Below are 144,179 nucleotides of genomic sequence, written 5' to 3' on the forward strand. Positions count from 1 at the left end.
GCTTTCAGATGATGTAAAAATGTAAATTTCGAAAAATTTACCCATAAGACTGGTTTTCTGTTCCAGGGTCACATATATGCCATTTGTGATTTGTGTTGTAATTCACTCTCAGGTCCAAGAATATGTGTTAAGAACATAATTGTGAAGAAATATGCTGTGCCTCATCAATTTCAAATGATTAATGTCCAAGAATCCATTCAAGCAAACTAATGGCATGTTTTCAATATGACCTGCCCACTGACACAGAATGTGTTAGGGTCAACAGACCCGCATCAAGATTCAATTAGCATTCAGCTTTCTGGTTTCATTATAAAAGCGGTGAAAAGCCATAAACCACGTAATCCTGTTCATTTCCCTTGTACAAGCTTGATTAACATGTCTGAGGGAAACTAATTATTAAGCCAATTTAACAAGTTTGTAAGAGAGTGTGACCCGGGGGCAATGTTTTTCGCAGACAAATTCTAAAGAGGTTTGGAATACAAAAACATCCAAACACCTTGCTGCTGATGACACTATGTGATAACAAACACTGTCATTGCTTCCATGTCAATGAGACATAAACATTATTCATATTTACAAAAGCATTAGTTAATCTGAAAATGTCCGTTTTACATTCTGCGACACAGAACTGTTCACCCAAAAATGTATATTTACTCACCCTCAAGTTGTTCTAAATGTATAAATGTCTTTGTTTTGATGAACACAGAGAAAGATATTTGGAAGAACCAAACGGTTCATGGACTACCATAGTAGGAAAAATCACTTTTTTAATTTCTGTCCTTCTGAACACAAAAGAATATATTTCAAAGAATGTAGGAAAGCAAACAGTTCTGGGGAACTTTTCACTCGATTGTAATTTTTTCTAATATGGTAATCAATGGTTGCCAAGAACTGTTTGGCAGTCTCGGTTTATTGGGTCATACGTGGAGTTCATGACTCAAGTTCTCAAGGTATGAAAGGCTGTGTCTGTAAATGCTCTGCTATTTTAGGTGTGTGTTTCAATGTGTTTGTTTTCTGCTGAATGTTCTGTGTGTAAACACTACCAAAGCTATTTCAGTGTCCTTGCAGGAATGTCACTGTTTACTTGATAATGACAGATCTGTGTTTTACTTTTTGTAATTGAAAGTGTTCTCCCAGACAGAGCTGGTAACAGGGTGATAATTGCAAATGCGGTGATGTCTTCGAGTGGATGTGAATTGAGGGGTGTTGAAGCAGATTGCCCAACGACTATCGTTTTCTGCCCAAGCTCTGCCCTAACAGATTAAAAAAACCTACTATAACCAATTATGCCCTCTCTTTGTGGCTACAACACCAATTGTAAAAATAACCTCAAGATCAAATCTATACACTTTAGACAGTAAAAGGGCACCTATGATGCATTGTTCTGCATCTTGGTTTGCATGACACTGTCAAAAAAATAACGTTATTCATGTGAAACTGAAGCTTTAAAGAATGAACCATGGTGTTTGTCAAATTCAATTTAAGTAGAGCTCAACTGGTAAAGGATTGTGCTAGAAACCCCAAAGTCATGAGGTTGACATCCGAGAAATGCTTTAAAAGTACATTACGAAATAAAAACAAGATTCTGCCAAATAAAGAATTGTGGATGAAAATAAAACAGAGAAAACTAAAGACATGGAAGTATAAACCTTAGAACAATAAATCATTTTTCACACACATAGACAACAGGGAATGCTGAATATTGGCAGGGAGTCAGACAACATATGAATGTCGCCCGTTCCCAGGTTTTCTTTTTTTTAAGATGCCACCGTTCACCAATGAGAAGCATGAGCTATAAAATACCTTTTGTTATCTATTCTTGGAAAGAAATCGCAGTGATGTGTCCTGACAGGAACAGAATTGTGAGGCCAAGCTAATGGCCTTGGGCTTAGAAATCATACACTTCCTCTGAGAAAAGAAATGTCAGTTTGAGCTCTCTGACTGAACAGTCCCACTGGCTTTACAATTCTACTATATAGGCCTCTAGATAAACCCACGTGCAATGCTTGATTTAAATGTTCACAGCAGGTGCACTTGGATTAAACCTAAAGCAGAAGATAAATAAGTGCTCAGACAGTGAGATGGATTGCAGTTTACAGTCGACTGGTCTGATTTAGAAGAAAATGGCTTATGTGCTTCGCATACAACGTGCTGCCACACAAGGTTGTGCTCTGCTAAAGTTTTGTGGCTTTAGCTCATTGCATTGCTATAGGCTTTTATAAACAGTTTCTATGGTATTTAAGGTTGTTTTTAGGGTGGTCCCCAGGGTATTGTTATGTGGTTGCCAATACGTCATAAGAGGTCATAAGAGGTTGATAACAAGTTGCTATGGTTTGCCAGCTGGTTGTTTGGGCATTCACGTTTCGTAAGATATTTCTGCTATTTCTGCTATAGTTATGCTCTGTTTGTCTGAATGTTTAAAAAAGTAATTGAACAGCTCCCTGCAAAGTCACACAAATTGAGGCATCATTTACGTCTTTAGCACAAACATGGATGAAGTTTATTGATTACGATAAAATTTGCATTAGTCACTTGACAATGCTTTTATCCAAAGCGACTTGAGGAACATCACAATCAATTCATAAAAAAACTATATATTAGAAAAAACAATTATCAATGTCAAATTTAAGAGTAATGGAGAGCAACACAGTAGAAAGATCTGTTAACCAGGAGTTTTGTGTCTTTGCTCACAGTAGCCTATTGTTATGAATCCTTTTTGGTTTGTTTCTGTTCTGTTCTTTTTTTTGTGGTTTTACAGATCGGAGTTGGGTTTATGTAATTAGTAAGAGTGGTTTCACCTGCGATGTGGCTGATGCCGGTGCTTCTTAAGCTTCTTTAATCGTCACTCTGGGCTTCCAGCGCTCTCGGGCCTTTGTAATGTTTCCGTTGATTCTTTATTCTTATGTTGATAAAATACATTACTTTTTTAGTATTATCTGGCACGGGGCTTCCTTCTTTGTCACAGTGTAGAGCCGGCTGTGACACTATCAACCACAGAGGAATAGATCCTGAGAAAAGTACCCCAAAAGGGGCAAGTAATGCACTAGGATTTGTTTGAGGTACCTTTAATTACCAGGTAAATTGAATAATATCCAAATGTAACAACCTTGTTAGACTAATAATTACAATCAGAATTCATCAGTGATTATTATCTTTTTTTTTCATTTGTGGTTTCTGTCTTATACATTGCTGCTTTTTCCTTTCCATACTTCTTTGAAGACTTTGTTTATATTGATGAGTTAATGTGCATGTGTACTGAATATTTTAACTGACAAATGCTTACGGAAAATGGGTTTATGGACGTAACGTGTTTTAAAATGTTTTATATCCTATCAAAGTACTAGTGCATTTGGTTGAGTTCAGTAATTTGAGTTTAAATAAAGTTTATGTTGAAGGTGAGACCGCGCGAGAACGGAACTCTCATAGAACTATTGGATTCGAGAGAGTCTGGAGAATGAATGGTGTCGCACCACGAGCGAGACGCTGCTGAGGATATTTTACTCAAAGAGTGTTTAACTCGCGTCTGGCCTACTCTTTATGGACAGTGATTTTGCTGTGCACTGACAAGCTTAAAATTTTGAGTAGAATAAAGCAGACTTTAAACCGTTCCGTGACTTTGGCCAGTTTAGCTCATGTTTAGCAGAGTTAGCTTAGCTTGCGCGGAGGCCAAACGCGCGCACACAAGTCATCAACCGAGTCATCGCTTACTACCGAAGTGGTAGGATTGTTCACTCACTCCCTGGAAAGGGAGTATTGAGAATATTGAGCTATAACTAACAAGCATGCCAACAATTTAGCTTGCAAGCAATGTGTGGTTTAAGAGACAGTAAAATTGTAAGAGGTACCCTAATTACCGTTTCAATCCCGGGGTTTGGTTTTTTGGTTGTTCTATTTGTACAACCTTTTCTTATTTTCTAAACAACTGTTATTTCTTGTGTTCTGCTATACCAGTACAGATTGAAGGCATCTATGCCAAAGCTGTCCTCGATACTGGTTCTCAAGTAACCTTGCTGTACAGATCCTTTTATGACAAGCACCTGCCATTGACATCCTTTGATGCTTTGCAGATATGGGGCCTCAATTCTGCTTATTATCCTTTCGATGGCTACCTGTCGCTCAAGCTGGAGTTCTTGGGGTTGACCTTGTAGTCGGTGAGACCATTGACGGCATGGTGTTGGCGTTTCCCGATCCCGTAGTAAGATATGAAACCTCCCTGCTTGTTGGCACAAACACGCCCACCGTGATGAGACCATTTAGTCGCTGTAGAGAGAAGAGTGGAGACAAATTTGTTTGTACCATGCACATTCATCCTGCTTTCAAAAAGGCTTTCGACGAGTTGCCTGAGTACTCACCAGAGGATGATGATCGGAAGTGAGGCACCGCATGGTTTCTCCGACCAAACCCAGTTACCCTAAAAATGACAAGTAGAACAGTTTGTATTCAACCACTGTATTTTAACTGACCCCAATGATTAAGGTATAGAGAAAATAAAATTAGTTTTATCAGTAAAAAAAACAAAAGAATTTAAACAAAATATCTTCTTTACGTCTTACTCTACTTATATTAAGATAAAACTTTAAACAAACTTTAACTTTGAAGTTAAAATGGTACAAAATGTGTTCACTTCAATTTAATGTAAACATGGAACAATCAAGGCAAACTTTGAGGTATATCAACAACAGCATCTGTAATAAGTAATACCAACAAAACTTTATAACAGTAAACAAAAGCGTGACTGCTCCACCATGCTGAACGGCAGCATCTCTTTTGTAATGAAGTACGATATTGCATGGGCTAAGTCGCTTTGAAGATTTATCATATGGCATTGTTACACAGTACCTCTCCATCGTGGACTGCTTGTGAGTTGTATATTCCAAAGGGTGGCAGCGGTTTAGATGGTGGAATAAATTGCTTGTGTTTCCTTGCTTAGCCGGGACATTTTTTTACATAGCTTACACACTACATTCTTCTGATGTTGGTCGGAAGAAAAGAAACCAAAAAAACTGCCACACCAGCGAGCTGACATTTCCCTTTTTTCACAATTTCCTCGCTGACGGCAGGCACGGCACTCAACTTGCATTTGTTCTAATATCAACATGCCGATGACGCAACCAAACTGAGACTAACGCAACCCGGCAAATTAGATTTTATGTGTTGTTTGCTTGTCAATCGTAGCACGCTCATGTAACAGAACATCGAATAGGCTGTTTAAGATCTTCGGAAGTCAAGGGTGCGCACATTTTAAGGAAATTATCTAGCGTTATATCAAACTTTTTTTATATTGATATCTACAATGTTGTACAGTCGATAAATATTGATACTGTTTTATCGCCCAGCCCTAATAGCAATGAAGTTAAGGTAACGCATAGATTCAGAGCAATGTAGGCGAAATACACACCATTTGTCAACTTGCGCATTTGTATTAAAGAACACAAGAAATAACTGTTGTTTAGGAAATAAGTAAAGTTTGCACAAATTGAAAACCAAATCCTGGGGTTGAAACAGTATATAGGTTACCGCTTACAATTTTACTGTCTCTTAAACCACACATTGCTTGCAAGCTAAATAGTTGGCGTGCTTGTTTGTTGGAGCTCAATATTCTCAATACTCCCTTTCCAGGGAGCGAATGAACCATGAAAATGGCGTCCTCTCCTAGAGTCAGTCTTGTGTGTGCGCGCGTTTGAACTCCGCGTGAGCTAGGCTAACTCTGCTAAACATAAGCTAAACTGGTCAAAGTCACGGCACGGTTCAAAGTCTGCTTTATTAGACTCAAAACTTTAAGTTTGTCAGTGCACAGCAAAATCACTGTCCATAAAGAGTAGGCCAGACGCGAGTAAACTCTCTTTGAGTAAAATATCCTTAGCAGCGTCTCGCTCGTGGTGCGGCATATTCTCAGATCTCTCTCTAATCCAACAGTACTACAAGAGGTCCGTTCTCGCGAGGTCTCACCTTCAACATAAACTTTATTTAAACTCCAGTTACTGAACTCAACCAAATGCAATAGTACTGTGAAGGGATATAGACATTTTAAAACATGTTACATCCATATACCCATCCTCAGTAAGCATTTGTCACTTGTGATAAATATACTCTCACAAATCTATGCACATTTTTTCTGGCTTTTAGGGATTCAGACTTCCATTCAACCCATTCATACCTGCCTAAAGGGTTTCATGTCATATACAGTTGTGTTCAAAATTATTCAACCCCCACTGAAATTGATTGTTTTGGTCGTTTTGATATTGATTATGATCATTCAGTCATCCTGCTTACAATTAAATCAAAGAGGCACGTGTAGGTCAGACAAATATAACATAACATTTATAATGAAATAACCACAAATGTCTTTTCTGAGCTCACATCATTATCAGTTTTATTCAACCCCCAAGTGACATTCAATCTTAGTACTTAGTACAACATCCTTTTACAGTTATAACAGCTTTTAAACGTGAAGCATAGCTTGACACAAGTGTCTTGCAGCGATCTACGGGTATCTTCGCCCATTCATCATGGGCAAAAGCCTCCAGTTCAGTCACATTCATAGGCTTGCGCACTGCAACTGCTTTCTTTAAGTCCCACCAGAGGTTCTCAATTGGATTTAAGTCTGGTGACTGCGATGGCCACTTCAAAATGTTCCAGCCTTTAATCTGAAACCATGCTCTAGTGGACTTGGAGGTATGCTTGGGATCATTGTCCTGTTGAAAGGTCCAACGTCTTCCAAGCCTCAGGTTTGTGGCGGACTGCATCACATTGTCATCCAAAATCTCCTGGTACTGAAGAGAATTCATGGTACCTTGCACACGCTGAAGCTTCCCAGTACCTGCAGAAGCAAAACAGCCCATAAGCATGATTGACCCCCCCGCCATGCTTCACAGTAGGCAAGGTGTTCTTTTCTTCATAGGCCTTGTTCTTCCTCCTCCAAACATAGCGTTGATCCATGGGCCCAAACAGTTCTAATTTTGTTTCATCAGTCCACAGAACACTATCCCCAAACTTCTGTGGTTTGTCCACATGACTTTTGGCATACTGCAGTCGACTCTTCTTATTCTTTGGGGACAGCAAGGGGGTGTACTACAGAGGCCTTCATTACGCAGGGTGCGCCGTATTGTCTGAGCAGAAACTTCAGTACCCACATCTGACAAATCTTTTCTCAGTTCCTCAGCAGTCACACGGGGACTTTTCTCCACTCTACGCTTCAGGTAGCGCACAGCAGTCGAAGTCACTATCTTCTTTCTGCCATGACCAGGTGGTGTTTCAACAGTGCCCTTTGCCTTGAATTTGCGAATGATGCTTCCTATGGTGTCTCTTGGTATGTTTAACATCTTTGCAATCTTCTTATAGCCATTGCCCTTCCTGTGAAGAGTAATCACCTGTTCTCTTGTCTTCCTGGACCATTCTATTGACCTCACCATGTTTGTAACCACACCAGTAAATGTCTAGAAGGAGCTGAGTATCACAGTCATTTTAAAGCTGCCTAATTGATGCTTATTAGGCTTTATTGCTGCTCCCTGATATCCACAGGTGTTTTCAATACCTGATTGAAAACACTTCATTGAACCTCTGTTCCCTTTCTGTCGGTCTCTCGACGTTGTGTCGAGAACGACAGATGGGGGTTCGCCCTTGAGAACCAATCAACTCTGACTACTATAGAAAAGGCCAATGAAATTTGGCGAATGAAATTTGCATGCCGGGCTCCGCCCACGGATATCCGGTATAAAAGGAAGCCGGCGTGCAGCATTCACTTACCTTTTGTTCTTCAGAGCCTTCGCTCATGACTACGAACAGAACGAATTCAATGAATTCATCTTCTTCTACATTGCCGGATCTACGACGTGTTGCAGCGGATCGTCCCTACCTGCAGCGACCTTCCCCTGGGCGTCTCGGCGGTTCCGTAGGTGTTTCTTTGACTCGTTGGCTTTGGAAAGGCTTCCGGTTCCTGATTGCATCGCTGCCGGCGGCTAGTTTGTATCCTCTGACACTTGCTTCACCTCACATTTGTTCCTGGTCTTAATATTAGTGTATTTTACTATAATTACCTATCATTGTCGTTGCCGACTTATTTATAACTTTATTTTGTAAATCTATATTAATTGAAGCGTAACGCCGCTAGCATATTAGCGTGTTAGCTTGCCTTCTGTTTACATTGTGGAATATCATCTCCCCCTATTTGTCTTGTGTGCTAACTGTTTCTCTTTTTAAGCGTATATACTAAGACTCATCAAGCAACCTTGGTAAGTTAGGATTGCACTTCATACCCGGTGAGTTATGGCTTCTATTCCTATTGTTGTTACTTGCACCTCATGTCATATGTTTAGCTTAGCCTTCTCTGTCAGCGGTGAGGGTTTTACATGTGATAAATGCAGGGAAGTAGTTAGGCTGACAGAGAAGATCTTAGAATTAGAGTCTCGCATCCAATCTTTATATGAGGATAGTAAGAGTGTTAGGACTGTAGAAAACACTTCGGATGCGAGCAATGTTAGCGCACACAGCTCGGTTCCGGTTGAAAATCCCCTGCAGCTGGGAAACTTTGTGACGGTGAGACGGCATAGTCGCAGGACAAAACATCACTCAACCGTTCCGAATAAAGTCTCGAACAGGTTTGCCCCGCTCAGTGACGCACCGACTGAGAAACCTGCTGAAAGTGCCCTAGTGATCGGTGATTCTATTGTCCGGAACGTTAACATAGAGACACCAGCCACCATAGTCAAATGTTTACCGGGAGCCAGAGCGCCTGACATCAAGTCAAATTTAAATGTGCTGGCTCAGACTAATCGTAAATACAGTAAGATTGTTATTCACGTCGGCACAAATGATGTTAGACTCCGTCAATCGGAGATCACTAAAGATAATATTAAAGAGGTGTGTGAGCTCGCAAAAACGATGTCAGACACTGTAATATTCTCTGGCCCCCTCACTGCTTACCGTGGTGATGAGATTTATAGCAGATTATCATCACTAAATGGCTGGTTGTCTGAGTGGTGCCTGCAGAATAATATAGATTTTATAAATAACTGGAAGAGTTTTGAGGGCAGACATGACCTGTTGAAACGAGATGGTCTCCATCCCTCCTGGGATGGGATTTCCCTCCTCTCTAGAAATTTGGCACACAGTCTTAATAATGCTAAAGTCTGACTACCTAGGGCCCAGGTCAGGAAGGAGACAGAATGGCTTAACCAACTGTCTGCTTGCCGTCTCGCGTCACCGAATACACAAAATATACAACATGTAAAAATCCCTTCTTACAAACAACATAAAATAGAGACTGTGTCTGTCCCCCGGATTAGCAAACATAAAATATTGTGTAAACCTCTTGAAATTAATTTAATAAACGTTAAACAAATCAAACATGAACAAAATACAGATAATCAACTGTTACGACTTGGATTGGTTAATATTAGATCTCTCTCAAATAAAGCACTTTTTGTTAACGATATGATAACAGATCATAAAATAGACATGCTTTGTTTGACAGAAACATGGCTAAAGCCAGATGATTATATTACTCTAAATGAATCCGTTCCCCAAGATTATTACTATAAACATGAGCCTCGTCTAAAAGGTAGAGGGGGAGGTGTTGCTGCACTTTACAATAATTCTCTTATCACCTCTCAGAAGTCTAATTTTAAATACAATTCTTTTGAAGTCATGGTACTTCACGTATCAACACCTAATACTAAGGACAAAACATTTTTAAAATTTATTCTAGCTATTGTATATAGGCCCCCAGGGCACCACATAGATTTTATTAAAGATTTTGGAGGGTTCTTATCAGAACTAGTACTGGACGCAGATAGAGTCCTTGTCGTCGGTGACTTTAATATCCATGTAGACAATGATACAGATGCCTTGGGACTGGCTTTCAAAGACACTCTTAACTCCATGGGCGTTAGTCAACATGTGTCATGACCCACTCACCTTCGTAATCATACTTTAGATTTAATACTTTCTTATGGTATAAATGTGGACGATGTTAAAATCGTTTAGCAGAGTGAAGACATTTTGGATCATAATCTGATATTATGTTCGCTTCAATGGCCTACGGCTGCAAATCAAACTCCTTGTTACAAATATGGTAGATCGATTACTTCAACTACCAAAGATGATCGTTTCTCGATAATCTGCCTGAATTGTCTAAAATATCTAGCATGAGTAAAAACGTTGACGACACAGTTGCTCCTCTGCGTTTAAAGAAAATTAAAAATAGCAGCCCAACACCGTGGTATAATGAACACACTCAGACTCTAAAAAAAGCGTCCCGGAAAATGGAGCGCAACTTTAAGAAAACTAATTTAGAGGTATTTCGTAAAGCATGGAAGGATAGTACTCGAAACTACAGGAATGCCATAAAAACGTCTAGATCCGCCTACTTTTCAACACTAATAGAGGAAAACCAACACAACCCTAGGTTTTTATTTAACACCGTGGCTAAATTAACAAGAAATAAGTCGTCATCAACGTCAGATTCTGATTATCAGCATAACAGTGATGAATTTATGAACTACTTCACGAGTAAAATCCAAGATATAAGAGAAAAAATTATAACAATGCAACCTGTAGTGAAATCCGCTGAACAAACTAACTACAGCACCCCTAAGGAGAAATTGCAATTATTTTCTACAGTAGATCACGATGAACTGTCTAAAATCATTAGATCATCCAAATCAACAACATGCGTGCTAAACCCTATACCTACAAAACTACTGAAAGAAATGCTCCCAGAAATTATAGATCCTCTTCTCAGTATTATTAACTCATCTCTGACATTAGGACATGTGCCTAAAGCATTTAAGGTGGCTGTTATAAGGCCTCTTTTAAAAAAAACCAAACTCGACCCTAAAGAACTAGGGAATTACAGGCCTATATCGAATTTACCTTTTATATCTTAAGTTCTGGGAAAAGTAGTTTCAACTCAATTATGCTCCTTCCCCCAAAGGATTGACATTAATGATGAATTCCAGTCTGGAGTTACAAATGATCTGCTTTTAGCGTCTGACCGTGGCTGTATTTCGTTATTGGTGCTGCTAGACCTCAGTGCTGCATTTGACACCATTGACCACAGCATACTTCTACATAGACTCGAAAATTACGTCGGCATTAACGGAATAGCATTGAAATGGTTTAAGTCTTATTTCTCGACCGTTTTCAATTTGTACCAATAAACAATGAGGCGTCCCGCAAATCACAAGTCCAGTACGGTGTACCACAGTCATGGGGCCTCTGCTCTTCGCATTATACATGCTACCTCTAGGAGATATAATAAAGCGACACGGAATTAGCTTTCACTGTTATGCTGATGATACTCAACTTTATATTTCCTTGAAGCCTCACGAAAACCAGCAGTTTCATTGAATAAAGGATTGCATAGTTGACTTAAAAATGTGGATGAGTAACAATTTTTTACTACTAAACTCGGACAAAACAGAAGTGTTACTTACTGGACCGAAAACTGCTATGCGTAACAACCAAGAATACTGCTTAGCGATTGACGGATGCTCCATAAAATCCTCGTCATCGGCTAAGAATCTTGGCGTTGTATTCGATAGTACTCTGTCATTTGAAAGCCATGTCGCCAACACATGTAAAATTGCATTTTTCCATTTTAAGAATATATCTAAATTACGTCATATGCTGTCACTGTCAGATGCAGAGAAATTAATTCATGCATTCATGACATCAAGACTAGATTACTGTAATGCACTTCTAGGTGGTTGCCCTGCGGGCCTATTACAAAAACTGCAACTGGTTCAAAACGCGGCAGCTCGAGTTCTTACACGTACAAAAAAGTATGAGCATATAACCCCGGTTCTGTCAACCTTGCACTGGTTACCTATAAAGCATCGCATTAACTTTAAGATCTTGCTTATTACCTATAAAGCCCTACATGGTCTAGCGCCGCAGTATTTGAATGAACTTCTATTGTATTACAGACCTCCACGTACATTACGCTCTCAGTCGTCCTGTCAGTTGGTAATACCTAGAATTTCAAAATCAAGTGCAGGTGGATGATCCTTTTCTTATCTAGCGCCTAAACTTTGGAATATTCTTCCCTGCACGGTCCGGGAGGCAGACACACTCTGTCAGTTTAAATCTAGACTAAAGACTCATCTTTTTAATCTATCATACACTACACCTCCATAATATTAATCCTCAGAGGATTTAGGCTGCATTATTTAGATCAACCGGAACCAGGAACACATCCAACAACAAATGATGTACTTGCTGCATCAAAGAGTGCAGAACAGTACTCTACTCTCAGCCAGTCTTGTCTCTTTGTTCCAAGGTTACCGCAGGATGCAGTTCATGCCCAGACCTGATGGCAGAGCTGAGAATGGGAAGTGGTGACCTGACAAGAGCTGAGATGATAGAGCTGGATAAAGGACGGGACATCTTTGTTTTTCCTACAACATTTCAAATGCTATTAGATTGTTAATGATAATCTTAAATCCTTAATTTTTATATTTTTATTAAGCCTTGTTATGCAAGCACTGTTGAGCTTGTGCAGAGGCAGCAGCTTTTGCCAGAGGGTAACTGGAATCCCCTGGTTGGGCCTGGGTTCCCCTGAGGTTTTTTTTCTCGATGGGAGTTTTGGCTTCCTCACCACCGTTTGCATATTATTTTGCACTATCTGCCTGGCCGGGGGGGCTGCTTTAGAATTCATACTTGTATTCAATGTGTCTCATGTACAGCTGCTTTGTAACAATGAAAATTGTAAAAAGCGCTATATAAATAAAGTCGAGTTGAGTTGAGAGTTAGAGATTTTTTCTAAAAAGTCCTTTTCAGGACTGACTGAGCAATCTCCAGCGCGGCATGTACCGCTGTTCTCTTGGGTGCGGCACCCTCTTCGAGGAGGGGGATGGACACGATCGCTGCGTTAGGCGTCTGGGTGTCCAGCACGCTGAAGCAGCGTTCGTTGACACATCTGCCCGCACTGTCATTCAGAAGTTGCGGTCACGGGTGGTTGTCTTCCTACGGGAACCAGCCACCATTTCGTCTGCTACCTGGGCTGTGACATCTATGGCTACGGCCCTGATGACCACCCACGTAGCAGTGTTAGTGATATGGGGAACTCTGCGAACGTAAACCCGCCAGCCAAGTGCTCACGGGCCGATCGCACCCCGATTCGCTCTTCTAAACGTTCCCCAACCGGCGGTGGCATACCGTCCGGATCCTCACGCACACACTCGGAAACGATGTGTGACGTAGATGAGATGTCGCTCGCAGCATCGGAGGGAGACTGGCATCCGACTCTGCCGAATCCGAGCTCCACCGCCAGCAGTCGAGTTCAGGAGGAAGCAGAAGTGATGTCATTCATGCTAACGCGGGGATGCGTGGTTCCCGAGGTCGGAGCGCGGTGCAAACCGCGCCCACCCCGGGTGCCATGTTTTTCCCAGAGGTGCATCTGGAGCTGTGTAAAACTTGCAGCGCTCCACTCACGGACCGTTCCAGTTATACCAGCTCTGGCTCCCTTACTTCCCTCATTGGTGGGGCAGCCAAAGGCTACGTCGAGATCCCCCGGGTGGAATGGGCGCCTGCGGTGCACCTGTGCCGCGGGCGGCTACCTCCTTGGGGGAATCGGCCACGCCTACCGTCCAAAGCGTGTAAGACTTCGGCATCACTGGTGTCGAAGCCTTACACTGCCGCGGGCCAGGCTGCCTCCTCTCTCTACGCCATGGCCATCCTGCAGGTCCGCCAGGCCAGGGCGTGGAGAGAGCTCCACGAGGGTAAGGCCGACCCGGGTATAATGCAGGATCTCCGTGCCGCCACTGACAGCGCTCTACGGGCGACTAAGGTGGCGGCGCGGGCCCTGAGTCGGACGATGTCCACGGTAGTGGTCCAGGAGAGAAACCCCCGGCTGTACCTTGTGCTGAAGAGTGACTCGAAGGAAGTCTGCTTTCTTGATGCACTCATCTCGCAGGGTGTGTTGTTGGTAACACCGTCGAGGACTGCGTTCAGCAGTTTTTGACGGTGAAGCAGACAGTGGCAATTAGTCAAATTTTTTCACGCCGCGACTCGGCCGCCTACAGGCCTCCGAGATCTCACTGCAACCCAGGACCCCTTCGACATCGGCTCCGGTTCCTGTGCCCCCACAGGCGGCACCCCGGAAGCAGAGGTCGAGGGGGAAACCTCCACCCTGTCAACAACCTTCTCCCGAGAACGGGCACTGACGGGAAGACCCAAGGGAGAAAAACATCGGGCCCGAACCTTCACAGCCACGGCTCTGATCGGTCGGTACGGGACGACTCCTGCCTCGTCACCAAAGCCGGGCCCTTTTCAGGGCTTGGCGCCCACTTACTCACTGTGTTTTCTGTTCTCCCCGGGTGTACTTACAGCCTATCGCACACTCCACTGGACTGTGCTCGGCGAACCGACCTCACACCCTGGCGAGGCATGAGGTCGTACACATACGACGGCTGTCACCACTCTCAAACCGACAGTGCGTGCCACCGTCCCGCCAGGCAGGTAAAAAGGTGGAGCCAACCTTATCAGGTTCTATCAGGTGTCAGGATTTGTTCGTGGCAATCGACCTGAAGGACGCTTACTTTCATGTCTCGATCCTCCTCGACAGCGGCCGTTCCCACGGTTCGCGTGCGAGAGGCGGGCATATCAGTACAGAGTCCTCCCTTTCGGTCTGTCCCTGTCTCCACGGTCTTCACGAAGATCCCGGAAACCTCCCTTTCTCCCTGAGGGGAGGAAGGCGAGTGGGTACTAAAATATCTCAGCGACTGGCCTATCTTGGCACACTCGTTAGATCTGTTATGTACACAAAGGGACCTGGTGCTCCGGCACCTAGATCGATTGGGACTCCAGGTCAACCAAGAGAGGGGCAAGCTCTCCCCAGTGCAGAGCATCCTCTTTCTCGGTATGGAACTCAGCTCTGTCACCATGTCGGCGCACCTGTCCGCAGGTTGCGCCCAACCAATGTTTAAGTGTCTGAAATGAACATTTTAGGCAGACAGCGGTCCCCCTGAAATAATTCAGAGGCTCCTGGCACACATGCCGTCCTTGCGGGTTAATACCCCTCGGGTTGATGCACATGAGACCGCTCCAATACTGGTTTCAGAGTCGAGTTCCGAGGAGAGCGTGGCACACCGGCAGCAGGCGCATGGTGATGACGCCCTGCTTCCGACGCACAATAACCCCTAGTCTTCCATGACTTTCGACGGACTCAGGTCCCTCTGGGCAGGTTATGAGACAGGTCGTGGTGACGACTGACGTCTCCCTGCAGGGGTGCGGTGCAGTGTGTAACGGGCACGCAGGCGGGGCGTTGGACGAACCCCCGTCTGCGCTGGCATATCAATTGCCAAGAGTTGTGGGCTGTGCTACTTGCACTGAGTAGGCTACGGCCTCTCGTGCGAGACAAGCACGTGCTGGTCCGAGGACAGCACTACAGCTGTAGCGTACACAGATCGTCAGGGTGGCGTTCGCTCACAGCAGCTAACACAACTTGCTCGACGCCTCCTCCGGTGGAGTCAACAGGTGACCCGCTCCCTGCGGGCCACACACACCCCGGGCAAACTGAACTAGACAGCTGATGTGCTTTCTCGCCAGTTTATGCCTCGTGGAGAGTGGCGACACCACCCCCGCGCAGTCCAGCTCATTTGGAGGCTGTTCGGGTAGGCCCAGGTAAACCTGTTCGCCTCCCGTAACACCACCATTTGCCCGCTTGGTATTCCCTGCCCTCGGCACGGATATCCTGGCGCACAGCTGACCGCGGGATGGGCGGAAGCACACCTTCCCCCCCAGGAGCCTTCTTGCACAGACGCTGTGCAAGGTCAGGGAGCAGGAGCACCAAGTGTTATTGGTTACACCACACCGGTCTAACCGCACTTGGCTTCAGAGCTGATGCTCTGGACAGCGACTCCCCCTGAACCATTCCCCTGGCAGAGGACCTGCTCTATCAGGGGAGGGACACGTTCTGGCATCCCAGATCAGACCTCTGGATCACCCATGTCTGGTCGCTATTGCCACTCATCACGACTCAGTCGGTGGAAAGTTTCTAGGGCAACACGACCTGGTCACCAGGTTCCTAAGGGGCGCGAGAGGGCGGAATCCCCTCATCTCCGCTCCATACCCTCTTGGGACCCTAAGTGGTCCAGGGGAGCCTCAGTGCCCCCCAAGAGCCCCTCTGAGGTTGTGATCTTCCTCACAGAGTAAGACGGCCCTCCTGACGGCGCTCACTCCCTTCAAGAGTGTAGGGGACCACCGAGCATCCTCCGTGTCCCGGGATTGCCTTAAATTCGGCCCTGGAAACTCTCACGTTATCTTGAGACCCAGGCCCGGGTGCGTGCCCAAGAAGTTCCCACTACTCCCTCCGGGGCCAAGTGGTGAACTTGCAGGCGCTCCCCATAGGGGAGGAAGACCCAACCCGATCAGTGTTGTGTCCAGTACGTGCTGGACCGCACGCAGATCTCTGAAGCTCTGACCAGCTCCGTGTCTGTTGGAGGACAGCAGAAGGGGAAGGCTGTCTCCAAACAGAGGCTGGCGCACTGGGTCGTGGACGCTGTTAAGACGGCATTCCGATCTCAGAATCTCCCATGCCCATTGGCAGTGAGGGCTCACTCCACACGGAGTTTTAGCCACCTCCTGGGTACTGGCTGAAGCGCCTCTCTAGCAGACATCTGTAGAGCTGCGGGTTGGGCTACGCCCAAACACCTTCGCAAGGGTTAACAACCTTCGCGTAAACCCGGTGTCAGCCCACGTCTTGCGTGGCGACATGTAGGACTGGCATCCGGGGGGGCGTATGCCTGCGAAAGCACCTTTCCCCCCTCTAACAGGTTGGGTCAGTGTGCTATCTACCTTTTCTTCTTACCCAAACACATGGCTAAGAAACTGGTATCTCACCAACCTCCCTTCTTACCCAGACACTGGTTAAGAACAGGCATTCCATCCATCACTAAGCAAGCACCCCCTGGGGGGCTGGCTGGGCAGAGCAGCCTTCCCCCTTAGGCCGGGATACCATATGAGCTATCACAGATAGCTCTAACCGGACCTAGTGCTACCGGACGTCTGTAACACCCCCTCCGTGGGCTGTTCCGTCTGATGTGTACTCATGAGAATGGTTCCCACTCCTGGTAACCCATGAACTTCCCCAGGTGGACCTCCACTTCGCGGTTAACTACCCAGTCCGCACTTTCCATGCGTTCTCCTCCAAGGACGAGACCATACCTATATCCACCATATTCCTCCCCACGGGTAGGAGGTGGCCTCTGCAGCGCTTCTCAGATTAAGAGTTGCGCTTACCCGGTGTAAACCCAAGCCGGACGGCCTCTCACCAGTAGAGAGCTAAGGCCCCGTCCGTGAAAGGTTACCGGTCAGGGCTGTACCCATCCTTCTCCTAGAAAGCTCTGGAACCCCCCGACCACACACTGGAAGGTTACAGTTTCGCGAAAGCTTCGAGCTGACACACCCAGGCCTGTTACCGTCGCTTCGCTACAGATTCTGAAGCGATACAGCGTTGTGGCATTTTTCATAGGTAACCCCATCTGTCGTTCTCGACACAACGTCGAGAGACCGACAGAAAGGGAACGTCTTGGTTACGTATGTAACCTCAGTTCCCTGATGGAGGGAACGAGACGTTGTGTCCCTTATGCCACAAACACGTATCGTATTCTGCTGCAGTCGTGAGAGGCTCTCAGGCTCTTCAGAACAAAAGGTAAGTGAATGCTGCACGCCGGCTTCCTTTTATACCGGATATCCGGGGGCGGAGCCCGGCATGCAAATTTCATTCGCCAAATATCATTGGCCTTTTCTATAGTAGTCAAAGTTGATTGGTCCTCAAGGGCGAACCCCCATCTGTCGTTCTCGACACAACGTCTCGTTCCCTCCATCAGGGAACTGAGGTTACATACGTAACCAAGACGTTCTTCAGAGTGGTAGTCTTTAAGGGGTTGAATAATTATGTCAATGAAGAATTCACAAAAGAAACATTTACTACTGTATTACAAAACTAATTGATGTCATTTTAGTTGCATATGGTTCTTTAAGAAGTCCTTGTAGGATTTCTTTCTGAATACAATTACAAATGTACACTAAATTCCCTAAAACCATTTACAGCATTGGGGGTTGAATAATTTTGAACACAACTGTAGAAGGGTAGAGTAAAAAAAAAAAGAGGTTAACCTCGGCTGAACTGACTCGCCCACACTGTTTTGCTGAGAAGTCTGAAAAAAAAATCTCCTTCCTGCAACTTGTACATTCATATCAGATCAGTTCTTATCTAAACAAACTCACATATTTTCCTTGTGTAATATCGCTTGAATGGCCCTATTAAACTGTAAACTATCAGATGGCATTACCCTATTTCATTGTTAATGTTTCTTTACATTTGGGGTCATCGTCCGGGATTGATGTTTTTGTAGGCTGAAGATGTTTCTTCCCCTGTTGTAAACTCGAAAATGGATACCGTTGATTTTGAGGCTTGGTGCAAATTAAGCAAATAGCTCGAAGCAAGGCATTAGTGATAAGCAATGTTGATCCAAACACTACAGATGATGATCTAATTCATGCTCAGAATTCAGTAAAAGCTTTTGGAAATGCTAAGATAGTTGATCGCTGTCAGGATGTAGCTTCCAAAACTCAGTTTGTGCTAATTCAGTCATCCACTGACCTTTGTAAGGTCTACTGGGTGGGAAGCTCTTGACCTGCTCATCTGCTTTCTGTCCCTGCAGAAGTTGAAGGATTCGAAGCCAAGTTGATTTCAAAGGTTTGATAAATCCTGCGCCTCTTTACGCAAGTACTGCTCTGGTCAACGCAATTACCCAGATAGCAATGAGTCGGCGGACCACCGGCGGGGCTACGGAGGCAGTAGAAGCGTCAGAAAGGCGTAATCGCAAACACGTTTGCGGGCGCACTGCTGGCGGCCGCAGATTTTTAAAAGCGCCAGCCGCCTTCCTACCGCCTTCGTTCCGCGGCCGGCCCGCAGGCCTGCCGCCGTTATACCGAAGGGCGGCCTTTCCGCGGCCCGTCGGAGGCAAAAGCTATTTTCAGCGAACTGCCGCCGCTTATTGTATATATATTTAGTTTTAAATATTTAGTATTTTTTATATGCAGTTTTAACAAGAATAATGAATGATTAAACCAGAAAAATTTCCATTTTGCGTTTTTATTCCACATTTTAAAGTAAATTACAGTAACTGTCATTGAAACAAAATTTGTCAATCACTGAAATGTAAATAACAGAAAATATAAATACACACAATAAAGGACATGCAGGTTTCCAAATAAATGTTGGTTAAAAAAAAACAGCCTTACAAGTAAATTATAACACTTACAATAATTGTTAATATAAAGAGGTCAGCTCTGGGATGAAAAGAATTCCCAGTAAACATTATAACAAGTAATGAGGATATTTGGTACCAAAGAATGTGCAGGATACCAAATAAACCAAGATATAATGTCAGGATCCCTGAGCTAGTTGAAAACTATCATTGATTGGACACACCTGGACCTCATCACTTCCTGTTCGCTGAGAGAGCGTGGTTTGAGACAGAGCTCCGTCAAACTTTTTCTAAATATATCGTTTATTCCTGTTATTTCTTAATATTTATATTGTAAATTGATAACTCACAGAGGGTTAAACCTATCCTTAAGTGTATCCCATACCAAATATCGTCATATAACGCACAGATAGATTTGTTTTATACGATCATTCGCTATTAGCACTCAGGCTGTTAGCATTCCCAGCCTTTAGTTTCTGAATATTGCCTTTACTGCTTAACTCGCTGTTCTCATTATGACACCACTAATGGCTAATGATTCAGATATGTGTTTAACGTTACCTCTGAGTGCAGATGATGAATCTTTCTTCGCACTTCAGTCAGAACTGGAAGTATTGGAGAAGCAGATCCACGATCTACTCGAGAGGCAAACACGTGTGCGAGAACGTAAAACGGCGATGGAAACATCCCGGGCTGACGCTCGCAAAGCTGCGGTAAGTGTTCGACGTGATTGTAATACTCCTATCACTTCTACTCCGTGTGTTTCTATGCACAGAGCCCAGGCTTCAAGATCACGACGAGCCGAAATGAACTTCACTCCTGCACCTGCACACACACGGCGGAAGGTGAAATCCAGGACCGGAGCGATGACCTCTCCCCCACCGCCGCGACCGGTCTTCGAGATTTCTACGAGAAATCGCTTTGCCGCCCTCTGCGAGACGAAATCCAACGCTGTGGTCATCGGAGACTCAATCGTCCGGAACGTACGCGCCTCCTTCAATGAAGGTAAGGTGCGCACTCACTGTTTTCCTGGCGCCCGTGTTCTCGATGTGTCTGCGCAGGTAACTTCGATTCTGAAGGAGGATGCAAGAGTAGGAGCCGTAGTTCTGCACGCGGGGGTGAATGATGTGAGAATGCGGCAGTCGGAGATCCTGAAGAGGGACTTCAGGAGTCTGGTCGATACTGTTCGCAACGCATCGCCCACGGCAAGGATCATCGTATCAGGGCCGCTTCCAACTTACCGACGAGGGAACGAAAAGTTCAGTAGACTATTTACGCTTAATAATTGGTTAATGTCATGGTGTATTGAACAGAAGCTGCTCTTTGTAAATAATTTTGATCTGTTCTGGGAGCGACCTAGGCTTTTCCGCCCCGACGGGCTGCACCCCAGCAGCATTGGAGCGGAAATTCTGTCTGACAACATCTCAAAGACGCTACGCACCATTTGACTAGTAAGTACAAATTTTAACTACAGTCTGAGTTCTTCTCACCCAACTGTTAAGAATGTTACTGCTTTCAAATGAATAGAGACTGTGTCTGTCCCCCGAATAATACAACCAAATAATAATTTTTTTAAAAGTCAGAGAAAAAATCTTATCATGATTAAACCAAAAGACAATATATTTAATGAGCAAAACCAACGCCTAAAGTTTGGGCTACTTAATATTAGATCACTAAATCCAAAAGCAGTTATTGTAAATGAAATGATCACAGACAACAGTTTTGATATACTTTGCCTCACTGAAACCTGGCTTAAGCCAAATGATCATTTTGGTCTAAATGAGTCTACTCCTCCAAGCTACGGTTATATTCATGAGCCACGTCCGGTTGGTCGAGGTGGTGGTGTCGCAACAATCTTTAGAGACTTTCTTACCGTTACTCGGAGAACAATGCATACATTTAAATCATTTGAAATGCTTGCGTTGAACATAACAGTTCCAAACAAAAGTAAAAAATCATTGGTCTCTCTTACATTGGTTACTGTGTATAGACCCCCTGGGCCTTACACTAATTTTCTGATAGAGTTCGCAGACTTCTTATCGGATCTATTGGTTAACGTCGATAAAGTACTGATTGTTGGAGATCATACCCTAGACTTGATTATATCTCACGGAGCCGATCTAACCAATATCGATATTATACCTCAAAGCGACGATGTTTCCGATCACCATCTTATAATATGTACACTGCGCACTCCAGAAATCAGTTGTATATCTCGTTATCGACAAGGTAGAACAATCACCTCAACTACTAAAGATAGTTTCGTAAAGAACTTGCCAGATCTGACTTCTCTAATAACCTTTCCAACGAATATAAAATTGCTCGATGACATGACCAGCAACATGGGCACTATTTTCTCTAATACATTAGAAGCGGTCGCACCTATGAAGTCAAAAAGGATAAATGAAAAGAACATAGCACCATGGTATGATAACACCACTCGCGCCCTAAAAAGAGAAACGCGTAAACTGGAGCGAAAATGGAAACAAACCCAATTAGAGGTCTTTAAAATTGCATGGAAAGAGAGTGCAAGCTGTTACAAAAAGGCACTAAAAGCAGCAAAAGCCGAGCACTTCCGTAACCTCATAGAAAATAACAAAAACAATCCAAGGTTTTTATTTAGTACAATTGCTAAATTAACAAACAAACAGACTCCACCTGACCTGGGTATTCCGCCGCACCTTGGTAGCAATGAATTCATGAAATTTTTTACCGAGAAAATCGAAATAATACGAGACAACATAGCTAAAACCAAACCTCCAAGTTTGTCGGAAGAATTAGTTTCAACCGTCACCCAAAAAGAAAAGCTAGAGTGTTTTTCTCCTATAAATCAGGAAGATTTAATTAAAATTATTGCAACATCCAAACCGACGACATGCTTATTAGACCCCATTCCGACTACTTTATTAAAAGAGTTACTACCCGCTGTAATTGAGCCCATTTGTAACATAATCAACTCGTCTATTAATCTAGGACATGTCCCAGGACCCTTTAAACTGGCTGTAATTAAGCCTCTTATCAAAAAAACAAATTTAGACCCAAATGAACTTGGAAGCTATAGACCGATTTCAAATCTCCCGTACTTGTCTAAAATACTAGAAAAAGTAGTGTCAACTCAACTGTGTACCTTCCTACAAAATAATGACATGCACGAAAAGTTTCAGTCTGGCTTTAGACCGCATCACAGCACTGAAACTGCGCTCGTTAGAATTACAAATGACCTTCTTATTGCTTCAGATAAAGGAAACATCTCACTCTTAGTCCTGCTTGACCTTAGTGCTGCTTTCGATACTGTAGACCATAAAATACTACTAGATCGTTTACACCATTATATCGGTATTCAGGGACAGGCACTGCAATGGTTCAGATCTTACTTAACAGACCGATATCAATACGTCCATTTAAATGGGAAATCGTCAAATCTTACGCAAGTCAATTATGGATTACCTCAGGGATCGGTTTTAGGACCCTTGCTTTTCTCCATATACATGCTGCCCCTCGGCAACATTATTCGAAAACATGGAATTAGCTTCCACTGTTATGCAGATGATACTCAGCTATATATCTCATCAAGACCAGATGATTCCTTTAAGCTATCCAAACTGGCAGAGTGCATCGAGGACATAAAACATTGGATGACTAGTAATTTCCTCCTTTTAAACTCTAGCAAAACAGAAATATTACTTATAGCACCAAAATTAAGTAAACCGAATATCTCCGATTACAGCCTGCAAATTGAAAGCTGCACTGTTACTCCAACAAATACAGTTAAAGACCTAGGCGTTATATTAGACGGCAACCTGTCATTTAAAAATCACATCTCAAATATCACAAAAACAGCCTTCTTCCACCTTAGAAATGTTGCCAAATTACGAAATAGTTTATGTGTTGCAGACGCAGAAAAGCTTATTCATGCATTTGTGACCTCACAGCTTGACTATTGTAATGCTCTACTTAGTGGTTGTCCTGTATCATCGATAAACAAACTACAGTTAGTTCAGAATGCAGCTGCCAGAGTTCTTACTAGGTCAAGAAAATACGATCACATAACCCCAGTTTTATCATCGCTTCACTGGCTACCCATTAAGTATCGCATTGATTTTAAAATTATTTTAATTACTTACAAAGCCCTGAACGGTTTAGCACCTACTTACTTAACCGAGCTTTTATCACGTTACAACCCATCACGCTCGCTGAGATCTCAAAACTTAGGACTTTTGACAATACCTAGAATAACAAAATCCACCAAAGGTGGACGAGCTTTCTCATACGTAGCACCTAAACTCTGGAATAGCCTTCCTGATACTATTCGAGGGTCAGACACACTCTCCCAATTTAAATCTAGATTAAAGACACATCTTTTCAGCCAAGCTTTCACTTAATGCATAGTTAATGAACAGCAGCTACGCTAATTATTCTCTTTATTCTCTTTCCGCCTCTGCCTCGGGATGCCCATCCCGAGGTAGGAAGAAGTTCCACCATGTCCAGACGACCGACAGATGCCCATCCCGAGGTAGGAAGAAGTTCCACCATGTCCAGACGACCGACAGATGCCCATCCCCAATTTGAGATTACACCAGATACAGCTGCAGACTGACTGACCATCCCAGCTCCATCTAAGGCAATTCCACCAGCTGCCAAGAGAAATATGACCATCGGACCATCCCAGCTCAGACCACTACATCCCCAACCAAGAGCAAAGACGGACTATTTGTCTTATTAATGCTGAAGTTACAATATTTGGTATTAAATGCTAAACTAAAATCACATGTCACCAGTCTGAGTGCAGCTATGACACGTCAGAGGGGATCTGGCCCTCCCGGTTGAGCCTGGTTGCTCCCGAGGTTTTTTTCTCCATTAATCAATCATTGGAGTTTGGGTTCCTCGCCACAGCAGGGCAGTGTTGGCCTGCTCACCGGGAGACTGCATTCATTCATTTATTTATTTAGAAATTAGATGTTATTTATTAGAATGAACTTACTCGTTGTATAAATACCATGCACTGTGCTGTTTTAACTTTTCTGTTTTTCCTGTTTGCCCCTGTAAAGCTGCTTTGAAACAATACACATTGTGAAAAGCGCTATATAAATAAACTTGAATTGAATTGAATTGAATATAACATCACATTTTTAAGCCATTTGTAACAATAGGATAAGTGGTATCCTTATAATTTAGAGTACTAAAGTTGCGGTATATAGAATATTTGGTATATGTAATACATTATGTGCAGAATGTAAAGTATATATTATGTGCAGCTATCAAGTATTAAAGGTATAATCTAGGATTTTCAAGCCATATTTAAAAATAGAAAAATTAAGCACAGTAACAATGAAATAAGCAGGAAATTGTATTTGAAGTAATTGAAGAATTTAAAATAATCCTTGGTATCAAAGAATGTGCAGGATACTAGGTATAATATACATTTTGACATTCAATTTACACATAAAAACAAGTGGGAACAAATACGTGCACCTGTATAAAAGGACAAACAACCTCACAATCCCATATCCATTTAAGGAGCTGCCCAAAAGGCAGGGTCAGGGGGAATATAATAATTTCCAGTGGAGTAATTTCCACTGTAAACAGTGTGGATTGGGTGAGTAGTCTGGCACTTCTGGCTTCTTAATGTTACTGACTGCAGGATAGAGGAAGGGTTCCAGTTGTCAGTGATGCTGGGCTGTCAGTACCCAGCCTAGGTTTAAGGGGCCGGCTGTGGGTCCCTCTCAGCTTTTTCCGCCTTCACGGTCAGAAGCTCCTTTCAGGTAACGCATAATGTTAACCTGGACCGCCTCATCAGTGGAATCCTGGGTTGGCGGGTTCTTACGGATGGCCCCTGTAGAAAATAAAGATCTCTCAAATCCATTTGAATGGCATAAGGCCATACACATCTACTTAAATATAAACCCTAATGTTTATAAACCCCACAACCTGAATTCGAAACTAAAGTCGGATATCTGAGGAACGATATCTCACAGAAAACTGCCAATGCTGGAGACAGGCCTGTACTCTTCTGCTACAGATGTGGAGAGGACGAATATTTTAAGAAGACGAACATTTTAAGAGGGTATGCAGAGGTGAAGAAAACCTTAAGAGAGTCAACAAGTGTTTCATTAAACAGACGAAGTCGGGAAACTACTGCGGGAACCAGTAAAGGAATGACCTGGTATCCTGGTGATGAAAACACATTTCACATGTAAGTGCATTACATTGGACAGAAAATGGAAAAAAGCTATACCTGAAGGTTTAGTCGGCCCAAGTTCAGCTGTACCAGTACAGATTGAAGGCATCTATGCCAAAGCTGTCCTCGATACCGGTTCTCAAGTGACCTTGCTGTACAGATCCTTTTATGACAAGCACCAGCCATTGACATCCATTGATGCTTTTCAGATATGGGGCCTCAGTTCTGCTTATTATCATTACGATAGCTACCCGTTGCTCAAGCTGGAGTTCTTGGAGGCTGACCTTGAAGTCACTGAGACCATTGATGCCCTAGTGTTTGTGTGTCCCGATCCCGTAGTAAGATGTGAAACCTCCCTGCTTGTTGGCACAAACACGTCCACCGTGATGCAAACTTATTGGGGAACCAAGATTCCCAGAAGGACTTCTTATCAGACCAGAGTTGCAGCCAAATGATAGTGTGTTGTCCAAAAGAATCACGGTGTTGGTCAGGAATGTGTCTCCACGAGAAATCACTTGACCAGAGGAATGCCGATTACCCATTTGTTCCCAGTTGACGTGATGTCTTCGCCCGTTGTGGAGAGAGAGACTGACAAGGAGTTTGCAGGGAAAGTGACCCCGTCTTCCTTCAACTTTGGAGACTCGCCTGTCCCTTAGAGCTGGAAAGAAAGACTAGTGAGTAAGCTAATAGAACGCAGTGAAGTTTTCTATACACATGAGTTTGACGTAGGATGGTGTAAACGTTAAAACGAGAGGACGCCAGTTTTTCCGAGGGACAAATCGACACGGCCAGACCGGCTACATTTTGGATTGCAACCAAGTCATCGCTTACTACGGAAGTGGTAGGATTGTGTTCACTCGCTCCCTGGAAAGGGATTATTGAGAATATTGAGCTCCAACAAACAAGCAAGCCAACGATTTAGCTTGCAAGCAATGTGTGGTTTAAGAGACATCCTAATAAGATGTAAGAGGTACCCTAAATACTGTTTCAACCCCGGGGTTTGGTTTTCTATTTGTACAACATTATCTTATTTTCTAAACGACTGTTATTTCTTGTGTTCTTTAATACAAATGGTGTGTATGTTTATTTTGCCTACATTGCTGTGAATCTATGTGAGGTTAGTAATAATATCTTAATTGCTATACTAATTTAGTGGGTTGGAGTTGAATATTCCTTCGCTCTCATAAAAAGTGACAAAGTTTGAATCATAATGTAGTGGAGTAGGCGGGGCAAGACCGTGGTTCGAGACCGGTGAGTAAGAGTTAATGAGTGCCAGCTGTGTGGGCACCGGTCTCGTATCACATAGGAGATCGGGAGCATATAAGAGAATGAGCGACCAGACCGTCGATGAGAGAGGACCAAGCGGCATTAGGGGAGTTTCCACCGCCTGCCAGAGGCTGGAGCCTGCGTTCGTCCGCCCAAGGGGGAGGAGCAGGGGACGGGGAACACGCCCCGACTCCCCGCTAAAAGAGGAGCCACCGCCGGCTGCCAGAGGGCGGACGGTCGAGGGCCCAGGGCCACCGCAAGGCACCGCGAAGGAGAGTATGACGGCTGGTTGAGGACCGAGCGGCAGCATGTCGGGGAACCGGACTATAATTTTTATCTCTTTCCGGTCGCTCCAAGGGCTCCCGTCTCCATTGTCTCGTCACTGCATGCCCCAGGGGAAAGGTACTCTGAGACTGGGAGACCCCCCGTAGGAGGGTGGGAGCAAGCACAGTCTTGGGGGTACCCCCGGCTTGTGAAGGGCGATGGGGGTATGTAGTGGAGTAGGCGGGGCAAGACCGTGGTGCGAGACCGGTGAGTAATTGTTAATGAGTGCCAGCTGTGCGGGCACTGGTCTCGTATCACATAGGAGATCGGGAGCATATAAGAGAATGAGCGACCAGACCGTCGATGAGAGAGGACCAGGCCCGAACATTTTATGTTTGTATTTATGTTTTATTCGCTGGCAGTCGTCCGTGAGGGGCTGCCGACTGTCTTTTATCTTTGTTTTTATTTTGATTAAATGTTGAAATGTCTTCCGGTTCCTGTCTCCTTCCTTCCTTGCCTTGAGCTTTGTTACACATAACCATACCCTAGACTGATTATTTTAACACTGAGGTGTGCCCTTTGCCACATTCGAGCTGATGGTGAAAGGGTAACACAAACATTAACAATGAAATATGGTAATGCCATCTTATAGTTTACTGTTTAATAGGGGCATTCAAGTGATATTACACAAGGAAAATATGTGAGTTTGTTTAGATAAGAACTGATCAGATATGAAAGGACAAGTTGCAGGAAGGAGATTTTTTTATTTTTAAGATTTAAGATAAATTTCCACTTCCGAGTAAAACAGGTCAGCTGAGGTTATAACTTCTTTTTTTTTACTCTTCCCTTCCATTTGACTGCTCATCACATGCAATCCTTTACGCAGGTATGAATGGGTTGAATAGAATTCTGAATCCCCAAAGCCAGCAATAATGTGCATAGTTTTCAAACAACAGAAGTTATTTGTGTAACTTTAAAAAGTAAGTGGTGGTTGGTTGCCCATGCAAAGCATGCATGGCTTCATGTATTTCCCTGTGTGTTTGCAAGGTAGATTTTCAACTAATGTATGTGTGGAATGTCAAATAAAAGTAAATACACTCTGTGTCGAACTCAGGGTAACTTTCTTTATTCCCCACACATGTGCTACTCCAATCACTTACATTCTAGCGCTCCCTCTAGAGGCTTACACAGAACACCACATATCTCTCTCTCTTAAGAACAAACATGCTATAGGTACATAGTCTCAGTGCACTTAGTTAACCGTTAAGATACACGTTACTGTTGATTTTTTTCTCTTTGCACCCTTTAACTCTCAATACTATGATTAGCAAACAACCCTTATGAACAAATATTGGTACAGTAATGCCATTTCCGAACACTTGGTATAAACATCACCTACTCAACACAATATTCTCAGAACAACAAGAACGTCCTTTTCCATATATTATATGGACACATATATTGTGCTAGTAATGCATGAGCACACTTTACATTACATAATCCTGAGTCCATGCAGGTGCATGCCTGCTTCGAACAGGTCTTGTAACTACTACAGGTTGTTCAGCTCCTACAGGATTAGCATTCCCAGGGTCAAACACTGGCAGTTCACTGGGCTCATCTGCTCTGCACGGAGCAAGTGCAGGTGCCAGGTGGGATGCATTCCAGCATCGTCCATCTGACAGCTTATATGTGTATAGTCCTTTCTTACCCACAACCTTCAGGGGTTTTCCAAATTTAAACTGGGTTTTTGGCACAATTCCGGGTTTCTTTACACGGACATACGATCCACACTGAAATGAAACATGTTTTGCATTGCGTTTTCTGTCACTGTACTGTGATTTTTTTTCTGTTTCTCTTTCACGTGTGAAGCAAGCTGGTGAGGTGTGAGCGACCTGCCTGCAGGTGGCAAGCAAAGACCCGAGACGTTAAGTTTGGTTAACATGGCTCTCCCATGCAAAAGTTCTGTTGGTATGTACTGTGTTGTGGCATGAGGCGTCGCACGGTATGCCTGCAGAAAGTCTTTGGTGAACTCCTTCCACCCTCGTCCTTCCAGTAAAGCAGTTTGTAAACTATCCATTAAACTGCGATTGTGTTTGATCCTGTGTATGATTCCTCTGTTTTGCAAGAACAATTCGAACTCGTGCGAAGTGAACTGTACTCCATGATCAGAAATCAACTCTTTCGGGTTTCCTTCCCTGCTAAACACTGTAGAAAGGAACCGTGTCACAGCATGGGTGGTAGGATGTGAGACAAATGCTATCTCAGGCCACTTACTGTAATAGTCCACCAGAGTGAACACAAAACGACAATCAGCAGGTGCTGCGTCAAAAGGTCCCATGATGTCTATGGCCACTTTCTCCCAGGCGTCAGTAGGGTAAGGCACAGGTTGAAGCGGTGTGGTATGTATAACAGCTGATTTGTCATGTAACTGACAAGTGACACAAGCTTTGACAGCTGTTTCTACTTGTTTGTCCATGCCAGGCCACCAATAGAGCTCTCTCAGCCTCCTTTTTGTCCTGACAATGCCCTGATGTGTATCATGTGCGAGTGCGATGAGCTTGGGCTGGACACATTCTGGAACCAGTAGGCGTGAGGTTCCACGCACCATGCAACCATCCTGGAGTGAAAGTTCATGCCGCACTTGAAAATACGGCTTTAACGCATTATCCAGTGTCTGTGCACACTTTGGCCATTTTGAGGCGAGCAGTCTGCGTAGCTCAGCTTGGATAGGACAAGAATCACATGCCTCTTTGAACTCAGCGCTGGTTATTGCCGTGAGTGTAGAAGTGAGAGCTACGACTTCCAAATCATGTTCCATGCTAGGTTCTGTACTAGGGAGTGGTAAACGAGATAAACAGTCTGCAGTCACGTTCTCATGCCCTGGCTTGTACTGAATATCATAGGTAAAAGCCATCAGCCTAGCTGACCATCTTGCTATGCGCATACCTGCTCTGCCTTGACCCTTAGATGACAAAAGGGTGGTCAGCGGGCTGTGATCTGTCCGCAGTGTGAAGTGTCGGCCCCACAAGTAGGTCCTCCATCGCTCTGTGGCCCAAACACATGCTAGTGCCTCTTTTTCTACTGTGGAGTACTTCCATTCTGCTGCGGTAAGAGTGCGTGAGGCAAAAGACACTGTTCTCTCCATGTTGTCTGCATGTACCTGGGTAAGAACACCTCCTATTCCATAGTCTGAGGCCTCTGTCGTGACTATAGTTAATAGTTCTGGATTGAAAAGCGCAAGGGCAGCACTATTCACAATTAGCCCTTTAACTGTCTCAAAGCTCTCCTGAGCCTCAGGTGACCAAACGAATGGAGTAGAGCCTCGTAAAAGCACACGCAATGGCTCCACCACTGTAGCGTAATTTGGTATGAATTTAGAATACCATGATGTGAGCCCCAGGAATGAACGAAGACTAACCTCATCAACAGGAGGTGGTGCATCGGACACTGCAGAGATATGGGAAGCATCAGGCTGTAATCCCTTCTCGGACAGGGTGTGACCGAGGAATGACAGTTCTGCTTTTCTGAAGTGACACTTTGTCATGTTCAATTTGAGGCCTGCGTCATTGATTCGCTGCAGCACAGCTTGCAAATTTTCGTCATGTTCCTTGAGTGTTGCTCCTGCGACCATGATGTCATCCAAGTAACAATGAGCTCCAGACTGACCTTTAAGGATTTCAGACATCATCCTCTGGAAGCAGTTTGGGGCTGAGGCCAGTCCATATGGAACCCTTTTGAAACAAAATAATGCATCATGCGTAATAAACGCAGTAAGACTTCGACTGTCCTCATGCAACGTTACCTGGTGATATGCACTTTGGAGGTCTAATGTGTAAAACACTGTTGCTCCACACAGGTTTGCAAACATTTCCTCCATATGCGGAAGAGGAAAACTGTCCACTACCACTGCCTTATTAGGCTCACGCAAGTCGACGCAGAGCCGAATCCCCCCATCTTTTTTCCTAGTGACAACTATTGGGGAGACCCACTCAGATGCATCCACAGGCTCAATTACATCCTGTTGTACGAGCTTCTGTAATTCCTTGGACACCTCATTGCGAATTGAGAAAGGTAACCGCCTCAGTTTCTGCTGCACCGGCTGACTGCCAGGCCGAACCTGGACACGATGTACAAATCCTCTTGCACATCCCAGCCAGTTTTCCGATTTTGCATCCATAGATGAGACAGGATGCGTGCACTGGTCTGTACTGACCTGACCATCACAAATTTGTAAACACAGTCCAGTAAAGAGGTCTCTGCCCAGCACAGCGGATCCCTTTTGTACAATGTATAAGTCTGTGGTAGTGCAATGACCTCCATATGAGATGCGGGCTTGCAGGCATCCTTTCACTTCAATTGCATCGCCACCAAAGCTAACTAGACTGAGTTTCGGTGGTGAAAGGGGTGCTTGACTGAAAGATCCAGTGTAAATGGACATTGGCAATTTGGACACTGCTGATCCCGTGTCCACCATTAACTGAATGTCCCGTGTTTGTCATGTGCTTACACATATCTGTACTGTACACATTATTTTTCCCCAGTCACGAGCAGAATGTTCAATGTTTAACACAGTCACTTCAGGTACCATAATTTCACTCACCCGTTTGTTTCCTCGACATATCTTTGCAAAATGTCCTGTTTTGTTACAGTTCCTGCACACTGCATCCTTAGCAGGGCATCCAGGAAAATTAGCTGCGTGCTGCTCAGATCCGCAGCGGTAACAAGTACGTGCACGGGTAAATTTTGGAGGTCCACGTGAGACGTTGACATTACTTTTGCTCCGTCGGAACCTGTTATGTTGTTGAACTGCTTGTACTGAGTTGTCGGATGACGCGATCATTGCTTTAGCCTCCGCTGTAGCAGTTTCAATTTGCCGGGCGACAGTCACGGCTTTCTTAATGTCAAGTGGCACTTCCAGCAGCAGCCGTTCTCTGATGCGAGTTGAATTAGTTTTTTCGACCAGCTGATCGCGTATCATCTCGTCCTCCATCGCGCCGAATTCGCAGGTGGCAGACAGTTCACTTAGTGTAGCAACATACTGGTCTGTAGTCTCGCCCACGCGTTGGCTCCGTTGGCGAAAGCGGTAACGTTCAGCAACCACATTAACTTTAGGGGCAAAAAAATCCCGTATAGCACTCAAAGCAGAAGTGTATGTATCGTCTCCCTGATCACTCACCGTCAGGGTGTAGAACAATCTTTGCCCTTCGGTTCCCAGGCAGTGTATCAGCATTAGCATTAGGCAGCTCCTCGCCCACGGCCAGCAAGAAATTGTCGAAAGTTTTGATCCACGCTGTGAATGGAATCGGTGGTTCACCCGGTGTTTGCAGGAACGGGGCAGGTTGGCTCAGACTCAAAGCCATCCTCGTCACCAATATGTGGAATGTCAAATAAAAGTAAATACACTCCGTGTCGAACTCAGGGTAACTTTCTTTATTCCCCACACATGTGCTACTCCCATCACTTACATTCTAGCGCTCCCTCTAGAGGCTTACACAGAACACCACAGTATGATGTTGTTTCCTTTAGATATGGCTCCAAATTCCAATGTAACTATGTGGAAATGTTCAATTCAATTCATTGCAATGAATGCTAGAATGACTATGACAATGAATAAAATGTTTTACAAAGTCACGCATAAATTCTAAAGTACTTAATATAAGAGAATGAGCGACCGGACCGCCGATGAGAGAGGACCAGGCCCGAACATTTTATGTTTGTATTTATGTTTTTTTCGCTGGCAGTCGTCCGTGAGGGGCTGCCGACTGTCTTTTTACTTTGTTTTTATTTTGATTAAATGTTGAAATGTCTTCCGGTTCCCGTCTCCTTCCTTCCTTGCCTTGAGCTTTGTTACACATAACCATAACCATACCCTAGACTGATTAATTTAACACTGAGGTGTGCCCTTTGCCACATTGGGTAAAAAGAGTCAATAAGTGCTCAATGCTTGAATCGTCATTGTTCGAGGCATTTATTCATTACGAGCTGATGGTGAAAGGGTTACACAAACATTAACAATGAGATATGGTTATGCCATCTGATAGTTTACTGTTTAATAGGGGCATTCAAGTGATATTACACAAGGAAAATATGTGAGTTTGTTTAGATAAGAACTGATCAGATTTGAAAGGACAAGTTGCAGGAAGGAGATTTAAAAAAAAAAAAAAAAATTAAATTAAATTTCCACTTCCGAGTAAAACAGTTCAGCTGAGGTTATAACTTCTTTTTTTACTCTTCCCTTCTATATGCTGCTCATCACATGCAATCCTTTAGGCAGGTATGAATGGGTTGAATGGAATTCTGAATCCCTTAAAGCCAGCAATAATGTGCATAGATTCCAAAGAACAGAAGTTATTTGTGTAACTTTAAAAAAGTAAGTAGTGGTTGGTTGACCATGCAAAGCATGCATGGCTTCATGTTTTTCCCTGTTGGGTTGCAAGGTAGATTGTTCAACTAATGTATGATGTTGTTTTCTTTAGATATGGCTCCAAATTCCAATGTAAGTATTTGGAAATGTTCAATTCAATTCATTGCAATGAATGCTAGAATGACTATGACAATGAATAAAATGTTTTACAAAGTCACGCATAAATTCTACAGTACTTTCTCACTCTTTTTTTTGTGTGCATTTCTCGGTTCCTCTTTTTTTAAAGTACTTCCTATCTTTAAAATCAACTTTAAGACACCAAAATCTATCTGACAAGGGTTGTTATTGCTTTCTACAGATAATGCAAGCTCAAAGTGGAAATATAAAGCATGACAGCAAAAATTAAACCGTTTGCTTAAGCGAAACCACATTTACAATAAAGAAATTCACAAGGGTAAATTAAAATTGAAGCATGACATGTTTTTCGATAAAAATACAGTTTAATATGCGAAGACAACTTTTTTACCCAAAATAAGTAAACACTAGACAACAAGACTAGACTTAAGGTGCTGTCAAAACATTAACCTGAAAACATTATTTTGTAATTCTGTTTGGTGATGCTGGTGGCACAAACATGACACACTGCAGCTTCAACAAGTTGTATAGAGCTACAGTTCCCTTTCTGTTGGTCTCTCAACAATGTGTCGAGAACGACAGATGGGGTTCGCCCTTGAGAACCAATCAACTCTGACTGCTATAGAAAAGACCAATGAAATTTGGCGAATAAAATTTGCATGCCGGACTCTGCCCCCGGATGTCCGGTATGAAAGGAAGCCGGCGCGCAGCATTCATTTACCTTTTGTTCTTCAGAGCCTTCCCTCATGACAATGAACAAAACAAATTCAATTAATTCTTCTTCTTCTACATTGCCGGATTTAAGGGCCTGGCGCCCACTAACGCACAAAGTTTTCCGTTCTCCCCAGGTGTACTTGCAGCCGATCGCACACTCCACTGGACTGTGCCCGGCAACCCGACCTCACGCCCTGGCGAGGCGTAGGGTCGTACACACACGACAGCTGCCACCACTCTCAAACTGACAGTGCGTGCAGCTGTCCCGCCAGGCAGGCAAAAAAGCGGAGCCAACCTTCCCTGTGGGGACTTTCCCTCCGGGGACCCCTCCCGGCATATGGTTAGCTCCGCCAGCCGACAAACCAACCCCCGTGGGAATGGTGAAGCAGACCGTCCTCTTGTTCCCCCTGTCACAGTCCCTGGGAGCTCGAGAGCTGCCCACACTGTCTCGGTGGCTAATGAGGACGGTCCGTCTTGTTTACTCGATCCAGTTCACCAGAGACTCTCCCAAGTTTCTGGGCATCCTCTCTCCCTCTGTCAGAGGCAGGGCCACACATGAGACCGCTCCGTACTTCGGGTAGAGGTCACCACCACCTTCTGGTGAAACAGGCATTGAGTTCGTCCCTCAACCAAGATTTTCAGTGGGTTACAGCCCGCACTTCATCGTTCCAAAGAAAGACGGCGGGTCGCGCCCCATAGGTCTGCGTACCCTGAATAAAGCACCTTCACAAGCTGACGTTCAGGATGCTCACGCAGAGGCGCATCCAGACATCTATCAGGTGTCAAGATTGGTTTCGTGGCAATCGCCCTGTTCTCCCTTTCGGTCTGTCCCTGTCCCCACGGTCTTCACGAAGATCGTGGAAGCCTAATACCCCTCGGGTTGATGCACATGAGACCGCTCCAACACTGGCTTCAAAGTCGAGTTCCAAAGAGGCGTGGCACACCGGCAGCAGGCGCATGGTGATGACGCCCTGCTGCCGACGCACCATAAACCCCTGGTCTTACATGACTTTCGACAGACTAAGGTCCCTCTGGGCAGGTTACGAGGCAAGTCGTGGTGATGACGGACGCCTCCCTGCAGGGGTGCGGTGCAGTATGTAACGGGTACGCAGTAGCAGGGCATTGGACGAAACCCCGCCTGCGCTGGCATATCACTTGCGAGAGTTGGTCATCCCCTCTGATCTCCTTCAGGACATATCCAGCTCGCTCACACCTGCACTCACACACATCATCAACACATCCCTGCTCACCGGCACTTTTCCATCCACATTCAAACAGGCCCAGGTCACGCCCCTACTGAAGAAACCAACATTGGACCCTTCTACTCCCGACAGTTACAGACAGTTCCACTCTCTCTCCTCCCATTTATAGCAAAAACACTTGAAAGGGCAGCTTTCAACCAGGTGTCTTCCTACCTGTTCCAGAATAAACTACTGGATGACAAGCAGTCTGGCTTCAAAACAAACCACTCCACTGAGACGGCATTGCTATCGGTCACAGAAGCACTGCGGCTAGCCAAGGCGGAATCTAAATCCTCGGTTGATGATTCTGCTAGACCTATCTGCAGCGTTTGACACTGTCAATCGCCAGATACTGCTAGCAACCCTGTCATCACTAGGAATCACAGGCTCTACCCTCTGCTGGTTCAAATCCTACCTCTCCGACAGATCCTTCAGGGTGTCATGGAGGGGCTCGCTGTCCACGGCTCACCACATGATCACTGGGGTCCCTCAGGGGTCGATGCTTGGACCGCTGTTTTTTTCCATCTACACCACATCACTGGGACCCATCATACAGGCAGATGGCTTCTCATATCACTGTTATGCCGACGACACCCAGATCTACATCTCGTTTCACCCAGGCGATACCACTGTAGCAGCTCGCATTACAGCCTGCCTCGAGGACATCTCAGCTTGGATGAAAGACCATCACCTCCAGCTGAACCCTGTCAAGACCGAACTACTCGTGTTTCCGGCACACCCTACGGTCCAACAAAAAACTTCAACATCCATCTTGGCAATGCCACAATCACCCATTCCAAAACAGCCAGGAACCTCGGAGTCATATTTGATGAACAGCTGTCCTTCAATGATCACATTGCAAAGACAACACGGTCATGCCGATATGCCTTATTCAACATTAGAAAGATCAGACCATATCTCACGGAGCATGCGGCACAACTCCTTGTCCAGGCCCTGGTAATCTCAAGGTTGGACTACTGCAATGCTCTCCTTGCTGGTCTTCCTGCAAAGGCTATCAAACCACTTCAGCTGGTTCAGAACGCAGCAGCACGCCTCGTCTTCCAACAGCCCAAAAGGGCTCACGTGACTCCCCTTTTCATCTCTCTTCACTGGCTACCGGTTGCAGCCCGTATCAGATTCAAGTCACTAATGCTTGCCTACAGGACTATCACTGGATCTGCACCGGCTTACTTCCACTCTCTCCTGCACTCCTACACCCCATCGAGATCACTGCGTTCAGCAAACCAGCGGCGGCTTGTATTGCCTTCCCAAAAGGGCAGTAAATCGCTCTCCCGCTCTTTCTCATTCACAACTCCTTCCTGGTGGAACATTCTTCCTATCTCTGTCCGTTCAACCACATCTCTCACAACATTTAAAAAACTACTTAAAACCCCTCTCTTCTGTGAATACTTGACAAACAAACGAGGAAAAAAATAAAATACACTAACCCTTTCTCTCAACAGGTAGTGTTCTAGCTTTTGTTGAAACCAGTAACTTTGTATTGGCACCTAATGTACTATGGCTCCTGTATGAACTTTCGCTTATTGCTCCTAAACTCTTTGTAAGTCGCTTTGGATAAAAGCGTCTGCTAAATGTCTAAATGTAAATGTAAATGTAGGGGGCATCATGGTTTGGGGCTGCTTTGCTGCCTCAGGCCCTGGACGGATTACTGTCATCGTTGAAAAAATGAATTCCAAAGTTTATCAAGACATTTTGCAGGAAAACTTAAGACCATCTGTCCGCCAACTGAAGCTTAACAGAGGATGGACGATGCAACAGGACAACGACCCAAAGCATAGAAGTAAATCAACAACAGAATGGCTTCAACAGAAGAAAATACGCCTTCTGGATTGGCCCAGTCAGAGTCCTGACCTCAACCCGATTGAGATGCTGTGGCATGACCTCAATAGAGCGATTCACACCAGACATCCCAAGAATATTTCTGAACTGAAACACTTTTGTAAAGAGGAATGGTCCAAAATTTCTCCTGACCGTTGTGCAGGTATGATCTGCAACTATAGGAAACGTTTGGTTGAGGTTATTGCTGCCAAAGGAGGGTCAACCAGTTATTAAACCCAAAGGTTGACATACTTTTTCCACCCTGCACTATGAATGTTTACATGTTGTGTTCAATAAAAACATGAAAACGTATAATGTTTGTGCGGTATTAGTTTAAGCAGACTGTGTTTCTCTATTTTTGTGACTTAGATGAAGATCAGAACACATTTTATGACCAATTTAAGAAGAAATCCAAGTAAGCCCAAAGGGTTCACATACTTTTTCTTTCAACTGTACATATATAAACATATATATACATATACATACATGCATACATACATATATATATATATATATATATATATATATATATATACATAATAATGTACTGTAGTATTCATTATGACACACATGTGAATGTGAAGATTTATAACTTTAGGTTAATGGATCGTACATACACTGTAGCCTCTACCTCCATGGGTTACAGAAGAACTGAGCAGCTGGAATGAAGATGTCCATGTGTACAGTAATGTGAGTGAGTATGTGAACCTTGAAGCGGTTCTGTGGACAGGATAGCAAAATACCTCTGGGATTCATAACCCCTTTCTCCCACCAACAGACCATCAAATAGTCCTGTCATAGATCAGAGAACGGCAGATTGTATTGAAGATTTTACGTTTACTTTTTTACATTCTATTCCGTTAAAGAGTTCTGTACTTTTCCACATTTGATTTTTTGGTTTTATCCAAAGCAACTTACAAATGAGGTTAACAATGGAAGCAAATGGAACAACAAAAGGACAATAAGAAGCAAAATTGCAATAAAACTGGTCTCATATACCAGAGCGAAATGTCACTCAGGCATGCTGAAATGCGTGCAGAAACAGTCGTATCGCCAGGTTAAAATGCCAGGTGGAGTTGTGTATCATTTGCATTGCAGTGATAGGAAAAGCCATGTTTCCGAATGACAGAACATAGGAATTTCTTTTATACAGAACAGAGCAACGGTCCAAGCCCTGAGGCACCCCTGTATCAAGATGTTGGGACACAGAGACCTCACCTCTCCAGGATATTTGGATTTCGACCTCTCTTTACCTTCCTAGAATCACTGACACACAATGATCTAAGCATTACAGAATACAATAAAATTTATTAGTGATCATTTTAATATGTACAGTATGATAATATTATTTAGGAGCTCTTCATGGTACAGGCCCCAGGTTTGGAGCAAGTAAATGACAGATAGAGGTATGTGCTTTTGCTCATTCTCAGCTTTTTTGTAAAAAGCAAAAATGTATGAGTGACTTCTATACACACATTTGTTAAATTGGGGATCATTCCGACATTTAAATGGTTGTCACTCTTGAAACATATTTTTTGGAGTATGATAGTCATTTGCATGAATATATATGTATGAAGTTTTTTGTTGCTTTCTGTTTGGCTGTCCAACTCATCAATATACAGTATGCACAGTACAGATTAATATACTCTCACTGTTCAGTGTCACCTGCTTAAATCACACCAAAAGCCCACAACTCAGTTTTTCTGTTCCCCTCACACACAATTATGTCTTTCTGTGGAAACAGAGGCCCAGATGTGCTGAAAATCTGGTGATGTGAATCAGATAATACCTCCGTCACGGTGAAACTGATAAGGACAGTGAAAAACCGTGTGCAACTCTAGAATCGAGTAGATTTCTAACTCAACAAGCATAGATTTATGAATAGGTAAATATGCACACAAACTTTAACTCTACCCAAATTGTTTCCTGGAAGATGGCCATATGCAAAACATCCGAACTGGTTGTGTGTCTGATTACAAAATGATCTGTTAAAACAATTAAATCTCACTTTCTAAGGTTTAAAAAATAAACACAGAGACTGTTGGCATAACTAATTCTCTATATTATAATATAAATCAAACACCACTTAGACACCTTCGCTGTTTGTATTTTACCCGGCTTTTTGCACTCTTCAAGATTTAATCACAGTCTGTGTGGGCTCAAAAACACATTCTTATCAACAATTCCCAGCCCTCGCCCTGCTTTTCTTCCAGTGAACAGAGAAAAAAGCATGGTGTTCATGAATCATATTCTAGCCACGAGACAGAAAACTCTAAATCCTGTTCCTGGTAATGCTAATGGGATTAAATGGTAAAGGTGAACGGTTAAGGTTTTCTAATCTAAAAGTATTTTCTCCAGTTTACAGACAAGTAAAAGCCATTCGTAGGTGGATGTCTTGAAGAGGGTAAACACATGAACATTGAAGTGATTCACATTAATTTGTTTATTTAAGCAGGTTAACATGTTGACTTCTGGCTCACATTTGGTGTGACCCCTGCTATTGTATGCATTAATGTTAGCATGTATGGTTGAACAAACCCATTAAATGTGTATTGATCTTTGATTCAATTCAACATTGAACTCCTCCCACATCCGTGCTGCAGACATGAATGATACAGGTCAAAATGTAATGCTTATTGACTTTTCTAAGCAACTGGGGCCCGTTTCAATAAGGAAGTTCAACCAACACCGAGTTAAAATCTGAACTCTGAGTTGATTTACTCAGAGAATCGCTACTCTGAGTTTTCAGTTTCAGAACAGCTGATTTGAGTTAGTTCAATCAACCCTGAGTAAGTTCACTCTAGGTTACGCACGTGCAGCATGGCGATGAAAAGCCATCATCAAATGAGTGAAGATAGCACGATTCACCATGGCAACGGCACTTGACAAAAAGCACTCTGTTCATTTCTCGCCAATCGAATTGAAGGAACTGTTACAAGTGTACAGTGAATATTAAGAAAAAAAGAGCAACACAGCCACAGCAGCAAAAGAAAGAGAGTTGGTGTGGGAGAAAAGTGCTTCATGTGTTAATGCGCAAGTTTATATGTCAATCACTTTAATATTTATTTTGTTGAAACTGTGAAAATGCGAATTATATTTAACTCTCTCGCTCTCATGTAGGTGATATCCTTCTGCAATAAAAAGATCTTGGCAGCAGCTGAATATGAAATATACGACGGCGTCGTAAAAAAAAAAAAACATTTCGAGAATAAAGTCGAAATGTTACGAGAATAAGGTCGAAATGTAAAGTCAAAATGTTACGAGAATAAAGTCGAAATGTTACGAGAATAAAGTCGAAATATAAGGTCGAAATGTTACGAGAATAAACTCGTAATATTTTGAGAAAAATCACAGAATTTCTAGAAACAATGGATGTGGAGGATTTGGTTAAATCCTACTTTAGATCATGATTTAGCAATAAGGAAATTCTTTGTCTTTTGGCGGATCATCACGAAGTTATAATTAGTAAAAGGACACTGCAGCGGTTATGTAGGAAACTGAATTTATTCAGAAGAAAAAATCTGACATGAACTACGAATTAACTCACTGATTCAGATGACGTGCTTAAACAAAACTTAAACTACAACTTTCACGAAAATAAAATACGTATTACGACGAGTTTATTCTCTTAACATTTTGACTTTATTCTCGTAATCTTGAATTTATTTTATTTTTAACGTGCCACTAAAACGCCGTCGTAGAAATACAATAACATCGTTTATTCAGGAAAGTTTAAAGAAATAAAATGGTCTTGCTAGTAAGATGCCTGATTGCGAAATGTTAAATATACTTCTTAAACTGGCCATAAAAGTTAAGATAAAACGTCCAAACGGGGCCTCACAATTCTCTCCCGACATAATTCTCTGCGAATTAATGCAGCTTCCTCTTCTATGGGTTCCTAAATAAACGAACATGCTATTTTAAGTTCTATGTGACTAAATAGAGCGCGATTAGGAACACGAATCAATAAACAAATGACGTATGCAATTTCAACACCGCTCGCGCTTCGAAAAGGGGGCGGAGATTATAACAAACCCTGGGTTTGCGGAATAAAACCTGCTCCCGACCAGGTTAGGTTCACGGAGTAGGTTACTCTGGTTACTCTCTCGGAGTATAAGATACCTCGATTTCTGAAATGGGCTTGACTTACTCCGCGGTCGCGGGATTGACATACCTCGCGTTCTGAAACCAAAAACCCTGAGTATTCCGTTTTCTGGGGTTGACTTACTCTGAGTTTGCACTTACCCTGCTTTCTGAAACGGGCCCCTGGTGGACAATGAAGTGAGTGAAAAATATCCCATAGACACCAAAGATTTTATCAAAAACCAACCAATATAGCAAAACACATTGCAGGAATCACAACAAACAATTCTGTTTTCTCTTCTAGTTTTAAAACTTAATGTGTTTGCCCCTTAATGTCTACAATTATGACATTGTAGTCCGAGCAGAACTATTACTCAAGAAAACGATTCAAGCCTGTCTTTCATAAAAAAAAATTATGTTGACTTTATTTAAAAAAAAAAAGTTTTATAGCAATACATGAAAATATATATTTATTCTGATGTAAAATGAATAAATAGTGTCATCTATGAGATTCATTTTGGTATGACCAACTCAAATTACTTTGGTTTTGATAAAACTCAAGGAACGAACTCGGTACACAAATATAATGGGCTGAGTGCTCTGCAACGAGGAGTTACGACGGATTCTCTTGCAGTTTAATTAGTTATCGGTACAATTTGTTGTTGACTACTACATACAGTCGTAATTTTGAATGAAATATACAACAGCGTTGAAAGATAAGTAAGCTGAATTGTTCTCCTCAGTCTCACTGCCGCTGCTTGCTTTATGCACATTGTGGCATTCCTGCCCTTTTATAACCTCCTAAATTAAAAATGTCTTCATTGCACAAACAAAATAACGTTTGGGAAAAACGAGAAGTGAGGCATTTATACAGAAGAAAACGTCACAACTTACTCCATTAATAGCAGATTCAGCAAAACTGTCAGTACCCGGGTTCGATCTATCTGTTCTGTTTTTTTTCTGTACAGCTGCTCTCACTTACCGATCTCCCCCGCTCACAGATGCTTCCCCTTTCCTCATTTTTCTTTCCCTTTATATTCTCCTCCGTTCTCTCTCTCATTGCTTGTGTGTTTTGTTTAATGCCTTGCTGTGGAATATCGTTTTTTGTTGAGTCAGTTGCCTTACATTTATCTTGTTTTTTTCCACTTTGCGTGATGCTGTCCAGACTTGGAGTTTGCTCGCTGTTCCAGGATTACCTACGCCTGCCCAACTTCGATTTGCCTCAGGCCTGAACTGTTTATTAGTTGTCCTTTTTTTTGTTTTTGTTAATGAACTTCTTTGCACATCTATTTGCTCATGGGTCCTTTTCTCATTAGTGTGACATAACACACAAGCCAGCATGGAACCAGCCAATGGATCAACTCTTCGCTCTGCTGTGGAGTTAAAAGGTGCATTACTGGGCTGGCATGAAGAAGGTCTTGCTACTCGGCAGACGGTGGATGCTTTGACGGCTCGGCTGGAACAGAAGCGCTTTTCCGAAGCAGCTTCTTCATCCGGACCAGTTTCTCAAGAATATCATCACGAGCCCTCCCGCTCCTGGGGGAGGGCGTACTGTCAGGACCCAGGTTTGATCTATCTTTTCTTTCAGTTTTTTCTGTGAGCTCGCGCACAGCTGCTCTCCTTTACTGATGTTCCCTTTCCTCATTATTTCCTTCCCTTTCTATTCTCCTCCTTTTTAATGCCTTGCTGTGGAATATCGTTTTTTTTTCGAGTCAGTCTTGCCTTGCTCTAATCTTGTTTTTGCCCAGTTTGCGTGTTGCTGTCTGGTCTTGGAGTTGCTCGCTGTTCCAGTCTTCCCCTTGCTGGTCTGATCCTTGCCTGTCTGATTCTCGAGCTGCCTATGCCCTACGGATTACGTTTGCCCCTCGGTTTACCATCGCCTGCCCAACTTCTATCTATCTCAGCCATGAACTGTTAATTAGTTGTCCATTTTAGGTTTTTGTTAATAAACTTCTTCCCGCATATATTTACTCCTGCCTCCTTTTCTCATTAGCATGACAAAAACAATAACGGATTTGCCAACGCTATATGGAGCGTATTTATTGATTTATTGATCTGATGCTTTATAAAAAAAAACATACAATTAGTTCAAATTGGCCTGTCTTTCTTCAGGAGTTGCTCAGCACATCAGCTTGGCGCTTTTCATCCAAACACATAACCCTACCAATTTATTTATTAAAATTACATTCAATGTTATGAAACACAGAGTTTCTCATAAAATATTCCCTGCCACGGCTGAAGCTTTTTAGCTTTAATTATTTTGTGCGCAAGTGTTTGCAAGTTATAAACTCCTTTAAAAGATTAAGCTACTTTCACAAAGTTTGTTTCACAATGACAGATTACTTAAACAAACAGTCATCATATCATATCATATCAGTGCATGCGAGAGTGGGGAGGGGTAGAGTGAGCCGTTGGTTGCAAATCACAAGCTCACCACTAGATGCTGTCACAGTCGGCCCGGGAACAAGTACAGATGACCCTGGTGCAGACAGTGGGTAAGGTGTTGACATAAGACTTTAATAATAAAATAAAACAAAATCCACGAGGGGATAACATAACAGAGATATTAACAAGAACACAGACTAACTACACTAGACATGACTAAAGGTAACACTTGACAAAATTACAAATAACTAGATTGGACAAGACTAACACCAAACGGGCCAAAATGCCTCTCTCCACATGAAACAAGAGGTTCTGTCATGATTCTGCCACTAGATCAAGAAAAGCAAGACAAAATAGGGCAGAACCACGACAGAAGCCCCTCCTTTAGGAGCAGCAACCTGACACTCCTCAAGGCACAAACAAGAAAAGACAGACTGTGACATTACCAAAAACAGGGTAACATGATAAATACAAAAACAATAAAAAATAGGGGAGGGAGCACAAGAGTCCGGGGGGACACAAGAGTCCAAGGGGAGGAAGTCCAAACATGGGCAAAACTGGGGAACACAAAAGTCCAAACATGTCTACAAGAACACAGACTGGATTGCCGGTTGACACGGACTGGGATACCGGCAGACACGGACTGGATGCCGACTACGGCTGGGCAGTGCTCTCTGGTGGCTGGGCTGGACTGGAGTGCGAGGGTGCCGGTTGGAGTGCCAGCGGGGATCTGTGGCGGGAACAAGACACCAGCGGGTTTGACCCTGGAGGGGAATCCGATGACATCAACACTGGAAGGGAGACCGGCAGCCTCAACCGTGGAGGGGAAAGCGCCGGCATCGACCCCTCCCGCTACAATCCCTCTGCCTGCTGGGTCCTGTTCTGGGTGGTATATTCTGTCATGGTCGGTCCAGGAACAAGGACAGAGGACCCAGGCACAGACAGCAGGTAAGGGATATGGCAAAAAACTAAAACCCACGAGGGGGTTACATAACAGAGATATAAACAAGAACACGGACTAAGTATACTAGACATGACTAAAGTTAACACTTGACACAATAACAAATAACTAGACTAGACTAGACTAGACTAGACTTACAACAGCAATACAAAACATGACAGTTGACAAGGATCAAACAATTCAAAATTAACTAGCACAGGACAGAAAACACAGGGCCATTACAAAGGGAATCAAATCAAGAGGGGCATATGTGCGGGGCATAAAATCATTAACAATACTTTTGATTAAACGAGAGGGTGGGATCAGAGAAGAGACCGTAGAGAGTATGGAAGACCAAAATGGCCAAATTGCCTCTGTCATGTCATTATCTGAAAAAATAAACAGAAATCTGGTTTTGTACAAATGAGATTTGTGATTCAGACAGTGGCCAGAGATTCACTGTTTCCAGTAATGCTCTTCCTAAAAAGAGGTTGTGTCATGATTCTGCCACTAGATCAAGATAAGCAAGACAAGATGGGGCAGAAGATGCCAATAAAATTCACAGAACCATTAGGAAGGATATTTATTATTTGTTTCTCAATTGTAATGGATTACTTACCCCATTATTTAAAAAAGCTTGATGGTCAAACTTTGTGGTGAATACACTTTCCATCCAAATCCATTTTAACTTTAAATTGCATTTAATAGTTTTAATGAACCGATTAAAAATATATATCATCATCAGTCAATTATGTCACCACATGGTCCCTGACATCCAAACCTTGCATATTTTCCGCTCCAGTGAAGCCAAAAAAGTTATTTTCTATTAGTAAGGATGTTTGAAGTAATTTTATTCTACACCCACTATTGAATAAAATAATGAACAATGATGATAATGAATAATGAATAATCAGCCTTACTGAACATACCATGCCAAGCTAGTTTTCGTCCACTTTTACCCCACCTCCTTCCCTCTTCACTTTTCCTCTGCACCTCTTCAGTCTACTTTCATTGGCTGTTCCATCTGAATCCCGATCACTTAAGGAACACTAAACCAAGAGTGTCTTCTTCATTCTCTTAATTGCAGGTTTTTCTCTTCAGATATTCTCTCCTTAAACACACACAATTACCAGAGGAGCTGAGAATGCGTGACTCCTCTAAATTGCAGGTTGGATATAATTGTTGCATTTCACGATTTTCTGTCCCTCTTCATAATCTTTCACAATCAGCGAGTTGTTTTATACCCCATTAAAGAGCCTGTTCTGCTGCTGTCTCCAATCAGACATTCAGCGGTTTAATGACATTATGATGCAACGGCTCTTATATGTGCAATGATCCTTTCTGCCAAGTACTGTAAGTTTCAGAACTGAAAACTTAAACCATGCTGGCCCAGGAGACCATTTGTATACACTGTAACGAATTGCTGTAAAAACTACAGCGTTATTTTACAGAAGCTGACTGTATTTTAAATAATACAGAATATTGCTGTAAAGTGCAATGCATTCTGGGGTCACGTGACGGATTAACTCAATGTACAGAATATTGCTGTAAATTTCAAATCTACAATGGCGGGATGATCTTCAACAGTCGAGATTGGGGTAGTGCGCAAAATGAATGATTCACACCTGTGGTAAGTAACTTATTACGTATTTTTTTTCCATATTTGGTAACTATCATGCTGGTAACTTTATATAGAGGTATCTAAATTCGCGGTTCATATTGCTAACCCCGGATTCAACCTCCATCCGCGGGGACCGAAGGAGTCTTGCGGGGTTTCAGCAGCGCCGTCGCGGTAAGATTTCAAACATTCTCCGTCGCTATAGCACCTGAGGACAGAAGTTGTTCATGTTATTTAGAGTTTTTGTTCACACCAGGAGTGAAGGCGGTATGTGACGAGCTACAGTTCATTGTATTAGTAAGTTGACGGTTGTTTTTTTAATGTTGAACATCGCGCCCGCCGTAGACTCGGTAAAAGTTACATGCTTCGACAGTTGGGATACCACACTCGCTCGTGATTATTTTGTGGTGTAATTCAAATTTGCAAATGCAGTCATCCGTTAAATCGAGCGCCCAAATTAAAATGAGTCACCATAGCTTGAGGTAAGTCGATGTTCACGGAGGATAGCCCGGTAAAGTGATTAATGTACGTAACCATCTAGATATACAGTTTATGTATCGGAGGCCAGCTGAGAGCTTGAGCAAAAGACGTTAGCGACACCCTCATTGTATAGCAGGCCTGTCTCCCAAATAGGACCGTTGGAGGGTGGGAGTGAGACCCGTTACAAAATACTAGTGTGACAATTTCTTGACCGTGACATCTCTAACGTTAGTTGGATTACATTTCTGTATAAGTACGGTTTTAAGTGTAAGTTACTCTGTTTAATTTGCTTAGAGTTTGTTTGTAGAGTCACTTATACTTAAATATAGTTTAAATGTAAAACGCTTAAAGATAAAAGTCTATAGTAACTATTAACTATTGTCACATGTGGTATAGTTTGTTTTAAGACACACTTTGCCATGCAGTCCACTGGATGCTGACTACTGAAGGTTAGGTTGTGTGTGACGGTGCTCAGCACAGCTTCATGTCTGGCCTTGTCACTCTGTTCATAGCATGTTACATATTTAGGCTTGAGTACCAGGATGGGGCAGCTTGTACTTGGAGTCCAATGAAAGGTATTAATTGAACAACTTCCTTACCTGCTTTTTATAGATATGTTAATGTTATATACCTTTTAAGACCTTTAAAACAATATTTCTCAACGAGAGATGCATTTTTTGGGGGCAAATTATTTAGAAGTCTCCCCTATTTAACACTAGCAAGCTGATGATTTAATTCATGTGTTTTAATATAATATATTTTGTACATTTAATATATAACATTTAGTTTTTCCTGACTCTTTGTAGATATTAATCCAGAGAGTGGAACAAGAAGCGTCATCTAAAATGCCAGGATACAGAAGAAACAGGTTGCAGTGAACCCACATGTCGCCGCTCTTCTAAACACAATGATGAATATTCAGTGTAATCGATGAAAAGTAAGAAGCACACACACACACACGCACACACACACACACACACACACAGATCTCATCATTGAATTACATCATTTTATTATTCTCTGACTGTATATGTTGTCCTCTGTTTTTCTCTGACTATAAATTGAATATCTAACATTATTCTCTTGTTTCGTTTCCATAGTTCCAGCTACTTGATGTGCTCTGATGGATCAAGATGTGGACCGTTTTACAGACTCACTTGGGCCTTGTTTTGCAATGTTGTTTCAGGATGGTATAATGTTGGTTAACGTGTTGTTTAAACATGAATGTTTAAAGAGCCATGTTGGATACTATGAAGTTGTTACTGAATAAAATTATTTCATGTACAACAACGTACACAATTTGTCTGTAATGTATTTTTGTATCAATTAAAAAAAAATAAACACTGTATATCCAGTATGCAAAACATACTGGATATACAGTGATTTATGTATTTCTTCTAAATAAAGTAAATTAAAATCAAGCAATTTGCTGTAAAAAATACAGCATTATACTGTTGCTATTCAAAATTACAGTTTTTCCTGTATTCTGCAATTACAGTAAATGGCTGTAAATTAAATTACAGTACTGTGGCTGTACAATTTACAGTAACTGGCTGGCAACCCTGCTGCCAGTAGTTTACTGTAAATTTTACAGGATTTTTTTTACAGTGTATAATTAAGCCAAAACAGCTGGTTTGGAACTTTCTCATGTGAGACAGATGAAATCAATAACACAAGTCTGCACACTTTTTGGTGTTCAGCAGGCCAGCCCAATTGCAGAGAAGTAACCAGGAAAAAGTAAGGGACTATCCCCAAGTTCCTTACGATGAACATTCTGTTGGCATAAAGGTAATGCTATGAATTTAACCAAATGGCTGGGTTTGTATGTGACCCAACCAGGAGTTTAAACAAGCCAGAATTTTTGAGTATGGGATGATAGCGTTCATGTTCCACACCTAATAGGTTGCATACCTCATACATCAGTCAGTCAACTGCCATTGATCAACTATATCTCTGAAATTCTATAGACAACCCAGGCGAAAGTTCAGCCTGCATATTAGATGGGATCAGAAGTTGATATGAGGTTTGTGTGTGCAAAGGCTCCTGTGCACTCATTTGAATAGTGAGTTAGCAGGGTAATAGGAACCGCATCCACTCGGCTCACTTCAGAGCTTCTGGCATACCCTTCACCCAGAGATAATCAAATCCGTAAACCAGAAACGGCCTCTGATGACACTGCACCACCGCAACTCAGCAGATGGTTTACTTAGAAAAGTGTGTTTGAAAATTGTGAAAAATGAAGATCAAATGGTAGTGAGTCACTATATGGAGCGAGTGGTTTGTAAAATATCCCGCTAAGAGGCGCATATATGAAAAAGCTACAGATGTCACCGGGGTAAAGTGGCCATTGCTCTGTGATCCATGTCTATGAATATATAAAAGGCAGTAAATGAGACACAGCAGGCTGTAAGGGTCTAGCAAACACTTCTTGAAGGATGTTTTTGGCTTTCATTCAACGTACTTAATCTCAACTTGATTTAAAGCTTCAAAACAAAGAGGACTGGTATGGTAGATTAAATGCTTTAAAAAATAAATGTCTTTTTTGTTTATGTTCAAGTGTTAAAAAGATTGTATTACATTTTTTTTAAATCAAGGCATCTAATTCATTTAATGAGTTTAAGGATCATGTTCGATTTTGCACTTACTGTCCGATGGGATTTGAAGGGGCAACAGGTGGTTTTATTAATTCTTTATATAAAGCGTGTCATTTCTGCTGCTAAAATTGCTACGTTTGAAGAATACAGGGGAACAATTAATGAAAAATCGATCTAATAATGTTATTTAAAGATGCATGTCATGCATAAAACCAAATGATAATTGGGGAAAAGCTTTGTAAAACATTTGACAGGGTTGACAAGATCAGATAAGCAGCCTTGTATCATGAATAATGTTTTGTGTATGTTAATAATGTATCTAAATAATCATCACGTTTATAAATCTGTTTTCATTATTCGCTGAGAGGGAGTAGAAAGTGGACAGCCTTATTGAATATAATCTCTCATTTCCTCTCAGCACTGACATAATTGGCCATTTGGATGAATCTATGGCCAATCACCCAGCAAAACACACAAGATCAACATATTACATTCAATGTATCTTAAATAAATAAATGCATCCTTACATGCAAATCATGTCCTTAATATAAAATATGCCAAATCCAAATCAGAAGGATGCTATTCATCCTGATTGATCCATAACCTGTCTCTCTCTACAGACATTAGAGAGACAAGGCATGTAAACAAGACAGTAAATAATGACATGGTGCTAGTCTTCACTCTGATAAATACAGTAAGTGCATCATAATGTATACATTAGAGTTGAAACCAGCATCATATAGGATGCAAAAGGGCGTTAAGCATGTTATTGACCTTTATCTTCTTCCACAGCAATTTCAGGACCCGCCTGCTCCACTAATGTTACAGTGCACAGACCATTATAATTTTTTCAAAGCAGTTTTGTCATTTTCCGCATGGATATCCAGGAGCCAAAAATAACATTTCTCAAAAGGCAAATGTTAGAAAAAGCAACAAATCACATGTTTTCACTTTTTTGTGACAGGTACAGTTTCACTTAGAGATTGGCATTGATTGACTCATCTTGTGTACATCTACAGTAAGTACCATTTGTCACAGATATGCAATCAACAGTTGTGAATATAAATGTTTTTGTCATTGTGAGAATATCTCTTCAAAAATTGACTTATTCTTTATTAATATTTTTTCACACTTTAGAATAATTGCAAACTTATCAAAACTATGGATACAAATGGAAATCTGGAACTGATGTTAAGGAAAAATTAATTTACCATATTTAACTCCATGTGTCATATCAGCCCGATGATCCATCTGTTTCTGCACGTTTTTTCAGCATACCTGAGTGACATATGCTCTGGATGAAGGACCATCACCTGCGGCTGAACCTTGCAAGAACAGAACTGCTTGTAATCCTAGCCGACCCAAACATTCATCACAACCTCAACAAGGATGCAAACGAACAACGTCTTGTAGTGCCATCCCAAAAAAAAAAAATCACTCTCATGCACCTTCTCTAAATCGGTTCCACATTTGTGGGACGATCTGCCCACCCCATTTTTAAGAATCAGCTGAAAACACATCTATTCCGTCAATACCTAAACTTTCTACTCTTTCTATCCATAATTGTTTTTAGCTTTGTATACTGTGGTAGGCTATATGAGTCTAGTTTTACTGCGCTTATTCTTTTGTTGTTCTTCTGTTGTTTAAGTTGCTTTCAATATTTACCTTATTTGAAAGTTGCTTAGAATAAAAGCGTCTGCTAAATGTAAATGTATAAAAATAAAAAAGGATATAGACACAAGTTATCATTTTTGTGGTGCCCCCAGTAAGACTACACTTCATCTCTTTTAGGATTGTGCATTTACTGTCAGGATCCTGTCAGATCCTGTTCTGAGTTTTCGTGGCTTGTGGACAGGTCGTGACAGTATCATGTCTTGTGTGTCTGTGTAATGTCTTGAGTGGAAACACGTGTCATATGTATTCACATTCGGCCCATGTCTTCCGTGGAGCTCCGTCCCCTTGTTTCTCCATTATTCTCTCATTAGTGTTTAATCTCCCTCACCTGTCCAATCATCTTCCCGCTAGTCCTCCAGTTATGTTAAGTCTTGTCACCCGTCCTTCACTGTCCCTGTATTATTATCCCTCGTCAGTGGTTCCCTTTATATAGTCCTGTTCTTTCCCCAGTCTTTGTCAGTTAATTTGCATATGTAAATTCCCGTGTTGCATCTCGTTCGTGTTCTTGTGGATTATGTGTTCCTGTTGGACCTTCCTTTTCGGACATACTATTTGGGTTGTTCCTTGTGTTCGTTTTATCCCTCTTGTGGGAAGTTTTTGGTTCGAGTTATCGCGTCTTTCCCCCATTGAGGGTGTTTGTTTTCTTTGTTTTATAATAATTTTTGTTACCCTCAAGATGCCTGCGTTTGGGTTCTGTCTGCAAAGCGTTACATATACACAATAGTTTTGGATTGATTTTTGTAAATTTGTTCATTATAATTTTTCTCTCTAATTTAAAGATGCATTGTGTGATTCCCTTGTGATAAACAATGCAAAAAATAATTAATACTTCATGATCAATCTTCTGATGTTGCTTAATTTTATATTCATCCATGCAAATTTTCTCATCAAAAGCCCTCAATTATTGTTTTTGAAAATGAAACTCTATACTACATTCAGGATCTTTCATATTCACGAGTTCACCTGAGCAGATAATGAAGATAGCAGGGGTAGTAAAAGTATGCGTGTTTGGCGTGCTGTCCGGGGAGCAGGTTCCGAGCTCGCCGATTCCATCCGATCCCGGAACGCTCCCGCCCCCCAATAGGGGCGAGTGCGCCAAGCTCGGAAACGGACGAACCCAGAACTCACCCCCCGGAATTCTGCTATCGACAAGAGCTCAAGTAGAGGAGCAGGGGAGGTGGTGGGATGTGTAATCCTTTAGAGATGGCTTCAGGTAAGAATCTTTCTCTACTTATGTGCTGGTTCGCTTAAGCTTATAGGGTAGGGTCTATGATTGCTGATTGCGAACCAGCTGGTCTTAATTATATGCTCTGGCTTCTCCCGAACTTTGTTAATCTATAGTCATCCATTAACATCATTTCACGAGTTCACCTGAGCAGATAATGAAGATAGCAGGGGTAGTAAAAGTATGCGTGTTTGGCGTGCTGTCCGGGGAGCAGGTTCCAAGCTCGCCGATTCCATCCGATCCCAGAACGCTCCCGCCCCCCAATAGGGGCGAGTGCGCCGAGCTTGGAAACGGACGAACCCAGAACTCACCCCCCCAAAAGTGTAAGGATATGAGTTTGACAGCAGCCAGGTAGCGCATACTCCCCAAAAACAAACCGCTGAGAGAAAGGCTTCCTGGATGGTGGCTTGCGGTCGCCATTGGCTGGGGAGTCTTGCAGGTCCTGATGTAGCAGATGTTGTCATGCCCTCTGGAAGTGAATTTCTGAGGGAGTTCTTCTGTGATCGTGAATTATGATCACGTTCCTGGGGCACAACGAAGCTGGAAGGTTGGCTAGCTTCGGCAGGGTGACTTTTGCCTGTCTGCTGTGGCAGAGAATGGTTTGAAAGCACGGGCCTCTGCTGGGCGGTCGCTCTGGCGACGCTGGCTTTGAGGATGAAAGGTGTTTGCTGAGGCAGAGCGTGAGTAGGAAGCAATGGTCCCCTGCGGGGCATTTGTTGCAGCCATGTTAGCTTCGAAATGCGTGACATCTGCTGCGGCAGAGTAAAGATTGGAAGCCCAGGGGTGGTCACTGCGGTGACTCCGGCTTCTTGTACGGATGGGGTGGAACACGTTCTGCTGCGGCAGAGAAAAGTTTGAAGCAATGGGCCCCTGCTTGGGCATTTGCTGCAGCAAAGTTACCTTCGAAATGCATAGCGTCAGAGCACGAGTTAGAACCACAGGCCCCTGCAGGGGCAGTCGCTGCGGTGATTCTGGCATGAGCATGCATGGCCTCTGCTGCAGCAGAGCGTGAATGGAAACCTAGGCCTCTGTGGAAATGAACTCTGCAGTGACGCAAGGCCACAGTGGGGGTATTCGCAGCAGCGATGCTGGCTTCGAAATGCATGTCGGCTGCTGAAGCAGAGCATGGTTTGGAAGACCGGGGCAGTCACTGCGGTGACTCTGGCTTCTAACATGGGTGGGGGTTTGGAACACGTTCTGCTGCGGCAGAGAGAAGTATAAATCAATATGGGGGAATAGGCCCCTCTGGGGGTGTTCGCTGCGGCGATGCGGTCTTCATGATGCCTGGCATCTGCTGAGGCGGAGCGAGGGTTGGAAGGCCGGGGGTTGTCACTGCGCTGTCTCCATCTCCTAACACGGATGGGGTGGAACACGTTCTGCTGCGGCAGAGAGAAGTTTGAAGCAATGACCCCTGCTTGGGCACTCGCTGCGGCAAGTTAGCTACAAGATGCGTGGCATCTGCTGCGGCAGAGAGAAGTATGAAGCACGGGCCCCTGCGGGGGCGGTCGCTGCGGCGATACTGGCTTCTGGCATGGGTGGGGGTGTGGAACACGTTCTGCTGCGGCAGAGAGAAGTTTTAAAGCCATGGTCCCCTTCTAGTATTGGGAAGATTGGGGGTGGGAGCACGTTCTGCTGCGGCAGATAGAAGTTTTGAAGCTATGGTCCCCTTCTAGTATTGGGGGGGTGGGGAGCACGTTCTGCTGCGGCAGAGAGAAGTGTGAAGCTCGGGCCCCTGGTGGAGCGGTCGCTGCGGCGATACTGGCTTCGGGCATGGTGGGGGAGGGGAGAAGCACAATACTTCGGGGGAAGGGGGAAGGGAAGCATGCGAGGGATTTTATCAGAGGAAAGACATTCTGCGGCGGCAGAGTGAGGGATTAAGCACTGGCCCCTGCGGGGGTGGTCGCACAATACGATACTGGCTTCGGGGGAAGGGGACAAGGGGAAGGAAACATGCAGGGAGGGGTCAGCTGGGGGTAGGAAAGACGTTCTGCAGCGGCAGAGTGAGGGATGAAGCACGGGCCCCTGCGGGGGCTGTCGCGTGGTGCGACGCTGGCTTCTGGGGAAGAGGAAGGGGTAAGGGAAGCATGCGAGGGAATTTAGGGGAAAGGAAGACGTTCCGCTGTGGCAGAGTGAGGGAGGAAGCACAATACTTCCGAGACAGGGTAAGGGGAAACATGCGAGGGATTCTGTCAGAGGATAGGAAAGACGTTCTGCGGCGGCAGAGTGAGGGATGAAGCACGGGCCCCTGCGGGGGCGGTCGCACAATACGATACTGGCTTCGGGGGAAGGGGACAAGGGGAAGGAAACATGCAGGGAGGGGTCAGCTGGGGGTAGGAAAGACGTTCTGCAGCGGCAGAGTGAGGGATGAAGCACGGGCCCCTGCGGGGGCTGTCGCGTGGTGCGATGCTGGCTTCTGGGGAAGAGGAAGGGGTAAGGGAAGCATGCGAGGGAATTTAGGGGAAGGGAAGACATTCTGCTGCGGCAGAGTAAGGGAGGAAGCACAATACTTCCGGGAAGAGGTAAGGGAGACAAACAGGGATACAGCTAGGGGGAGGAAAGACATTCTGCTGCGGCAGAGTGAGGGATGAAGCGGTCTGCTTCTGGGGAATGGGATTGGGGAAGGGGAGCATGCGAGGGACCTCTAAGGTGATGGGTTGTCTGGCATCTCGGGGAGTGGGTTGGGTTCTCTGGATGGCCTTGATGAACATGGATGTCTGAGAACTTCCCATGTCTGTGGAAGGTGCGTTGAACATCAACTGTGAAAAATTGGATCCCACTCAAGTAACCTTTGATGGAGCTGGCTTGGAGATGCTTTGTGTTATGGAGGAAGGATTTGAACGACGTGATGGAGAGGAGGGAAGAATCCGGGAAGGGGATGTTGTATGAGAGGTGAAACGTTTTGAAGTTCGTGAGGTATGTCCGTTGGGTCCTGTGAGAAACGGCATGGATGATTGAGTTTCTGGAGGCTGTTAGCAAGGTATTTAGAGGATGATTTAATTGAATATTAAGGCCGAATGGGGAGGGACCGGCGTTGGTGATTGGTCTGCCTCTGGTGCATACAGCCTGAATTTCTGCTAAAATCTGCGCCCTGATGCTGTTAGAGACCGGAGGAGGTTCCAGAACCGGAGCGTTTAAAGGCATCGGAGAGGGGACAGCAGTCCCCAAAGAATGCTGAGACGTTGCCTGAGTCGCAGAGATGAGGGTAGTTATGGCTTCCACTGGAGCGGCCAACTGGTGCTTCCTCAGGCCGGTGACGGCCTAAGGTAGTGGATCCGCTGTCCATGAGGTGGGTGCTTGGGTAGGTAGAGGAGTGATGTTTAGTGGGTAAACGGAACAGTCAGTGCTGTTGCAGGCCAGCTCGAGCTGTGCTGGCGGTTGCCGTGCAAGGGAGCAGGAAATGTCCCGTCAGCCCCCCAACTGACATCGACAATGGCTCACCTGGAGCGCGGCCTAGCCTAGCCGACTTGTGGAATGCTTATGCATCTTTAAGTTGATGTGCGCACTGTGTGGGTCAAAAAACAATTAATTATTTCAGAGTTAACATTGTGACTGCGTTGCGATTCCAAGATGTGGTTGTGTTCAGGTTGGCAGACGAGATACCATAGAGATCTTGCGGTTAAGCAACTGGTAAATATACTGGTGCGTGCCCCTGTTGTGTAACTTAACCCTACAGTTTGTAACAACCGCCACTACATGGTGTACAATCTAAACAACAGGCCGTAGCTTGACGCTGTGAAGGCGCGTGGAATGATGGGATCTATTGTCTTCACCGCTGACTCCCATCGATCAGACGGGAACGCAAAATCATGTTAATGTATTAAGTAGAGCAATAAAGTTTATGGTTATATTGCATATTTTGGTGTCCATATACAAGTTACTGCTTGTAACAAGCTTGTGGCTAACTAGACGCTGGAGACTACTTCCACGTTTGTCCAGGACACTGTGGTCATGCGGTTTCTACGTCAGAAAGGCGGTGACAAACACGATTTACAAGTAGAAAGATTAATTTGAGATATATATTTTGTTCAACGGAGTATTTACTATATGAAACACTTGATTGTGGTTTAGGGATAGTTTACTGCGAAATTGTTACAAACTGCACCTTTAACGGTAACGGGTGCGTGCGTTATTTGGGCAAGATGTAAATGGAAATGACACCCTGTAGAAACGTATCCCGTTGGATACGGACACATTTGTTAACCAGCAATCCCTTTCGGAAGTGCCGATTATGTAACTAATCTCCGGAAGTTTTACAATAGTATGACTGACGTTCGCTGAACGGCACGGTTCCGTGCTAGCCAGCGATATGCCAATCTTGAGTGCAGTGGCGCCGCGGAATGACAGTGGATAAATCTAAATGTATTAAAAGATTGTACTCACCCAGCTTCTTGCGTGACAGCGAGTTCGGCTGTTCAAACACTAATGAAGTCAGTTTATAATTATGTACATTCTCATATATTGTTATTGAATTATCGGAATTGAGTCATAGAATTTGGGGTTGATTAGAGTCAACGTTGCTGCATGGAACGACAGAGTGAATCGTTTCCCCCAAAATTATTGCACACCCATTGAAACATTGACGTGTTGTCATTGAGCGTATCTTTATTGGATTGGGTCGAATCACGGCGATCTTGTGAGGCGTACTAGCATGTTTACTGGTGCCGGTGTCTTCACGCTCGTTCCCCGTTAGGAGTGAGCAAACGTTAGCAGGGAGCTAGCGTTTGCAATTAGCCGCCGTTTAGGAGCGAGCTAGCGTTTGCAATGAGCTGGCGTTTAGCAGCGAGCTAGCGTGCCAGCAGCAATTGCATGAGGGAACGAGGTGACTTGCGCGACGTAAACGAGCGGGGATACGGAATCGCTTCCCTAAACTGCGGGAAGATGTATTTAGAAATGTTGCCTCACGGATCGGCCCTGCTGCGTGACTGCATCGTTTGCAAACCCGTATGATCCCTTGAATATCCTACGTCCTTCCTGTGATGTGTAATCCTTTAGAGATGGCTTCAGGTAAGAATCTTTCTCTACTTATGTGCTGGTTCGCTTAAGCTGATAGGGTAGGGTCTATGATTGCTGATTGCGAACCAGCTGGTCTTAACCCAGCCGGCATTTCAACGTTGATTCACCGTTGAAACAACGTCAGGTACCATGGTTGAATCAACGGTGAATTACCTTTCGATTTTGCAAAACGGATCAACGTTGATATTGTGACGTCGTTTCACCGCGGAAGAAACAACGTTGATTCACCGTTGAAATCGCGACGTCGTTTCACTCTTGCCTTTTGGGTTATGGTCTTCTGTCGACGTTGAATCACCTTTCGATTTAGCAAATTGAATCAACGATGATATTGTAACCCTGTTTCACCGGCGTAAATGTAATTCTGCTTAAACGTCAACACTGAGATGTAAACTATGATTTTCGGTACACATAGTGTTTTCAGCAACTAATAAAACTTGCTGTACATGATTTGCAATTGGACGGCATAAAAAGGAAAATTCTCTTTCTAACAATTAGATGTTCATTAATCTGCAGTGCAGGGATGAGATGCTTCATTTTCTAAAGAAAAAGTTTTGAACAATAACACCAAATGGAAAAAATTATTTTCTTAGAATTTAAATATACATCTATATTCTACATTTACACTTTCACATAATTTATTGAAAAAAATTCTCATTCAACAACAAAGCACTTTATTAAGGGTTTAATGATATCAAAATGCAGAGGGAAAAAGCTTTTAATTCTAATTTCATACACACTGCAAATATACACAATAGCCTATATAAATTATAACAAACATATGTACTCATTTCGTAACATTCTAAAATCTCAACAATTAAGTGAAAAATAATCCAAGTAAAAGTAAGGAAAGTTTGTAGAACAAGAAGTCTTTAGTAGAACTTAACATTTTACTAGCAACAGTCATTTAAAAAGAAGAAGGAAAAAAGGTGTCTTCAAGGAAGAGTCTTCTTACGGCCACCACCACCCATCCTCTCTGGTGCATATTTTAAATATTTGGACATGGTCTCCATTACTTTTGTACGGGTTGTGTTGTGTGCATTGACGACTGCATCTAAAGGAAAAAAATCAAAACAGCCAAGATCAACAAAACTGCTATAAATTTATGGAAAAGCTTTTAAGGATGCAAGTTATTAGGATCACAATTGACCTTATGCACAGTAGCTTCCCTGTTTTCGATAAGCCAGCTCAGTCATTCTCGCACATTATACATCATATATGTCTGCTTCAATTCAAACATCTTGATCCAGTAATACCAATTTTCTCTTCCATTCTATTCTGTTCTACTAAAAAAAAAAATTACATAAAATTGTTGTCCTACTGTTACTTTTACTGTTTCTATTGTTCTCATTTGTAAGTCGCTTTGGATAAAAGTATCTGACCATTTTTACATTTGACATTTTATTCATTTAGCAGTGTTAAAATAAAAAACTGTGAAAATTACTTTATGTGACCTGATTAGAGTCATTACTGATATGCTCTGTCAAAACAATTATAATAATAATTTAACCAACTAACTTTCAAAGCTGCTACATAGGATAGACTTTCTACTTTGATAGAAATGTAGTGGAGTGAAAAGTACAATATTGCCGTAACGTTACTATTATTTGCTCAGACAACTTGCGAAACAGTAAAACTAACATGAAAAAGAATCGTGATAATATTGTGAATCATATTTAACACATAAAATAAAATAAACTCGATTGGTTTGTTTTCATATCGCCCATCTCTTTCATGCTCTTTCCTTTGGCCAGTCTCGCTTCCAATCTCGCGATATTATCGTGAATGGACAGTAATGACGACGACAAACGGAAAATTTAGCTTATGTAACGTCACACTTTTTTCCTGAAATTTTGTATCTGTGTGCAGACGTATACTGTCTTATCCCTCAAAATCGACGAAGCAACCGCAAAAGCACAAAACGACACTGAAGTGGCACGAGTAACGTTAGGCCTCTATCGACATCTGTAAAAGTAACGTTAGCCCTCCGCGACACAAATGTGGAAAAGCATTCCCTGAATATCGAGTTGGTAAATTCATTCAACAAACTGTGCATTTACAATTTTCCAAGAAATGACATAATGCGTTTAACTCATGACCTTGCGTATATTTGTGAAATCAGACTTACCTTTTTGAACCCGCGCCTTCGCAGACCACTTTCTATCATGCTCTTCCCTTGGCCAGACCAGTCTCGCTTCAAATGACGTCCTCGATCAGAAAGACGGTCAGCATAACGGTCATATTTTCAAACATAAAATGGCGCGCACAGTTTCATTGGCCAGTTTCATGAATGACAGACAGATTAACCAACCATAATCAAAGCAAATAAGGTTAAATAACCAATAGGAATTGTTTCAGTGTGGTAAAGCAGCGCAATCTTTTATTGCTGTTGATAATATTTATACCAGAAGGTTCATGATAAAAATTGAAATGGATAATGAAATAATAATAATAATGATCTTAATAATTTAAAAGGCAGAAATTATTTATTCTGTGCATACATTAATTGATTCAACATATGGATCTTTAAAATTGAAATCAAAATTGAAACAACAGCTGTCATTATTTCAACCATATTTCAACGTTGAAGGTTGGTAATGTACCGGTTGGATTTCAACCATTTAGCATTAAACGTTATATCAACGTTGTTTCAACGTTGAAACAACAACTGTCATTATTTCAACCATATTTCAACGTTGAAGGTTGGTAATGTACCGGTTGGTTTTCAACCATTTAGCATTAAACGTTATATCAACGTTGTTTCAACGTTGAAACAACAACTGTCATTATTTCAACCATATTTCAACGTTGAAGGTCGGTCATGTGCCGGCTGGGAATTATATGCTCTGGCTTCTCCCGAACTTTGTTAATCTATAGTCATCCATTAACATCATTTATAAAAACACCAAAGCTTGTTAAAGGTAAGACCTCCTTATTCCAGTAAATATTTTGCAATGTATTGCATGTGTACTCTTTCTTGAAATGAGCTATTGCAAAACTTAAAAACACTGCACGCATAAAGCCATTGCTTTGTCTGAGTTTACACAACCAAAAATATGTTTCATAATCAAACACAGTCAGCTCTTTGGTGTTTATGGACCGGCTCACACCGTTCCAATATGGGATGACCTACGTATAGAGGGCTCTAGAAACAGATAGTAATGCGGCATCTATTTATTTATATACAGTACATGGTTTTGTCTTCATTTAAAGTAAGTTTTTTTTTTTTTATAATAAAATGTTGAAATAGTTGTTTTTTGTTCACATAACTCATTTGAAACATTTAGCCACATGCCTTCAGATAATTCAGCAAAAAGGTAGCTATGTCTATATGCATTAATATTGCCCTTTATATCACCATGTTGGGTCATTTACTTGAAAAACTAACAAAAGCCTTAAAGGCTTCAGAGTACTGTTGAAAAATCAGGAAGGACCACAACTGTCTTTTGTGGCAGGAACAGTAGAGCTTTACTCAAACAGACTGTGATGTAAAAATAATTATCAGTGGAGCAATAAAATAACATACCTGTTGAGCTCAATGCCAAGTGTTGTGCAAGGATCAGTGGTTGACGATTTAAAGCATTAGTCCCTCACATGACCAAACAAGACAAGTGGAGTTAGTGGTACACTTCACAACTCATAAAACGAAAACAGTTCACCAGTGTAATGCACTATTGATTAAATGACATCTGCAATTACATTACCCATATATACACAAATCCAAATATTCTGAAGTCCAATTTTGGCATAATGTGACAAATGCTATGAGAAGAGCTGATATAACTGTTAGAAAAAGGTTGAAATGCATCAAAGAAGTCAAACCTCACAAGGCAGGTGAAGAAAGCGTACAGTATTTGAGAGTGCTGAATGCATAGAGGTAGACTACACTATTCAGATAGATACCTCTAAAAACATCACTCAACGAAGACACCAGTCACATTAAAAAACCTAGAATAAAATAAAAGCTAGAAAAAAATGAAGGTGGCCAAAAAGATTTACGGAGATTTATCATCCATTTAAGCAGAAATTAAAGAGTAGCTTAACCTGAATAGTCTTTAACAGACTAGCCTGAAAAAAAGTATAGTCCATAAGGAAATAAAATACTTTGGAACGATGGCTTGAAACCTGACAAAAGCCAAATTGAGGCCCAAAAACTGCCTGTCCAGGTCTGCAAAAAAGATCAGTAAAACTTAAAGGGATGGTCAAGGACCTCAGTTCATTCCAAACTTGTCACAGGCGATTTCTGAAGTCATTCTTTAAAATCAACAGATTTTAAGAACACATTGGCTATGAGCTGGACTCAATACCAGCTCCCTGCTCAGACATAAAGGGGACAAGTTATTACAAAGCCTTAAAGGCTTAAAGTAGTTTCATAAACTGTTACATTTCTGAAATCATTCTTTTACGACTGCGTTATGGCTTAAAGGAAACCTGAAAGATCTGTGATGAAAGTCTAAAGTGACTGTTTAGAAAACATGTAAGAGTAGTTTAAAAACTTTATGCTTATTTTATCATAAGGTGTCAGATTTGAAACTGGATTAGAATACAGCGAAGCCTTCGCACAACATGAATGCTATTTGCCTTGTGTGTCTTAATGTATGTTACTAATGTATGTTAACATTAACCAGGCTTTCAAGTTCACAACTTCTAAAAAGAACTTCTAGAAGTTAATTCAACTCAACCACTGAAAAAACACACTCCTAAGGGAAGATGGTTAATGTCAATGGATATGTACTGTGCTATCTGATGGTTTTCCAAAAGAAAAATCCATATTCAGCAAACGGTTGAAACATATCCTGGCTCATGGTCCAAAGTGATGAATGAGGCATTTAAACAAAGAACAAAGTAAACAGGAGACAACTGAACCGTATGTGTCTGCAATGACACAAAAAGTCAGAGAGTAAAAGTGGAAACCCTATATTCAATTGTAATCCAAATCCAAATAATGAGAAAAGTATCTTTAGAAGTAGTGTGCCAGTGACTAGGCCTGTATGCACTGGTTTTGTGATGTTAACAAAACTCAGAAATGATCTTTACCAAACATAGATTTTCCTCAGAATGGTAGTTTCACAATATTTAATAAACATCAATTGTTTTCAGAAAAGCTATTCTGATAACTGACATAAAACCCGAGCAGGCGTAACTCATCCATTTTTAAACTCTCCCCTCAGGCAGCTCAGACAGCATTGACTAAATCCTCAAATAAAGCGTCAAATAAAAAACATCCACCAAAATGCAAAACACTGGGAAGACGATCGAGAGATAAAGATAAGAACAATAATAAGGGTTTTCAAGTCAAACTCATATTTTAGGTGAAACCATATAACTGAATTCAGCACTTTCCAGAGAGACAGGGCAAAGATAAACAGATCCACTTCGCCTTTGACAATGTCTTAATTGCATAGATCTGGAACAAGCTCATCTTGAGATGTAGCTTGTTAATGTGAGACAGTGGTGAGATGTGGACTCACCAGACTCGCTGAGAAAGTTATAATAGGCATGATGAATCCTCATGGATTTCCATTATGAGCCTAATTAGCGTTCAGGGCACCAGTCTGACTGACCACAAGCCACCACTGCAGTCCTACATATACTGCCCCTGTGGAGAAATATTCAGAGTCATCTGGTGGCAGCTCTTAACCCCACGCTAATATGAATGTTAAATCTCCGGATGATAACAAGAGGTAATTATAGTGCATGCAGGTTGAGCTAACAGGCACTCAAAACTAAATTTCACACTAGTCTGTTTCTATCTGTTTGGAAATGCTACTGACATGTATTGTGATAAACGTACAAATTCTGTGACATTTTAATTCGTTTAGAAGTCTGTGTTCTATGCCAGTTAATGTATTAAACCAGAAGCATGACACAACTATAGCCGATGTTTAAGACATTTCTTAAACTATTAACAAATTATTGGTTTATTATTAAAGGTAAAGTTCACCTCAAAATACAAATTCATCGTTTATCCACCTTTTTGTTGTTTAACATCTGTGAAACACAGAAGATTTTATTAAGATATTATGTTCCAACTAGAGGCAACAAATGTTGTGTTTATTATGGGTTAATTGTCTTTGTTGAGTCGCGACGAGACATGGTATAACACTGGTTGATCACTAACGGCAAATCTTTATAACGTCGTGTATAAAAGATAAAACAGTTAGCTATAGTTTAAACTATTTAACATAATATATATATTTCTAATCCTTGCCAATCCTATACACCCTGCTCAAGTCGCGCTGGCAAAGTTGATGTATCAGCTTGATCATCTTCATTTTCTGGATCAGATTCTGGCTCGAATTGATAAGGAAATTACTGATGACATTTTATCACCTGTCAGAACAATTGCTTTGGAACATGATGTTCCGAATATGGTAAGAGGCGTTACATTTCCGCCATAGGCTTGCAGTATTTGACCAATCACTAGGTACTGGTTAACTGGCCAATTACCGCCACCAACTGTTACGGGTGTGTGGAGGACATCATTCACTTAACCAGCCACACCAAAGCCAACGGACTATTATTTCTGCGTCCGAAATCGCATACTGTGACCGTACTGTACGTACTTAATTTGGATAAGTACCTGCCAATCGGCCATTAAAACAGTACATTCTATATAGTATGAGTGGTATATAATATATAGTATAAATACATTTTGGACATACTGCGTCGCCATGTGTTATGGTCATGTGACCTGTATACTCTTTGAGCTATGACGTAAAACCTACATGTGAGCGTTGATAAAAACATAATTTACTCACGAGAAATTCATTTATTGGCATTTACATTAAAAACAGATGTCCGCCCTAAAGTTTTCCGAAATATTTGATTTACTTTTTTAAATTTGACGGTTGCTCAGCTCCCGTTGCATCATGGGATAGATAAGTGTCCATCTGATCCACACTCCCGAATCTCAGCGGAAGTAGTAGACCATCCGGGTATTTCTCACCTACTGTTTTTTGCATACTGAGGTTTCGGACATACTATTGATACTAATTTTTGCCTAGTATATCTTACGGAAGTAAGCAATTTTGGACACAGCCTTTATTATTTTCGGAGTATTTTCGGTGCCGCCCACTCCCGCTGACATTTTTTCCTGTCCCGGTACAGTCACGTCATTAATAGTGATTTGGTTTCAAATCCAAAAATGTCAGCCTCTAATGTGGCAATGATGTTGGGGTCATCATTTTAATGAAGCTGGATTGTGATTGATAAAATGAAGTGGAGCTGTGAGTTTGTGAACACAGCAGTGACTAACGGGAGGTTACCCCACCTGTTCTTTTGTCTGACACAATCAACAGTTTTTTTATGTGTGAAAATGTTCATTTCAAAACACAGTATGAATAATTATAAAGTCTTTTCATCATGAGAAGCATTGATGTATTTGAGAGTGAATGAGGCTGGAATATTAATGATTAACTAGTTTGAATACATGCCGGGAGCGGTCTATAAAGACTAGTTAGAGTGTGCCGTGCCATTCAAACACAACAAAGCTTGATGATGATAATTAAGTAATATAAGTATTACTGCATGAGAAGAAATCAACAAACCTTTATAAAAAGCATTCTGATGAGAAGGATAACTTTCTTCTTTAATGACAGCTGTAATATTTGGGCCAACACAGCCAGCTACAGACATACAATCCTAATATAAATGTTTTAATATATATTTTTTTTTTCATTTAATCTAGAACATCAATGTACAAAATTCTGTCATACATTCGTACATGCTGTACTGCTGGTTTACAAAACTAATCAAATGTACAAATCTTGAGCAAGAGATCAAGCACTTCCTCTTAGTTGGTCTGTTTCTTCCTTCCTTATAAACAATCTCAAGGGCTACTTAGACAAATGGTTAAATGTTTAGCTGGATAGTAGCCGCTTGCAGATGTCGTTACTCTTATCTTACTCAATTTAGAGGCAAAGAAAGAGTCATGTTTTCTGAATTTTGGATTTTTTTTGGATTAAAAAAAATGAAATGAATGTATTTCCTGTCTGCTCCCTTTGACCTCACCGCTCAAGACAGACGTTAGTGCGATTAGCACTGAACACGAATGACATGGCATCAGCCAATCATGTCATCACTTTCCGGAGTATAAACGGTCTAATTTCAAATTGCACATGGGTTTTCAGTAATATCTCTGGACACTTTCCCACCATCTCACCGAACCGTTCTTAGCATGGTCTGAAACTTTCACGGTTTCCACGTTAGATAGGTTCGGCAAAATCTGATTACAAACTGTTCTTGACTGAGAGATTTCAGCATCGTTGTCTAACCGCTCTGTAGCGGAAAAAGCACAACAGGCTCTCCTGTTTTTGCCAAGTGCTTGATAGAGCAACATCATGTTGACCCTAGGACAACCTCGTGTATTACCTTCAACCTTCGCTGTTTCGCTAGAGCTGAGGGGTACCAAGAGAAACAAAAACTTTTTCAAGTCATAGCTCAGTCTCTTGCGTTACCAAGGCAGCGAGTGATGCGTTTGTGTTTACATTCTAAAAAGTTCTGTTAGTAGCACTGCAGTGGAAAATGAAACCATTTAGGTACTGATTGACAATTAATCAACGAGCAGTTCGCTGCTCTTAGACTACAAAAAAGAGCCCAAAAAGAGATATTCTAATTTGCATATTACTTTTAAATATAGCAAATGCTTTCTGAAATTATAATTATTTGACCTTTTAGCATTTTTATTAGATAGTTTACAGTGGAGAGAGACCAGAAATGCCAACATGACTAAAATCTACACTAAAAAGGTTTAATATGACTGACTGGCTCTCACTTTTGAGATTAAATGTGCACATTTCTGAGATAAACCTAATCACTGGAAGTCTCATTTTCTTTTTCATCTTCTATTTGACACCTGAAATCAAAAGTGAAGTTGTTTTCTTTACATGTCAGGGAGACATTAACTGGTTATTTGCAAAAATGTGTCAAATAAAGTTGATGTAAAATCAATAAATATTTTTAAATATAGTAAGTGTCCACAATTTTCTTAACTGTACAATGATCGTTTAACTCCATCGCTCACACTGTTCTGTGACTGCAGGGCAAGGGTTTTGGGATTTATTAAAGGTTTATTGTTTTTTTCATCACATCGTGCAGAGTAAATCCCTTACGATCATAGATTCACTGTATCTTTTTGTGCCTCACTCTCCTTTATCCTGTTGATGTAAATAAGCTAGTTACACATATAACAAATAAAACAATATTATTGCCTTGTTTTTCTGCCCGAGAGCAGCTTTTGTGTTTGTATAACAGTTTGTATAATATTTACAGTATATCTAGATGAGGTCCTTATGAAACACAAGACAGTGGTTCAAAGACTGAATACCTGTTTTTTTTTTCAGAGATCTCTAGCACTAAATCGCTTTTTAATTAAAATAGATTTAGAATCACGACTTTCTATTTGCCATGGGTAATTAAAGCTTGCGGCAGGAGCTGTAATTATCAGTCTTTCATCATTGCATCGAAATGGAATAAAGGGGTTCTGCACATAGTTCATAATCTGATGGCTGGATTAAAATAATGTACTGATTGAAATGTAATATAGTGTCTGTGTGAGGCCTTTTAAAATGTAAACAGTGGACCAAATCAAAGAATACAGCGCCCTCTAGCTGTGATGGCCTTTTATATTAACCTTAAAAACAGGGTAAAACATCCTCAACACTTTAGTATCTGATCTATGTAAAATAAAATAAAGGCTCCATTAGGGGATGCTGCTGGTTCTTTTAAAATAATCTCTATAAACTGCTTGTTCTCTGTAAAGCATTACAAATATTGTTGTACATTTTATAATCTATCAATCCATTCTCTGAACCAGATTGTCCTGCAGGGTGAAATAATGCTGAAGTCTATACCAGCATCTTGGTCCAGATGCTAAACAATATGATGTTTGAGGCATTAATAAAGTATGCCTTGAGGTTCTTCAAAGGGCACCACCATGGCAATACAGAACCCCAAAAAAGAGTGCCAGCATTTTGCTTTATTCTATTCTATAATATATGAATGTGATATGCAATCGCACGGAGAGCAGTATGCATGTAATCTCTATCACCAAATATCACTAAATATCACCAAATATCTATTACCAGTTCAAATCCGGATTGTTTGGTTAATTTGACTGTGGGTTACAAAAGAAGGCTCTCAACAGATTTGTGCTTCTCAAATCAATGGTTAAACAGGCGATCATCATGAGATGAGACCGAATGTGTGTGTAGGTGTTTGTGTGTGTATGTGTGTGTGTGTGTGTGTGTGTGTGTGTGTGTACGTGCGTGCACGGGTACTGACGCGTCCCGTGGCTCACTTTCAGGTTGGGCGTCGGTGTGTCGCGTAAACCGAAATACCCTCGTGATCTAGTACGATGCCTCTCTAGTGGAGCGAAGCGCGCGGCGTTGCAGTGGTTGGAGAGGTTTCATCAGAGCAGAATATGCCAAAAGAGACTCCGTTATCTCCTGCGGCTTCCCACGCCGCGCAGTGGATAGTAATAGCTGCACGTCAACTTTGAATTTAATTCCAAGCTTGGAAGCTGGACCGCATCATATTCAAAATGACTGTATCCAGCACTTTATCTTTCAGGAGTTCGCAAAAATGAAGTTTGGTAAAAGCGTTTGTATCATAAACGTGGGTGGCACCAAGTACGCTTTTCCAAAGGACGTAATCAAGGATTTCCCTTTGAGGAGAGTAAGTCGTCTCCACAGTTGCGCATCGGAAAGAGAAGTGCTGGAAGTGTGCGATGACTACGACCGAGAACGAAACGAGTTCTTTTTTGACAGACATTCAGAAGCGTTCGGCTTCATCATGCTCTACGTGAAGTACGGAAAACTGCGCTTCGTCCCGCATATGTGTGAGCTGTCTTTTTATAACGAGATGATTTACTGGGGTTTGGAAAGCTCTCAATTGGAGTTCTGTTGCCAGCGGAGACTCGACGACCGCATGTCCGACACGTACACTCACTTTACTGAGGAGGACCACGATGAATTTAGGGCGAGTGATGAGGTGTCAAACCGGGCAGACTCAAAGAGGGATTCAAAGTGGTTGGAGCGGATGCGCAGGACTTTTGAGGAGCCCACCTCCTCTGTCGCCGCGCAAATATTGGCATCAGTATCAGTCATTTTTGTCATCGTGTCTATGGTGTTACTTTGCGCCAGCACTCTTCCAGACTGGAAAACTACCGAGAGTAACATAGTAGAAGAGCACTGGTACACAGACTCTTTAGAGCATCCATCCGGGTATTTATATATATTTTTCTTGCCTAAACTTACTTTCAGGTGTTTAACTTTATTCTGTATGAGATTTCTACAGTACTACTGAACACCTTCTTGGGGATGTCCCACAGAAAACGTTTTTGTGGTGCGGTGCGGTGCAGCGGAACGGAACGCGTGGCTCTCCAGATGCGCACGTCCCTGAGCGTCTTATATGACATTTTTATTAAACATTTTTTTGACTGGTGCATCTTTCTGTTTGTGAAACGGTTTACACTAAGCACGGCGTATGTAGGACGTCGTGTCAAGTTTAAAGCAAGCAAACTTATCCTGCGTTCTGTTCCGTTCCGTCCATACACGCTCTCCCCCCCCCCCCCCCTTTAATTAAACACAAGAAAAGCAACACATTCACCAAAATATACAATACATGATGTCTACCCATACTTGTCACTCCTCTTCATCATACTATGTGACATTTCCTAAATGTTTGTCTTTTTTCTTTCAGCATGAAAAGAAGTTAGTAAATCTACTCAGCAAATAGCATAATTGAAAATCTCGAAGTAAACAGATCCTCGATTTAACCTGATTGTAGAAGAAGAATATATTTTATAAACTTTGTAAGGCGCACAAGTCAGTGAACGATGGAAGGCTGTCCTTGTCCAAGGTTCTGAAACAACATTGAGAAGATTTTATACTGTAGTTTAAATTACCATGCAGTGGCAAAGTTTATTTATTTATTGAATTATATTTCTATTGAGACCACTTCAGTAAAACACTTATTGAAGTGGTCTTAATAGAAATATAATTATTAAATGCAAAACATTGAACAAAAATATTACATACTGCAATGAACACCTATCATGTTAGTTACCACCATGGTGTTCAATACCAATAGTACAACGTTTTAATATCTCTTTAACCTCTGTCTTTGTCTGTTTGTCTGTTTTGTATTCATAACTGCAACGTGGAATGTTCTGAAGGTACTGATACCTTAGGAGCAAACTCCCATTGTGTGTGTTTGTGTATAATGATTTAACATGGTCTATCGTCACTGAAAGATCAGTTTATTTAACAAACACACTGTCATCAATATAAATGTTCATGATGTCTTTAAAATAATTTATAACCATTCTTTCTCTGCCATGTTTTTATTTCAGTTCAAGTGATCAGTAAAACGTTGTTGAGGGAAAGGTTAACAAAACAATGTTGCATATAAACTAGGTTTTCACTCCAGTGTTAAAATGGGACATGTACATATCTATTTTGGGGGGTGAGATACATGAACAAAAATGGGTAATTCCAATCATTTAGCTGTAACAGCTGGAGATAAACGATACCATGAATTTGTTTTAAATGCAAAGAACAAAAACATGCATTTATATAAAGTATATATTCAACTTTCCCTCACCAACATAAACAAAGAAGCATTACTGGCTGTTACATTATGAAATCTCTAAATGCTTTACTAAGTTTTATCACATATCCTTATTCAGCATGTGTCATCTTTATTACGGATTTCAATGACTGAGCTATGAACTGAAATAAATTGGAATTATCTTTATTTTCTTGGCCAACCCTCTAAGACCCAGTAACCCTTTAAACAAAGTGCCAAAACAGATTAGTGCAGTCAGCATTGACATATCTCTTTAGCTCACCACTGTACTGAGACAGAATCCAGTTAACATTGTCTCTGTGAAAATCACAAATGATTAGTGGCATTCTGCCAGCGTGCTTTAATCAATTTTCATGCCTGGCTTTTCTCAGTCATCATTAGACTTTAACTGAAATACAATACTGTGATCAATACAATGGCATCACACAGCCAATTGTGTTGCTGGGCCTTACGGGATTCCAAGTGGCTGCATGGTTGACATAGTGGGGTACATTTCAAAATGCTTTAAAAGGATGGTTCACCCAAAAATGTAAATTCTGTCATCATTATTCACCCTCAGATTGTTCCAAACCTTTATTAAAATGTATTTGTTTAGCTTAACACAAAGAAAGATATTTGCAAGAATCTCAGTAACCAAACAGATCTCATCCCTCATTTACTGCCATAATACGGGGAAAAAATACTACAGGAGCCAATGGGGGATGAGATCTGTTTGGTTACTGACATTCTTACAAATATATTTCTTTAGGTTTAGCAAAACTAAAAAATATATAAAGGTTTGGAACAATCGGAGAGTGAGCAAATGATGATAAAATATACATTTTTGGGTGAGGAGTCCCTTTAAGAGATCCCATTGAACAACACACTATTTTTTGTGCCTTTTGTTTAACTATCTAATTATATAGGTACCTTTTGAAAACAGCTCATTGTTGTTTCCTTAATTCATCTTGAATTCAAAGCCATTATTAAAGTTTCTCTCCAAGCACAATTCTGCTTTAAAAAGATAACTCTGTTTTCAGCACTCATTCCGCCAGTGAGTGTCGGCTTTGCGTTAACCTTACTCTTATTTGCCACCAAAAATTTTAGTTAGCCTTTCAAAGAGTGCGAGTGGGAAAAAATACATAAAAGCACTCGACATCTTAACAAACTGCACGATGAAAGCTTTAAAATGGCTTTGAATTATCACAAAGTTCTGGAAAACACATTTAGGACAATTTAAATAATGAGACTACTCTGTTGCCTTGAAATAGATGAAGATATTCACGTTAGTCTTAATTTCCTCTCAAATCCTTTTCTTTCCCCCGTAACTGTGCATTTATCCAGAATCATTGAGGCGGTCTGCATTGGCTGGTTCACGGCTGAGTTCATCGTGCGCTTCATAGTATCACGGGACAAGTGCGAGTTTGTGCGACGTCCGCTCAACATCATAGACTTTCTGGCCATCACGCCCTATTACATCTCCGTCACCATGACGGTTTTCACCGGTGAGAACTCTCAACTGCAGAGGGCCGGCGTGACGTTGCGCGTGCTGCGCATGATGCGAATCTTTTGGGTCATCAAGTTAGCGCGACATTTCCTGGGCCTTCAGACTCTGGGGTTGACGTTGAGGCGCTGCTACCGTGAGATGGTCATGCTTCTGGTCTTTATATGCGTAGCCATGGCCATATTTGGGGCGTTGGCGCAACTGCTGGAGCACGGCCTGGATCTGGAGTCAGGGAACGAGGATTACGCTAGCATTCCTGGTGCCTGTTGGTGGGTTATTATCTCCATGACGACTGTCGGCTATGGAGACATGTACCCCATCACTGTGCCGGGACGTGTGCTTGGTGGCCTGTGTGTTGTGAGTGGTATAGTGCTGTTGGCGCTTCCGATCACTTTCATCTACCACAGCTTCGTGCAGTGCTACCACGAACTCAAGTACCGCTCCACTCGCTGCACCAAAAGTCTCTCCACTGAATTTCTCAACTGACTGAGGTCTGCTTGGACAAACTCTTGTAGATATCGAAATCTCAAATCTGACACAGTGAAATCTTCCATCTGAAGTTAATACTTTTCTGGTGTCATCTCCTGAGGCATTTTCAAAATCGCTACATCAGCCACAGTCATCTCCAGATCAGTGCTGCTGAGTGTCAGTTCAGTGTGTGCTGTATCTGTTACTCAATGGGTTGGTGGATGCTACCATGGTGAGGGTAACATAGAGGCCAGGTGTCCTTGACAGGAACACACTGCTGGAGGGCAGTTTTCTAACGTCAATCCGAGGCCTTGAAAAGATTCTACATCTTGGATCAACAACCTCTTACTCAGTGTCTACGCGTATTTCCCAGAACATGTGGCATTCCGCCAAAGGATTTAGCTTGGAATGGCACTTAACCAGCCCACAGTGTTGGCAAGCACACAGGAGAGAAATTATTTAATCATCCTGTCACCTAGGGTCCGTTCTCTTGGATGCCTTTATTTATTATAAGTAATGAACTTTAAATCTGTTTCATTTTTCTTAGTATTTAAAATATTAGGTGCAACCAAGCCTCTGTTTATGAACAGCTATAGTAAATCACAGATGTCTGTTTTATTTACTCCAGTTTAAATTGTTGACAGCAAACCTCCAGAGATTGTGGGAAAGTAATAGCAAGAACAAGAGAAGGAAAATGAGATTTACAAGGATGAAGTGAGAGTTGTGTGGGCAGTTTGCATAGATGGTGTAAAGCGGAACATAACGGGTCATGGAGAGAGAGTGCTGTCATGGAGAGTTGGGTGCTGTGGATGGCACCACGCAGAGCATGTAGAGTTCTCTCAGAAACCTCTACCTGTCAATATCCTCTACTGCCCTGCCTGTATTCTCAATGGAGAGAGAGAGAAGCCTTGAGGCTTGTGCACATCTGCTGGGATTCACACAAAAATCTCTGTAAGGTCAGGAGATCATTCATGATACAGAAACCTCAAAGCTTTTTCTCCTTCCATGGAGTCACCCATGGCACCCATTTCTCCCCGACCCACTGCTGTCTCTACCTTGTTGTGGCCCTAAGGTTCCTTAATGCTCTTATAGATAGACAGACCCCAAAAAAGTTTTCATATTGTGTCATGAGAGGTCTTCTGAAATGTCATTAAAGGGTAACAAAAGTGTGGTGTGATATCTAATGTAAATACTGTTAACTTACTATTCAAAGTGGAAGTCACAAGAACTCAAAATGACCCTTTATACTTTTCAAAATCTACGGTGCATTTTATTTTCAATACACAATGTTGTATTTTGCCTTTATTAGATCATTCATCCAAATCTCAAATGCTCAACAACTTTATATTTTACTTACGTCACAACCCTCTTATTTTATTTGTTTACATATAAGGTAGACCAATGTCATTTGTCACTTCAATTGCACCATTCTAAAAGATATAAAATATATATATATACAGTACAGTATGCTAAGTTTAAAGTCTTGTCAAGTTTTTTGGGGGTAGTAATGGAAACATGTAATTTTTTTAACACATTTGTATGGGATTTTGTTGTTAAGGCTTTTCCTTTAGAGTCATAAAGTAGACCTATCTTGTCACTTTTTAAGTCAATTTGGTTTATATTGAACTTCATATCTCCAAATGTGATTCAGGACAGGGGCGACACAATGCACTATACAAACTTCCCTTTCTTAAGCCACTATTCCTACAGTTTAACAATAGCCTACTAGGCAAGGTAAACATTTGTGTATTTAAAAATATTTAAGTATCTTCAACATAATAAACAAACTTAATAACATGTTTTTTTAAAGAATTTACAATGACAATATTTTCAAGTTTTATGGTTCCAACTAATATAAAGAACAAGTATATTCTTAAAAAAACAATATTTTCTAAAGTCTAAACCGACTGTACTGCATTAAACATTACTGCCTTAACAGCATATAGTTATCTCAGCCATAGTTACTGCCAACCTTTATGTAGTGTCTTAAACTAGAACTAGTCAATTAAATATTCATTTAGTTTCTGAAAGTACACAAAACAAAAGTCATTTCATTGAAACATTTTCCTATAATGACCTGACTGGCTAGGATGTACTGTGGTTTGTTTAGGCCTACCTCCCTGAAACTCATCATATCCTTTCTGCTTCCTTTTCCATGCTTTGGACAAACAAATTCTGATTTCCACCTGGGGCTATCAATGAACGAGTCAAACTAAGATTATCGATATTATTTAGAAAAGTACTTTAGTTTCGTAATGTTTTCATAGCCTACCTCAGTCGCGTGTCGTCACCCTTGTCAGCTGCGTGCTGCAGTTGTTGCAAGGAAACACGCAGAAGTGCGCGGACATGGATTTCTGCGCGATATTACGGCACAAGTTTATGTTTTTGGACCCGTTAAAATGCGCAACCGCGTCACATTTAGAATTGTAAATTAGGTTACAACGTTGCAATTAGATCCGTTTTTGCAGTTATGAATGTTAATCATTACACTGACAAATAAACAAAATTGTAAAAACTGGAAATTTATACTTGGGCACATCAGATTTACACTGGGGCACGTGCCCATTAAAATGGGTATAGTGACGCCCCTGTTCAGGACATGACAACCATAGTTTAATAATAAAGCTTTAAAATATTTACTATTTATTTTGTAGTGAGAACAACAGGATAAGGATGTTTTATATGGTGTTCAAAATTCAGTGAAATAATTAACGTCTTAAACAACCAAAGTAAAAATCGGGTGTAGTAACTTCACAGGCTCCTAATCCAAGCTCCCAGGTAAAATAAACGTTCTAATTTCCCATTAAGACTTGTTTAAAAAATAATTCCCTCTAATTCTTTTCTGTAATTACAACATTCTCATTAATCATCATCTTTATTCAAATCATTCAAAACAACAGTTTATTCATGATAATCCTCAGCCACTAACTTCAGCACAGACCCTTTGTTTATTTATGATTGGAGGGTTGTGAGACTGGAAATAGATGTGTTCCCTTTTGTGGTACAGAGAGTAAAAATGTGTCAGCCCAAAATGTGCAAAGAATTCCCTTCAAATTAATTAAACCTCCTGAATAGAAATGACAGGAGATGTTCTCAAGTGAGGTTCGAGATCACAAACTCTGCTGACTAACACACAATTTTACACAACAATACATAATAATTAATGTGAAAATTAAATTAATAAGTGAAACACTTAAATTAATTTTAGACTGCGGGTTTATGCTGCTAGTTATTGCCTCTCAGACTTATCCTACTGCTTCTTTTTATTTCCAACTTCATAAAGCATGCTAAACAAGAGAGATCATACTTACTTCCCATAAAAAGACATCAAAGTGCTAATGAAAAGCTCAGGAGAGCTAAAGGCCATGAACATGAGTTTAATCTCTTAAACCAATGGGTCATTCAATTTCTCATGGGTTTGAATGTATTTATCTCCAGTCACTCTTTATTTCGTATAGAGGCAGTAAACTTACTAAGGAAAAATATATCTGCGTTTTTGCTTTAAAAATTGTCTGACAAATTCGATCCTGACACTGTTTAATTATATAATAGCAATGTGTTGCTCTCTGTGGATATGAATATATTAAAAGTATAGTTTAAATAAACATAAAGCAGTTTTTTATTTTTGTATTATCATTTTATTCTATTGCATTGCATTATGTGCATTATGATCATGTCATAAACAGCTAAAATGGTTTGAGCTTTTGTAGGGATTTTTATAACCCAGAATTTATTGTAGAATTTATTTTAATCCTGCTGTAAATTTAACTTTTGTTTTACTAGTTTTTTGTCACCTTTCAATGTCTTTTTTAAATAGAAAGTCTATTTTGAATAAAGTAGAATATGTCTTTGCATAAAGTAAGCAGCCGGTCTTAACTAATTTCATGAAAAATGACAAAAAATAAATACTTCATCTAAACAATTGTTGTGGATTGTGTTTTTTATAATAAAAATGCACTGGGACTATGTTTAGGTATTATGGCTAAAAAAAGAAAAGACATTAACCTAAGACAAGTCATATTCACTGAAGTAAAAAACGTTAAACTGCATATCTGTAATTGTAGATCGCATATTGTAAATGAAATCACGCAGTATAATTAAACTAACATATACAATTATAAGTTACAAAATTTTTTTTTGCAATGGGCTGATGTGATATTAATACTGTACTTACATTGCACGTCGTGTAAAGAAGCATGAGCAAAAGAAACTTAAAGGCGGGTTTGATATTTTCACTCAGGCAAAAATGAGTCTACTAATTCTACGTCACATCCGCCGTGGGCCTTTCTATCTCCGAAGCTCCGTCTGCAGTTGGTGGGACGTGATACTGATCTGCACTGAAGCTTACAGTACTCTCATCTAAAATGTATTATAAAGTCAGCGGAGTCACGGGGAAATTAACGGGAGCGTCAGCGGCGTCAGCGTACAGTCCGCAGGTAGGAATTCATTGCGTAGTTTTTATTATGAAAAGCGATATGACACAGTGACCTTCACAGGAAGAGCTGCTAGTGCAAGAACTGGTTATTCATTCATTCATAGTTCAAATAGTGCTGATAAATATTACCATGTACTTGTTGTTTCCAATGTCAAGGGAAGCATTTTAAAAGCAATGTATTCGGCCTTCGTGTGTTATTGTTAACTGAAAAAGATTGATGCCGAAGGTGTTTTTAGAATAAGCCTAGCCTGAGTATGTTAGCGTTAATATTTTATATCTCTCTATCCATCAGCTCTTTTTTTAGACTTTTTAGAATCTACTGCTGCTACAGTCAGTTCTTGTAAAAATCAATAATATCTGTGTTGAAGCAAAACTGGTTGTTTGACGTTAAGAAGAACAGTATTGCCTGATTAAAGCATATGATAAGAAGACGTTTCCTAACATCTTAATTTTGTTTAGTTCAAGTGTTACCATGATATGTAACTTAATTTCTGGCCTTCAGTCCTTAACCATGACCTTGCTGATTCAGTCTCTGCTTACACAAAGGCATAGTTTACTGATATTTATTTACCCTTATGTAGTTCCGTAATGACTTTCTCATCTTTACAGAGTTTGGTTCTACCCTTATTATTGCAGATTTTTTTGTGAACTGTTTGGTTAACTGCATGTGGGACTATTTTAAACCCTAGTGTTTATAAAGACAATGCAATGCCGCACTGATGTCATTGTTTATGTTTTGACAGGGACTGAAGCCTGTTGTGCCCTCTCAGTCCCCTCCGATGATCTTTGCCTTGCCAACCAAGGTGGTTTCAGAGGCAGGGCCAGCAGTCCACTACATGGGAATAAACAAAGTACCTGATCTGCAGAAGATCTTCCAGGTATTACACAATAACATTTAAATGCTGCTGTCAAGTGTAGAGCTGTTAATATGAGTATTTTAAATCTCTATGCAATTAATAGACTTTTGATTTCGAGCTCCCAACGATCACAAAACTATGTAATCGAGAAAAAACTGTTTCTGTTTCCCAAGTTATTTTGGCCTGTGTTCTGTTCTGAATGACGTGGATTCACACTTTTGCCCCTCCCGAAGCTGATACTCCCTCAGCCTATACTGTCAGCGTACATGTGTGTGGTTTCTGGTGGCATCAAAAAATTAGCGCGAGTGAAGATGGCGAAAAGAGAGCAGCCACAAAAGCAAAAACAAAAAAATTGGGAACATTATGGATTCGAAGAAGCGGTTGTGGATCAAACGTGAATTATGTGCAAGATTTGCTTCACAGTGGTGTCTGCATCGCTTGGTAACACCACAAATTTGTTTAATCGCCTAAAATTTAAACACAGACCGATCTATGACCAACAAATGGTAAAGAAACAGAAAGTCCAAAAACGACCTGACTACATCCTCAGCAACACGGTCATACATTAAAGACACACTCATCAGTGCAACTCCTTATCCATCCAGCCCGGAAAAGCACAAAAAAATAACATCTGATGTTGCATATTTCTTGGCCAAAGACATGTCCCCCTTTAGCACGGTTGAAAAGGAAGGATTCAAGAAATTGATTAATACTTTAGAAAAGCGCTATGAGATGCTGTATGCCTGCTTTTTATGAAAAATGTCACGCAAAAGTGGCTAGTGAAGTTTCAGAAGCAAAGTACTTTGTTGCCACAACAGACCTATGGTCTTGTAGCAAAATAGAGCCGTACATCAGCTTAACAATACACTACATCGACGAAGATTTCAATTTGAACACAAAATGTCTTCAAACGGTGTTTATTCCTGATGACCATATCGAGCAAAACATAGCGCATGGACTGAGGGATCTATAGTTGCAAGGGGTTTAAACGAGGAAAGGCTCATCTGCATCACTACAGACAATGCCTCAAACATGCCTCAAAGCTGGCAGCTCTTAACAATCTTATACAATGAATATACTAGGCTAGGTGAATAAACTATTTTGTTCAATAAATGCAAAGTCAATGAGTAATCGTATATAATAATCCTGAATTCAATTGACCAAAATAATTGTGATTATGATTTCCCCCATAATCCAGCAGCCCTGCTTTGTTTTTATAATTCTTTATGATCTGTTTCAGAAAGCTGATGGAGCACCAGTTCACCTGAAGCGTGGAGTAATGGACAAAATGCTCTATAGGACCACAATGGGCTTGACAATCGGTGGAACCCTCTACTGTTTAATGGCTCTCTACATCGCTGCCCAGCCCCGAAAAACACAGTGACCTGCATAATTGAATACATAACATTTATGAGTAGGACTGAAGACATGGACTATTGTCATTCTGCTCTCACAGTCACAAAGTCACCTGATTACCATTATGCTATTTCATGTCCCTAAAAATGCTTTTATTTATGAAAGTCACTTCCCATTGGTTTTAGTAATTGTGTTCCAAAGGTCATGTGATAAGTCTACAACCCAATCAACGTTTTGATAAAATCAATAGGGATGATGTTGAGATGTTTCATGTAGACATGCATAGAAGGGTTGTTGAGACAAACTGAGATCTCTGCATCCAGTCCTAATTCTTCAGCTTGACAGACAGTGAATGACGTCTTTGCAATTTTTATTTAGGATAATAAATATATTTTCGTTGTTAAAAGTGTCTTCAGCCTTGAACTGCAATACTGATTATGGTTGATGTTATTAGTATGTTATTCTGAATCCAAGAGTGAAAATTATCCTGTGGTCTTTGGCTCGGTGTTGCCTATACAGAATATGAGTCTAATTATGACTGTAATCAATATATAAAAGCAATTTAAAAGCTGTATTTCATTGATACTACATTAGGCTCTTTGGATATAAGATTATCAGTCACATTTAGACGCATATGTGTGTCGTAGAGTAGAGAATTGCCGTTCTATTGGTCGCTGACATTTGATAGGAAGGTCTTTCAATACAGTGCTTACGTAATGCTTTTAAATGATTTTAGTTGTTTACAGATACTTGAATATATTTCACCTTTTATAAACCCCATTACACACCACATTGACTATAATTGAGTCCAAAGTCTGAGAAATGCTGCTTTTGCCCCTCTGTTAGTTTTTGTGTGCAGACGACTAAAAGCAAGACACGCATTCAATCTCAGGACAATGATCGTGTCTTGACAGCAGCTGTAATGAATCATTTCATTTACCCAAAGCTTAAACCTACAATGTAATCACTGAATTTTTTTTTGCAACAACTTGGATTAGAAATTAATTTGAGTTCTATAGGAGGTAAGGCAAGGTTAATATAAATGTTGTGGAGAACCCACTTTTAATATATCCACTCACCAAACCCATCAGACAGCCATCCCCTGGCCCTGTGCAAATAATGGTGTGGTGAAGAGAGCTGGTGCTCAACATTGCTGCCACCTGCAGGGATTGAACCCTGCTGGGTAATCACACAGCTAAGCCTGCTTTGATGGGCCCATCTCTGCAGATCATGATAACTGCGGGACAGAGCACAATGCCCCGGTCACCAAGCCTTTTGTTGCCATTAGCCAGAGAGTCTGGGACTTCTAGACAACAGCGTCATTAGCGTTATTTATACCATCTTATCTCTGTTTGCTATCGACCCATACAGAATAATTGCATGTTTTGTTTATTGCCGGAGACGTGATAATTTATTTGCAGAAGGATTAATGTAGCTGCTGTACTCATAGCAACGGGGTGTGACAACTAGCCTGGGTACACCAGAGTTCAAATGTGAACATTTTTATGTTGTCAATGAGAAATGTATCCTTGGAGTCCATACATTATGAAGCATGTGCTCAAGGAGCAATGAGCGTCTGATGGATTGACCATAATAAAAAGAATCATTGAAAACAACCACCAATCTTCAAATGAAATCTCTTTAGAGACTAAAGCTGCCCATGAGTGTTAAAGCAAAATACCACTGAAATCTTAAGTAATCCCAGGGTTAATGTGGCGAGACCCCTCTATCACCACAGAGCAGTTTTAAATTCAAATCACAGTCCTTAGAGCCGAATCATTATAGAGGTGAACAGGAACATTTAAATGAAAGCCTTCTCTAATACAGGCTGTTGAAATTCATTACTTTTGTATTACTTGACTACATTTCATCTTTCATCAGTGGCGCAAAATGGGGGTATGCAGTATAACCGGTGCATAGGGACGCCTAGTGTTTTTAAATAAAACGTTATAAATAATAAAAAAATAACAAAAAAAGTAATTTTCTAAAACTAGTTTTACTTTTGTGAGCGAGTACAATAAATATATAATTTATTTAATCAAGTTATTGTGTCAACCAATCCCTCTCTGACAGTCAAATGACCAAATGGATCGAGCAAAGAAACTTCCCATAGCGCAGAACAGAACTTGAAAATGAAAAACAATTAAATTGACAAGTAAAAACAATGTCCAAGTGTATAAACAGCTCTGTAAATCTTTAAGTTATTTAACGTTGCCTGATAGTTCACATCATAATACAATATCAGTTCACCTCTTGGCCTACATCTTTGGCACTTATAAAATAAATCTATGTTTGTGAAGGAGCTTTATAATTACATTCGGGAGAGTCTGAGACGGTCGTTAAAATTGTTAAGTCTCCCACTATCACGTATTTAAGGTAATTATCAGGTTCATCATTAAACGTTGGTCGCGTTTTCCCCATATGATGAAGCGAGCTGTGCAGTCAGGTTCTTTATGTAATGCTTTCTGTCCTCTTATGCCAATACTGATCTTGAATACCCCTCAGAAAATGTGCAGCTGCGCCCCTGTCTTTCATGTTTCATTTTTGGAACAACTCTCATTTATGTTCCTAAGGACTTACATGACCCAGTTATGTAGATGTGATAAGTCCAGTAGAGTTTGTCCTAAGGGGCTATGACTTACACAATCCTTAATGTTTGAAGTGTGCTAGTGCCTTTAAGTAGTCTTCAAAATAAATGTGTTTTGTGACTTTACTAAAAGTTTAATGAAGCAATAAGCTCTAAGAAGGAGTGGATAACAGTTCATTTTACAACAGCTAATGGCATTCTGGCACTTCGCAGAGTGCCTTAAACCTCCTTAGCTGTTGTAAAATGCTTATTACCCACTGCCTCGCAGGGATCATTGCTTGTGTAAAATGGTTATTCCATATTTGTAGCAAGGTTACATAAAAAGTGTTACTTAGGCGCTATAAATGGGGGTATTTTATAACGGCTTAGAACTTATTTACATTTACATTGCATTTATCCTAAGGGACTTACATTTCATTAACCTAAACATTTATACTTAGGTATCTGCAATCCCCTGGGATCGAACCCACAACCTTGCCTTGTTAAAGCAATGCTCTTACTACTGAGCTACATGAAAAAACTTGGCTCAACCAATCAGAATCACGGACCAAAACTGACCGTTTTATAAACACAGTGTAGTACTTAAACTGCTTTTGAATTAAAGGGGCAGTTCTCCCAAAAATAAAATGTATTTTACTCACCCTTGAGTTGTTCCAAATCTGTGTAAATCTATTTCTTAAAGAGAAAGATATTTGGAAGAAGGCTTGTTTCCAACAGTTCTTGGCCACCATTGACATCAATAGTAGGCGAAATGACAATGGTAGACAAAAGTACCCCAGAGCAGTTTGCTTCCCCACATTCTTCAAAATATGTTCAACAAAAGAAAGTTGCTTTACAAAGAAAGTTTTCCTACTATTTTAGTCCTTGGTGGCTGTTTGGTAACATTATTTCAAATATATTTTTCTGTGTTCATCAGAACACTTTCATTTATACAGATTATATAAATTTTCATTTTTAGAATAGAATAATTGTATTGCTATTTATCAGTAATTTTATAATTGGATAATCACAACACTCTAGACATTAGAATCTTTTCTGAGACTCTAAAGGACTACAGATTTGTTGGGTGTTTTTTATAACTTGAAAAGAGCATATTTCTTGTCACTTTATTCCAAATTGCCAACTTGAAGAACAACTGCAATTCCATAACAGATTTCTGTGTCTCATAGTAAGGGACTCAAACTGAGATATAACTTGATTATGAAACATAGCGTCAAATTCCTCCACACTGGATACAAACTAAGACGCCAATAACCATTTTATGTACTTCATGGTATATATTTATGTAAAAACATAGGATATTTAAAAAAATTATTCACACACTATGCACCATGAACCCCCAACTTTCGTTCCCCCTGTAATTTTGGTGTCATATCTATCGCTCTCCCTCTGTGAAAATTAGGGTCGCTCAACCACCTGAAGAGACTTTGACATTCCAATGCCTCATTAATTTCAATTTTGTGGTGTCTGAATAAATCCTGATTTGCATAAAATAAAATAAACAGCAGATGTGTGACGGCCAGCTCATGAAAGGCTGATTAGAGGTCTAAATGGAGATGTGAGGGGGAGGAGGAGGAGATCTCAGTGACAGTGAAATGTAGTCGCGAGACAAGACGGACAGATTAGACAGCAATCTGGGACAGTACAGTATATACAATATATTAAAGAGTAAGTAGCATATAATTTTTAAGGTCCTACTTTGGTTTATGGAGTGTCAAACAACAATTTTATGTACATAGAAGGTGTAAAAACACTATTATGTCATAATTATAGGTAATTATTCCTACCTTAATTCTTGACTGACTCTCAAATGATTCGTTACGCGATTCATCTGTCTAATCCCCTCCTATCCGCTGGCATAGCATCATACTCATGGAGTATTAATGCTATTACACCTGCTAGTACACCTAAACCTCATCACTATCTGTTTGCTGAGAGCGCGTGGTTTGAGACAGAGATCCGTCAAACGTTTGTAAATATATAGTTTATTCCTAAAGATCTAAAGATTTATGTTCTAAGTTGATAATTCACACTGGGTAAAACGTATCCTTAAGTGTATCCCATACTAAAATCGTCATATAACGCACAGATAAATTTGTTTTATACGATCATTTGCTATTAGTTCATGCCATGACCTGATGGCAGAGCTGAGAATGGGAAGCGATAAAGGACGCGGCAACTTGACACGATTTTTCTACAACACTTCAAATGCTATTAGATTGTTAATCATAATCTTAAATCTATAATTTACCTTAATCGTAAGTTTATTTATTTTTTATTTAGCCTTGTTGTTCAAGCACTGTTGAGCTTGTGCAGAGGCAGCAGCTTTTGCCAGAGGGGAACTGGAATCCCCTGGTTGGGCCTGGGTTCTCCTGAGTTTTTTTTTTCTCGAGTTTCCTGAGTTTTGGGTTCCTCGCCACCGTTTCCATATTGTTTTGCACTATTTGGCTGGCCGGGGGGCTGCTTTAGTATTTCCGTTTAATATTTGACCTGTGGTTCTCTCTCCTATGTGTGCTTTCACTGTGCGTGTGTGCGAGTGTGTTTGCGTGTGTGCGTTTATGTCAATGTGTATAAGTATTTATGCATATTGTGTGAGTGGAGCATTTGTATGTCGGTCTTTTGTTGTTTTCACCTTTTTCTTGTTTTTACAGGTATATGCCTTTAGTTGTTTTTCTTGTATTCAATGTGTCTCATGTACAGCTGCTTTGTAACAATGAAAATTGTAAAAAGCGCTATATAAATAAAGTGAGTTGAGTTGAGTATTAGCCCACAGGCCTTTAGCATTCCCAGCCTTTAGTTTCTGAATATTGCCCTTACTGTTTAACTTACTGTTCTTATTATGACACCACCAATGGCTAGTGGTTCAGATATGTGTTTAACGTTACCTCTGAGTGCAGATGATGAATCTTTCTTCGCACTTCAGTCAGAACTGGAAGCATTGGAGAAGTAGATCCACGATCTACTGGAGAGGCAAACACATCTGCGAGAACGTAAAACGGAGCTGGAAACATCCCGGGCTGACGCTCGCAAAGCTGCGGTAAGTTTTCGACATGATTGAAATATTCCTACCACTTCTACTCCGCGTGTTTCTATGCACAGAGCCAAGGCTTCAAAAACACGACGAGCACAAATGAACTTCACTCCTGCACCGGCAACCACACGGTGGAAGGAGAAATCCAGGACCATAGTGATGACCTCTCCCCCACCGCTGCCACCGGTCTTCGAGATCCCTAGCAGTAACCACTTTGCCTTCCTCTGCGAGACGAAATGCAACACTGCGGTCATAGGAGACTTAATCGTCCGGAACGTACGCGCTTCCTTCAAACAAGGTAAGGTGCGCACTCGCTGTTTTTGCTGGCGCCAATGTTCTGGATGTCTCTGCGCAGGTAAATGCGATTCTGAAGGACGACGAAAGAGATGGAGCCATAGTAGTGCTCGCTGGGGTGAATGATGTGAGAATGCGCCAGTCGCAGATCCTGAAGAACTTCAGGAACCTTGTCAAAAATGAACGCAACGCATCACCCACGGCCAGGATCATCGTATCAGGGCCGCTTCCTACTTACCGACGAGGGAACGTAATGTTCAGTAGACTATTTACGCTTCATTTACATTTACAGTAAGCCTTTGGCAGACGCTTTTATCCAATGCGACTTACATACCTTTATCCTATACATTTTACATAGGTTTTTGCAATCCCGTGGGATCGAACCCACTACCTTGCGTTGTTAACGCAATGCTCTTACCAATGATCTACAGGAAAGTTTAATAATTGGTTAATGTCATGGTGTATTGAACAGAAGCTGCTCTTTGTAAATAATTTTGATCTGTTTTGGGAGCGACCAAGACTTTTCCGCCCCGACGGCCTGCACCCCAGCAGCATTGGAGCGGAAATTCTGTCTGACAACATCTCAAAGACGCTACGCTTCATTTGACTAGTAAGTACAAACTTTAACCATAGTCTGTGTTCTTCTTACCCAACTGTTAAGAATGTTACTGTTAAAAATGTTACTGCTTTCAAATGCATAGAGACTGTGTCTGTCCCCCGACTCATACAACCAAATAATAATTTATGTAAAAGTCAGATAAAAAAACATTGCTTTCTCTTACATTGGCTACTGTGTATAGACCCCCTGGGCCTTACACTAATTTTCTGATAGAGTTTGCAGACTTCTTATCGGACCTATTTGTTAACATCGATAAAGTACTGATTGTCAGAGATTTTAATATCCACTTAGATAATGCTAACGATCCATTAGCAGTGGCATTTAAAGAGCTACTACACTCTTTTGGTGTAACGCAATACATCAATAGACCTACTCATAGACGTAATCATACACTAGATTTTATTATATCTCACGGAGCCGATCTAACCAATATCGATATTATACCTCAAAGCGACAATGTTTCCGATCACCATCTATACAAAATAGGACATACACGAAAAGTTCAAGACCGCATCATAGCACTGAAACTGCGCTCGTTAGAATTACAAATGACCTTCTTATTGCATCAGACAAAGCTAACATCTCACTCTTAGTCCTGCTTGACCTTGACCTTAGTGCTTGACCATAAAATACTATTAGATCGTTTACACAATATTCATGCTGCCCCTTGGCAACATTATTAGAAAACATGGAATTAGCTTCCACTGTTATGCAGATGATACTCAGCTATATATCTCATCAAGACCAGATGATTCCTTCAAACTATCCAAACTGGCAGAGTGCATCGAGGACATTAAACATTGGATGACTAGTCATTTTCTTCTTTTAAACTCTAGCAAAACGGAAATATTACTTATAGCACCAAAAACATGTAAAAAGAATATATCCAATTACAGCCTGCAAATTGAAGGCTGCACTGTTACTCCAACAAATACAGTTAAAGACCTAGGCGTTATATTAGACGGCAACCTGTCATTTAAAAATCACATCTTAAATATCACAAAAACAGCCTTCTTCCACCTTAGAAATGTTGCCAAATTACGAAATATTTGATGTGTTGCTGACGCAGAAAAGCTTATTCATGCATTTGTGACCTCAAGAGTTGACTATTGTAATGCTCTTCTTAGTGGTTGTCCTGCATCATCAAAAAAACAAACTACAGTTAGTTCAGAATGCAGCTGCCAGAGTTCTTACTAGGTCAAGAAAATACATTAACATAACCCCAGTTTTATCATCGCTTCACTGGCTACCCATTAAGTATCGTATTGATTTTAAAATACTTTTAATTACTTACAAAGCTTTAAATGGTTTAGCCTAACTGAGCTTTTATCACATTACAACCCATCATGCTCTCTACATCTCAAAACTCAGGACTTTCGATGACACCTAGGATAACTAAATCCACTAAAGGGGGTTGAGCTTTCTCATACGTAGCACCTAAACTCTGGATTAGCCTTCCTAATAATATTCGAGGGTCAGACACACTCTCCCAATTTAAATCTAGATTAAAGACACATCTTTTCAGCCAAGCTTTCACTTAATGCATAGTTAATGAACAGCAGCTACGCTAATTATTCTCTTTATTCACTTTCCGCCTCTGTCTCGGGATGCCCATCCCGAGGTAGGGAGTAATTCCGCCAGGTCCAGATGATCGACATATGCCCATCCCCACCTAAAGGTTACGCCAGCTACAGCTGCAGACTGACTGACCATCCAAGCTCCATCTAAGGCAATTCCACCACCACCTAAGAGAAATACGACCATCGGACCATCCCAGCTCAGACCACTACATCCCCAACCAAGAGCAAAGACGGACTACTGGTCATATTAATGCTTTAGTTACACTTGGGATTTAATGCTAAACTGATTGGAGGTTGTTGGGTGGGTGTTTGTGGGGAGTGGGGGGGCTCGTTGGTTGTGGGGATTCATCTGCTGGGGCTGTGTGGGTCCGGTTTGGCCTTGTTTTGTGGTCAATGTCGGACAACAGAGGAATACAGCTACAACATGCCATTACTATTTTCCCTGGTTGTTCCTCTGTTTTCTAGTGTCGATCGTTGAGTGGGACCGGGTTGAACCTGCACGGTTTTCGGTGAGTGGGACTTTCTGGGTTGCAGATGGTGGGCTCTCCCTCTTCCTCGTGGATATTTGCTAGGTGGCTTTTGGTGGGGGTCACTGAGTGCAGCTATAACACGTCAGAGGGGATCTGGCCCTCCCGGCTGAGCCTGGTTTCTCCCAAGGTTTTTTTCTCCATTAATCAACTATTGGAGTTTGGGTTCCTCGCCACAGCAGGGCAGTGTTGGCTTGCTCACCGGGAGACTGCATTTATGTATTTATTAATTAGATATTATTTATTAGAATGATATTGCTTGTTCTATAAACACGAAGCACTGTGCTGTGTTTTACCTTTTCCTGTTTGCCCCTGTAAAGCTGCTTTGGAACAATGCACATTGTTCAGAGGAATGTTCAGTGTGAGGTTTGAGAGCGACAACCTTCCAATGATATGCAAGCATGCTCCATTGAGAATGGTCTTGTCGGAGTGTGTTGACATGAAAATAGATGAATGTGAGGAGTGGAAGAAAAGGAGAAATTCTGTTAGAGAAACAGTTCAGCCAACAACAAATTTAGGGTCGTTAAATTCTGGTGCGTTTTCCATTGCATTTACTTTCAGAATCACCCAGAGCAGTTGAACATATTTTTTATTTGATTCAAACACAACTACAAATTGTCTTCTACTTTTTTTCCTTCTCTAAAGCTTCTTTACTTTTCCTCATCATCATTGTCATCTCAAAGGTCCTTGTACCGAAAGCAACGTGCAATATGATCTCAAAGCATAAAGCATCTTTAAAATGTCTTTATTGTCAGCTTACAAGGTTTTGGAGCACAGCATATGTGTGTATGCTTCCTGTCTGTACTCCTCACCTGTCTGTGTGGGGGTGTGTTAGGCTCCTGCAGGCTTCTATGGTTATCATCATTCCCATCGATTTCTATTTCAACCTTCAAATGCTAGATAACCACCTGGTCCTTTTCTGGTACTGTATACAACAGCCACACAATCCAAACAATTCCTGACTGATAAAAAAAAGTTGAAATGTGTTTTTTTATTGCAGATTAAATGTTAAAGGGGTCAGGTGACACGGCTAAAACAAATATTTTTTGTTTGTTTTAGATGAAATGCAATCTGTATACACGATTTAAGGTTAAAAAACGCTGTATTTTCCACATACCGTGCATGTTTGTATCTCCTCTATGCACCGCCTCTCTGAAACACATAAATTTTCTAGAAAGTTCATCGCTCTGAAAAGCGAGGTGTGCTAGGATTGGTGAGTAAACAAGTGCATAGTGATTGGTCAAATACTGCAAGCGTGTGACGGAAATGTAACGCCTCTTACCATATTTGGAAAATAAGGTTCCAAAGCAATTGTACTGACACGTACACCCACCCGGTCTTAGTCAAATCATACCACCAACTGATGTAGATTTGTGGGGGGGTGATTACACGAGGTGTTTCAGGCAGGTCTGGGTGAGCATTTGCTTTTAGAATGCATCTTTTGTTCCGACACTTAAATTTTTGCAATTTTACGTGTCTAATACATGCATAGGAAACTTATTACACACCAAAGACACAGAAAAACACGTATTCGTGCCATATGACCCCTTTAAGACGCAGCATAAAATGGGTTTTCTTTCACAAACTTTATTTATCCACTATTCAGTTTTTTTGACCTACTTACTACCTACACGATTGAGTCAGTTTGCTCTAATAGATTTGCTTTTGTTTCAAATGAGTCATATCTCGTCTTTTTGCATCTCTTTCACCAAAGTGAATCTGTGACCCTATTGACAAATGCAATCGAACGTTTTCTAATTCTTCATGCATTTATGTTCCGGAGTGTGTCTATTAGCAGCAGGATTCTGAGAGTGGATATTTGTAGTAAGACAAAGGTAATGTATGTGACCTGAACTAGATTCTGTCGGAGAATCCCCAGAACTGATGGATAATCAATAAGCCCAGAGCCATCAGGGCTTTTCCTGTCTGCATGAGCTTGGAATCACCTCACAACCCTATCCACCGATCCCTTTTATTGACTGAAACCCCAGAGCTTTAACAACTTCATAACAGTCACGTTAACAGAGACAGAACCAAAACTTAATTTCTATGCAGCTCCATGTGTGCTTAGAGAGCTCACATGAGAGCTTTGAAAGCTGACCGTGGAATGAGGTTGAGAGTAGAGGGAATAGAGCAAAGAGGGCAGGATTTGTAAAAACTAATAACAGATGTATCTGAAAAGAGACTAATAATCCTACTGGGTTACAATGAGCTCCCATTGCTCTGTGCTGCCTTTATAGACCCTCTTGGATTCAAGTCCCAAGGGAGCATCGGCTGGTTGCCATGGATACAGTATTTGAAATGTATGTTCAATAAAGACGAAAAGTAAGCCAAGGTCATGGCATCAAGTACATGTAATATAACCTTGATGCTTTGGACTGATCTGACTATGGTTGAATGCATGCAATGTTGATTCATAGTTTGAGGGCACTGGAGATTGTGATGCTTTTTCATTTAAAGTCACATGTCAAAGGAATTCATAAACCCGTTGGCTCTAAAATTGATTAAAGTGTTATAAATAAAAATCTCACTTCAACAGTACATAACATCGTTTGGCCGGTTCTTTGTTTTTTAAATGAAATTTGGTCAGTGTGACCTGGTCTGCCCTCTCTTGCTGTAAGCATCATTTATTCTGCAGAAAAACACCATGTTGTCCTTGAGATGCCTGATTCATAACTCTTGGACTCTTCTTGAAAATGTCACAGTTTGGTTGCTGTATTCAAGTTTCTCAACAGACATGAATTGTGTAGAACTGTGCTGATGGAAACAAAAGTATCTTCAAGCTTATGAACATGTTTTTAGCGCGGTCTGTAATTGGGTGTTGATATTTGACAGATTTTTAGAGAAGAAGTGATTTCACATTGAAACCACAGAGACTGATTTCAATTCTCTTCTCTGAAAGTAGGACACCAGATGGGCCATGCCTTGACTGCCTTTGGACTCTCTGCATAATAAATGAACTCTCCAAACTCTCTGAACAAGTCAAAATCTTTGTCATAAAATATTTAAAAATAGGCTACTTTAAAACTGGGTTAACAACAACTGAAAGGTGACACAACATTTTATTATGAATTTTTCACTGGTACTGAAGGACTCTTTCTAAAAAGAATAATCTCTTGAAGGGTACCAATGGGAACATAATAAGGTCCCACGTATCAAACTGAAATGATATTTTTCTTAGTTTTTAAGGAAATAGTCAATGTTTAGTATCAGTAGCCTAGTTATAGTTACTACTACTGGGACTAGTTGGAATAATATTAATAGCAGCTGTATTTCTTTATTTCCAGTGGCGATGCCATTTTTACAATTTCTACACTCAAAATACATTTACATCAGTAGTGGATGCTTCATGCAATAATGACCTGACCATTTATAACTGTACCACCATTTCAGTGCAAACTGCAGAACCGCCTACTATTACTGCCAATGTGCTGTTAAATGGTCCATTACTTTTAGTGTTGAGATGCACTTGCCTTTTAGTCTGTTCTTTTTAGTTATTTCTAGAGAGAAAGTGATGATGCTTTGACATTATTGAACAAATAATTTTGGAAATATTGAACATACAAGGTTGTCCAATCTTGATCCTCATAGCCACATCTATGATAGATTTTAAAACACCTAAATATTTCAAACATTTATGTATTGGTGAAACACTCAAAAGCTATACAATAAAGAAAATATATAAAGTATATTATGGGTAATGCCTTCTTAAAACTTCTTATTTTTAAACACTGTGCCATCCTAGCACACACTTTTTTATGGAATGTGTGTTTGTTCGATCAGAGAAATTGGAAAACACTTCAGTATAGGGGCCCATTCTCACTAGTGGTTATTAGCATGCCTACTATTGGCATACAGACTGTTTATTAGAACTTATAAAGCACACACTCTGCATGACCAGACTCTACATCCCAAATCCTACCCAATACCTTAACCTAACAACTACCTTACTAACTATTAATTAGAAACACATTAAGGATTGATTGAGGAAAAAGACGTAGTTGATAGTTTGTTAATATCAAGAATTGCCCCCTATACTGAATTGTGACCAAAAATTGTACCAAGCATCCCCCACCTCCCTATACAATGATCAGCACCATCTAATGTAGTTCCAAGTTCTCAGTCTTGACAATGGCCATTAAAAAGACCATGGGCAGTTAGTAAGTGTGATGCATGAGGCTGAGATGAACTGGTCAGATACTCAATAATTAAATTGCTCAAACATGTCAAAAGAAGATAAGACGCTGAATGTACTTTTATAATTCTTAAATATGCTACTACTCACAGACATGGAGTTTGAATGTGTAAGTAGAGATTTTACCAGTCTGTTCATGCAAAACCTCCTTTGATCTGTGTAAAACAGATCCATTCTCATGTTGTGCACATTGCATGTTTGACCTTTAATATAAGCGAGTCATCGCCTATCTTCATCCTGGCACAGCTGCTGTATACAGCTCCAAGACTAAGTGAGAAAAAGAGCCGATGTTCCCTGGGCTCGTTCTCGGTATACAAAAACAGCTAAGGGAATTAATAACACACACTCCTGAACCACAAGGCCTCTGGTGAACTGTTTTGTAGATTGGACATGTTTCTGAGGGGTTTTCAATTTTTAGTGTGGGAAGGTTTTGAACTGTGATCAAGGAGCAGGTTTTTAATAATGGGAGAGAGGGCGAGCATCAGAAAGAATGAAAGAGAGAGGGAGAGCTAAGAATAGACATGGTTGGTCAAGATGTTGGCATGATTAATCCAAGGGGTCAAGATCTGGCTGGTTAGCATTGATCAGTTGGCCCCTACTGGTAGATGCTGAAACTAAACCATCCTGTGGTGACCATGTAACCATGTATTCTGACTTTTTGCAAGCAACACATTCCCAATATTTCTTTGTATTATCATTTTACTCCTCTTTGTTATATACAATTCATAAAATAAAAAAATGTGTTAACTCATTAAATGAATTTGTGACTGTGTTGCTGCTTCCGTGACTGCTGCTTTTAATGATGGATAATGATGCCGCGGCGGAAGTGAGGTGAAAGAAAAGCAGATGAATGAATCTGTGCTTCTGGGAATCACAGCTGCCTCTGATGAATGGGTATGTAAGCGGACAACATTCTCCATATACTGGAGGCATCTTGGATCAGTCGTTTGACCTTTGATACATTGTTGTTTCTGGAACGTTGAATCTCATGACAACATTCTTAGTGGCTACTGCATGTATGCATGAGAAAGCTAATTGTTCACCCATATTTATGGTCAGTGGTTTGGCAGGCTCGTCTGATATTTAGATTCTTATTGTTGTGAATTTAGGGACAAGGACGGATTACAGGTACTTGCTCAAGAAATAATTTTATTTAGTCGAGTTTGCGACTTTAAAAAATATTTCCAGGATATTTTCTGACCTCAATAAAAAAGGGCAACAGTTCGTAAACTTAAGTGGGGAGCTCCCACAGCTTCCAAGCTGGCTGATCCCAGATCCCAGTTCTAGAGATGCTATAATGGAGTTTGAGCTGCAAATACCCAAGGGAATTATCCTCTGTTGGTATCCACCATTTCTCCGTTCATTCTCCCCTCTTCTCTGCTAGCTGCCTCTTTCCTCTAGGCTTTTAAAAAACAAATGTATGTACAACCATGAAATATCTTTCAGGAATGATATAAAAATATGAACAGGATAAATGGGGGACTCCTCAAACTTGTTTGATGGATAAATGGTAAGACATTTTCACCTCCCTGATTTTTACAATATAACGTCAATTGCCCTAAAAAACACGGTTCTCGTGGTCTCGTGACACACAGATACAAGTAATCCAGACATGTGCCGCTATCAGCCTCAAATGCGGGCTCAAGTATATGTGAGTCAGCTCCACATTGCTAAGTGTTCGGTCAAGCAGCACAAACATTTAAACACAGCACTCTAAGGGAAACAGAAAACGAATCGAACAGCCCTAGATGTTAGCAAAAAAACAAACACATCGACTGCACTGGAGCATGAAGCCCTGGGGAGAAACATACTGTCTGGCCACATCTCTCAGGCTCTGCTCTAGCTTTCATTCTGTTTGAGTCCCAGTCGTCTTTCAAAGCTCTTGAACCTTCAGGTGACACCCCTGGTGTTTCTCATTGTGGACAATGAGTTAGTGAAAGAATTGTAGCAGTATGTGATTAGTGAACTGTTCTATTGGGAAGACATGGATGAATTTTTTAATGATGGAAATGTTAGGTTATGTCACTTGGAGAACAACTTAAAAGTGAAGTGTGTCATTTCCAAGCCTCCAGCAGATTCGCATATAAGGAAAATATGTGTGGTGCAGAACGTGATGCAGATGTCAGTGCATGTGTACACTGACCCAGGTCAAAAGAGCCCATCTGTACCAGCAAGATGTTCAGGTGCTGATATACATCCTGGGGCCCCTAGGGGTCTATATCAAGCACCATTACACTGCACCACATGTGTCAAATGTGCCCACCTCCATGTTTCTATAATAGATGACAAGATATGGCTAGCAGGTGTTGCTGTATGGCTAGTAAATGCTATATGCTTACCAAAAACTTAATTTGATAGGTGCTATTGGTATACTTCTTGCAAACTAAAAATAGGAAAGTACTATGTACTTCTCAGAAATACACTTACATATACACAGATATCCTTGACCTAAAAAAATCTTAAGTATACTCCGACATATAGCCTACTTTTGGGCTCTAATCAAGATAAACTCCTAATCTACATTTACAGTTAAAGTTAAAGATATATTTCAAAAATAATTTCAAAATAGCAATAGTAAGTATACTTACAGGACAAAAATAAAGTATAAATATAGTAAATTATACGCATTATGGGCGTTTACTTAAATGTCCAGTGTATGAAATTTAGCGGCAGCAAGCGTTTAGCTGGTAGAGGGTTTGTGAATTACAACAAATGGCTCACTCTACCCATCCTTTTCGGAGCATTTCAGTGGCTGACACAGACCTATGATGTCTTCACATTTCCACTTCCTTGCTGGAGGAGAAAGTTTGCAGTTTGTCCATTTAGGGCTACTGTAGAAACAACATGAAGAATTCCATGTAAGGGGACCCGTGGTATATGTAGATAGAAATAGCTCATTCTAATGAAAAAAAACATAACGCTTCATGTAAGGTCTTGAAATGCACCTCTGAACACATAGTTATGTATCAGGCCCAGTTCCTGCCAGGTGCAAAAGGGTGGGCTAGCAGATATTCTGGGTAGGCATTTACCACACACAGTAGCCGAAAAAAAAATTAAGGAATTTTTTTCTGATAAGAATGTGAGAAAAAAAAGGGTCAAGCAAACAGAAAAGACGATCTGCTTTTTTAAAACAGAAACATCACAAAAACTAAACAAGTTCATATTTAGTTTTAAGCAACACCAAACTAATGTTTGTGAATTTTAGAAAAAGTTAAAAAATGAAGATTTATGAAATAACCCAGATTTTTTGAATTCAACAAACACTGCAATACATGCAGGATTTGAATGATTTATGATGTTTTAAATACAAAATAAACACGCATTCATTACAGAAGACTGAGAGATTAAAATAAAATTTATTTTGGTTGATTTTTGTCTTTATAGTAATTGTGTGTGCTAGATTTTGCTGATGTTTTACGAATTATTAAAGCGGTTATGTAAACTAGACATAAATAGAAGCCTATAAAGTGAGCTAAGAACAATCCCCATCACTGACCGATTACTGATTTATGTTGAATTTCTCAAAAAACTCCAGTTTTAATGTAATTAATCTAATTACACTGCACAACAAACTTTACATCATATGTGCTGTTGTTTTTGAGGTCGGTGAGCAGGCCCGGATTAAGAATTCAGAGGCCCCTGGGCACAAGTGTTTTATGGACCCCCCCATTCACACACATGTGCACAATAAAGTTTTAAATGAGCCTATAAGGTACACTGTAAAACAATTTCCGTAATTTTTACGGAAAAATACCGGCAGCTGTGGTTGCCAGCAAACTACCGTAGAATTACGGGAACATCCTGTTTTTATTCATCCAATCAATTCACCGTAGAAAACATGAGCCACACCCACTATTAATTTGGTAAACAAGTCAGAATACTGAAGACGATCATCACTTCTGCTTCACATGGACTGCAGCATAACAGCCATGACTTGATGCTTTATTGGTGTATTTAAAGTCACCGTTTTTGTGATCATTGTTTGCTTTAGTTGGGCTCTTTCAGCCGTCATAAATAAGTTTACAGTTATCTTTGGGCTGCTATGACATTGTTTTATATAAAACATAGTTTTGTAGCAAATCACATCAAATGAAAGTGTGATTAGGTATTTACCAAGATATTTACTCTTTATCTGGGTTGTTGTTTTTTCATTACTTATTGTTTTTTTTAGTTACAAATGCCTCAATGAATCTGATTTTAAAATTCACATTTCATGCAACAATCAATCTAAAAAGTTTTTGAACCATTAAAGATCTTGCATTTTGTCTTTGACTCAGACATCAAGAATCAGTGTATGAATCTCAACAGTGGTGACAAACAAAAGAAAAGCTTACAGCCGCAATGCATGCTGGGAGTCATTGATGAGTTTTGTGCTTTGATGATACCCAGAATGCATTGCGTTTATCTTTAGAGGTTTTTTCTGTTGTCACCATTGTTGAGACAAACTGTTATATTCTAGATATCTGCTAGAACATTTATCATGTGTTAGATGTGCTGTTAAAGACATTAAGTATATTAATTAATTTCACTCAATATCATAAATGAGGACAACAAGAAACTTTAAAGCACTACCTAAACTATTGAACATGTACTTACTCACTAACACAAATAATTTAATGCGTTAGCTTTGTCTGAGCTTTCCACCCACCTGAGTCAGTGTGTTCCAACTCATAAATGTCAATACTGGGGAAAGCAAATGATCAAGATCCCAACTAAAGCAAACACTCTTCACCATAATGGTGACTCAACAAAACCATCAACATGTAAACTTGTGTTAATTTTCAGTTAGAACTTTTGTAGACGTGCAACAGAAATAAAGTGACAGTGGTGTCTGTAAGTGAAGGTGATAAAAGTGTTTGTGGAGTTGAAAAAAACTCCTTGTGAAAACTTTGGAATTTCACTGTTAATTTCCAAGAGAATTTGACAGTGTTATCCGTATTTTATGGACGTTTTTTGACAACAGTTTTCTCTGTGAAAACTACAGAATTTCACTGTTAATTTCACAGCATTTTTTTACAGGGTTTTTCCGTTAAAACAATGAAATTTTGCTGTTAATTTTACAGACAATTTTACAGTGTTTCTCCATATTTTTTACGGACACTTTCTGATAACAGGTTTTTTGTGTGAAAACAACAGGATTTTACCGTTAATTTCACAGGCATTTTTTACAGTGTACTATGTGTATGAATACAGGAATACTATACAGGATTACATTGACAAGTTACCAACTATGAACACAACCTAACAATATCAACACCTGTGCACATGTTCAATCATACAGGAGGATTTACACCCGTAAAAAGACGCCGGATTCACAAAACTGTTCTTAATAGAAAATATAAGAAGATAAATTACAGAAAGCCCTTAAGAATATGCTTGAGTGCAATTTTCAAATATTTTCATCTTCATTCTTTCCAAGAATAAACGGGCAGTGATTGTCAATGACTATACTACTAGAGTAATTTGTCCATTTGTTAAACTTTATTTGTGTAACAAGCACCTCACGACTCCTGTTCTTATGTAACGTGGAATGTTTACAGTAAACGGCATTAACGAGTAGGCTTTTATATGGAAGTATACTTCTTTAGCCTATATATTACTACATCATCTTATTTGTGTGTATGTAAACATTTTGCAAAGTAGGCTTTCTTAAATCACTGTGGATTATCTAATAATGAAGGCTAAATATTCGTAAAGTTAGGCAGTTACTCATAAACATTATATCAATATAAAATATTTCATAATTGGCAAGGAAGCACACACCAAATAAATGTAAAAACTCATACCTTTTAAAATGAAAGATTTATTTCTGAAGCGGGAGCTTTGGAAGATGGAGCTTTCAATCATTACTGATGGTCAACAGGTTAAATTCTAGCCTATTGCAACCAAATAGTAGCTGTTTCTTATCAACACAAAATTAGACCCCAAAAACTCCTGTTATAATAAAGAATCAGATTTAACTGCACAATTACTTTTACATGCTGTTTATAATAATCTCAAAGCAAGCGTGCAGTGCGCATTAAATTCCTTTGCACAGTATTTTGCTTCCACCATAGCATGTAGCGCTGTATAATACTGTAGCAGACCTTCATTCATAAATCATATTTATTTCAATGCATCTTTCTCCTCTATGTTCGCGGCTGGTATGTTAGTGCTAATTGGATCAGATGAGTGTGTGCTTGTCTGTACGTGTGAGGGAAATAATGAGGTAGTGGGAATAAAGAGAAATAGAAAGGTTAAAAGTTCAGACAATTGTTGTTTTTATTTCTGCAATTTCAAAGCCTGATGTTGCCACAACCTAATAACCAGCCATTAACGTGGGCCCAAGGGCTCATAAAAGAGCCATTTGCAGTGTTCCTGGCAAACTAAAGGGCATGAAATTCACAACACCTTGACTTGTGCATTACGCAACAGCATGGATTGTTAGATCAGCTTCCTTAAATGTATGAAGAAAACAACAGCGACCAGAAATCTGTGATTCCCAGTAAGCAACAAACATACAGCCTGTGTGTGTGATATTATGTACACACCTCTGGCTGCTTACTTTGACTCAGCAGCATGATATTTTCTCCAACAATACCTAAATAAACAGCACTCATGAAGTAAATTGCTGCTCATCTGATGCAGCTGAGGCCAGACCAACTCTGATTAATATGCTTCCTGATTCAGAGTCTTCACTTTTTGTCACATAAGTTCAACAAAAGCAATTGTTCATTATGTTGTAATATATATTTACAATGTATTATTGTACATTATAGATTTTATTCAGTATAGAATCAATCCCATGATCTTGATGTTGCAAAATCCATCAACTAACACATGCGCCACAGAGCCCAGTTATATACTACTGCAACTTGAACGGATGCAGTCTTTAAACTCTCTTCAGATGATTATCTTCATCACTTTATCATTATCAATGAAATGTCACGTCAGAGAACTCTGACACATTTCTCAAGAAGAATATTGTTCATTACAGCATCCTGAAAAGGAGAGATCCCTATAAAGGTCAGTGTTCAGTGAGGAAAAGAGCTGTCAAAGCTTCGAAATGCAAATTACGATCTGGTATATAATCAAAGATTTAATCCACTTTTTGTGCGTGCTAACAACATTTAAGGAAGCAATACATGTCATTTTTGGTTAAAAATACAAATATGTATTCAAAACTGTCACTTCATCCTAAGATTTAGCATTCAGTTCAGATTTTGTGTGTCAAACAACAGTTTTAAAGTGAACTTTAAAGTTCACCCCAAAATAAAAAGTCTGTCATCATTTACTCACCATCTTATCATTTCTAACTTGTTTGACTTTCTTTCTCCCACGGAACACAAAAGAAGATATTTATGAAGACAAAAATTACATTTTCGGATGAACCATCACTTTAAGGTTAATTTTTCAACAAGTTTTGTGTCCCTCAGGATTTTGAAAGAAATAATGATTGAGAAATTATAAAAATCTATATTTCAGTTAATTTTGTATTTGTTTGTGATTTCTTTTGAACTGTGTCGCTGCTGATGTTATTGTCATTAAACGTTTTCAAACCCTTTATATTTGGAAATGATGAAAATAACAGATGACCTCAAAGGAATAGTTTGACATTTATTTTTAACAGTTCCAATGTTCCATTGTGTTTGAGTTAGTAGTTTCAAGGTTTGTCCATATTTTTCTCCAAAGTGTAAAAAAGCAACACATTACACATACAAGAATCCATTAATGGTTGATCAAGGCCTTTCCAGTACATTGAATAGATGTTTTGAATACAGATGAAACAAGGCTTAAAGAAGATTTTCAATAACTTATCCAATCAAAAGTGTCCCTAATGGAAGAATCACCCATTATGCACTAAGACACTAATGGTGACAAATGCTTGTTCAACAGCGAATACACACACACGCTCACACATGCAAGCCCATTCTACCCAACACCTCTTTCACACCTCGTGTGGTGTAAATTATTCACCAAAGCAACACAAACGAGGGCTGCGCGATTTTAGCACAGGAACAAACAGATAGTGAGAAGCAGTGTGTGTTGAGGAGAGGTGTAGGAAAGACAGATGGATGCGACCGGGTGCACCTGTCGTTCATTCCCTCTTTCCTTCCTCTCCTCCTCTCTTCATCTCTCTGAGTAACACATCAAAGTGTGCAGGGTCATAAAAGGCAGCACCAAAGAGAATTGACAGGTTTGTGATTAGTGTGGACTGAGGTTTAACCTTGTGGGACCTTGGCTCTTTCTTCTCTATATCGGTTGCCCCTTATTATCACAAAGTCTTTTCTGACCACATTTTTACCCTTCCCTCTAAAGGTAGGCAATGAACATTGCACAAGCATCTGGATGCAGATCTGGATTGCCTGAACCAGGCACAAACTTGTACAGGTAGGTGTGTTTTCAGAACATGGTAAATGGTTTGTTACTCCTCCAGGATGGTCTAATGGCGTGTGTAACGAGGTTCAATTAAAAGTAAGGAAGGAGACGGGAACCGGCAGACATTTAAACATTTAATTAAATAATAACCACCTCACGGTCGACTACCGGCCAAATGAACATATATTCAAACCTAAAAGACTTAAACATGTTCGGGCCCGGTCCTCTTTCGTCAGCAGTCCCATCGCTCATCCTCTTATGCTCCCAATCTCCTACGTGAGATATGCGGGGCCGGTGTGCGCACAGCTGATTCAAACTATCAATCACGCCACTGGCCCCGCCTCACGGCTCTCCTCACGTCTTCCTAACCACAGCGTGTTGCAGCTGATGACCAGCACCCAGGGAAATGTTACACAAAACAGCTGTCTTAAAGGGACAGTTCATCGAAAAATGTAAATTCGGTCATGATTTACTTACCCTTGTAACAACCTCTGCCTCACCGTTGGCCATGCCCCCTGCATTAACGCTTCGTCTCGTCCGCTCACTTTCACTGGACTTTTGATCACGGACTTCAATTCCCAGAATCCCGAGCACTTCCCGCCATTGTTAGATTACAGTGCTCCTGCACATCCTTTGTCTGTCTGTTTAAGGTACCCCTCAAGTGTTCCCCATTGTCGGCTGTTGTTGTTGTATTCATGTTTCTACCTGTGATTTGGATTATCTACCTGACTTGGAATATACCTGATTTTTGGACGTCTCCTTCTTACCTGAGGATCGTGATGGGCGGAGCGAGGCTTCGTGAAACAATGAAACAGTTGAATCAAATGTGCCGTATCGTGTCGAGGCTACGGAACATTCCGACACCCATCTCCAGCACGGTGACACCTAGTGGTCATTTGCGCGGGTTCCTCTAAAATACTTGTAGAACAACAGCTAAGACAATCGGCGACACATTAAAATCTGAATGTTCGTGAGAAAGCTTGATTGTGTGGGGAAGTGGATAGTGGTCCAGATTGGCGTGCTGTGGTCCAAGGTTCGAATCTTGGTTAAAGCGTTGTCACATCATCCAAAATAATGTTTGTTTATGTTTATTTATTTCGGGTTTTTAAGAACAGCAGATGTTTTGGCTTCACCTATGCCCATCCATTAAATGAAGATGGTAGGAGTGCATGTGTTTCAAAATTGATAAGTGTTGTGATTAACCATCACACACCTCCAAGGCTGTTTTCAAAATGGTCCCATAGGCTAAAATTTGCCTTTGACTTTTTACTACACTCATCTTTTATGTTGGATAGATTCGATACAAAAGATTCAATATGGGTTTCAAAGCTTCATTAAAGCGGCTGTGCAACGGTGTTTCATGCATTCTGACATCTTTACAATGTTAAACGTGCTGTCTTCTCATGCTTAACATGGTCACCTTCTCAAAAAATGAGTTTGGCATATTACGTAGAATTTCTGTGCTCGATACACTCCCCCAGCGATCGTACAGGTGTCGGAAAGTTTTTTTAACATATAAAACTGTTTTGTAACAACTTTTTCTAGTCCCTTATTGGACAATTATCCCGGAAAAGCATGCGACACAGCAGCAAGGAGAGCAGGAGAAGGAGCATGCGCAGACGTCACTTTCACTTGTAAGCAGAAGAGAGAGAGAGTGAGAGAGAGCATACCTTCGCGAAGTTTATGTGTTTGTTTGTTCACTGCATCTGGGTGATGACTGTTATATAAACTGTGGATATCAAGGTGGATTTGGAGATCGTTTGAAACTGATATATGGAGCCGTGCCAGCGCTAAAAGATGCCGGACATGCGGTGAGTGAAATTGATGTCGGTGTTTTGTTGACCATAGGTCCACACGTGCTAGGTTAAGCCTCCCCCCCCCCCCGCATGTGCCGTGTGTTTTCGGAAACAATTGTAAAGCTGTATCTTTTATAAATCTGATCAAACTAAATACTCTTCGAAGATATAAAGAATGCTATACTACTATATAGGTACTCAAGATTAATATGAGATTGGTAGAAACCCTGTGTGTTGTTTCGAAAGTGCCCATCACTACCTGAGGATTTATTCCACCATTTGAAGATAATTACCTATTTTTTGGAATTACCTGACTTTTTTGGAACCTTTTAGAATCCTCCCTGTTGTGTTCATCCCTGCTGTACTTCAAACCACTAACAGACCAAAAGCAGTGTAAAAGTGTAGCGATTTTAGCTGCATGCTAAAATAACGATGAGTTTAACTCACCAAATAAGATTCTCCACCAAATCTATCAAGATCACATACATGAAATGAGTTATTTAAAATGTCAATTTCATTCAAGGAATTAGTTTAGCTCAAAGGAAAATACGTATAATAATCGTCATTACACATACATATTTTACAATTCTGATTAGCAGTACACTGATAAAAATCCTATATGTATTTGTCCAGCAAATTTATTGATGATTTTTCTCATGACCATAAGTAACTTGACTTTACCAAACAGAATTAAGAGCAGAGGTAGCATAGATCGAAACACAGTTTAAGTGACCCGTTTGTGAGCATGAACACAGAGAACCCACCACAAATGCCTTTATGGTTTTTATTAAACTCTACTCTACATGGTAACATAAATGACGATCGCATAAACAAACAAAAACACAAGACATTTTACACAAACGCACTAGGAAGCGTAGAGAGAGAGAGAGAGAGAGAGAGAGGGAGGGCATGGCCGCGAGGCAGGTAAAACATGTCTGAAAACCAATAAAATCATCTTTAACAAAGAGGCACGCTCTTAACGCAGCTACTCTATATTTAGAAACGGATACTTGAAATCTCGGTGTTGGACCAATATCCGTATGCGCGTGGATGGTAATCTTGAATGGTTTCAGAATGCAGTCCTGTTGAAACGCTGAGTTTAGGTTCTGAGTCCGAAGTTCCATGGCTAATCGGACTCCCCAGAGGGGATCCCCAAGACGGGGTGTCCCTTGAATTGTCCTCTTTCTTTTCCCTTCCAATTCCAAACTCCAAAAAGGTGATAAGTTGGCCAGAGAAAGTTCCTTTGTTTCTCATGGCACCTCATTTGCATAGCTCTGACAGTGTGGTCCGTTTGCATTTAATACCTTTAGTTACTGATTTAGTTATGGACATAGTATGATGCATGCTATGCTAATGTAAACATAAATCAGTAAATTGGCATCAGTCAATGTATACGGTACATTAGGTTAGATGATAATTTAATGCTAGGACCCTAGTTTAGTTTTACAAGTCCAGACAAAAAATTATTTCCTAACGATAAATTGTTTGATTTATCAAACCATTCTTTTTGTGTTATTTGCCATTTGCGACTGTCCACTCACCTAATTGCATAGTCTTACTCTCCACATCTTGCTGTGTTTGGTAAATGCAAAAAGCCAGCTAAGCGAAAAAATAACAAAACTAATCTGGCACAGAGAAAAGTCAACGGGCAAAGGATTCTTACATTATTTACATTTACATTTAGTCATTTGGCAGACGCTTTTATCCAAAGCGACTTACAGTGCACTTATTACAGGGACAATCCCCCTGGAGCAACATGGAGTAAAGTGTCTTGCTCATGGACAAACTGGTGGTGGCTGCTGGGATCAAACCAGCAACCTTTTGATTTACCAGTTCAGTGGTTTAACCCACTAGACCACCATCTCCAGATTTGGTTTTAGAAGAAACAAGGTGATTGTTTTTTTGTCATTTCATTGCCTTTATGTGGCAGTTATGCAGTCCATTTTTTTCAGTCCAGAAAAATCACCAGCTCAGAAATAGACAATGGCATTTGATCACTGTGGTTACCGCTACTTCAGGCAAAATTGAGGCAGCTAACAGCTTCTCATAGCACCCCGGGGGCTAGGTCAGGAGTCGAGGCACCAGCAAAAGAGTGTAACAGTGACGAGTTGGGAGTGAGAATGTGTTGTAACTAATCATCCATATTTGCTCATGTTTACAATCCCAGATAGTTCACAGAGGATAAGACTGAATAAGCACCTGTATGCAAATCTCATCAACAACTGCTCAGATCCCGACACCTCCAGATCTGTGAAAGAGTCTGACTCAGTTTTGCTGTTTACTCAGAACCAATTCCCTTGGTTCTGTGAGTACTTTAACTTTGTAAAGCTAAAATGGTTTGGTTGTTGCATCAGCCCATACAGGTATAGCAATTTCTGGAGCAGCAAATACCTTGGAGCTGTTTGACCCACAAGCTCAATAGGATGGTTCTCCTGTGGCTCTGCTGAGATATCACTTTGTCAAAGGCCCCTGTAATGCTTTTAAAATAAATGACCTTGAGCTCTTGATCATCAGCAGTAGGTATACATGATGATGATTCTACATCAAACTGAGAGTTCGCTTACTGCCAGTCTTTCTTCAAATATGATTACATGGTCAGTAAACTATATTCCAAATGTTTTGGTCATGAAACACTTTAAAATTCAAAACTCTGTTTTCTTTACTGTTAAGTTTTTCTTTGGCTCAAAAGCATTTAGTCAGGAATTATCAACCATAATTAAGGGTTTGGCTGAATTTCTGAAGATAAAGATGTTGGAGAGGAGAATAACATGACTACTTGCAGAATATTTTATTATTTGTTTAATTGATTTTTTTTATCTTTCACTTGTCTATTCAAATGGTCTATTCAGAATTTGACTATTCAATTTACCTTCACTCCAGGTTCCATAGCCTTGGATGCATTCATCATTGTCATATGTTAGCCGCATTGCTGGAAAAATGTTTCTTCAAATCACTTCAGTAAGAATAAAGGCACAGAACACAAATCATTCCAGAGCTACATGAAAAATATCTTCACTCATTATTTTGAGCTTTTCAGTTTCTTGTTGCTATGGAAAGGGTCAGTAGAACCAATCCCTCATTGAAACGAACATGCTTTCATAATGTAACCATCTGACATCTGTCTTTCAGTTGCTTTCATATCCATTTTACATTTCATCGACACCAAAATTGATTCAGCTGTATTATCTCCTTCCTTATTCTTCATTCTTTATCAATGATAAAAACCATAAGATAATCAGATCAAGCTGTGAATAGCTCAAAGAATTTCAAACTTCCTTTTTTAGTAATCTTTAGGTAACCTGCAAGTTACTAGTTACAAGTGTCTTGTACATTTAACATACTGTATTTGTGGGGGGGGGTTTATGTCTTCCTTTTCTTTATAAATATATATATGCCTTTTAAATCAAATCTCAAGTAGGGTCGCCGCATTAAGCTAAATATTACATTATACTGTAAAATATATGTTAAACAATATACATGCATATACATTTATATGAATGTAAAATAAGTATACACTGAATAATATCCGAACTGAACATCTAATTGATCGAGCGATCAAAGTGAAAAATGCAAAATAAACAGATGAAAGAAAATTATATATGGCAAATCAATGCATTATGGGCTTTCAAAATATTGAGTGACAAAAGTGAGAAAGTATCAAAATTGTATGTTGCCATGCTATATTCTTTAAAAAAAACGTTTATCTTTTAATCATTAAAAAACCTGCAATTACTATTCTTAAACAGCAGAGCTATTGTCAGCCTACTGAAAAATCAAAAGTCTTTGCATTTAATGAGACATTCCCCACCACTGGAGCAGATGAAAAAACAGTTATTGGAATCGTTTCAGAGTGCAACTCTAAACAAGTACTATATTTTAACATTACCTATCGGTTAGATTACACACTGCCAGCAACTTTGTCGCCACTGAGGTCTCATTTGGACTTTGCTGGGCTTAGTGCCACAATCTCAGATGTGGGTCTCACACTTTTTGAATAGTCAGATGTCTTCTGCTCTTTGGAAATGGCACTCAGTACATCTTCTCTGACAGTTGGATCGATTATGCGGTGGAAGTTAGGCACCAACAGCAGGATTAATTTTCGCCATCTGATAGGCAATCGAGAAGTATGTCCACAGGGAACGTATGTTCCTCTCTTTCACACTCCACTTCCATAAACAAAGAGTGAGTTGGCTGTTCAAGCCCTTGCTGGCGAACGAAGGGTCAGATGCACTTAGTTTCTTCAAGTTTGTTTGTGTTTGGTTAGGCCACACCTGTCTCACTCTCTGATGGCTTTTCTCTGGCAAAACTGCCCCATCGACACATGGGATGAGGCATTGGAGGAGAAACCATAGATATGAAAAATTCCTCTTCTATTTACTAGATACAAGTACAATTTATAATTTTTGCATTTTTATATGTAATATATATATTTTCACAGGTTATATAGCTTTCCTGTATCTCAGTGGTAAGAGCATTGCGTTAACAACGCAAGGTTGTGGGTTTGATCCCAGGGGATTGCAAAAACCTATGTTAACTGTATAGGATAAAGCAATGTAAGTTGCTTTGGATAAAAGCGTCTGACAAATGCCTAAATGTAAATGTAAATTAATATAAAAAAAAAAATTGAACGTTTAATATTTATTTGTTCTTATACAGATAAAAGAAATAACACCTGCCCGAAAAAATCAATGAATCAATATTCTTTTATGATGTTCTAATGATCCAGTGTAAGACATTTTGCTGCACCTCCCATTCGAAGCACTTCAGCGACTGACACAAGACAAATGCAGCGGTCAAACTTGAGCTTGATTATGCGAAGATCGTTCCGACGATAAATGGCCGGGCGCGATTCCTCAATTTTTTTTATTTCTGTACCGAGAGGTCATGCTGTGGTCAGAGTTCACCAAACTTGAGCTTTGGTATGCAGCGAAATGCTAAATAGTGTTGGACGAGCTTGCGTTTCTGGTCTGTCGCATTCGCATGTGTATGAATGGAACTCAATGGAGGGAAATATCAAGTGTGATATTTAGATGTTTAGATGTTGTCATGCTTTCACTTCTTTGCCAAAGGAGATAACGTATTTACGAAACGCGTTCTGTAGAGCAGTTTGTCCATTAAGGGCTACAATAGAAAATTATGGATGAATAAACTCTCCAAAAAATTACACACTGGACCCAGTAGCGGCATTTGCTATATTTCACTTGAAACGGGCCTCAAAACAGGAGGGGCCTCCATATGCACTTTAAGAAGAGCGTCGCTGTCCGCCCCTACCATCACGTTGTGAACACACCAGGGTTGAATGTACTTGAGGCAATAGTTTCACCAAAATTAAGTTAAGAAGACCCTTAAAGTCACTAAACCTACTGGCGGTTTAGTGTCATTTTAATTAAAAAAATCTATATTTATCAATATTTAAAACATGTATGCATTATTGATGTATTTAAAATTTATGAAGTGTTCTTGCAAAAATACGTCAACACATTTTGTGAATAAGAAGCTAACGACATGGAAAATAGTTCTGAGTAAATTTAATGCATGGTGGACAATCTCCTTTTATAAATAGAAGTAAAGAGTTAAATATGAAATATAAATAAATATATTAAATCAATATATTAAAATTATTTTAAATGCGTAAGTGAGTGTTGGTGAGGTCTCCAACCATTTCTTTGAAACGGCCTCTGAATTGCAAGGTCCGCCTCTTAATTGACCTTTAAGAGTGGTGGCCGAGTAAGTCCAGTGCTTTTCTTATTCTATTACAACACCTATTGTCCATTCAGATTGTGATTAAATACACTATATTTCCATTTGAAAACATTAAGTATTGAGATACATAATAAATGAAAATATCTGAAATGTATGTTGGATCCACCAGAGCAGCCTAAAGGACCAATTTCTTATTCGGTTTAAAAGTTAATAGTGAAAAGACTTCTGTGTCTGTGGACCAGTTGTTTGTGAAGCAACAATAAGAAAGCCAAAACTGCAAAAGTCTTTTACCAGAGTAGCAAGATGGCTTAGAGTCAGAACAATATAAAGAAGGGTCAGATTGTCTTTAAGAAAATATTTAGAAAATAGTCAAACAAAGAACTATTAGGTATAGAGATATTAGACATTAGACGATTAGATATTAGATATTATGCAGTATATTATTAGACGATTTTAAGAAGTATTCATGATATTTGACCTTATTAAGTCCTTTGCAAAGTTATCCTCACTACAAAGTCCATACTTGTGCTGAGCTGCACTGTGTACATTTTTACCCATTGTGTACCTTTAAAGATGCAGTTACATATTAGGGGTGCAAAACATTCAACTGTACCTTTAAAGGTACACATTAGGTCCTTATGGTAAAATGAGATACGCAAAAAGTCACAACATTTATTTTATACCTGTAGGTATACAAAAAGATATCATTGAGGGTACCACCCCAGCCACAGTTATAGGTACAAGACCTTTTCTTTCTGACAGTGTATATACATCTGCAGCTCCACGGCTCCAACATAAAACACATCTTTTCCTTTCTCGCAGTTCTCTTTCATTGTGATGCGGGCAATTCATAAAACCGGCACATGAAGTACTTTACAGATGAACAGCTCAGTGATGTTCCTCCCAAAAGTTTTTCCAGCCTCCATATGATTGACAGTCATTAAAATGTCATTCTACACGTCATGCTCGTCTGAATGACCTCTTTTAATTAACTTACATTCAATTGGCATTTATCATACATATACAAAGAGGTAGTGTCCAATTTCACAGATATTTTTACACGCCAGCCCAGCTGTCTGCTAATAAAATTAATTAATGAATTACTTCAAGCATGTATTCATAATCACTGGAGCTCATTAATTACTAAAATCATAAGCTCAGACTGAGAGAGGAGGGCAGAGAAGAATTAAAACCTTATTAATTTGAGAATTAGCCGTGTTCTAATAATAGGAGACATACAGACAATGTTAATCAACAGAAATTTCAATTATGTTTAACCAGATGTACAAAATTAAACTCTTAAACTCATTGGATACAATTAAATTCTAGTGCTTGTAGCCAGTACCTGAATCTCATTAAAACACAACTAGAGTAACAGATGAAAAACCTGCATTACAGTGCAGAGAAAACACATCCCAGACTGCACAGAAGCAGTTTGGCATTTCGATGAGACTATGAGGGGGCTGAACTGTTGAAAAACTGGATTTCATCAGCATGCTTTGCTTTGAGTGAAGCATCTCCCTGCCGATTTGGCTTTGTCTCCGTGTTAGACACACATACACACCCACATGATGTTTTGAAGCATGTTGAATCAGCCAATCAGTGGTAGATCACTGCCAAGTCAAAAACATCTGCTTCTTTATCCTTTACCGTGCTGTTTAGCCCTCATAATGTTTTAAGTTAAGAGAGTGAACAGACACGTGATGTTAACAAACAGTACCCATATGTGCCTGTTGTAAAGTAATAACAGCTTTAACTCTTCTGTAAAGTGTAGATGTTGGCATGTCTCCAGAAGTTTCATTCAGGCCCAAGAGACTCAATGAGGTCAAGCACTGGTGTTGAGTAATGGGGTCTGTTTCGCTGTCATCACTCCAATTCAACCCAAAAATGTTCAAAGAGGTTTATGTCTGGACTTTAGCCTATCACGTTTTTTTACACAGGATCATTCCTTCATGGAGCTTATTTTGTGCACACTTAAAATGTTTAACAAAGGTCACGGCATTGATATATAATTTACAGAGCTGGCTAGATCACTTGGGAATACATCAGTAATCCACCTGTTAACATGTTATTTTTGTAATTGTACTACCTGGCATGAGGGGGCAACAGTGAGTGATACTCTCGGTTTGAAAATGGGTATACAGAGAGTGGAAGAAGGTAGATCTGTAATCGAGGGAGTCAGCATGGTTATGGTTTGAGTTTAATGCTCAATCTGAAGTAAGGATTGTTTCATGTCTTATATTCATTTGGCCTCATTCATGAAACTTTTGTAAATATAAATTAAATTCCGAGCAATTTGCGCGTAAGACTGACCTATCCGAAAACGTTCCCCCGGATTCATAAATAATTCGTAAACGTCAGATTTCGTTTTAAAATGTGTGAATGTACATGAATTCCAATCATTCGTACACAGGGCGCGCATTCACGCTCATTCACAATTAGCATAATCCCCACCTATGAATTACAGATACGCAAATTATGTATCTCGGAATGCCGGAATCCTCTGGACTTCATTCTATGGTTTGGCTCCATATACGTTTACATTTAGGCATTTGGCAGACGCTTTTATCCAAAGCGACTTACATTGCTTTATCTTATACATTTTACATAGGTATTTGCAATCCCCTGGGATCGAACCCACAACCTTGCGTTGTTAACGCAATGCTCTTACCACTGAGCTACAGGAAAGCTTTATTACATAAATGCATAAGAGACGATTATGCTATATGCTTACCAATAAATTAATCAATTAAACTGTGTCCTCCAAAGCGTTTTTAGTTAGCTGAAATAATACCCGGTGCTCTTCTGAAAACAACCAGCTGGTGGCGCTTGAGAACGCGTCGGATGCACTGCGCGTTATTCTGGAGATGCGTTGGTTGCTGTGATATGAAATATCCGCAACAGTTATTCTACTTGTTAGCCTACTAGTATCTTATTTTGAAGAATATTACTGAATATGAAAATCCAGTAATAATATTAACTTCTCCATTATTGTGTAAGATGGTTGGTCAAGTGTTTGTCCCACCTCTTCTCCACTGTGATTGGACGGCTGTGTAAAAAGGGACCGTGACGAGTTCTGCGTTTACACAAAAGTTTAAGTACAAAATAATAAAAAAAAACAGGGCAAATGAGTGACATATCATCAAAAATATCATTTTGCATCAAAATTTGTCTAAAAGTTTTGTCAGTTTGTCTAAAAGACTAAAGAACGTTATGTGCGGTTTTACGCACCGTTTACAGGTGTTATGTACCAACTAACATTTAGGAATTACGAACATATTCATGAATCCGAAATTCTACTTTAGAAGGACTTTACTCAACTCAACTCAACTTTATTTATATAGCGCTTTTTACAATTTTCATTGTTACAAAGCAGCTGTACATGAGACACATTTAATACAAGTATGAATTCTAAAGTATGAATTCTAAAGCAGCCCCCCCGGCCAGGCAGATAGTGCAAAACAATATGCAAACGGTGGTGAGGAACCCAAAACTCCCATCGAGAAAAAAAACCTCAGGGGAACCCAGGCCCAACCAGGGGATTCCAGTTCCCCTCTGGCAAAAGCTGCTGCCTCTGCACAAGCTCAACAGTGCTTGCACAACAAGGCTTAATAAAAATATAAAAATTAAGGATTAAAGATTATCATTAACAATCTAATAGCATTTGAAATGTTGTAGGAAAAACAAAGTTGTCGCGTCCTTTATCCAGCTCTATCCTCTTAGCACTTGTCAGGTCACCGCTTCCCATTCTCAGCTCTGCCATCAGGTCTGGGCATGAACTGCATCCTGCGGTAACCTTGGAACAAAGAGACAAGACTGGCTGAGAGTAGAGTACTGTTCTGCACTCTTTGATGCAACAAGTACATCATTTGTTGTTGGATGTGTTCCTGGTTCCGGTTGATCTAAATAATGCAGCCTAAATCCTCTGAGGATTAATATTATGGAGGTGTAGTGTATGCAAGATTAAAAAGATGAGTCTTTAGTCTAGATTTAAACTGACAGAGTGTGTCTGCCTCCCGGACCATGCAGGGAAGAATATTCCAAAGTTTAGGCGCTAGATAAGAAAAGGATCTACCACCTGCGCTTGATTTTGAAATTCTAGGTATTACCAACTGACAGGACCCCTTAGAGTGTAATGTACGTGGAGGTCTGTAATACAATAGAAGTTCATTCAAATACTGCGGCGCTAGACCATGTAGGGCTTTATAGGTAATAAGCAAGATCTTAAAGTTAATGCGATGCTTTATAGGTAACCAGTGCAAGGTTGACAGAACCGGGGTTATATGCTCATACTTTTTTGTACGTGTAAGAACTCGAGCTGCCGCGTTTTGAACCAGTTGCAGTTTTTGTAATAGGCCCGCAGTGCAACCACCTAGAAGTGCATTACAGTAATCTAGTCTTGATGTCATGAATGCATGAATTAATTTCTCTGCATCTGACAGTGACAGCATATGACGTAATTTAGATATATTCTTAAAATGGAAAAATGCAATTTTACAGGTGTTGGCGACATGGCTTTCAAATGAGAGAGTACTGTCGAATACAACGCCAAGATTCTTAGCTGATGACGAGGATTTTATGGAGCATCCGTCAATCGTTAAGCAGTATTCTTGGTTGTTACGCATAGCAGTTTTCGGTCCAGTAAGTAACACTTCTGTTTTGTCCGAGTTTAGTAGTAAAAAATTGTTACTCATCCACATTTTTAAGTCAACTATGCAATCCTTTAATCGATGAAACTGCTGGGTTTCATGAGGCATCGAGGAAATATAAAGTTGAGTATCATCAGCATAACAGTGAAAGCTAATTCCGTGTCGCTTTATTATATCTCCTAGAGGTAGCATGTATAATGCGAAGAGCAGGGGTCCCAAGACTGAGCCCTGTGGTACACCGTACTGGACTTGTGATTTGCGGGACACCTCATTGTTTATTGCTACAAATTGAAAACGGTCGGATAAATAAGACTTAAACCATTTCAATGCTATTCCGTTAATGCCGACGTAATTTTCGAGTCTATGTAGAAGTATGCTGTGGTCAATGGTGTCAAATGCAGCACTGAGGTCTAGCATCACCAATAACGAAATACAGCCACGGTCAGACGCTAAAAGCAGATCATTTGTAACTCTGATCAAAGCAGTCTCTGTACTGTGACATGCTCGAAATCCAGACTGGAATTCATCATTAATGTCATTCCTTTGGAGGAAGGAGCATAATTGAGTTGAAACTACTTTTTCCAGAACTTTAGATATACAAGGTAAATTCGATATAGGCCTGTTATTCCCTAGTTCTTTATGGTCGAGTTTGGGTTTTTTTAAAAGAGGCCTTATAACAGCCACCTTAAATGCTTTAGGCACATGTCCTAATGTCAGAGATGAGTTAATAATACTAAGAAGAGGATCTATAATTTCTGGGAGCATTTCTTTCAGTAGTTTTGTAGGTATAGGGTCTAGCATGCATGTTGATGATTTAGATGATCTAATGATTTTAGACAGTTCATCGTGATCTACTGTAGAAAATAATTGCAATTTCTCCTTAGGGGTGCTGTAGTTAGTTTGTTCAGCGGATTTCACTACAGGTTGCATTGTTATAATTTTTTCTCTTATATCTTGGATTTTACTCGTGAAGTAGTTCATAAATTCATCACTGTTATGCTGATAATCAGAATCTGACGTCGATGACGACTTATTTTTTGTTAATTTAGCCACGGTGTTAAATAAGAACCTAGGGTTGTGATGGTTTTCCTCTATTAGTGTTGAAAAGTAGGCGGATCTAGACGTTTTTATTGCATTCCTGTAATTTCGAGTACTATCCTTCCATTCTATACGAAATACCTCTAAATTCGTTTTCTTAAAGTTGCGCTCCATTTTACGGGATGCTTTTTTTAGAGTCTGAGTGTGTTCATTATACCACGGTGTTGGGCTGCTATTTTTAATTTTCTTTAAACGCAGAGGAGCAACTGTGTCTAATATTTCCGAGAAAGTAGAGTTTAAATTTTCAATAGTAGTGTAATCGTCAACGTTATTACTCATGCTAGATATTTTAGACAATTCAGGCAGATTATCGAGAAACGCATCTTTGGTAGTTGAAGTAATCGTTCTACCATATTTGTAGCAAGGAGTTTGATACATACGATTTACACCAAAAAACTTGTTCTGCTCGTGTTTCATGAATGAGTCCCATTGTGTGTAATTGTTTAAGTTATGTATAGCTAATTTTCTGTGTGTGATTTATCTAATTTGTAAAAGGACATTCTTTTGGGTTTATCCTTTTTAATATGCCTGTTTTTGACCTGTGTCAGAAAAGCTGATTTAGAAATGGGTTTAAAGGCTATGAACTGAGACCAACTGTTGTGGATCCTTGAACCAGGATTATGAATTTAAAGACTTTCTAGTTGCTTGGATTGATTTTACCTCAAAGATATACAGTTTACACTGGGGAACTTTTGGTTTACCTTTTTGGACATTGACTCCTGCACTATTGTGAATGGACATTTATCATCATTTGTATCATCATTATCATCACTACCATCACATAAAAACAGATAAGAATTGTATTTCTATGCATCTGGTCAATGTGTAAAGGAAAAATTTGTGTGAATGTTTATGAAAGGGGTGACAGATAAAAAGATGTAAAGGAATGAGATGCGTTTATTTATTGTTGGATTTATAGATCACATGGTTTTGTCAATGTATGCAATATATGAAATATATACGCAATCCCAGAAAATGCACTTTTAAATGTTTATCTTCCAGAAATTGAGTTGCCAGGGTGTGTGCAGAAACACCCTGTAATTATACAAATCCATCTATTATTGTTTTTGTTACCTCCTTTAAACCACAACAGTGACACAAAACAGGCTGTATGGGGAACCGCTAACAATCTGATGTCACATTGATTTACGGCTCCCCATGACCGCTCACAGACTCTGCCTTATGAGCACTTAGGTCCACATTCAGCCAGAGACACTCTATCAGCCATTTTTAGGTAAGCGCAGATGCAGCAACAGATGTGCTGTTATTGGATGTAAAATGGAACTGGAAGAGCTGTGAGAAGAGATGTGCAATTTTAAGCCTAATTCAGATCACTTACTCCAACATCCACGCCTATAACATCTAAAATTAGTGATGGTGCTCATGATTGTGGACCAAGTCAAAATGACACTTATGAACCAATCAAGAGAAAACCATGTTAATGCTCTATAACCCACCAGTCAAATTAGACTTTCCCTGTTTTAGTAACAAGCAAGATGAAGATCCCATTTTGTTAATTGAACACTGTGAGGGAGTACTGGGAAGTTAGGCCATTGAGTGACCAAGAAATCTTGGCATCTCTCAAAATCTTGGCTATCGCTCAAGGATACTGCTAAAGACGGGTGGCGAGGTGAGAGAAGAAAGGTTAATAGCTGTTTAGGCAGTTTAAATATTTTTTTAAGATCGTTTCTAATCGAAGATTATGAGGACGTGGCATCAAGACGCATGTGGCCAAGGATATAATATTAGATTTTGTGTTTCATTATCATGCTCTTTGTTTAAAATGGAGAAAGAACAAGTCGGAGAAAGATATTATACTTTCCACTTTCCACATTACGTAACTGCAATCCCCCTCTGGCTAGTTTGCTAAGAGGTATAGTGACAAACGTGGGTGAGCTACTCAGAATTGGAATTCGAAATTGAACGTGATTTTGATGAAGCAGAAAAGTATTGGAGCCAGGTCAGTTCAGACAGAGATTTAACAGTACCAGTCATTTTAGTAATGGAATTTTGTTGCATTCTGGGATGGTGCTGGATTTTAGTAAAGCCCAATATCTGCAAGCAGCAGGATACTAAAAGTTTTTTACATTCATGACGCAGGATGCTACTTCTTCAGTCTACTTCTACTTGGCCATCCCCACACCTAACATTGATGATGCAGTGCTTGAATTCATACAAAGGCTAACCAACCCAATATTCAAAGAAAAGTTGGAAAATCTGTTGGTTGACGGCCTACCGTCTGCTCTAGAGAAGTTAGACATTCTAACATAGTCAAACATGGAATTATAACCACTTATGAACTCCCAGTAAGAAAGAGGGAATACAGACCTTCCATTGACAGGCAGAAATTTGTTGTCAACTAAATTCAACAAGCTGAGCAACTCTATGCAAAGGAGATGTGTTGCACCGAGGCTATGAACTGAGACCAACTGGGCACACTTTTGCAATAATCATGCTGTCTAATCAGCATATTGATATGCCACACGTGTGAGGTGGATGGATTATCTCGGTAATTTAGACAGATTTGTGAACAATATTTGAGAGAAATAGGTCTTTAGTGTACATAGAAAAAGTCTTAGATCTTTGAGTTCAGCTTATGAAAAATGGGGGAAAAAACAAAAGTGTTGCGTTTATAATTTTGGTCAGAGTAATTTAGATTGAGAAATACCTGCAAATATTATTGCTAACAGAATGACTGGATTATAAATGACAGGTACACACAGACGCAATACAACAAAATTAACTTGTGAAAGATTACATTTATCACCGGGCATGTGCTTGTACAAAATTATATTTAAACAATGGAACATAAACACACTTTTCACACGTATTACCTTTTTGACCAATTTTTTTTAAAAAAGATGATATTTTGTGAATGCTGGGCATGGACAATTCATTAGCACAAATCTATTTGGATTTGTGACTAATACAGTTTCGCAATGAATGTTGTGATTTGCACTAAACACGCAAATCATAGTATTGTTGTTGCTAGATTGTGAACAATACAAAGCGAACATAAATGCTTTTAAACAAAAACATGTCAGCTATAGTGGCTTGGTTGGTTGTCATTACAGTTAAAGTGGCGTTTACCAAAAAAACAAAAAAGTAATATGTAATGTAATTTGTACCAATAAAATATGAACTATACTCTGATAACGAGTATTTTAAAATATAATTAAATTACAAGTACTTGGTTTTTGGAATCTGATTACGTATTCCAGATTACAAGTTATCAATTACTACCCAGCTATGTTTATCATATTTAGGATGTAACTGATAATAATGTAAAGGTCTGTCCACTTTAGAAGATGGTATGCATAAAAAGGTTGAAATCAAGTTAATTCTGTCATCCACTGGACATGTTTAGTGAGAACAGCAATAGACCAACCATCTGGGCTCTTTATTATTGGATTCACTACAGACAACATCAAACCCTCAATCCTGTCTGATTAATGCCAGGTGAATATTGCAAGGATTCTTCAGAAAGTGGGTCGGTGTAAGGACCAGTCAAACTCTTCTCTGAAATTTTGAATCTCAAAATGATCCCACGTGTCTAAATGAAACACTTTTAGGATGAGACCTATTATTGTTGTGAGTGCATTGCCGGCACTTCCTTTTTTTACCTCTCTTGTATTCTTCTCGCATTTCAAAACAAATCTTTTACTTACTAGGTTGACGGACACTGTGACACTAGTTTTTAGGTCAATGTATTGGTATGACCTGAAAAAAACAGAGGAAGAGAGAAAGAGAGCGTAAGAGAGGGGAGGGAGAAAGACAGACAGACCTCTGTGTGATGTGATTTCTTTTAAAGAAAAGTAACGTATTTAAATACACATTTTTAATCCCATGGTAAAGCAGAAGTTTATAAGTGCCATAGCGAATACATCCATTTGGCTCAAGCTAGCAGATATTTCTTATATTTAAAAAGCCACTTAGACAAGACTAAGTGATATATTTCGACGGGAAAATGTCTCAATAGCACGTAACTCAATCAGTGGCATTTATAAGGAGTTGGCTTTGGTTGTTCCCTTCTCTTATTCTTCAACAAATTAGGTTTACCCACCTGGGTAAAGAGTTTCTGTAGACGTGCAGCAGCACACACACTTGGAATCATCAAGCAATTGATGGAGTGGTGTACAAGTCAGCATAATTGGATTATGAAACTCTGAGAAGTAATTGATGGTTTTATGCTTCATGCCTCACCATTGATTTTGTGAGTTGGCAAGAAAAGTGCTGCCTGCCCAAATGCACAGTGGCAACTCAGAAGTCTGACAGAGTGGGATTAGTGGCCTAGATTGTCAAAGTTTCTGGCCTCCAAGCTCAAAATTTAAGCATGAACCCAGAGCACACTCTTAGAAATGAAATGTTGTATTTAATTAATAAAGTTATGTTAACTGGTCCCACAAAACTTAGTTGCTTAAATGGAAAAGGTAATATACAATTAATCGTAACATAATGTTTTAAGTAAATCGCTCATAACTTTGTTAATTAAATGGTACATCACACACTTATTTTGAATAAATGTAAATTATTGTCTTGAATTTAATGACTATAGCTTGATCTAAGATGACCTGATTTAGTTCAATTTATTTAACAAAAATAAGCTTTGCTAATGTTATCCATTTGTGTTGATTGTACTTAATGATTGGAACTTAGAGCAACTGAGTCTGTAGGTCAAATAAAAACACTAAAATAAATTGAAATGTTCAACATTTTTTATATTATACATTTGTAACATTTATTAGACATTATCTCATTTAACTTCAATAAGATGATGTTGAGAAAATAGAACTCAACAGAAATGCAAAACAATTATTGTTACCGCCCACGACCTAACCAAAGGCAACACTTTTCTGAACAAGGGTAACCACCAAACTCAAAAATATAACTAACTCTTTAAAAAATTAAACACTAACAAGTGTTTATTTTTACTGAAAAATGCATAATATATAACACTTATTTTAGAAAATAACTCTCAAAATGCAGTGTACGCAAAGCATGCTGGGAAATATAAGTCCTCTGCCCTATTATAACTATTTTATGTTATCACAACACAACTCCTTTATGTTGTCCCAACATGAATGGATTCAGTTATATGACTTAACCTAAAACAATCATGTTGTAACCATATTTTCCCAAAGTTGTGTTGATTTAACTTAAGCAAGTTAAGTAAATTGAACAGGCAGCAAAAAAATTTTTTTTGAGTGCACTCCCCCACTATTAATTTATATAGATTCCAGTCAAGAGAGAAGAGATGAGGTGGAAGAAGGAAATGGCAAACTGTCATGGGACCAGACTATATATAAATTTCATATAGAGCCAGGGAAGCTGTTGTGTAGTTGCAGTTAACTCTTTCCCATTGACAAAATGTTCTGTCATTAATTGAAAATTTCCTGCAATCCTTGGTGAAAGCTTTGATAAAGAAGACAGAAATTCATTTTTGAAATGAGGGTGAGTAAATAATGACAGAATTTTCATTTTTGGTGAAATGTCACTTTATTCCATGTTGTGAAAAAATATGATATTGTTATGTTGGGTATACTATTCTCTAATCCGAAATTTAATTTTACCATTACATCAGTAATCATTATGACTATACCACCTTAAGTTGCTCTCACACCAAAACCACATCCTTCTTGAATCCCCAAAGATCAAGGACAAATAGATCTACATCGTCTAAGCCAATTACAAAAGCACAACAGACCATGACCACAGGCACAATGAGTCTGAACGAATCTGCCAGACAGTATTACAGAACAAACTTTCAACATCTCCCACGATTTCTGGAGGAGATTTCTACGGACTTGGTTTCATCCATAGGGTGCCAATAGCAAGTTGATCTGGAACATATGGTGTTAAATTCACACTTCTATCAACATACACAATAATCACAGCTATACATTCTCTTTGATGGAATGAATCTCTTTATATGAACCAAACTTCCAGATTGCCAGTAAGTTAAGGAGGAAAAAACTTATCTGTTGAAAAGACCGGCTTAAAATGGCATGAATTTCATTTTCTGGTGCTGAGTAATGTGTTTCCTTAACTTAAGGAACCTTTGCGCAACGAAAATAGACTATTCTATATATTTAAATAAATACAATTATACATTACAGAGGTTAATGTTAAGCCAACGTGCTTCTAAAGTCAACACAAAGGAGTGTTTTCATAAACATTTAGAAGTTTGTATACCACACACTTGTTTAATTCCATTCAACTAATTGCAAGCACTTCACTACACTACAGCGGCAGAACAAGGGCTGTATAGTCAGCGAGGGGAACATGGAAAAGAGCTTTTTCTTGGTTTGTTGCTGATAAGCGTGTCTGCTCCTCGATGAAGGCTATTCCTGGCCCTGGCTGGAGAATCAGTGTGAATCAGTGTTGGAGAGGCTGTGAGGAGTGAATCAGCAGGAGACTGGGGCGTGAGACTTCTGTCCCTCAGATTCGGATGTGTCTGAGATCTCAGAAACACACAAAGCTAGTAGGATCTCAGGCCAGACTGTTGTCTCATTTCCCTTTTTCATAATTTAACCAGAAAGTTTCAGAAAGAAACAACATCTCTATTCTATAAAAAAATAATATAAAATGTCTGTAATGTTTTGCTGATAATGTGTGTTTGTGGCTTTATGAATGCTTGTTAGATATGTTATACTGTTGCTTCCGAGAACCTATAGTATATCAAACCAATACAGTGATCTCAATTTATACTGTGACAACATCAGAACAATTTAAGTTTGAACAAAGGAACACCTTAAACGGTTTATTTCATATTACTGTAGCTATGCATGTGTTATTATTTGTAACAATGATGCAAAAGATTAGCAGATTTGGAGAATGGGTAGATGGATAATTTGTGTCTTCCTCTAACAGCACAAATATAGACCATCCACAATCAGTTTACTGACAATCTGCATTTATACTACATACTAGCTGAAAATTGGCATCTTTAATCTTACAATCTGGCAATTTAGTCTAGTGGTAGTGCACCTGTCACCATGGAAATATGTATGTCTACAAGGTATATATAATAAACACTTTTGGTGAAGCTCAGCGGTAAGAGCATTGCGTTAACAACGCAAGGTTGTGGGTTCGATTCCAGGGGATCGCAAATACCTATGTATAAATGTATAGGATAATCCAATGTAAAACGCTTTGGATAGAAGCGTCTGCTAAATGCATAAATGTAAATGTACTAGCAAGAAATTGGGGGTTGTGTTTACGACACTAATTCTCTTGATACAGGTAAAAATGATAATTGCTTTTTGTTTTTGGAGTTGTAAAATCTATGATTTATATTAAATTTATGTTGTTATATACCAGTGTTTCATAGCATCATATTTATATTATGTACATATTATTTTATTTTGGTCCGAACCACGGTTCGCTTGCTTCATCAAGCCAGCAGCTTTTTGCCATGTTGCTTAGACTATGCTCACATTGCCAGCCTTAATGCTCAATTCAAATCTTTTGCTCAAACACGATTTTCTGTTTGGCTGTTCACATTATGTTTAAGTTCAGTGCGGTCCTGAACTTAATCGCATGCGCACAAGAACACTAACAATACGTCACACACAGCACGCTCAGAGTAAACATGGAGCTAATAGTTTTTAAAAGATGTGTAGTGAAAGCCACAAAATTCATGAGCAAATGGAAGGAGAGAAAGGAGCAGTTGGAAAAAGGCAAAACTTTTAACCATTGCACTTTATGGTGCAATTGCTGCCGTTTCTGTACGGAGGTGTGTGGATGCAAAGTCAGAGCCAGGAGTGGTGGGATTGTGATGTAAATAATTTTTCAGGATGTCAAGTGCTAGTTTTAATTATATCTGCCAGCGCTTCTACAAAGCACTCTCAAGGCAAAAACACTCCCTCTCACCCAAATGCTGATCAAATCTACCAATTCACTGTCCCTCCACTGACTAAACTCACTGCTCTGAGAATTAAACAGGTGACACGGTAGGTTGCACGGGCCCAGAATTATGACATGGGTCGATGTTAAAGTCACATGAATTCCGATATGACCATTCAGACTGAGGTTGCATTGCGAAACACCAGACCTGTATCAGATTAAGGACCACATATGGAAGTGGCTCAGATCAGAATTAAATGGATCGTATTCCATGTCATTTTTCCTGTTCTCACTCATATGCAGTAAACAGATCTGGGTCACATATGAGCAACAAATTTTTTTTGGTGGCAGTGTGAACCTAGTCATAGTATTGACGAGCGACGACGCAGGAGAAGGCGGCAGAAACGCATACATTGTTCTCTTCATTTTTATATATGTATGTTTTTGAGCCATAGGTTCTGTTTTCAAAGCATCAGTACATAGCAGCACCTTCGTCTGTCTTACGAATGTACTGTAAATGCTTTTGAGAATGCTGAAGGCGAATATAAATGAGATATAGGGCTTAAACTCTCTGCTTGGAGCATGTGAGTCCGGCACGTCAGAAGAGTGAATGAAACGCACTCAAAAACACAGATTTTCATCCACCACTCGGCCAGACCTCCCTTTTTAAGCAGACTTGGGTACGGTTCGTGGGTGCACACCCGGGTTCGGAAGACAGCTTTCAGATCATCCAAACGAATGAAACTCTGATGTTAATCATGCCCGGGTGTGCACCAAAAGTGCTTATGTGAAACTGCCCAGGCCGGTATTTGACCGAAATAAACAAAGTGAGGCAGATTATAGGTGTCAAGGCTGCGCATGGATTACTTGTAGTTTATTACCATGAGTGAAATCGCACAGAGATGTAATTGCACAGATGTGTTAATAACTGGCTGAAAGATCATTTTAGCATTCATCTCTATGTAATGACAGGCACGGTGACATCACATAATGTAGATGCTTAACAGAATAACATTAAGGAGATCCCACAGGACAAACTGCTCTGACCACCATGCTGGCCTGCACTCATTCTTATGACTAAATTTACACTCATCTGTTAATTTTTCTGCCATCAGTATTGGTTAGTCTGAAAAAATGTAGTTATTTTCCTCATGTCAAACAACATCCCCCTGCACTATAGGCAATCTATTGACACTAAACATTAAACTCACAAAAAAACTCAAACAAAAAGTCTTGTACTGCTCATAAAATAATAAATTCATTTTGGACAAATCGTTTATGGGATAAAGGGGTGGAATCCAGACAGTTGGGCAAAACAGATCCTGCTCTTTCAGATATTAGCATTTATATGTACTTTACTAATAAATTGTACATGCGTCCTTTGGTGTGACATATCAAAAGTTTGAATAACATTTTAATGTGGTTAATTGTGTACAATGTGTACATTGTTTTAATATTATTAATATTTATGTTTATCGTATAAACAGCATAAGAGATTTTTATCTTCATTGTTAGTTTGTTTGCAGTCATACCATAGGACAAATCTACATAAATAGCCCTTTCTTAAGAATTTAGCAATGAAGTTTTGCTTGTGTGCATGCATCAAATTAATTGTTTTTACTACATGAACACCCATACATATGTTTTTTTTTGCGGGGAGGTAGAACTAAGGTAGGTGAGCAAAACAGATCCTACCCCAAAATAACCCCTTTTAAAGATTATTCTGTAATATGAATGGCTGCATGCACTGCAACTTTTTATGTCCTTCCCTTGCTAACTTCCCTCAATCTCAAAGTCTCGGATGTGCGTCATTGCTCATGTGCGCGTCATTGCTCATGTTGCGAGTACCCACTAGTGGTGGAACTTGTGAATAAGATTTGAATGGAATGCACTAAGCTTTTGATCGTTTTCCATTCACTATGAACCTGAATTACTTAATGAACACCAATTTGCTGAGGAATTTGTTTATGTACCGTTTGTTTTATTCTATATACATAAACTGTTGTAGAAAATATAAAAACATTCCACACATGGTTGAATAAGCTGTTGGAGGAGAATACAATTACACAAATCAAAACAGCAATAGTATAAACTTTGACTGTAAATATAGGCCAAGCTAGCTACAAGTATTATGCAATTATATCTCAACATAATTAATATAAATATTTACCACACACTACAGAAGCGGTCCCCAAACCTGTTCTGGGGACCCACCCCTTACAGAAAGAGAATATATTTCCTAATTTATTAATTAAAAATATATGAAATGACATAATGGTATATTATTAAATATACAGAATAATATATTGTGTAATATATTACAATATATTGAATAATGCATAAAGAATTGCCGTTTTTCATATATTAAAAAATATGTGATAATATATTTACTTGAATGTTACAATATATGTAATTTTGTATTCAGTAATACACTTTATAACAGAGGTGGGGGACTCGAGTCACATGACTTGACTCGAGTCTGACTCGAGTCACAATTTTCAGGACTTGCGACTTGCTTGATTGAAGTAAGAAAATGACTTGACTTGACTTTGACTTGAGAGCAGGTGACTTGAGACTTGACTTGACTTTAAATGGAAGACTCGACAATGACTTGAACTTTGTAAAGTAATGAAATTACCTAAAATAATTATTGTGACTCGGCAGCACTACAGCGCCTGTGCCTTTAACGCTGCTCAACTCAAACCGCGCCAAACAAGGTGAAACAGCCAATTACTGTAGAGCAGTTACGATAGAGAGGAAACTGCGCATGCGCCTGGCGGCTTGAAACAGTTGTGGCCGTTACAATGGCGGACAACAGTCGAGCTCCACAGTCACGTTTGGCTATAAGGACTTTGAACTGGACCGTGAAAAATAAAAAATGATTTGCCAGATGCAGAGCATGCAACGCGAGGATTTCTGACGCGACAACCACAACGTCGAATTTCATCCGACATTATAAGAACCACAAGGAAAGGTTACAAAGTAATTTCTTTATAGTCAGTGTAATAAAACGATTACTAATATAATGAATTAATCGTTTCTGTTTGTCATAATTTTGCTTTGGTTGTTTTTTATCATTAGAAAAGTGATCATCGATCATCACTGGTAGGCCTACATCTCATCTCATAAGGTGATGAATTGGGGAATCTGGCTATAATGGCGTAGCCCGAATTGTTATGTTCTTAAAACATTAAAATCATCTTAAAATAAAGAATGGCTTCTCTGTATTACATGTAGGCGAATGTCTATATTAAATGTGCGCATGTTCAAGTGTTTGTGTGGACTGTGTGTGGAAGCTGAATAGCAGCTCGCTTATATACTGCGCATGACCGGGTGATGGACGCGCCGGTGAGATCACTTGGACTTAAATAACTCTTTAAAAACTTTGCGGTCATACTGACGAGAATAATTTCATAGTTCGAATCTGTTAAATGTCTAAAAAATTTTATACTCACAATAACAGCAAAACGTTTTGTGCTGTAAAATAATGAAACCAGTTCAAATAGAAAACAAATATTCTCAGATTATATATTACGTATGAAACGTGCATACTGCGTGTCCACCGCAGAGATGACGATTAAGCATCATAACTTCATCACTGGGCTATATTAACATACATTTTATTTATATTCTACCGAAATGAAAAAGATTCGTTCATTTTGATAAACAAGATTCAATACCGAAGTCAATAAAATGATCCGGGATTCCCATCAATAGATGCAAATTCCCTATAGGCCTACTGTTCACATTAATGGACAGCACAAGTATTACAGCATCATATACTTAAAACATACAATAGTCAAGTTTTCAATCACAATTCTTAGTTTATAAGCTTCATAGCCTGTATAAATGCATTCTCTCAGATACAAGTATTTCCATTTCTGTGTAGACGTTGCAATTAAATTGAATTAGATTTTATTATACATTTCAGACTGGATTTCTTTTGTGTAAACAACACTTTTATTTTCAGATATTAATGTTGCACAGATATGCATATAATTCATATATAGCAATGTGAATAAGATACATAATGTATGTATATAAGTTCATCTTTTCTGTGCAAAAATAAACATGTATCTAAAAAATTAACCTCTGTTTATTTTAGTACTGCGACTTGACTTGACTTGAAACTTATCAGGACTTGACTTGACTTGCTTAGGGTGAACCCTTGACTTGACTTGACTTGCTTGATTTGTCTAAACTGTGACTCGAGACTTGACTCGAGACTTGATAGTTAAGACTTGAGACTTTCTTGGACTTGGCCATATGTGACTTGTTCCCATCTCTGCTTTATAACATATTGATGTACATGTGATAAGAAAAGATATGGTTCTGGATGTGTACAAATATATTGAACATATAGTTACTCATGACACAAACAGTATTTACACACATATATGGAAATATATATATTTTTTTGTTTAACAATAATTCACAATATACATGATTAATTATTTTAACTTATCTAGTTTACTATAGTAAAATCACACCGGCTCATACTAAAGGAGTCAATGAACAGACAATCCCTCGACTGAGAAGCACACAACCGTTACTTTTAAATAAAGTACCATATAATCTTAATGGTATTTGGCCAACCTTTCAGCACCATGGTAACCCCACAAATTCATACATACTAGAAACCTTTCTAAATTGATATTAAAGTAATACAATATTAAACGCTAACAGATCTCCCCTTTGTTAATATTCAGCAAAAGACATGAAATAATACCTAAATGTATACCTTTTTACTCTCCTTTAAGCAAAGCAAACTAGAAATTAGCTTTAACTCATTCCGTGAATGTGTCCATATATCTGTATAGAGGGAACACACCGAAGTGTGCCCACCTTGGTGGCAAAACAGTCAGCAAAATGACTGCTTAGAATATCAGGAAACGCAATTCCGCGCAACATTTCAGTGTCCAGGAACACCTGATTCCTCTGTAAGTTGCAGTGAAGCCGTAAGCAGAGGCGACCGTAACCGTCGAGTCCAGCTACTCGTAATTTCAGTAATAATTGCTGAGTTTAATAAAGTTTAAGTCCTGTTTTCTGTGTTACTCCTATTCTCCTCAGCCATTTTGCCGCGTGTTTTACCACTCAGGGGAACATGTCCCGGTGCTCAAGAGGGGCATGTCCCCGCGTGTTCACGTGGGAATGTGATGTCGATGCATACCCTCTATACATACATGCACATTTATATGAGAACATCTTTGTGCAATATATACTCAATATAATATCAAATGTGATGAATATTAGATTTATTTGTTTCTAAATATATTTGTATGTTCAGTATATAGCCATATATTGTCAATGCATATTGCTGTATATTGAAAAATATTAGCACCAGTTTCCAGTATATGGAAATGTTTAATGTAATATATTGCTTTATATTTTGCAGTATATTTAGGTCCACTACTGTGTTTGTTGGTTTTATTATTCATTCCCAATGGGAGTCAATGGCAGCCCTATGAACACTACTTAGGAAAATGGGGAAATTTGGCACACTTGTAGTTTTGGTCCTCAATAGCAATGTGACCAAGCATGGGGGTCTTTGTAATCACTCAATTTGCGGCACCAGCAGTTAAAAAAATCACTTTTCAAATGGCTGTAACTTTTGAACCCATTGATCTACAGAAATTCTACTCGGCTCAAGTCATTCACTTATCGCATTCCATGTTTTACATTAAGACTCCACCCATTACAGTAGCGGCTGTATATATTGTTATTGTGGCTGTGCGCTTTCATAGATGCAACTTTGGTTATTGTTAAAGATTGCTACTTACAGATCTATCCGGTTTGCTCAGTAGCCCTATTGTGGGACGTCAGCTCAGTGGCGAGACTCGCTCAGTCCCTAACATTGAGTCTTTGGGGTCAGCAGTTCGAATCCGGCTGTGGGCGTGTTCTGTGCATTTGTGTAAATTGTGTGTTTTGAGTTTATTTTCACCTATTCTTCTCGACCTGTCACTTTTTCATCACCCAAATGCAGTGAACAAACACAGCGACGTGTGAGCATGCTTCGTGTGTCACTATTCTTGGTTGACGCGTGGTCGTGCCGCACGCTTTTCCAGGAGACTCGTTTAACAAGGGACTTACAACAGTTGTTACAAAACAGATTTTCATATTCGAAAAAACTTTCAGAAACCTATACAAATGATGGGAGAGTGTGTCGAGAACACGCGGTCAGAGCTCAGATGACCACAGACACATGATTCAGTGCCACTGTAATTAAATACCAGTTTAATGACACAATTTGTTCATTTTAATGATACATTCACACAAGTGTAAAAAATATTTCCAGTCCATTTTGTATACAGTAACACTCACTACACACATGATAGGAAACCAAATTACCTCTTATCAGAGGAAGACAGGATTCTTGATGGCTGAATCAAAGCAATTAATCTAGATAATAAGATATCAGAGGTTACCTATTGAGTAACCCTGAACACTCTGTTTGTTACGAATTCATCGAACCTCTAAAGCATCCGTCTTCTGTATTTTTCTCATCTCACATTTAGATGAAGTACTGTAGCAATCATTCTGAATGAAATAGCAAGTAAGTAGGAAAATAAAGGGCTCTTGTTGTTTTGCATAAAAGATTTATGGCACAAAAATTCAATTAAGTTGATAAGAATGTGTGTGGACCCGCCACCGATCAGCTAATTGATTGATGGTTAGAACATATCAGAGCTACCTGACCTTCTATATCAGGTGTTCCCATTGGAAACAACCTCTACTCCTTTTTATACCGCCATCCCCTTTTCTTTCATTTCCCCACACATCCGTGAACTCTCACCCTCTTCTTTCTATATGCCAATCTGAGGTAAATATCACGTTGCCTCATGTTATTCAAACAAGTCAATTACCCTAGTGGTCCAGCCTCATATGCAGATCATCTCCAAAAGCAGCCTCACTCTAATGGGCTTCATCAACCAACGATAGCAAATGCCTTCCTTTCTGTTCTCTCTCTACTAACAAGAGGAACAGTCGGACACAATGTTCCCTAACAAAAGGCTTCCTGTGTTCTGCCTACCAGAAACTAATTTGCAGAGGGATAAGTTAATGAGGACACAGCAAAGTTAATCCGGTCCTTCTCCCATGGCTGATTGAGGCAGCGTTATGGTAGGATGGGGACCAAGTGTTATTTCCTCTTAGCCAGTTGGCATATTTATATGGAAATATTAATGAGCGCAAATGCTGAATTGCAGAGGCTATGGGACAGTGCCTTCTGGATTAGAAGAGAGAGATTGGTGAAGAACTGTGTGCACAAAACCCAACAACTGAATGTGTTTTGCAAGAGTCCATGCCATTGCATAAAAGAGCCAGTCTTTTGCTGTTTTTGAGGCTTTGGTTATGTTTTTTGGGTGTTTAACAATTGATGTTCATGTTTCTAATTTAGAAAAACGTTTATATTTTACATATTTCAAGTGTAATGTTCACCACTGTCCCTCTTCTAACAAAACAACTGGATTTCTTCCGATCTATATAAAGTCCCTCCTTTCGAATCGCTCTGATTGGTAAACCTTACCTGGTCTGTCGAGATTGGTTCCCCGTCAATCTGTGCTAGAGATCGCACATTTTTTCCTACTATGTTGAGAGAAATGACACCGGACCGAATGGTGTCAGACCGGTTATATTATTTAACAGTAATAACAGAAGCGTTAGTTTTGCCTTATTGTATTGGACCTGAGTTGGATAATAAAACAAGCAGATTGACCAGGAGACATTTGCAAGCAGGACTTCAAAGGACGTTTCATAGAAGTGTTTAAGAGGTATGCGCACACATACACACAATATCAGTGTGTTACACAGAACGGCTTTCACAGCCGATGTTAAAGTCCAGGAAGCTGTTATTTGCCTGTTGTTGATCTTAGAATGTGTGTAGCTGAGTTCTTATTACCAGCTGTAGGACTGTGATTAAAGTGTAAGTAGTTTAGTGCGTAGCTCAGTCAAATGTTTACCATTTTGACTGCTCACCCTTAAGGGATCCTAACTGAATATGTCTTTCTTTAGGAAGCATACTGTAGTCGGAGTTATAATACCAAGGATCCCTTTACTTCTAAGCTGTAGAATGGGAGTGAATGGGGGCAATTTTAAGATCCAAAAAGTCAGTCCTTCGATCAAAGAACGGCTCGACACGGCTCCTTGGACTTATCAAAGGTCTGCTGAAGCAAATTGACTGTTAAAAACAACCAAGCTGTTTAAGATAAATATCCATAATTGACAACTCTATTCACGTTGATGTCTAGCTTCCATTATCCCGCAGGTCCAGGCGAATGAGAGACCTGTTTTAATTTAATTTAATTATTTATTGTAATTGTGTTTAAACAACCCTCGTTGTACAAACCAACGAAATTTCAAATGCACTTCTACAAAAAGATGCAACAATAGAATTCAAATTTAAAACCCTTTTAAAACAGTACCTTTAAAACAATAGTTAAATTGATCAATTATTAAAATGCACACAATTTAAGAAAGAAAGTTGATAAAGTTTTAGTAGATACTTCATCAAACCAGTGCAAATTATGCAAGCAATAAGTGTAGGTACAAAGTCCAAGGCTCTAAAGAATCAGAGAAACGTATTACTCCTTGATGTGGGGGCATAAAAAGTCTTATAATGCCTACCAGATGGAAGAAATTCAAACATGAAATGACATGGGTGTGTTAAGTCCTTAGCGATGCTGATCGCTTTTGCCAAACAGTGTTTATTTGTTTATTTGTTTATTTCAAAAGGATCCCCATTAGCTGACGCCGAAACGACAGCTAGTCTTCCTGGGGTCCAAACAATACATACAAAAACCCAATAATTACAATCACAATTACTCCCAAATATATCATATGTAAATACACATGAGAGAACAAAAAAAATAAAATAAAATATAAAATTAAATAAAATAAGTGTCACATAATACAATCTTATGATGTTAACAACAAATACAGTCTTAGTCTTTTTTTAAAACCAGTTTTTCCCTTAATTTCACGAACCCCAACTGGAAGATTGTTCCAAAACACAATTGCCCTATAAAACACTGTCCTCTTCATAGAGTCAGATTTAGGTAGGGGTAAAGAGATCTGTCGACTATTCGCCCCTCTTGTGTAATGTAAATGCATATCTGAATAGTAAATTATATTATCATAAAAAAATGTAGGAGTCCGAATGGTAATAATTCTATGAAGGTATACTAACATATTAGCAGATAGTCTATGCTTGACCAACATCCAAGCAAGACGTTCATGCATCTCCGCAACATTGGTTCTCGAAGAACAACCAAGAACCAGTCTTGCAGCCTTGTTTTGAGCCACTTGTAATTTTCTTAAATGACTACTTGATGCAGCAGACCATACAACAGAACAGTAATCTAAATGACACAAAACCAACGTACACACAACACGACTAAATAGCTGTGAATTTAGAAACTGTGCACATTTACGCACAACTGCAACAGCTCTACCCATTTTAGCCACAACTGTATTAATGTGATCAGACCATGACAGTGTGGAATCAAGCCAAAGTCCAAGAAGCTTTACCTTTTTTACTTGCTGTATATTTTGACCATTTACATGTAAAGTAAGTTTAGGATAATCAGATAATCTATATTTCGAACCAAATATTATACTCATAGTTTTTGAAATATTTAGAACAAGTTTATTTGTTTTGATCCAGTTATACAATTTGCTAATCTCACAAGACAGAACCTGATTAAGCTCTAAACATGTAGGAGCTGCATAATAAAGAGTAGTATCGTCAGCAAACATAGTCAATGTAGCCTTACTGAGTATATACGGCATATCATTTATAAAAATTGCAAATAGCAAAGGTCCTAGGCAACTTCCTTGAGGAACACCACAATCCAAAGACTTGCTACACGATAATGCACCATTAAAATAAACTCTTTGCGACCTCTCCGACAAATAGCTCTTAAACCACTTGATTGCGGAGGAAGTGAAACCATAACTAATAAGTTTGGAAATCAAAATTTCGTGGTCGATCACATCAAAAGCCGCACTAAAGTCCAGTAATAGTGTACCCACTAGCATTGAATTATCAATTGATGTTAGCCAGCTATCCGACATTTGTGTCATTGCAGTGCAGGTTGAATGACCATACCTATAAGCATGCTGAAACGTCGTAGTCAAATCATTGTTAGAAAAATAATCTTGCACTTGCTTAAATACAATCTTTTCCAATAATTTACTTAGAATAGGCAAAATGCTTATAGGCCTACTATTTGAACCACAGAAAGTTGATTTTGTGTCTTTGGGTAAAGGAATTATCTTACCCTCCTTCCAAAGTTTTGGACACTCACCATCAATCAGACATCTGTTAAAAATATGACAGATTGGTTTAGAGATATGCCCAGCTGATAACTTCAACAGCCGACTATCCAAGTTGTCTGTACCAACAGACCCACCAACAATCAAAGATCTCAGCAACATTTCCACCTGCACAACATTAACCCGATGAAATTCAAAACTACACAGTTTATCTTTCATAATACACCTTTCAATTAGCTCATTTAAGTTGGAATCAACAGTGGATTTCATTGTCTCTCTAAAGTTAGAAACCTTATTTACAAAATAATCATTAAAATAATTTGCAATCTGTATTGGCTTAGTCAAATAAACTCCCTTCCATTCAACAAAAGAAGTACGAGTATATTTTTTCCCATGATATCATTGAGTACATTCCACATTCTCTTACAATCTGTACCACTATCGTCAATTCTCTTCTGAAAATATTTTTTCTTTTTCACTCTGTTCACCTTGGTTACCTGATTCCTTAAAATACAATAACATTTTCTGTCTTTAAACGAGTCAGAAAGAACCGCAACCTTTTTAGCCTCTTCCCTTTGAGCCATTAAGCTCCTTAACTCCGTGTCAACCCAAGGAGCCCTTTTGGCTTTAACTGTAAATTTCTTTAATGGGGCATGATTGTTAACAACTCTCATAAAACAATCCATAAATAAATTAAGAGATGCATCTACATCATCAATGTCACATATCAAATTCCATTTAATATTATCCAATTCATTTAGAAAACTCTCCTCATTAAATGCCCTATAAGATCTTTTCATAATAATTTTAGGACAGGCTTTAGGTAGCTTAGTTCTCCTTGAGACCGCAATACAGTTGTGATCACTAAATCCAACTGTTACAGAAACAGGTGTCGAACACACATCAGGATTGTTAGTATAAATATGATCAATACATTTCGATGTTAAAGATCTTGTATTGTTACTAGAAATTCTTGTTGGCTGATCCATTAATTGAGATAAACCACAGGTTTTATAGATTTATAGATATCCTCTAATTTTGGCAATTCAACCTCAATTATCTTATGATCTCGCAGAACGACCCTTTGGAGTGCATTCTTCTCTCGTCATCATCATCTGTTGAGGCAAGCATGCTTTCCTTAATTTTCGTAGTAAAAACAGTCTTTTGTGCTTTTTTGATCAATGGAGTAGTGTTTATGGACCAGGTAATGTTCTCAGAAATGCACATTTCCAGGAACTTAAAGCTGGTCACTCTCTCCACACCGTCCCCATTGATAAACACTGGTGTATATTCCAGTTTTTGTAATCTCTTAAAATTGATAATCAGCTCCTTGGTTTTCTCTATGTTAAGAATCAGATTGTTCTTAGAGCACCAGCTAACCCGATCGAGTACCTCCTCCCTATAGTACATTTCATAGTTGTTGGAAATCAAGCCAATCACTGTTGTGTCATCTGCAAACTTTATCATTATCTTTTTAGACGATGCAGGAACACAATCATATGTAAAGAGGGAGTAAAGAATTGGGCTCAATACACATCCTTGTGGCATGCCAGTGCTCAGTGTTATGGTGGTAGAGAGTTGTGTATCCTGCCTCACCACCTGAGGGTGCTCTGACAAACAAAATGCTATATCCTAGATCATGAAGTTTGAGAATGAGCATACTAGGAACGACAGTATAAAACGCAGAGCTTAAGTAAACAAATAACATTGTCACGTATGTTCCCTGTCTGTCCAGATGGGACAAGACAGAATGGATGGACAGGGCAATGGCATCCTCAGTTGATCTATTAGCTCTATATAAAAAATCTGCTAAATGATGGTGATGAAAGGTCCAGCCCAGAGGAGGCTGTGTCCTATTGGCTGAAAACGAAAAATGCTGTTTTCGTCACAGAAACTAACAGCGTCATTTGCCGGAAAAACAAGCTTCTCGTTCACATGCAGCAGATGTTAGACATTATAATAATTTGCTTTGTCAAAAGAGATATTTCTCTTAAACAAACACATCGATTCGCTCCAGAAGACCTTTGTTAAGACCACAGAGCCGTGTCGAACCGTTCTTTGATTGATGGATGCAATCTTTGGAGCTTCAAAAATGTTCCCCCCATTCACTCCCCTTCTAAAGCTTGGAAATAAAAGGATGCGTGGTATTATAACTCTGACTACAGGATTCTGTAACATTTTAGTAAAGGGAACAATTCTCACAATTAAAAAGTTTCTTAGAAGTATGGATATTATTAGAATATTTGCTGTTTATTAGCACTTATAAAGCACATATTCCGTATGACCATATTCTACATCCCTAATACTACCCAATATCTAAACCTAATAACTATCATACTAACTTTTAATAAGCACAAAATTAGGAGTTTATTTAGACAAAAGTCATAGTTAATGGTTTATTGATGATAAGAATTGGATCTTAAAATAAAGTTTGATCCAGAATTCAGTTAGGATGCCTTTAGGCTGAGTAAAACAAGGGGCTTTTTGATTCTTGCCTAAAATATTCTGTACCTTTACACTCATGTCCACTAAAAAAGGAAAATAGGGATGGGACACATTGTATCTTTTAAAATAGAGGGCATATTTACAGTAGCTCACAACCACCAATCTGATGAAAAGTTGAAGTTATCTGTATAAGCAGATGTCACTGCAAGTTTTGAATGCTTATAGCTTTTAAATGTGAATTTTGTCACACTTATAGAAATCCTTAGCAAAAAATGTATTCCAAGGGTGATGCTTGATTTGTGCATTGTTTTAATGAAATTGACATACAAAGACTATTGTCATTTCAACATTTCCATTTTTAAATATTCCTGAAATTGCCACATGGCTCCACTTATAAAAGGCTATATTTATAACAATAGGCTGTTAGCAGTACAGAACACCTCTCATCAAGCATCTTTCATATCTTTCAGGTCCTATCAATCTTTTCTCCTGATACACGGTATGTTAAGCCAAAATAATTTGTTCCAGACCAAACTCATTTAATTCAAGCACCTCTCATTCCACTTAACAGCAGCACATTCGCTTTGTTGGGTTTTAATCGGCAACAGTTTACTTTTTTTTCATAAGTGAGAGGTTGGTTGGCACCTGGCCAAACAACATCTCCATGATAGATACAGTCAGCCTCCTAGATCTCATGAAATAGCCCCATTCCGATCATTTCATTTGGCTTTATATTATTGTACCCTGTGAGAAACTTCATAAAGCCAGCAAAACTGTGAGTTCTCATTGCAAGATGAGATATGACATTAGACACCACTAAATCGCAAGGAAATCAATGGCTTTCCTACTGAACCATATGACTCATATTTCAGATTCGGGCTATATGAAATAAAGCATTGGCCCATATTTTGGCTGTCAACTTTAAGATTTTGTTTTTGAGACAACAAAGTCAAAAGTGTTTGTGTATTTACACTAGCATGATCATAAAAGCAGCAAGAGAGACAGAGAGATAAACTGAGATATATACAGAAGAAAGAGGACATCAGGAGTGTCATTTTGGTATGTCAGGGGCTGATGGCTTAACCCAAGAAAGGAGCTCTGTGACGGACTATTCCATCAGGTTCCAGACGCTGACAGACGCCTTATGCTCTTGGTTCATTGACGGCTTAAACAGCGCCATTGCGGACGAGCAACCACCTTCATCTTGGAAGATTCCAGCAAACCCCCTCTCTCAGCCCATCTCGGTCTGGACGCTAGCGGGTCTCATCACCATAACTCATGCCACCCCTCACGTAAGATCTCACCTTTCTGGTAACCACTGTGAGAGTATAAAGCATTTACATCCTCGATTCCCCCAATACTCCTATCATATTAGGGCATCCTTGGTTGTCTCAGCATAATCCTCACGTGGATTGGGTTAAAAAGTATTTTTGGCCTGAAGATATTTGTGTCATGCTTCTTGTCTGGGTCCTGCCCCTTCTCCTGCCTTTGTGCCTTTTGTTTGTCCCAGTTGTCAACCTCTCTTCCTCTTCATCGCCCCTACGACTGCGACATAGAACTCCTCCCTGGCACATCTCCACCCAAAGATCGATTGTATTGATGTGTTTGTATGTGGGTGTGTGCGTTTGTTTTGTCAGTGCATGGGATGTAGTTTGACAGCTCGCCATGTACTTGATGTCTGCGTCACTCACCCCGCCCCGTGTCTCCCAGTCAGGCTTTGCCCCTCACCAGTTTCTCATCACTATATCATTCTCAAACCTGTAGCCTTTCCCGGTTCAGTAGCGCCATTGTTATCTCATTATTTTCTCACCTGTAGCCAATTCCCATCATTTAGGTTTCTTCATTTAATTCCTCTCGTCGTCTCATCTTGTGTCAGACCATAACATATTATTGCCATTTCTGACTGCCTCAGTCTTGTAATTCAGGTCTCAGTATTCATATTCACAGTATTCCTAGTCACAGCTATTCTAGTCGCTGTATTGGACAGGCACCTCTCCCCCAGTGGGTCATCTCTCTCATTCAAGTCTTCGATGAGTCGAGGTATCTCCCTGCAACTTGTTTTCCCCTCATGGGTCAAGATCTCCCGGAGTGGGTCCTGTGTTCTCTCTGGGGTGTTCGCCGCCTCGAGTCCTCTCTTCACGGACTTCTGTGCTGCCACTGTTGCCTGTGTACTGTGGGCTTTGTGTTTAGAAGACATCTGTCTTCTAATCATAGCCCCCTAACGCACATCAGTGTACGTTATATCATGGAATAGACGGAAGAATCCAAATGCAGGCAGCGAGTAAGAAGGGGCTAACAAAAGACTTTTATTAAAATAATGAACAAAACAAAAACCCACGATGGGGAAAACAAGACACGATAAACGGGAAACACGGGAACATTAACTGACTATACTAATTTAACAAAGACTAAATTCAACACTTGACAAAACTACACTAAACTAACACTAGACTAGAATTACTTTGACTTGGGGAAATATCGACCACAGAGACACAGAGGAATAAACACAGGAAAGCACAAAATACAATGACTGAGCACAGGACAATGAAACACAAGGGTTATTTAAAGGGGAGGAAATCAAGAAGGGACAGGTGCGGGGCATGAACTGATTAACAATCAAACTAGGAAGAGAGCATGTTGAAGGTCAAAAGGAACCAAAATGCCTCTCTCCACATAAAACAGGTAATCCTGCCATGATTCTGCCACAAGACCAAGCAAGACATGACATGGAGAGGCAGAATCATGACACATTAAGTAAATGCTGCTTTGTTTTTGAATCAGCAAAGGATGCATCTGTCACGCACACGCGTCACACACACACGCAAGCATACATACACAGTGGCGCGCACAATGCAGTGTTGCATTGTTTACAAACAATCTGTACAAATGCAAATAGATTGTTACCCAGACGGACGCATAGCCTACTTTTTTATTTGTTTCTGATAACAGAAACAGAAAATAGGCCTATGTAAATGAGAACTGCTTTATTATGCATTTAGTTGTGTTAAAATATTAAAATACTGTACAGTACTGTATGTAGGCCTAACCGTTTGGAGATTAAACGCAAATACGATGCGATGACGTCATTCATATGCTAATTAGGATGGCTGCACAGATCAAATTTTTTCCCGTATTTCAAAGTCACAAAGTATAACACTCAGGCAGTGGCAAAGACAATTGAGAGCTAGCAGTTTGCGTTTTTTAAATGTCGTGATTTTGAACATATGTAATGTTGGGAACTTAAAGAGTATAGTAATGATACCAGCTAAAATTATTTTTTGTACTCGTCCCCACTTTGTGAAGGTAGGTGAGTGAGGAAACTAGTTCATGTTGGGGTAGTTGTTTAGCCATGTTTTTTGCCTTGGTTGAAGGCCAAATAGTATTAATTCAACATTGCTAAACATGGTTACTCTCTAAGATGGATGCAAATGTTAATTTCGCTAACATTAAATTTAGCGAAGAGTGATGGGTGGTGCCCCCATAGATGGGTTATCATATTTGACATATTGCCTCCCCTAGCAGCCACACTTTTTTAAACATTTCTTACAAGTTGGAATTCCTTCCTTCTCCAAACCACGGCCGTCTGAACTTTTTTGGCGGGGGAAAAAGTTCCAAGGATTCAACTCCCTGACTCCTTGCACCAACCGGAGGACATGCACATGACTTGTTACGCTCTTCGCTGCACACAACCTTAGGGATTCCTGTACTTTCAGTCTTTGAGGATGAGTAAAAAACTGTGATACCGCAGGAACAGAGTAAAGGGAAATTTTTGTGGTTTTGAAAACGGAACTTTTCAAAAACCCGGCAGATGGATGACTGATCACAGCCTTTTGGAAGTTGTCTTAGTCCTAAGTTCTCAGAGTTTATATCTCAGTTTTCCTTCTTGAATGTTGCTGAGCCAGCAGCCGAGCAGTCATCACATGTTCTTCCATTCTAAACAAGACCGATTACCCACATTTCCGTAGATGACACTGCCAAGCCATTTTTAACAAGCCAAAAAATTGCCAAGCCAGTGTTCAAAAATGTGCAAAATGCATGAAATATGTTATATGTAGTGGTAATGTGAATATACTGTATAGGGGTTGGTTTACATTAAAGTAAAAGTTCCAGTAGCGGAAATTATGGGGATTTTTTTCTGTAACTTTACTATAGAACACAAAGCTGCAAAGTAGAGGGTTTAATATTCAGAGAATATTTTTTGCATGCAAAAAATAAATAATAACATGATGTGACAATTTCCTCTCATCCATGTAAGTCTCCAACACACATTCATGAGAGCACACATATTCTATGCGCAATAATCTGCGGTCAGCTTCAAATGCATGTGTTGTGTGCTCTTGTGAACGTCATTTGAAGATTGACAGAGAAGTCATTGCTACTGACAATTGAATTTTTTTCAAACATTATTTTTCACTAAACTGATAAAAAAAGAAAGAGTAACAAGAGGTTTGATGGAACATTACGTCAGCTTACAGTAAGTGTCACTTTCAGCTCACAGGAACCTATGATGTGGGAGTAAAGGCAATTTTACTCTGCAGTGTTAACTGCCACGTGTTCTCAGGTGTCAAAACATTTAAAAAGTACTTTTCTTTTCTTAACAGACTGAGCGTTTTTTGAGCTTTGAGACTCATTTCAAAGTAAATTCAGCGAGGTTGTGTGGTGAGAAAAACTAATTTGCTGCCTCTCGTCCCACTTATTTATTGAATTTACCAAAGAAACATCTGTCAATCACTTATCAAAAGAAAAGAAAAAGATCCGTTTTTAAGAAAGCACTTTTGAATCAAAGCATATTCAATTATGTAGCTTACGTTTAGTGAAAAACCAGTGCCCTTATATTGCTAAGCTTGTAAAGTAAATAGAAGTCTGTTTTAATATTTTCTTTTTTTATATCCATGTGAAAGACATTATCTTTCAGCTTCCACATGACCGATCTCTCACAGAAAGCTTCTGATCTGAAACCACAGCTGGTCAATAAACACAAGCAGCTGACACAGGAAAAAGGTCATCATATGCATGTTTATAGGACACTGTGAGTGTTCTATCTAAATGCAAATCCACACATGCCGAGTCAGATTCTTTCTCAAACACCTGCCCAGTGACCAAGCAGCAGCCTGTCTCTACTAATTTCGATTAATTATTCAAGTGACAGACTCCACTCCACTGGAGGAGAAACAGAGATAAGAGATACACAGACAGACTTTGAAAACTTTTACACACTTCCTATGAAGCCTGCATTTATAATGCATTATTAGGGCATTCTTAATGGATTATAAGGTATGCATAATGGTTTATAAACGACCTTATAGTGTATGTGATACTGTCCTATAAATAATAACAACAACAGTTACAATATATTATAATACAGACCTATTTGTGGTTATAACTTGTACGTGTATAATAATCTATAACACATGACGAGGTCTGCATATATAATGCATTATAATGGTAGTTTTATTGCATTATAACAGATGCATAATACCTTGTTAAATAACCTTACAAAATGGATTGTACCTTCTCATGAATATTCTAACATTGGTTGTAAGGTTATTAAACAAGGTATTATGCATCTGTTATAATGCAATAAGACTACCGTTATAAGACCTCATCATGTGTTATAGATTATTATGCACGTACATGTCTAGAATGACATGAGGGTACACAAGAAGTTGTAACAGCTTTCATTTTTAGATGATTGATTCCTTTAAAACAAAATAAAGACGCAATATGAAAAATCACAGGATAATGAGAATTAAAATGATTGTTTGATGTTAAGAACTGCTGAGTGATACAAGAAACTTGAAGCTAAATACAAGCAGTCTGTTGTCTGACTGAGACAATGATAAATAATACAGTCTTTAACCACAGAATGCAAGTTGTATTCCAACTATTATTCCAGAGCACTTATTGGAACAATTGGAACACATTACGTCATCATATTCAATATTCATATTATTTTTGCATATACTATATATATGCGTATACTATAGCACTAGGCTCTTTCGGACAGTTGCTTAAGAGTGCATGCAGCAATAAATGGCTGTTATAAAATAATACATAATTTTAATAAAGGTTACTTAAGTGTAACATAAATCATACATTTTGATATCATACCAAAGAGTTCTTCTGTCTCCTTTTAAATGTATTAAATATGCTGATTCTGATTCAGAGTCAGGAAAACATACCGCACTCTTCCCTTCAGTCATCATTTAGTTATCAACGGAACACAGCAGGAGCTAATGACTTCCACCAGTCAGATCCAAACTGAAAACAAGCAACAACAACGTTTCTGTCCGGGAAGGTGGAAAGCGAAAGAAGGCCGCCTTATCAATTTGGAGAGGCACCTCTAGTTTTTCATACTTCTGATATTCTCAGCCCTCATGTGGAGAGTTGTTTTTTCGAGTAATCATGTACTCTCCAAATCAATCTGTTTTCTGATTGATGTGGCCACAGGTCAGTCATTGGGTTTATCAGCTAGAGAAGAGATTTATTCTGCGGTATCCTAGATCCTAGCATACAGTCTAATAGAGTTTAGCATAAACATCAAATCTTGTCCACATTGCAGTTTATTCTGCCCATGAACAGGAGTTAGAACTATAATACTATGGTACAGAAAGGAGAAAACTGTCTGATAAACTGTATTAGATTTAAGCACTAGAAAAATGACCATTTGTTCTAAAACAACATTAGTTTGTATTTGATATGGTAGACTTGTATTCTGGGCCAAGTTTTCAGTGAATCTACTGTATAGTAGAATAGGGAGGGACATTTTCATTAAGTTCCAGACAATTTTTATGGAAATTATTTTGTTAATGGAGATGTAGAACATTGTTCATTTAGATTTGGCAATCAATATAAAGTGAAGGAACCTATATTATTGTAGCATTAAAATTCAGGTAAAAATAAGTTGCTGACAATACATTAAGGAATAATTAAAGTTTCTTGGATAACTGTTCCTGGGGCATTCATTGAAACCATGAAAAATGTTGTTGTACTGAATTCCAGAAATCATTATCTTTGCCAAGTAACCTACTGTATGCATTCATTAAAATAATTCAAAATTTTTGAAAAGGTTACTTTTTACCTTTTTTGTATTACATCCTTGACATTTAAAGTTATATACTGGAACTGTGAAAATATGCATTTCAAGGTCAAATAGAAGTAAATTATTCATTAGTTTTTGTGCTTGGTTTTGATTATTCCCAGTTTGTCCTAACGTACTGTACCTCTCCGTTTTATTTGATTTGATTCCAGGGGAGATACACAGCATATCCAATCATGCACTAGTTATCTAAAGATTTTATTGTGGTTTCCTCTGAAGTATAAATGTTGTTTCTTTGTCAAAGATAAACAGAATGTCCTTTTCCACAAAAAAGTGTGAATTTTGATAAAGCAAACCTTCAAGATTTGCACGATGATGATGGCAAATCCATTTTATTATAATTGTATTGCCCGGACATAAAGTATCAGGAATATCTCCCCTGTGGGGAACAGACGAGCTTCATACTTCATAGCTTCATTGAAAGCCTGCCATCAAATTTCTGTGAGTCATATATCTGCAGAAAACATGCATAGAAAAACATTAACGGCATTGTATCTTTATATTCAGATGCCCCATTTCTGTTTCGCTTGAATTGAAACTCTCCATTCAATACAGGCGGCGCATTGTTTACAGGCATCACGTTGGGTCTGATTAGTGTCGAAGCGAGGAACAGACTCGTAGAATATGAATACATCTCCTTTTGAAAGAGTTAGATCTCTGTTGGTCATAGGGTGAAAACCATGATCATTAAAAGGATGAATTGAGCTTGAGTTTGTTCAATAGACCATAACATCCCATTAACAGACTCATAGCCTAACTGAATATTTACAACCTATGGAGAGACTTTAAAAAGCTATTATACGATATAAAGATAATATACTCTCTCTTATAAATACTTTCATAAACAGGAAAAGCAGCCATTCGTTTGAACACTCATATGCAACTGTTATGGATATTTGGATTTCTTTTCAGAAATTGTTTGGTTTGACTGCGAGCAACAGCACGGTACCAGCCGCGTTGGCAGCATGACCAAAAACCTGTTATTTGCTTTTAGCAAGTTTATTTTACTGTAATGATATATCACAATGCAGTTTTATAGGAACACCAACCATGTTCCTTGAAATTTGGGAGAAATGATATCAGAAGTTCACAGAAATTAACAAAAACGATCTTTTTACCAAAACATTCTTTGCAGAAAAAAAACTTTTGAAATGGTCTCTTAATTTTTTTTGCGGCTGCTGTGTGTAGTACATGCCTACCCAGGATGTCTGCTAGCACACCCTTTTGCACCTGGCAGGAACAGGGCCTGCTTTGTACCACATATTAGCAGATGTAAGTTACATTACTGTGATGTGTATTTCATGTTGTGATGTCCTCATTTGCAATTCTTAACAACACCATGACAGGTCACATGTTATAGATATGCATGTATGTGTTTCTCAGGATTTCTAAATTAAATGAATTCAATTCAATTCAATGTTATCTATACAATGCTTTTTTCAACGATGCACGATGCAACGATGTTTCAAAACAGCTTTATGGCGTTTTGATGTACAGATACAGTATCTGATAGCCGGCAACTGTTTGAGGGATGATTGTGTAGTGGGAGATGACTGATGAGCAGAAGAATGTTGCAATCAGTAAAACACTACAGAAGTTCTTTAGCGCAGATCATTTCACTCAGGGAATTAAGTGTGTACCAAACTTCCTGTCATTAATTTCTGAGTTCCAATGTAGGATCTCACCGAAGGACAGGCTGGGTCTGCCAGGTGCATACTGGCTCATTTTATCTGTAACATCAGACAGAATCACCAGGCAAGAAGCGGATCCACATGCACTTTAAGATTTAATAGGACAAAACAAAAAACAAAACAAGGTACGCAAGATGGCTGCAAGCCCAAAGCCCGTTTGCAAGATGGCAGCCAATCCCGAGCCCTAATGTTGTACTAATGTACTAATGTTGCTTCCGAATACGCCTACTTACCTAATATATAGCAAGAGAAAACACCATTGTATGTCCGACTCCTCATTATTCATTAAAGAGAAGGTGAAAAATTCACGGATAGCTTACTGGTTATGCCCACATTCCGAAGCACCCAGTGACAGATACTTGAGACACTTCTTTATCCCATGACCCTACGGGACAGGATAAGTTCATACAGGAGTATGGTGGAGAACTGCGAGGCAGGTGTTTTCAAATGTGAGTATTACTAGCCAACAATACTTGTTTTTGCGTGGCGCAGTTGCATTTGCTAAAGTGCTGTAGCGCAAAGTTAACTTATAAGATGCTAGATAATAAAGTACATTAGTGATTTTGCTGTGAAAATGCAGTGTTTAAATATGGTTATCTTAAAGGGGATCTCCACACACACAAGAGTCTTCAAAGTAGACATAACGTTACATATATTTAAACCATATGCATGTTAAAAACACGTTTGTAATGCCTGAGAACAAGACAGCAGGATAAGAGGGCTGACAGGACTGACCTTAACTTCTATGTCAAAGCTTGACCCTTTTATACACTCTTATGCACCCAGGTCCAATGACAAATATCTATTAACATGATGCTGCTATCTTCACCAATAAAGGGCCCAAAATAATCTCTCATCATTCCTGTTCATTTAGCTGTAAAATATTTGCTGTATGATATATAACGGTATTTTGTAACAATAAAAGTTATTTTTACTGGATATGTTAAAATTGATTGAATGGCTGTCAATGGAGAAGTGTACTTTCTCTTATAGTGGTAATCTACCAGCTGGGATGAACTGCTGTGCTAAGCAGTCAAACCCTGTTGACCCTCTGTATTGATCTTAGTGCATGCTGTATTTAATTTTACGCAAATTAAAACAAGGCTGCGAGAGACAGATGTTAAGTCTGTTCAATAGCTTTTACCCTCATAAAATCTTTAATCACATCTAATTTTCAAAACCTAGATTTTTGGAGCAGAAGAATTTGCTGCGATTACTATCATCGTGTTCACTGAAACAGCAATGTTCATTTTTCGCATTCTCTTTTTATTGTCTTTAACGTGATCTCTGATATGACTTTATTCCAAATGTATTTACACTAAAGAAGATATGTTAAAGAATGTTGAAAACTGTTTTACATTAAAAATGACATTTGTCGTTCTGCGGAAGGAAGGAAGTAATGCAGGTTTGAAATGACATGAGGGTGATTAAATGATGACAGAATTTTATTTTTAATGATGGAATATCACTTTGAAGCTTTAGTAGAAACAAAGTAAATTTTAATAAAAAAACAGTTAACGTAAAATAGCTAGAGTGAGCATATAATTTGTGATTTATGCGGTACTGAGATGGCAAGAACTCATGCACAGATAAAGCCTGGTAGAATACTTTATGGTTTTCCAGAGATTAACTAAATTTACTACAGGTTTTGATTGTTGTGATGCTCACTTTTGTGTCATGTGCACCCTCTAGTGGTAATAAATGAAAGTGATGCGTTCCATACTCAGAATTGGTGCTCTGCATTTAACCCATCCAAGTGCAAACAGCAATGAGTAAACCACACACCCAGAGCAGTAATCAGACATTGCTGAGGCACCCGGGGATCAGTTGGGGTTAAACAGTGCCTTGCTCAAGGTCTCACCTCAGCTGTGGTATTGAAGGTGTAGGAGCACGCTGATCATTCACTCCCCCCACCTACCAGCCCTGCTGGTACTGAGGCTCGAACCGGCAACGTTTGGGTTACAAGTCTGAGT

At 39.8% G+C, this 144,179-nt stretch overlaps 4 protein-coding genes and 1 long non-coding RNA gene across 8 annotated transcripts; 4 read left to right on the forward strand and 1 right to left on the reverse strand.

The window, feature by feature from the left end:
- Positions 1-1,904: 1,904 nt before the first annotated feature.
- LOC130431565 (uncharacterized) lies at positions 1,905-4,998 on the reverse strand. The gene is made up of 3 exons (XR_008908283.1): positions 4,840-4,998; positions 4,353-4,411; positions 1,905-4,260 (listed from the first exon to the last, which is right to left on the reverse strand). It is a non-coding gene; the product is annotated as an uncharacterized LOC130431565 (long non-coding RNA).
- A 3,057-nt stretch (positions 4,999-8,055) lies between these two features.
- LOC130431283 (uncharacterized) lies at positions 8,056-83,946 on the forward strand. Of its 4 annotated transcripts, none has more exons than XR_008908206.1 (2): positions 8,056-8,258; positions 83,928-83,946. XR_008908206.1 is itself a non-coding variant. In XM_056760230.1 (2 exons), the coding sequence occupies exon 2, from the start codon at positions 19,895-19,897 to the stop codon at positions 20,663-20,665; it is 771 nt and encodes a 256-aa protein (XP_056616208.1). In that variant the 5' UTR covers positions 8,056-8,258; positions 19,791-19,894; the 3' UTR covers positions 20,666-21,268. The 4 variants fall into 4 exon arrangements, 3 of the variants coding, with proteins under 3 accessions (XP_056616208.1, XP_056616207.1, XP_056616206.1); XM_056760230.1 differs by lacking the exon at positions 83,928-83,946 and adding an exon at positions 19,791-21,268; XM_056760229.1 differs by lacking the exons at positions 8,056-8,258; positions 83,928-83,946 and adding exons at positions 19,436-20,668; positions 23,684-24,249.
- LOC130431284 (uncharacterized) lies at positions 8,253-9,241 on the forward strand. The gene has a single exon (XM_056760231.1). It carries the CDS (start codon positions 8,266-8,268, stop codon positions 9,130-9,132), a length of 867 nt encoding a protein of 288 aa, XP_056616209.1. The 5' UTR covers positions 8,253-8,265; the 3' UTR covers positions 9,133-9,241.
- LOC130431281 (potassium voltage-gated channel subfamily G member 3-like) lies at positions 67,563-75,969 on the forward strand. Its single transcript, XM_056760226.1, has 2 exons — positions 67,563-68,452; positions 71,142-75,969. Exons 1-2 carry the CDS (start codon positions 67,812-67,814, stop codon positions 71,785-71,787), a joined length of 1,287 nt encoding a protein of 428 aa, XP_056616204.1. The 5' UTR covers positions 67,563-67,811; the 3' UTR covers positions 71,788-75,969.
- Positions 76,056-78,823, forward strand: LOC130431286 (cytochrome c oxidase subunit 7A-related protein, mitochondrial-like). Its single transcript, XM_056760232.1, has 3 exons — positions 76,056-76,205; positions 76,948-77,082; positions 78,302-78,823. Exons 1-3 carry the CDS (start codon positions 76,134-76,136, stop codon positions 78,443-78,445), a joined length of 351 nt encoding a protein of 116 aa, XP_056616210.1. The 5' UTR covers positions 76,056-76,133; the 3' UTR covers positions 78,446-78,823.
- Positions 83,947-144,179: the final 60,233 nt, after the last annotated feature.

Source organism: Triplophysa dalaica, chromosome 11 (genome assembly GCF_015846415.1).
Source record: "Triplophysa dalaica isolate WHDGS20190420 chromosome 11, ASM1584641v1, whole genome shotgun sequence".
NCBI classification, from domain to species: domain Eukaryota; kingdom Metazoa; phylum Chordata; class Actinopteri; order Cypriniformes; family Nemacheilidae; genus Triplophysa; species Triplophysa dalaica.

Excerpts from the sequence above, each read along its gene's own strand:
- LOC130431286 (XM_056760232.1), top strand. The coding sequence starts at position 76,134 with ATGTATTATAAAGTCAGCGGAGTCACGGGGAAATTAACGGGAGCGTCA. Across the intron at positions 76,206-76,947 it reads CGTCAGCGTACAGTCCGCAG|GGACTGAAGCCTGTTGTGCC; the intron begins GTAGGAATTCAT and ends ATGTTTTGACAG. Across the intron at positions 77,083-78,301 it reads ATCTGCAGAAGATCTTCCAG|AAAGCTGATGGAGCACCAGT; the intron begins GTATTACACAAT and ends GATCTGTTTCAG.
- LOC130431283 (XM_056760229.1), top strand. The coding sequence starts at position 19,733 with ATGACACCACTAATGGCTAATGATTCAGATATGTGTTTAACGTTACCT.
- LOC130431284 (XM_056760231.1), top strand. The coding sequence starts at position 8,266 with ATGGCTTCTATTCCTATTGTTGTTACTTGCACCTCATGTCATATGTTT.
- LOC130431281 (XM_056760226.1), top strand. The coding sequence starts at position 67,812 with ATGAAGTTTGGTAAAAGCGTTTGTATCATAAACGTGGGTGGCACCAAG. Across the intron at positions 68,453-71,141 it reads TCTTTAGAGCATCCATCCGG|AATCATTGAGGCGGTCTGCA; the intron begins GTATTTATATAT and ends GCATTTATCCAG.